The following is a 137,082-nucleotide window of genomic DNA, read 5'->3' on the forward strand; positions in this document are numbered from 1 at the left end:
TAAGCTGTAAACTGAAATAAACCCCTTTCTCCCCAAGTTGCTTTTGGTTACGGTGTTTTATCCCAGCAATAAGAACCCTAAGACAGACTGGATCTTCATAAAAAGGGGAAATGACAGTCACGCTCAAGGAGAGTGCTCTGGGAAGAGGAAGCCAGAGGACAGTCATGTTTCTATGACAAGGATGGGTAGCAGCCACAAGAGCTGGGATAGGCCAGACATACTCGCTCACAGCCTGGAAAGAACCAGCCCCACCCTATCTGGAGTTCAGGCTCCGGCCTGCCAGCTAAGAGCTCCTATTTCTGTGGTTGACGGCATGGGTCTGAGGTGCCGTGGCCCATGACCCTGGTAGATAGACATACACAGTTCCTGGTTGTTATGATCATGGTAGCTGTAACAACCACATAGGTGGTTTGGGTGGATCGGAAGGCTTCCTGAAGGAAACTGGGAGTGGGGGGAAGGGTTCTATGTAGGCCAAATGCTTTTATGAGCAGCTGTGCCCACACATTTGTGAACATAGAACACAGTCCGGGCCGCTGTAGGAGCCCCTCTCTTGGCGCTGAGAGCCTCGGTGTCAAGCATGGGTGCCTCTCTCCTGCTTACCCCTCATTGGAGCCCCTTTGCCCTTAATTGTGGGGAAACTATCTCCATCATAGCTCTAATACACCATTAAAACTGGACAATGTAAAACTGCGGTGAAACGCGCAACAGACATTCCCACTGCCACCCTTCAGGGAAAGCCATGTTGTGTGAGGCCGACATCTTTCCCAGGACCCGGCTCACCTTGCAGAACTGCAGGAGGGACACGGTTCTTCCTGCTGGCCTCTGCCTACGACAGTTCTTTCCTATGGCCTCTGCAGACGATGTTGGTGTGAAGGGAGGGGATCAGCTGTCGTCTTGGCCTACATCTCCGTGTCTCCTTTTTCTTTGACTTTGACTTCTGTGTCTCTATGCCCCTCTTCGTTTTTCTGTCTTTGTGTCTGTCTCTGTCCATTTGTGTCTCTGTCTCTGGATTCTCACCACTATCTCTGTCTGACTCTATCTCTCTATGTGCCTCTGTGTCTGTCCCTATGCTGTCTGTCTCTCTGTGCTACTCTGCCTCCATGTCTCCCCAGCTTTCTCTCTCAGTGTCTTTCTCTCTCTGTCTCTGTGCCTCCCTGTATCCCTGCCCGTCTCTTTGGTTTCTATCTCTTTCACTGTGTCCTATTTCTGTCTGTCTCTGTGTCCCTGTTTATGTCATTCCTGGAGTTTGTCTTACTCCACACCACCCTTTTCCACAGTATAGGCATGGTGAAGGGCCAAGGGTGTTCTTCGGTGTTTTTCCCCCGATAGATGAAGAAGCCCTTTCAGCCCCACCATGGTTGGAGCAGAGTCTCACTAGGCCTAACCTCAGGCTCCCAGATCCAGCTTTCTTGAGTAACCCTCATTGTGTGAGACAGCCTGACTTGTGTTGTGGGGTTCTCTGCCTGCCCTCCTTGTATGATCCTGAGCCCCAGACTGTTCTGGAATCCTAGAGTGGGCTGCAGGCTGCAAGCTTTAGGCTGTGGTCTCCCTCAACAGCTCTGGCTCCCATGGTGCCAGAGGCCTCCAGCACAGCCCTAGGGTCTCAAGACCCTTCTCCCCTGGGGCCTAGGTACAAACAGGTTTAGTCTTGCTTCTCTGTCCTCCTATGGCTACAGAGCATATGGAAGGGCCAAGGAGCTAGTCTTCTTAACTTAGGGGCTTTAAGTCCCTTGACAGTGTCAGCCAGGCCTCTGGAGTGGGAACCTACCCAGGATTGTCCTTCATCAGCCTCCTGCAAGATCCTGTTTGTGAGTCAGAGATGGACAGCCTCTTCACTAACCACACAGGGCCTTGAAGGCTTGGATTTCTGGGGTGGGGCCCACTGTAGGCTCTGCTAACTGCTCTGGCCTATCTCGGAAGCAGGGGCTGCCAGGTGGGAATCAGTTGTCCGCACACACCATAGGCTCTGCTAACTGCTCTGGCCTATCATCTCGGAAGCAGGGGCTGCCAGGGTGGGAATCAGTTGTCCGCACACACCATAGGCTCTGCTAACTGCTCTGGCCTATCATCTTGGAAGCAGGGGCTGCCAGGGTGGGAATCAGTTGTCCACTAGCTCACACGAATATCTACACGGAGCCATGGAAAAGACGAACAGTGTCACCAGGGTGACACCTGCCTGGCCCAGCACAGGATTCCATCGTTGGGCTGTCCTAGTGCCAAGTCCTCTTCTAATTGGTGGGTAAAACTGTAGGAATGGGCAGGCTGCCACAGGGCCCCTTTCAATGCCAGTGTGCGTAGTGGGAGACCGACCTTTAGGTCCAGCTGACTCTCCCTCTTGCCCTGTGAGGGAACAACTTAGACACAGATCTGGGTTTGTGGTTTTTAGGGCACAGATCATTGTCATCAGCGTAGTCCCAGCCCCTTACAGACACTTCATGGGTAACTCCCCTCCCAGGCTAACCCTAGATCAGACCAACCAACTTAACCACTCACTCATGACCTGTGGGTCCGGCTGCAAGATAAGGATGTGTGGCGGCTTAGGAGCAGGGGTTCTGGTCTGCAGTCAGCACTCATCTTGATCAGAGTCCTCTTGCCTCCCTAGGTGGGCAGGCCTGGTGATGCAGGGTCCCTGAAGGATCAGGGAAGGTTTCCTGGACAACCCTCAGGTATGGGCCTGGGGCAGACCTTGCCAGGAGAGCATAGGCTTGGGACTGGAGGCCGGTGGTGAAAAGGCTTATGGGAGGAGGAAGGTGGGCATCAGGGTGAGAGCCACTGTCTGTCCAGCCAGGCTAGGCCAGATGAAGGGCCAATTAGTGAAACAGAAGAGGGGGCATGTTTCTCCTAGAGGCTACGAGAAACTGGACAGGAGTTAGTGAGTGTGTGTATGTGTGTGTGTTGGCAGGAGGAGAGGGCTAGGGATAGATACCTGGAACCTTTGGAAGGCCCTTCTGAGTAGCACTTAGGGGGCCTGGCAGTAGGTGAGATACTGTGGGTCCAGCCTTGGTTCTCGAGGGCTTGCTGGACACTTGGAGTTTCCAGGGAATGAGGGGTCACCCCCCTCCCACCATGCAGAGAATCTAGTGGGGATGGCACCATTACATACGGCTTAATTAAAATCTGACAAATCCATAGCCAGAACCTGGAAACAACCTAAATGTCCCTTGACTGAAGAATGGATAAGGAAAATGTGGTACATTTACACAATGGAGTACTACACAGTGGGAAAAAAAATAATGACATCTTGAATTTTACAGGAAAATGGATGGGTCTAGAAAACATCATATTGAGTGAGGTAACCCAGACCCAGAAAGATAATTATCATATGTACTCACTCAGAAGTGGTTTTTAGACATAAAGCAAAAAAAAAAAAAAACAGCCTACAAATTACAATCCCAGAGAACCTAGACAACAATGAGGACCCTAAGAGAGAGACATGCATTGGATCTAATCTACTTGGGAAGTAGAAAAAGACAAGATCTTCTGAATAAATTGAGAGCGTGGGGACCTTGGGAGAGAGCTGAAGAGGGGGGAGAGGAAGAGAAGGGAGCAGAGAAAAATGTGTAGCTCAATAAAATCAATAAAAAACAAAAAACAAACCCTGACAAATCTTTTTTGTTTGTTTGTTTTTGTTTCTCAAGACAGGGTTTCTCTGTAGCTTTGGAGGCTGTACTGGAACTAGCTCTGTAGACCAGGCTGGGCCTCAAATTCACAGAGATCCACCTGCCTCTGCCTCCTGAGAGCTGAGTTTAAAGGCGTGCGCCACCACTGCCTGGCAAAATCTGACAAATCTTACAGCTAAGTAAGGCAGCTGCTCTAGCCCTGAGTACAAACATGGTTCCTCTGTGTAACTGTCCCCATTGTGGGGACACAGGATCTCCCCGCCTTCCTTGACTGTCTCAGTCCCTACGATTCTGGCACTTTCCCTTCAAGCCATGAGCTGACACTATCTGGTTCTGAGAGTTCTTTCAGGACAGAGTGACTGTGTCCCTCAGAGTTATCTCAGAAGAGAGATCCGTGTCATCAAACATGTTAACTTATTGAAGAGAATGAAGGACAACCATGGCGGGGGTGCTGGGTTCAGGGCTTAAGGAGCCCCAAAATGGATGTGAGTTTGGGGGCTCCATGGCAGGGCCACATACTCCAGACTGTCACTGTGATTTCAGGTCCTCGACTGGGGCCTGACCACGGCTGTCAGGAATCCTGCTTTCAGGTTGTGACTCTGCTCCTGTTTGGTTGTGAATGCAGTGTGCGCACACCTTGGTAGCTTGAATTAATGGTGTGGGAGCCACACAGGGTGACAAGTGGCAAGGTGTGAGTAGACAAACAGCCTGGGGAGATGGACTTAGGGCATCCATACCGAATTCCAAGCCAGATGTATGGTCTAAGAGTCTGTGGGGGGACCGTGGGAGGACTGTGGCAGCTGCAGAACTATTGTGGGGACTGTGAGACCACTGTGGGCCAATTATAAACCCCCAGCTCATGCAGCCTTTGACATGGCCCCAGCCAGAGCCCCAGAGGTAAAGTGGTCAGCTCTGCCCCCAGGGAGGATCCTGTCTATGGCCCCTGCTCTGATGTCTCAGCTCCCCCATATTTCCTGCTCCCTATACTTGGCCTCCTTCTCTTACACTGTGGTGAAAACAGCTGTGCCCCCCACCTCCCAGGGTCAGGGAGATCCCCTCCATCCTCCATTTTATTCTCACACTCCTCAGCCTGTGTGGTCACTAGATTTGCTGGCCGCCCCCTCCTGTGAATTGAGATCTGGTTCGCCTCTCATACCTTCTCCCCTTCCCCGCCCCCCAGCTCCAGGCACAGTCCTAGCAATGCAGCATGTCTAGGGTCAGGCAGATGTTAATGGTACCAGGATGTTCCCAGGCAGTCAAGCAGAGCCACCCCGTCTCCAGTCCAGGAGACAGCTGAGGATGACCCCGTGTCTGGTCCACGCCCTCTAGCCCGAGGGTGGTGCCCAGTGTCCTCCCAGGCTTTGGCTGGCATTACTGAGAGACCGTGATTACTTTCTCTCTTTCCTGGGTTCAGAAGAGGGCTAAGCTTCCCAGGAAGTACTGGGTAAGGAGCTGGAGTGGTACCCCTTTTCTCCTGGAGTTCTCTTCAAGAAGGTATAGGATTGAGGAGGCCTCACGTCTGGTTCTCGTGTCATTTCCGAGAGTGTCCATCAGTGTGGGTCTTCTACTGCCCTCTGCTATCCCCTTACCTTCCCTCTTGGCCTGAAGTGGGGTCAGGGGCTGAGCATGGCTGCAGAGTCACCTGGTCCACTCTGTTGTTCTTGTTCTGTCTGAATCCTTGGTCTGAGCCAGTCTGTCTCCACCCAATGCTGGTTCCCATGCCCCAAGGAAAGATAAACCCAAAGTTTGTTTTCTGAAGGAGGAGGGTGGCAGAAGAAGATATTCTCCTTTTCTATGAATAAGCGTGTCTTTCGCTAGTGTGCATGCCAAGGTACACGGCTCATAGGCTCTGAAACCTGGCTGGGCTGTAGCCCATGACTCAGGGTGCCCTAGGAAACTGGAACCACCCATCTCAGCCGGAAGAAATCCTAGGCTAACCCCAACAGCAGGCACACACCTTTATCATCCACAGGGTGTCTTTCAAGTACCTTCCGACCTGCTGACAACCGCCAGTGCTGGTTTGGAGGCTCGGGCTAGTCTTCCTCCAGGTACCCAAGTTAAGTTGTTCAGACCTGAACAAACCATAGACTGGTCACAAGGTTCTTCTCACATTGGATGAACTTTGCAGGGGCACAGTGCCAGTGGCTCAAGGTCATGGCTTGGTCAATGCTTACTGAGCCAGAGGAGGAATGAATAACTCAAAACTCTTCCAGCTGCACGTGGGTCCACCACAGGCCCACAGAAAGGCCCCAGGCTACTTATTCATGTGGCCTCAGGTTGAGTCCTTCTGTGGTAGAGTGGCCTGGACCAATAAGTCCCAGGGACCCTGTCTCTTCCCTCTACCCTTTCCTCCTTTTCCTCTCTCCTTCCCTCTCCTCCTGCTTCTATTAGTTCTTTACTGGTCCCTCGTTGTTAAGAGCATCTGACACAACGTCAGGCAGGGGAAAGATATTTCTGTCTGTCTCCTCACTCGATCCCTCCATTCATACCTTTGTACAGTGGACATTTTTATCCTGTGTGGACTGTGAGTAGCCAGTACCACCATAGCTCAAATCCAGCCTCAGTGTCCAGTTTGGGCACACAAGGGAGCTTTGTGGATGAATGTAGTACAGGCACACAGCCGTGTGAATGTACCCAGTGCCACAGAACTTTGCCCTTAACATGATCGCAAGGCTGTGTTTCATACTCTGCATACTTCACCATGTTACAGAGCATGATATTAGACACAAAAGGGCCTGGGAAAGCGGCGTCCCATTGAACCTAGTTCTAAGTGCACACGCCAGTGGTATAAATCCATTCACAATGTTGTGCAACTATCACCGTCATTCACTTCTAGAATTTTCCATTTTTTTAATAGTTGGAACCCTGATTTTGTCAAGTATTGATCCCCCAGCCCCCAACACCCTATTTTGTTTTCTGTTTCTGTGAATCTGACAACCATGATGAATGTCCTTTAAAGGCTGAGTAATGTCCTCCCATGGGGACGACCACACACGAGACAAGAGGATTGCTTCGCCTGTCCAGTTATCTGTCAGATACTTGGTTATCTACCTCTGGGATCTTGGATATAAAGTCGTGTGAACCTGGTTGTGCAAAAAGCTGGCTCATTGTTAGAATCAAGCATGTGTGTGTTGCCCACCAGGAAGGTAGGCTGGCCAAGGCACGATTCTCTAGATGCCTGTGTCCAAGTCATCTGGAACCAACCAAAGCTCTGGTAGAGGAACTAAGTTGTTCTGACTCCACCCATCCTAGCCCCGGTCAGAAGTACAAGGGTGCAATTGTCATTCCATGTGGCTAGTGCCCTGGCCCTCCTGGGTGGCATGCTATGTATCAGGGCCAGCGGTCACTGCTCCAAGTGTCCAGCTCACTTCTGTCTCCTTAGCAGGTATATCTTGGAAGAAGGCATAAAAGGATAGGGATATATAATTGGGCATATATAGCTGAGTATATAATTAGTTCCCCACTTCTGAGGCCAGGCTGCCGAGGCCATCAGCATCAAAGGTCATCCTGGGATGAGGCATCTCCATGGAGATAGCTAATACTCATGCCAACCTGACAGGAGACAAACCTCTGGGCTTGTCTGTGAGGGAATTTCTAGATTAGGTCAACTGAGGTGGGACAATCCACCCTGAGTGTGTGCAGCACCACTTGGTGGGCTGGGGTCCTCAGACGGATAGAGGAAAAGGTGAGCTGAGCGCCGCACCTATCTCTCTCTGCTTCCTAGCTGCAGATGCAATGTGAGCGGCAGCCTCCCATTCCCACCACTGTCTTCTCCACCACGACGGACTGGACCCTTAAATGTCAGCCTGAACGAATCTTTTCTTAGGTAGCTTTGTCAAGTATTTTGTCGGAGCAGTGGGAAAGGCAACATGTCCGGGAACCCCTGTCTGATCCTCATGGACGCTCCGTCCTTTTCCTGCCCTTTGCGCGGTGAGCATGGCGGTGAGGACCCTTGTCCAGTCCAGCCAGGCCCCATGCCACCCAGCGGTCTTCTGTCCTGCGTCCCAGCCCTTCGAATCTTGTTGCACATGCTCCATTCACACAGTGTACACCTCCTCACAGCTTGGCTACCTCTTACAGCCCCTTGTCTGGCCAGAACAGAAGTGAGGGTTCAATGGATTCTCAGCCCAGGAGCACCTCAAGCCTTCCACGTGAAGGGAGAAAGGGGTGTCTAAGGGGACAAGCCAGGGCAACGTGGAAAGATAATTGTCAAGCAGGGCCCAAGTCAAGTCAGTGAGCCGTATAATTAGCCAAGTGCCCTGAGGAGGTCAGGAAGGGAGGAGAGGAGGTGTGAGATGGGGCAGGGGCATGAGCATGACTGCGGACAGGTCCCTGAGTATAGGGGAGTCTGGGGTACCTGGTCCCCAACCCCATCCTCTCACTATAGACCTTAGAGGAGTGAACCTGCACCTCTGCTCCACGGTCCACTTCCTAAGACAAGGCCATATCCACCATGCCTTCATCAGGCAAAGACTTCTTACACTGTCTGCCCGTGCCTGCATGGTGCACCAAGGACACCAGGGTGGAGCTCAGACCAGAGGGGGTCTCATGTATCACATATCTCCCTAGAGCAGCATGGGATCCCACTCTCCATAGGCGCAGGACTATCAAGTGTGTAGGCAGGGTTCATGGCACACTTTCAGGATGTTACCCATAGAACCAGGTATAAGACAAACTATGGAGTTCCGGAGACTCCAGTACTGGTCTCGTGCCTTCCCTCCAGCAGGTGCTGAAGACGGAATATGACCTTGAACAAGGCAGTTCCCAAGGAGAGTCAGTCCTGTCCCTGGTAGCCATAGGCCTTGATCCTGGTGGAGGCTCAGGAGTGTCTGCCACACAAGGCTGTTGGTAGCCTTGGAAGCCCACCTTTACCAACTCTCTCTTTCCCTTCCCTAAGACTGGAGCCTCAAGCTCGTGACAGCTTGGGTGTGTGGGGGGCTGGGGTGACCATGGTGGTGGGGGCGGGGGTGAAGGTGGTGGTGGTGACACTCCCTGGCCCTGAGGGGACATCAGAGGCCTTTATGGTGCTACCTCAACATTGTCATTGTGTCTGGGGAAACCAAGACCTAAAGATACCTAGCAAATCCCGGCAGAGCTGGACTCATACCCACCTCCCCATTGCCCTGCTTAGAGCCGTCTGCCTGCTGTGCCTGGCCAGGGAGCAGAGACAGAGGAAAGTCTAAAAGGGGCTGTTGTTCAAGAAGACAACCAAGACACCTGGCGATTCCCTCCAGCTGATGGGTGCCCCTCGGCTCAACCACTGCCACGAGTGGTGAGCCATCCCCCAGGGCAGCTGTCCTGCATCTGCACACAGCTCCAAAATGATCCCTGCAGGTATGGGGTGTAGGGAAAAGAGGGGCTGAAATCTGAGCCCCCCCCCCCCGCCTAAGGTGGCAGAGGGGCCTGCCAGGCTCTGGCACTGGTCTTGATGGATATCTGGGAACACCACCCACCAGCTTGTCCCCTTATCTACACTTTGTGTGGCTCCTCTCGGGTGCGGTTGCATTGTGGTTGATAAGCCGCTTAGCTTGGCGTGCGCCCTTAGGCTTTATCGAGGCCAGGATGTTGTCTCAGGTGGAGTTGGGCAGGCCCAGGGGAGAGGTGTTCCCAGGCTACAGAGAGGCAGCACTGCCCAGCTCCCACCAAGAAGGGGGAGGGCTGTGGAGGCCAGGCCGGGGCCGGCTGCTCCAGGGGCCTAGGTGGATGGGAGCCAAGGCTGGCACGCTCTTACTTAGTCATCAGAGACAGCATTCCTCACCATGTGTGTGCCCCCGTGTGTGGAGCATGAAGGTTAATGAGAAGGGGAAGCAGCCTTAAGCACTGGGGTTTGTAGCTGGGCCTGGGCACCCGGGGGACCAAATGCACCCCTGTGTTACCTCTTATCAGTTCCTGAGACTGCACCCACAGGAAGGGAAACTGGCGACTATCGCTGCCTCTTTTGAAGTCAGATCTCATCCCAAGATGGGTCTGAGCATCTTACAGTGACCCACGACTAAAACCAAAATAAAGTTAGCACGAAAACTGTGTAAAATTAACACAGATGTGGGAATCTGGTGGCAAGTGGCAAGCCGGATGCTTGGCTCATGGGTGGCAGGGATGGGATGGTGAGAGACGGGCCAGATGAAGTGGGGAGCCTAGACAGGCTAGAGGGCTGGAGTATGGATGGTCCAAGAAAGGGGGTCTGGGGACACTGAGGGAGGCACAGGGTGTTCAATGGAGAGTTTGGGGAGCTGGGCCGGGTGGATGCACCTGGTGCCCTCCTCTGTCCTGCCCCAGAGCTCACTTATATCCAGCCTATGCCCAGTCAGTCTGGCTTCCCACCTGAGACCTCCTAGCATGGCCAGGTTCTGCCTCAACACATCCTGCCTGTCTCTTCTGAGTCTGTGCCAGAGATATAACCCCATCCAGTATCATGCCCCCACAAGCCAGCCCCCCACCCACTTATCTAAATGCTCTATGCCTAAGCCCCTTTCCCAAAGCCCCCATCCTCTCAGCAGGAAATGCAGCTTCTAGAGTCTGTTCCTACCCACCCTTTACTCTCAAGCTGATGAGGACCAGCAGTCTCTAGCTGGTGGGCCTGGGGCCTCAAGGGTGCCTCCCAGCCTAAGTATTGTTGCAGATCTGGGGGAAAGGCAAACAGCTCTTTGTGTGAGACCTCCTCTTCTATTCCAAGTGCTCCGGGGACAAAAGCTGGAGGCTGAGGAGCCCCACAGTCTAGACAACCTGGCCCCACCCAGCGGGCACCTGGGTGAAGCGGAGGCGGTGTGAGAAAGAGCTCGGGCGTTCCTGAGACTGCTAGGTCCCTGGTCCAAAGCGGGGAGGGCGAGATTCTAGCAGGAAGGTCGTTCTATACAGTCTGAGTCTCTCTGGACCCCAGCAACCCTGGGAACTGCCAAAAGGCCAGAGGACGGCCAGTGGAGGCCAAGCTCAGTTCTGTTGCTCCTCTTCCTGAAGTGAACCCCCCTGGGCCCTGCATGGGCATTCTGGCCAGGACAGGAGTGGCCTGGGCTCTGGGCAAGGCTCTTCTCTTCTTCCTTGCCTCGTCTCCCCTCTCTGACCCTGCCACTAACACCATGAAGTCACTGTAGGTGACCCTGATTCTGAGATCTTAGGGGGTCCCTTGAGAAAACCTCAGCCATGGTTTTCCAGCCTTAGGACTCTGCCATCGTCCCCATGACATTCTATACACACGCTTCTTTGTTTATTTAGGCTTAAGATCCCTTCCTGGGGAATAGAAAGCAACAGCAAATCAGGCCTCCTTACAATGCTCTTGGGAAGATCCCCAGCTGTCATTGGTTCTGCACTCTGCTATGGTGTGCAGAGATCCTCTCGATCCTCCATTAGCAGCGGAGATGCCCAGTGAGCCCACAGTGTACACACTGGGACTACTCCTTGGCTCTCTAAACCGCAGGCTTTTAGGACAACCAAATGGTGACTATGGAGCTGGTGATCCATAGGCCTAGGGAGAACTGCAGAGACTAGGAAGGCCATATCCATGTGGACAACACACACACACACACACAGCTGTGATGGGGCCCATTAAAAACATTCAGGAGAGAAAAACAGGTTATTAAGTAAAGTAAGGCAGTTGGAGGGCATGAAGGGCTCCCTGTGAACAGGGAGGAAGAGTGTGGAGAGATAGTGGGGGTTCCCTTCAGCGCTGAGAAGTGGCTCACAAGAGACGGACGCATCTGCCACTCATAGTCATGGATTTGGAGAGCATAGAAAAGGCCCTATGTTTAACACTGGAGAGCAGAGAGAGGAGGACAGTATCAGAGGGATCCAAACCAGTACAAGGAAGTAGATGAAGTGTGAGCTTTCTTCATTGCTGTGATAAAGTACCCGTATCTAGCAAACAACCTGAAGGAGGAAGGGCTGGTTTTGGCTCATGTTTTCAGAGGGTCCATTTGGTCTGTGGTCACTTGGACACATCACGATAGCAGAAGTGTGTAGCAGAGAAAAGTCTAGCTCTCACGGCAGACAGGAAGCGGAGAGGGAAGGTACCACTTTCAAAGGCACGTGGCAGTGACCTACTTTCACCAGCTAGGCTCCTTCTAATGCTTCCAGAACTTTCCAAGGTGAGGAGCATGTGTTCAGCACATGAGCTGGGGGAGTGGGGACATTTTGTATTCAAACTATGGCAGCTGGTTCCCCGGGAGGAATCTCTCCAGTTTCCAGGGAGAGGAGGCGAGCTCAAGCTAAATGCCTAAAATGGTAGTGCCGGCTGGACCCGCATGTTTAACATGTGAGCCTGTAGCAGGAGCAGGTGGTTTCTCTTTCAAACTGTGCTACCTCTATCCACAGTCTGCAGGCTCCTGACAGGAGAGCTCAAGGTGGAGTCAGAAGCTTGCTAGACAGAGCAGACAGGTTCAGCATGATGTTGCCAGATCTTGAGTTAGGAATCTGGGGGGGGGCACCACAGAGAGGTGCTGAGGACCAAACTCACTGACTCTTCATTCTGGCCCATTTCCTCAACTTAAAAACTTCCCTTTCATCGACTGAAGTGCAAAGCCAGTCAGGATCCTTGCTCTCATAGGGGTGAGTCCCCTGGGATTATATTTTAGTGGGGTGGTGACCTCAGCATGTGCTCTTCCATGTCCTAGCCATGGAGCCGAGAAGGTGAGCAGAGTGGAACACCACAGAAGAGAAGCAACAGGCAGGGGGATGAAATCTTGCTTTCTAGAGCTGAAGTGATGAGAAAAAAAGGGCACCCTAGAAAAAATGGAGAACTAGCCAGAAATAGCAACTCGTGTACGCATTTCCAGCGCTTGAGAAAATGAGGGATTTTCACGTGTTCAAGACCAGCCCAGCCTGGGCTACATTGTGTGACCTTGTCTACAACCTACATAACAAGTACCAGACTAGGCAGGGCTACACAGCAAGGTCTTGTCCCAATCCTCAATCCTTTATTCCCCAAATAAAAAAGAACACACACACACACACACACACACACACACACACACACACACACACAGAGAGAGAGAGAGAGAGAGAGAGAGAGAGAGAGAGAGAGAGAGAGAGAGAGAGCTGCCTTAGTCCATTCAAACAAAACCACAGAAAAAACAGTGCACAAAGGACGGTAGAGGCTGGTGGAGCTAAGGTTTCGTCTCAGCGAGGCACCATCCCTTCTTCCCTTTAGGCCAGTGAGATTTCAGTGAAGGCTGTGTGGATGCATGGATCCTCCTCCCGCCCCTACCACACATCCATTCTTCCCTCTCGGCTCACCTCACTGGTGACCAAGCCTCTATAGGGTCAATGGCGGACTTGTGAAGACTTGTAACTAGATACCTTGTCCCACCCTAGTCAGCGAGAATCAGACCCATGTGAGCAATGAGCAGAGACCACTCGGGCGCTCAGATACCTGGAGTGAGTGTGAGCCTCCTCCTGATGAATCAGTGCTACAGGAAGCCAAGCAAAAGAGTTTTAACTCTGTCTTTCCTTTCAGCTGCCACCATGCCCTCTGAACTGAGGAAGACCCAGAAACTGCAGGGTCACATGAGCCATGGTCACAGCTGCATCGGTAAACACCGCAAACAGCTAGGAGGCTGTGGGATGTGTGAGGCACGCATCACCGCAGATCAACTTCAGCAACTATCACCCAGGTTACTATGGGAAAGTTGGTATGAGACATTATCATTTAAAGTGGAACCAGAGCTTCTGCCCAATTGTCAACCGGGATAAATTGTGGACTCTGGTCAGTGAGCAGACACGGGTCAACGCTGCAAAGAACAAGACTGGGGTTTTGTTTCCACGATCAGGCTACTACAAAGTTCTGGGGAAGGGAAAACCCCCTAGGCAGCCTGTCACCGCGAAAGCCAAATTTCTCAGCAGAAGAGCTGAAGAGAAGATAAAGGGTGTTTGTTGGAGGTGCCTGTGTCCTGGTGGCTGGAAGCCACCCAAGGTAATTAACTAAATGCTAATATTTTCCAAAAAAGAGAGAGAGTTTTAAGCTCCAGAGTCTCTCAACAGAACCTGTAAAACCCAGGCTTTGATAAGAGATCAGTACAAGAACCAGGAAGCTCTCCAGCTGAAGTCAAAGGTGATCAGCAGAGGTCAATACTGAGACACCACAGTCTGATTCCTCAGCCAAGACCGTAACGCAGCCTCTGTGAAAAAGGCTTCCATGGGGGCAAGACAGAGGCAAGCTTAAAATACACACAGAGGCTCAACAAAGAACAGAGAATCCAAATAAAGATATAAAAAATACCAAGGAATAGGGCTGGAGAGATGGCTCAGAGCTTAAGAGCTCTTGCTCGTTTTTCAGAGGACCCCGGTTGGATTTCCAGCACCCACATGGTAGCTCACAACCATCTGTGACTCCAGTGCCTTCTTCTGGCACAATAATCTCCAGGCACCAGACACACAAGTGGTACATAGACATATATTCAAACAAAATACCCATACACACAAACTAAAATGCAAATGAAAAAAGAATATTAAGGAGAACCAAATGGAGATTTTCTTTTTTAGGACTGAAAACTCTGATAATGGAAAAGATAAAAAAACAAAAAACAAAAGCTCAGGGTGTGTGTGTGTGTGTGTGTGTGTGTGTGTACGTGTGTGTATGTATCTGGGTGTGAAATGTGGTTCACAGGCCCACCCATTTCAACCCTTGGTCTTTGACTGTGGGGCATTGTTTAGGGAGGTGGTGGAACCTTTAAGAGATGGGGCTTTGCTGGAAGAAGTGGATCACTGAGGGATCAACCTTGAGGGTTGTATAGTCCAGCCCTCGCTCTACATAAGTCTCTCTGATTCTGGTCCACCGGGAAGTACAACCACTGGCCATAGAGTGGCCCACCACCAAACCTTCCCCATGATGGACTGTAGCTTTGAAACAATGAGCCAACACAAGCCCTTCATCCCTTAAGTGGCTTTTTGTATTTGGTCACAACATTGAGAAATTAGCTACTATGGTGGGCTTAAGTGACAGACGGAAGGGGAAAGATCCTGGGAGAGGATGAAACACTGAACTAAGATGTGGAAGTCAACACAGACGATCCAGGCTGGAGAGGAGATGGACTACCAGAGGCTGGGAAGGCAAACACACACACAGCCTTAGCAACCCAAGGAACTGTATCAGAGAGCTCACACTGATGCCTTCCGTGGCATGTTAGTCACTCTTCACGTGACCAAATACCTAACAAAAGCAGCATAGGGAAGGGTTGGTCTGACTCACTGTTGGGGGCAACGGTCCATCAAGATTGAGAAGGCTTGAAGCAGGAGTACAGGGCAGCCAGCCAGTCACATTAGGTCCAGAGGAAGGAGAGAGAGATGAATGCTGGAACCCAGCTTCATTTTTTTTTCCTATTCAGCCCGTGAGATGGTGATTCCCATATTCAGGATGGGTATTTACATCTCAACCAACCCAATCCAGAAACCCCCTAGACATGTCAAGAGTTTGTCTCCTACATTGTATGTAGATCATGTCAGGTTGACAGTCATCTTTGGTGTTACCTGAAGGGCACATGTGTTGAAGGCTTGGTCCCCCATGTGGGTTATGGGGAGGTGGTAGAATCTTTATGGAAAGGGGTCTGGTAGAAGATCCTGGGTCACTGGGAGCATGCCTTTGAAAGGGCTGTTGAGTTACTAGCCTTTCCTTTTTCTTTCTTTTGCTTCTCATCCATGAGGCTAGGGGTTTTAGCTCGCCATACACTCGTGCTGTGATGAGTGGTCTTGTCACAGGTCCCAAGCATGAGCCCAATGGGCATGGTATAGAACCTCCAAAACTTAAGCCCCAAGCAGCAAACCAACCCTACTGTTGTCCATTATCATCCTAAGATGATGACGACCTTAGGTATTTGTATTTGGTTACAGTAACCAAAGCTGTCACAAAGCCATGGGAATCACAGAAGAAGAGGCAGAAGGTATAGCAGGAAAAAATAAAGTACCAAAAAGGGCGAAAATCTCCTGAGTAGAGTGGGAGAGATGGCTCAGCAGTTAAGAGCACTTGCTATTCTTGCAGACGACCTGAGTTGGGTTCTGCGCACCTGTAGTGAAGCTCACAGTAGCCTGTACCTTCAAATCCAGGGGCTCTGACTCCCTCTGGCCTCCACAGGTACCTGGCCACACACGCACATGCGTAGACACATAGTCACACACATAGTTAAAATAAGAATAGCTCTTAAAAAGTTAAAATCTCCCGAGTATGGGCAAGCACTTGAATGCTCAGGAAGCCAAGTGAACCTCAAGCAGGATCAATCCTAAGAGCCCACATGGAACCCTCAGTGCCAAACTTCTGAAAACCAAAGAGAGAGTCTTGATAACGGTGGGAAAGAAGCGTGTTACCTACAGGAAGCACCAACTCAATGACAGCAGGTTCCTCATCAGAAACCACAAAGTTCAAAGGTGCCGGGGCATCCTCTAAGTGTGGGAATACATGTTCCCCAGCTCAGAATGCCACGCCAGAGAGGGCACTCTGAGAAACAGAGGGGTCAGGACCGTCTTAGGAAAAGCCCATGCTCCGAGGCTGGTAGGAACAAAAGGAAAAACACAAATCTACAGTTATGGTTACAGATGCTGCCAATCCTCTCTAAACAATTGCTAGAACAATGAGACCCAAGGCCAACAAGGATGTAGCAGAGATTAATGCTATCAGCCAACAGGACCTAGCCTTCATCCGGGGGCACTCCACCCTGCGGCACACACCTTTCTCTCAAATGCACAGGGACCATGGTTGAGCAGCTGCTTCCTCCAGGCTATGTGACCATCACTGTCTGGAAGCAGAGATGTTGTGGTGACCTAGGAAGACCCTAGTCATGGCAAGGAATGAAGCAAATAACAGCCAGTAGCTTGGTTTGGGGCAATGAGGTTGTTAACGTTCTTAGGTAGAAAGAATCATGGGAGACTGGGCTTCTGTAAGGGGTTTTGCCCCAGCTGTATGTGCTCCTGAGGAGTGCTGGAGTATACAATACATGGAAGGTTAACTGGAGTATACAAGACGTGGAAGGTTGGCTGGAGGATACAGGAGGGGGAAGGTTGGCTGGAAGATACAGGAGGTGGAAGGTTGGCTGGAGTATACAAGACGTGGAAGGTTGGCTGTAATATACAATATGTGGAAGGTTGGCTGGAGTATAAAGAGGTGGAAAGTTGGTTGGGGTCAGGGCTTTATAGTGGTATAGCTGCCTGAGAGTCACCTAGGTTCCTGGCAGTAACTCCAATAAACTCACTGGTTTACTGTTGTGGTTTGAACGTAGAATGCTTCAGGCCAGCTCCTGTGTTTGAACTTGGCCACCAGCTGGTGGCGGTATTTTGGGATGCTGTGGAACATTTCAGAGGTGGATTAGGAAGTGGGTCACTGATGGTGGGCCATGAGATTGACAGCCTAGCTCTGCTTCCTGCCCCAGGCAGATGTGAGCAAGCCACCGCCACCACCTTGAGTTACTCCCGTCTCCTTGCCTTCCCTGGACTGTACTCTCTTAAACCACAAGCCAGGCGAAAGCCATTTTCCTTTAAGAGGCTTCTTGCCAGATACTCAGTAATAGATATGACAATCCTAACTCCTGGATATTCACCAAGCTGGACACGGACAGGCTCTTCTTTGGTCTGCGAGTACCTTCTTTTTCTAGGCTGAAAAATGTTTCTTTAGCTCTCCCATGCAGCAGGCACATGTCCTGGGATCACAAACAGACAAACCTGCATGTACTGAGTCCGATGACAGTAGAATTAAGTCAGAATCAGCACAGAGGAGAGCAAGAGAATCTCCCAACATTTGATAACCAGGAGCGCGTGGCTGTGTAACCCATGCCAAGAGAGGGATGCATTTGGGAAGTTCAATGGTCATTCATGGTAAACTTACACAGAGAAAATCCTCAGGGAAATAAAAAAAATCCCATCTATACAAACCCTGCCGTGGTGAAGAAGAGATGACTCAGTTGCTAAGATGCAGCCCCTGGGATGGAGGGAAGCCTGGTACGGTGAGATGTGCTTGTCATCACAGCACTGGAGAGACAAAGACAGGCAGATTCTACCTGGGGTTCACTGGCCAGCCAGCCTGATCTAGCTGACCAATGAATGACCCTGTCTCACGTAAGTGGACAACCCCCAAGGAAAAAGATTCAAGGTTATTCTCTGTCTCCACATGCACACTCTCACAACCCCCCAACTAATACATATATGCACACACATGCACAAACACACACATGTGCATACATATGAATGCACACACACACTAACCTGTTAACACTTGTTCAATGGTAAAAGGTCAAAGTTTTCTGTTTCCTCCTGGAAAGAGGCAAGGATACTTATCACCACTAGCAAAGTACAAAATTTCTGCTCTAGGTCTCAGATACTATCTGCTAAGGTTTTACCTGACAGTGGACATTCTAAAGGTTTTACCTGACAATGGAAAGGACATTAGATTAGATCTAGGAATGACAAATGGCAGTTTTGGGACTAAAGACAGCTCGAGGTCATTTGGTTCTCTACCTGCCACTCCCCATCTCTCCACCGTCACAAAGTTCTCGCCAGTCAATGAATCTCCAACTCAGAGAACTTCATAGTATCCACAGGCTCGGGGGCCTAAAGCAACACAGATACCACTACTGTCCAGGAGGTTGGGGGTCGACAGTGAGTCAGCAGGACCCCATTTCTCCCAAAGGCTCTTGGGAAAACCCTTTTCCTTCATGTTCCATCTTCCAACGCCACCTGCATTTCCTGACTGCTATCTCCAAAGCCCTTCAACTCTTCATCTATTCTCTGTGAGGTTACTGGGATCAGGAAACCCAGGACGCTCTCCCTGTCCCAAGATCCTGCACCTCTCATCAAGGGAGGGAGTGCTCACGAGTTCAGGGAGTAGACACAGGCATCCGTGGTAGTTAATACTGACTGTCAACCTGATAGGGTCTAGAATCTCCAAGTCTGCAAGGCAGTTTCTGGATTGTGATAATTTGGGTGGGAAGATTCAGCCTAAGTGTGATCAGCATCATTCCATGCACAGGGGTGGGTCCCCAACTGAATAAGAAAAAGCCAAGCTGAGTGCCAACATTCGCCTCTAATTCCTAGCTGTGGGTACAGCGTGACCACCTGATCACCAGAACTTCTCTGCTAGGACATATGAACTAAAACCCCTTCTTCCTTAAGTTGTTTTTACCAGGCCTTTGGTCACAAGAAAAGTAGCTAATATGAAAGTCCAGGGGGCATTACTGAGACTAACACAGTTGGTGAACAACACTGTACGTTCACTACATGCACATGGCTATAGACTATCAGCAGACTACAAGGAATGAGCACTCCTCAGCTGACTCTAAAACCTTAAATACCTAGGTATACAAAAGATACACAAGACGGCTACACTGAAAACTGGAGAAAGCAGAAGAAATTTAGAGACCAGTGTCAGAGGAAAACAGACGACTCGGGATTGTTGAGATGTCATTTTCCCTGCGACTGATCAGCAGCTTTCTTTCTCGACAGTGGGTTGCTCATTCTGGTCTCTATGGGTCTGTAGCTCCTAGGGCAGCCGGAGAAGTGTTGAGGGGAGAAGCTAGAGGACTCTGTTTTCAAAACCTTTACTGGTCAAGATGGAGTGGTCTTGGTATGAACACAGATGCAACGAGTAAGGAACCTGGATACACACATTTGACTCACCATTGAGCCCACTGTTGAAAAACAGCCGCATAGCGACACACTGGAAGTTGGAGTAGATCAAAAGAAACCTTGCTTCAGACTTTATATTACACAAAGCCCCCCAAAAAGTGGTTTATTGTCTTACAGGTAAAACCGGGGCAATAATATCCTAGGAGAAAACGTGAGGCTGAGTCTCCATGGCTTGAAATTGACCAAGTCTTAAGTCAAGGCTACTTGAACAGAATGCAAAATCTCTAGGTGTGAGAGTGAATTGATAAATTGGATACCACCTGAGTTAGAAATTTCATAAAAAGACAATTAAAGGATTCACAGTACATTTCCAAAGGGAATTTATATAGTACACACTTAAAGAACACCTGCAAATCTATATGGCAAAGACACACACCTCAATTTTATTTATTTATTTTTGTGTGTGTTCATGTGTGTGTATGTGTGTGTGTGCCTGTGTGTAGAGGTCAGAGGTCAATGTCAAATGTTGTCACTCGATAGTTTTCTTTCTTATTTTTTAGACAGAGTCTTTTACTGAACTTGGGTCTGCCAGTTCAGCCCGTCTGGCTGGCCAGCAGGCTTCATGGACCCTCCTATCTCCACTCCCTAGCACTGGGATTGAGACAAACACCACCATGCTTTCAAACTCAGGTCTTCATGTTTACCTGGCAGACACTTTCCTTACTGAGCTATCTTCCTAGCTGTTCATACAGTAGTTAAAAAAGGAACTCCGTCAAAGGCTTGAACGAACACACCTTAGCTAGGCTTCTAGTAGCCATAATTAAACTGGACATATCTCTGTCTTCTGAGTGCTCAGGGAATAGCTGCCACTCAAGCCACAGGGAGGCCCCGTATCTGTGTCCCTGGAGTGGGCTGGGAAGGAGACACAGCTTTCTTGAGGACCAGAGGCTCCTCCTGGCCATGCTGCTGGATGCTGGTCTAGAAGCATGTAGGTGGTCGTGGATCAGCCCTGCTGGTGGGAGTTGTCTGGACATCTGACCATGGTCTGACACTAGGGCTGAACCTTGCTATCCTTCCTGTTCTTTTCCTCCTCCCTTTCCTCTCCATAGTTTTATAATTCTGAGGGCTGTGTGGGTGCCTGTGCACTGCCCCTTGCATGGTGCCATCTCCAAGACTCCTGCTGGGCCTGCCTTTTCTATATTCTTCGTGCTTCCGGGTGAACTTGGCTACTCTTGTCCACCTCAGGATGAGTACACCAGGTCTAGTTAAACAAGGCAGGTCAGGGTTGTGCTGTGAGGGTTCTGACTGAAAGGCTGACTAGCTGACAGGTACCCACGTAGGGTGGGGGAGGGCAGAGTCCAGCACCTTTGGGCCAGTAGCACTCGGCTGGCCTGCTGGAACCCTGACCTGGCCCGGGGAGTGATTCAGAGCTGTGCACCCAAGGTACCTATGGATTGTTTACCTGTTCAGTCCTCAGAGACTAAGGTGTGGGAGTAAGCCTGTATATTTTTAGAGCTGGGTGTTAGGTTAGGACAATTCCCCTCACCCCAAAACATGAGTGTCCCTGATCTGGCTGCTCTTCTTGGAGCTAGGCTTTGAGGGTGATATCAGACCCACTGTCAGATATAAGCTGTAGATTATATATCTAGGAACATTGGCCCTACAGCAGCAGCCCCTTTGGGTGAGGACAGGTGGGGGCTCAGGCAAGCAGCCGAAACAGTCCAGTCACCTCCGTCAGGGCCAACAACGCTTGGGAGAGTGCACACACAGATCCCAAGCCAGAGAACCAACAGTTGCTGCCATGTTCCCTACTATTTAAAAAATCATCGTGAAACATACACCAGGCCAGATCTGCCTTAGTCCTTGTCCATGGTCATTTCTGTTGCTGTGACCAAACACCCTGGCCAAAAGCAGCTTAGGAGAGAAGGGGTTTAGAGCTTGGGGGAGAAAGGTTGCTTTCCACCATTGCAGAGAAGCCAGGGCAGCAGGAGTTAGTCACATCACACCCACCATCAAGGGCAAAGAGAATGAACGCACACATGCCTGCCGATCATCTGGCTTTCTCTACTCTTGCACAGTCCGGAACCCAAGCCCAGGGAATGGTGCCAGTCACTTTCAGGCTGCAGCTTCTCTCAGATGTGCTCATAGCCCAAACCGATGTAGACATTTTCTCACTGAGACTCTCTTCCCAGGTGAGGCTGACAAGTTCCGTGCCATGAGGTGTGCGTTCACAGGTGTGCAGCTGTCCCCATCATCTACTTCCAGAATATTCCATCTTCCTAGAAGGGAATTCTGTCAGCCTTAAACTCTGACTCCATTCCCTTTCCAACCCCTTGCAGAATAATTCTTCTTCTTCTTCTTCTTCTTCTTCTTCTTCTTCTTCTTCTTCTTCTTCTTCTTCTTCTTCTTCTTCTTCTTCTTCTTCTTCTTCTTCTTCTTCTTCTTCTCCTTCTTCTCCTTCTCCTTCTTCTCTTCTCCTTCCCCTTCCCCTCCCCCCTCCTCCTTCTTCCTCTGGAAATCCTCCTGCCTCTGCTACCTGAGTGCTGGAATTAAAGGTGTGAAGCACCAGGGCCCAGATTTTATCTTTTTAAGCCTGGTTTATCTCACTAAAGTTTCATTCACACACTGGAATCCCCTGCCCCCGACTTTTGAGACAGGGTATCTTACTATGTCATCCTGGCTGGCCTCAAATTTGCTATCATTTTGCCTCAGGCTCAGGGTGCTGGGATTATAGATGTGTGTTGAGTAATATTCTGGATAATGGGTACAGGATGTCTTTTGCATGTACCAGTGGATTTTGGTTCCTGTGAGTAGTGCTGCCATGAACCTGGATATGCAAGAGTCTCTTGGAGATCACTTCCATTGTTCTGGGTGTGTATCCAGAGCAGTGCTTTCCTATGAACACACTTCAGTGGATACAATTGTGTGTGTGTGTGTGTGTGTGTGTGTGTGTGTACGGGCATCTGTGTGTAGACCACAGGTTGTTTTAAGTGTCTTCAATCATTCTGAAGTTGAGTTTCTGAGTCAGGGTCTCTTACTGATTTTAGAGTCACTGATTCTATTAGGCCTGCTGGCAGGCAAGCTCCAGGGATCCTCGGGTTCCTGACTTCCCAGGGCAGGTTTCTATGTTTGCCAGGCTTCTTTTTTTTTTTTAAATGAAGGCGCAGAGGACTCAAACACCAGGCAGGTCCTCATGCTTCCCTGGTGTGTACTCTGCCGACTGTTTTCCTAGCCCCCAGATGTGATGAATTATTGAGGAAAATGTCCTCCTGACCCACTGTGTAGAATGCAACTTGAACTCATGTTCTTTTTCTGTCCAAAGAGTCAGAGCAGCTATCCATGCCCCACTAGTCTGGTTGGGGCTTAGATCTAGGGAGCCAGTAAGGGAACATTCCCTTCTCTCCCCCCGAGGCTTAGTAAGAGGTGATCCAGAGAGGGCAAGCAACCTGGCCAGGACCCTCAGGTCAGAGTGGGGGAGTAGCAGCATAGAGGGGTGTGGTCAGGGGATAGTACTAACAAAGTCCCCTTGACTGTCATAGACCCAGTGGTTCTCAGGGTTGGCCTGACTGGCTTCGTGATGGCTCCAGAGAAGGATTTGGGCCTGGTGTTTTGCCTCAGGGTCTTTTCTGTCTCACAAATTATCTTCAGGTTCACATTCTCTAGGGGCTCCATTGAAACTGCCTGGAGCCCAGGAGACAGGTAACCAGAGGCCAAAAGAGAGAGGAATGAAGGGCTGTAGGGCAAGAGAGGTTCAGCTCTCAGGGACAGTAGGAGAAAGCCCGATACGCTCTCAAACTAGACAGGCAGAAGTTGGTATGGGGAGTACCAGCCATGTGGGAGGCTGGCACTGGCCACTTTCAGCAGCCATCTATGTGGTCCTTGCTGTGGACTCTGCCAAAACACTGGTCCTTTGGCCAGTACCAGAACCAGAGGGCTTAGGACTTCCTTCAGCTGCCCGGCCAGATCTTGGGAGGAATTCTGTTTGCCTAATGATTCAGAGAAACAAACAAGCATAGGAATGCTCCGAATCAGGGCAGCCCCGCCGCAAAATCAAATTGACGCTATTCCTTTTACCTCTGATGTTGGGGTGCAGTTCCTGGCCCCCGTTCCTTCCGGGCAGGATGAAACAGCACTCCCATGGTCATTGCTTCACCACCTCTCTCCCCTTGGCCCCTCCAAATAAACCTGGAGAAATTTAAGATGCTTTTCTCCCTTATCAAGGAAGTTCCTGGCTTAGTAAAGACCCGCTGGGAAGCCTGCCCCTTCTGTCAACACCTGAGGCAGTTCCTGAAAGCGGCAGGGCTACGTAACCACTCCAGGGCTGTCCCCTTCCCCAGCTGGTGCTACTTCCTCTCTGCCCCCTCTGAACAATGGACTATCAGTCTTTTGCATAAAGCCCCGACAAAGCCCAATCAAACAGGAAGATGCACTTTCCCCCCAAATGCCAACTTTGTAATCAGAGTTGGACTTGGCGGTAGGCTCAGCCCAGCCCCAGGCTTTCAGGACACCCATGCAACACATGGTTAAGTATGGGATAGGACTGGATGAGAAGCCGTCAGGATCATAAAACCTGTGTTTTTTTATGTGCTGTGATTGTGCCTGTGTCCAGAATGACAGGCTAGGAAGTGCTGCTCTGCTCTGTGGATGAGGATGCAGGAATACTTTCTAGTCTCTTGGTTAGCCTCAAGTCTCTGGGAAATCTCCGGGGGGGGGGGGGGGGCGGGGACAGTGGTGCACTGCCACTGAGGCCTTTCCCAGAGACCAGGAGCAAGCGCAGAGGGTCCTGTGCCCACAGAGACTCTGGTATTCATGGTACAGCTGCTCTTACAGATGAGGACTCTGAGGCACGGAGAGGACGATGGGCTGGTGCAGGCCACATAACACAGGATGCCATCTTCTGTCCAGGAAGTAAACCATAAGACAAAGTGCATCCCTGGCTTCCCAGGAAGAGTCCTTAACCACTCACCCCTGGGGAGGAGTAAGAAGGTTGAGGGATCTCAGGTCTGCCCTGCAGGGCACGTGGATTCTCTGAATCAGGCTGATCTGAGGGCCCCGGGACTTTGCCTAGAAACTGGAAGGGACAAGTGTGGGCAGTGGGGAAATGTGAGCCCTGGAGCTCCAGATTCTGAGAGCTGAGGCCCTACCCGGCTCATATGGACCAGTGGCAGGCTGGGCTGAGAGTCAGGCTGTGTCAGGGCTGGGGGCGGGGCGGTAGAATGGGTCTGATTGATACCTTAATGTTAAGTGGGAGCAGGCCCAAGGCTTTGCCTTAGAAGCTTCTGGGGTAGGAAGGGGAGCGAGCTGGAATGAGCATACTGTCTCCTGGAGAACTCAAAGCATCCTCCATGGCCGGGCTAGACTTGTAGATGAGGGCTCTTTGTGTGAGGGTCAAGGAGTCTTGGCACTTCCAGCCACACCTTCAATTCACCAGGCTGTCCAAACTAGCTGCTTTTTGCCTTTCTGTCAGGCTGATCCCAAAGTGGTCCAGCTGCATGAGCCTTAATCTCCACAGAATCGCCAGGCTGATCTGCTAGGATCAAGGGATATCAGATGCTGGTTTCTTGTCCCACATTGGGGGGCAGAGGTGGGGCCAGTAGCCAGACAACAACATGACAACAATGCTCTGTCCTGTTCTGGTCCCTAACATTTCCCTAACTCCATGGTAACAGCTGGGGTGTAATCCCAGCCCTTCCTTTCTGGACTGCAATGAGCCATTCACTTATCAGCTCTTCAAGGAAGGGCTCCAGTCCAGCCCAGGCTCAGCCCTAGAACCGAGTGGCCTCAGGGGCCAGGAAAGGAAGGCTTCTGGACCACTGCCCTAGCCCCATGGCCCCTGTGCCTCTGTGTGCACAGTGTCCTTGCTGTATGTCCTTTCGACTAGTGAGGCTCCAGCGGCTGAGCACAGACCCCACCAGTGATCCATCCCACAAGTCAGGCTTGACTGGCTTCTAGGTTGAGCCATTGCTGCCATGCCTGCCCTGGATCAGAAGCAGAGCAGGCTCCATCCCAGGGTGGAAGAAGGGGCAAGAAGCCAGCCAAACTGACTGGGGTCTGAGGGGTCAGAGTGGGGCTAAAGGTGTGGGCGTGGGACAGAAGCCACTGGAGCCTACAGGGTGGATTTGTGAATTGAATCCTTGTTGTTGAGACGTTAAGCTTCAGGGAGAGTACTGGTTGTAACTGGGGTTCAGTTAGGTTGGAGTTACATGGGAACCATCAACAAACCTGGTAGTTGATGCCCAGTGGCTGAAGTACCCAGAACTGGGTACTAAAGGAAACTCAGTACCCACACGGCCATAACAGGGCTAGGCAGTCACATGGGCCTGGTCCCCAGAGCAGCCCTTCGAATCCTGTGTGCCAAGGCCTAGAGATGGTCTGTCTGGTCTGTGAGCTGGTCAAGGGATCAGCTTACTGTGGTTCAACCCAGTCTCGGACATGATGTGATACCCATCAAAATCAGGTTGATAACTCAGAGGGCCAGAGGGTCAGGACGTGATTTGGGCATGTTTCTTTGTGCTAGGGCCATAGACACTGTTCATCCGGGAGCCTCCTGCCTTGTTGCCAAGGGTGTGGGGAAGGCACAGCCATGGTTGTGCACTTACCCCAGTCTGGGACTGGTCACTGCCTGCAGCTCCTTATGGCCTCCTCATTGAAACTGGTTCCAATAACATGGCCTACCCACCCAGCCATGGCCAGCATGGCCACTTAGCCTGCCTCACAGCAAGCTACTCTTCCCCACCCTCTCCTCCAGGCTCAGTGCTCAGTGCCAAGATCAGTCCCAGCTCTGCAACAGTTGGTGGTTGGGGCAGGGTGGGGGGGTTTCATGTGTCTAAGCCCCAGCCTGCCTTGCTCATATATCCCATGACCTCCCACACCTTTCCCTGTGTGCCCACTCATTCATTCATCCTTCAACTCACTCATTCAACCATTCACTCATAGTCCATTCATGCTTCACCTGTTCATTTACGGATCTATTCATTCATTCACCCATCCTCACTCACCTATTGATTGGTTTATCCATCCATTCATTTACTCAATTGTCCATTCACTTTTGCATTCATTCACTCATTCATTCATTCATCTACTTTGCTCATTGATTAATCCACTCATTCACTCATTTATTGACTCATTCACTGACTTATTTGCTCATTGATTCACTCACTCATCCGTAATTCCTCTGAGGCTCCACACTCCTGTGATATGTGAAGTGTTCTCTCTCTCTCTCTCTCTCTCTCTCTCTCTCTCTCTCTCTCTCTCTCTCTCACACACACACACACACACACACAGCTCCTCTCCAAGGAAAGAGGGAATGACTCCCCAGAACAGCTCTGCGGTAGTCTCAAGAGGCAGCTTTTTCTCAGTCTGGAAGATGTGTCTATTGTGGTACCAGGAACTCATAGGTTAGAATGGCCTGGGTAGGTCTGTTGGGGGGGGGGGGCTGCTTGGAGAGGACTACACAGGTCAGACCTGGAGGAACCTCAGGGAAGCCAGACTCCACCTGCAGACACACCCACCTCTGACTGCTACCACTGACCAACCTAAAGTGACTGAGTGCCCACTGTTTACCTGTGTGAGGGGAATGATAGGCCTGCCCCACCCACCAACGTGAAGCCACTGGTGCTCGAGCCAGCTCTCAGACTACAAAAGGCAGCTGGTGACTTGAGTCTGTCCTCAGAGGCTACCAGTGGGGACGTTTTCCCATGCTCCACAGCATGGGTGTCGGCCAGAGGAAGCTGGTCCCATTCTGGGTCCTAGCCCTGGCCCTGACTTGCAGTCAACACACAGGTAAGATTCAAAGTGTCCAGCTTTTCCAGGCCATTTGGAGAGACATTTTCCTTCCCCCATGCCCTGGACTCAGGTGGGCAGTGGAGTTCAGAGACTTATCTGGGTCCTGGCAGCTAATTTATCTGTGTGAGGGTCCTGCCAGGCATCCCTTGCCCGCGCCCTGACAACTTCAAATGGTCTCTGACTTAAGAGGCAAGGAAGTACTTCTAAGTGCCAGGGATTGAGGTTGGCATCCAATGTGGGGGAGCAGAAGGTGTGTCTCAGAGCCCCCCAAGCTGGTCATAACAGGCTCTCAACCCTCTCGTGTGCCCTGGTTGTGACAGTTTTACCAGAGCACAACCTCTTTGGACTGTCATAAGCTCACAAGACACCATGGGCTGTATATGTTGTAGGCCCAGCAGGGTGTCCTGGGGATGTGGTTTCTCCCAGCACAGCCTCGTAACAGATGCAGGCACCAGGAAACTAGACTTTGCTCGAACCCTCTTGTGTAGGTATGGGGGTGGGCCATTCACCCGCCATCATGGTGATTCTGTGCTTCAGGCCATTGATGAGTGATAATTATGTCCTTCCTTCCATCTGCACACGGATGGCCAGCAGCCTGGGCAGTCTGAGGCTCCTGCTCTCTTCTCAGCTCAGGCCCATCTCCTCTTTGCAGGCCAGACCCATCAGGACACTCTGAAATCTGCCCAGGAACCTCACTCTGACTTCTCTCTCCTTCAAGGGCATGATGGTAAGTCCTAGCCTTTTGTCCCCACTATGCCTGCCATATCCCCTCCCAACTCTACCTTAATGTGACCTTGGGTCCCCCAGGATTTCTTGCCTTAATTAATGCCTCCTCAGCTAGCACACTGAGGAGTGAGAACTTGGAGCTGAGGTGTACCCTGTTGTACATGACTGTTAATCCAGCCCCTGGTGGCATCACAGGCATCCAGGCTCAGGCTCTGAGAGAGATGCAGAAGGTCTGTCAGACTGCCTGGGGAGGCTATGCCCTCTGCAGCACAAGGTCATTGTTCCACCTGCTTAGAGCCTACCGCCATTTCTCTTGGTTTGATTAACCTGTTTCAGTATTACATTCACCATCTGGGACATGACCTAGGAGCTGAGGGATTGGCCACACATGCCAACGCAAGGGGTCTGGTGGGGCGTTGGGGGCCAGCCAGCTCCTTGCAGTTTGCATTCCCCAAACGGGTTAAAAAGGGAGGGGGGCCTGAGAGGTTGAACTACTGACCTAGATCCAGGCATTTGTGAGAATCAGGACATAAATTCCCACGTGCAAACAGAAGTTTCTGGGCTCTGTGGCCACTATGGGCTGATGAATCCAGGGGTTCCCTAGGGGACAGTGAGAGAAGAGAATGCTATATGTAGGCATCAGGCTGGGCCCTGCCCTACCTGGTCCTCAATAGGACCCAAGCAGGACTGGAGACCTGGGAGTCTGCTTCTGCTGACCCTGGGCCCTCTCCTCTGGGCCACAGTGACCCCAAAACCTCACTCAAGGCTGTGTGTATCCCATGATTCAAGCCTCTGTCTCCACAGCTGTCCCACTCCATGGGGTGACCATCATCCCACCACTGAAGACCGTCCCTGTGGTACAAGGTGAGTGAGCCCCAAGGTCTATCTGGGAAAGTGGCTCCTCTTAGCAGGAGTACTCACCCTTAGACCTGAAGAGCTAGTTTAGAAAGGGGTCCCTGATTCCTGGCTGCCAATAAGCATGGGGAAGGTTGGGGGGCATTCAAAGTGGCCGTGAGCTGGTCCCAGGGCTTCCTACATCAGATGGGATCTTAGATCTACAGGAGGCAGCAGCCTATCCTATCCCAGTGGCATATGGAAAACAGATACCCAGTGTAGAACACAGAGGGCATAACAGGGCCCAGAACAGTGCCTCCAAAGCCTGCCATTGCTTCGGTCCACAGCTCTCAACTCAGCACATACCGGGAGGGTGTGCAGCACATGGGGCGACTTCCACTACAAGACCTTTGATGGCCAGGTCTTCCGCTTCCCTGGCCTCTGCAACTACGTCTTCTCTGCACACTGTGGGGGTGCCTATGAGGACTTCAATGTCCAGCTACGCCGTGCCCGAGAGTCTAATTCCACCACTCTGAACAGGGTCATCATGAAGCTCGACGGCCTAGTTGTTGAGCTGACCAAGAGCTCCGTATTAGTCAATAACCACCCGTGAGTCTGGGGCAGTATTGGATGGGTGATGGAGGTGCTGCGTGGTGAGGGGGTCTGTGGGAGACACTGGGGTTGTTAGTGAGACTCCACTCTCAGGAGAGATGCTGAATAGGCACTCCCCACCCCATGCTCAGGTTACTCCTTCAGGTCCTTAATAGGGGCATTCCAGGTCCCTTGTCTCTGTCACACACATGGCTGCAGGGATCTTGTCACCTGGGCTCTCTCGTCTTCTTGCCCCCCAGTACCTTATCCCTACTCTCTTCTACAGGGTCCAGCTGCCCTTCAGTCAGTCTGGGGTCCTCATTGAGCTCAGCAGCGGCTACCTGAAGGTGGTGGCCAGGCTGGGCCTGGTCTTCGTGTGGAATGATGACGACAGTCTCCTGGTGAGGATGGGGGATAGGTAGGGGTGGGCAGAGCCTTCTGGTAAAATGGGGGTGATGGGTGTAGCCTCTCAGTGAGATGAGGTGGTGGGTGAGGAGAGGGGACATAGGCCACACAGCTGATGAAGCTAGGTATCCAAACATCAACAGAGTCTCAGGGTCTTCACCCCCAGACATAGGTCCTGTGTATGTGGGATGTTTGCTTCTGAGTCATGGCTTCATTTGACTTATGGGGAGGGTCTTTTGGCTTGTGTCCCCTCTGGGAGCCCTTAACTCCTTTTTTGAGAGTCTATAGTTCACATCCTGGGTTGTCTATAGTGGGGTCAGATGTCTCCTTAATTTCAGTTGGAGTTGGACACCAAATACACCAACAAGACTTGTGGTCTCTGTGGAGACTTCAATGGCAGTCCAGAGTCCAGCGAGTTCGTCTCTCACAGTAAGTCCCCAGGCAATGCCCTAGGACCCCAGGAGGCTTAGTGTCTCTCTCTCTCTGTGTCTCTGTCTCTCTGTCTCTGTCTCTCTGTCTCTGTCTCTCTGTCTCTCTCTCTCTCTCTCTCTCACACACACACACACACACACACCCCCCTGCTGTTCACACAGGCACATATACCCACACAGGCTTCCCTCCCCACAATTACAGCTCATGCAGAAGTGCGCACACACACCTGGACACACTACACTTGTGTGCATGCACATGGGTGTATACAGGAAACAAGCTTCCTGTCAGACCACTCGTTCTTGGTATCCCTATTCTGGGGACACAAACCCTCCTTCTTTCTTCACCCTGGGAGGGTCACACTTCTTTATCTCCAACCAGTGGCATCACAAATGTGGCTGCATCAGCCAGATACTCCAACATCCCTCCTCTGTCAGTCCCCCCAAGTCCCATATGAGCTGTGGGTGACAGAGCCTGCCTATGCATATGATTGCCCGTCAGGCCAGGCTGTGTGCAAGATCAGCCAGAGTCTGAGGGCTGGTGGGATGTCAGGATCATTCTACAGTCCTCTGAGCTGCGTCACAGCCTGGCTAGGATTGATGGCTATGCATCTGTTAAGGCCTCTCTACCTTAATCCTGTTGCCCTAGGAACTCCAAGCTCTTTCTAGGCTCCTCTCATGGGTTCCAGATATCAGCATCTCAGGGAGTGAGACTGGGGAAGTTAGGCAGGGACCACAGGACCACAGGGGCATTCTCCAAGGGGGAGGGGAGCCTTGGACTTGGCTATTGGGATGATGGGCTGGGGGCCTGGGATCTGTAGAAAGATGTGCTCTGGGCTTCCTGCAGATGTTAGACTGACACCTCTTGAGTTTGGGAACCTCCAGAAGATGGATGGCCCCACAGAGCAGTGCCAGGACCCCCTCCCTGTGCCCCAGAAGAACTGCTCCACCAAATCTGTGAGCCTTGAAAGAAATGGATGGGAAGGGTGGGGAGGAGGGCTTTGGGCTCCGGGATAACCCAGGTGCTTCTGGGAAGCTTGGGGTCTGAACCCAGCATGGACCCCCCCTTGTCCAGGGCATCTGTGAAGAGATCCTGAAAAGTCAGCTGTTCTCAGACTGCTCGGCCCTAGTGGACATCAGCAGCTACCTGGAGGCTTGCAGGCAGGACCTCTGTCTCTGTGAGAGCCCCGACCTGTCCAGCTGTATCTGCCAAACTGTGGCTGAATACTCCCGGCAGTGTGCCCATGCTGGAGGAAAGCCCCAGGACTGGCGGGGTCCCAACCTCTGCTGTAAGTGCCCTCAGTCCCCTTTCCCCACCATCAGAGCATCCTCCAGCAGGGAAGTGGGACCTGGCTTGATCTGAGCTTTCTCTCTGGTCTCCCTGCAGCTCAGACATGCCCCCTCAACATGCAACACCAGGAATGTGGCTCACCCTGTGTGGACACCTGCTCCAACCCCCAGCGCTCCCAGGTCTGTGAGGACCACTGTATTGCTGGCTGCTTCTGTCCTAAGGGTAAGATGGAGTCTCTACCTCACCAGTCCAGACACAGGACCTCCAAAGCGCGTAGCTGCATGGGTGGTCATGTTGCCATTCTTCAGCCTTGGTGAAAGACCCTAAGACCCTGGTCCCAAGCGTCTCTGTGCTGCCAAGGTTTACTGAGGCTCTTAGATGACACCTATCACATGGGTTTGCTTTCTATAGGAATGGTGCTTGATGACATCAACGAGACAGGCTGTGTTCCCCTGTCCCAGTGTGCCTGCCTGTACAATGGGACATCTTATGCGCCTGGTACCAATTACTCTACTGACTGCACCAAGTGGTAGGTTTTGAGCTCCCCTTTCAAGAGCCCGCCATATGTCAGGGTTACTTCCCCAGGCTCTGTGGACTGGTTAGGTCCCAGACTGCTGTGGTAAATGCCCTCTGGGCAGAAGCCTTCAGTCTAGATGGCAAATATGTCAGGACTGCTGTTCCTGGGAGCAGTACACAGTATGTCCTTCTTGCCACCCGTAGCACATGCTCTGGAGGGCGGTGGAGCTGCCAGGAGATCCCGTGCCCTGGCACCTGCTCCGTGCTGGGAGGCTCCCACTTCTCCACATTTGATGAAAGGCAGTACACAGTGCATGGGGATTGCAGCTACGTGCTGAGCAAGGTGAGGCCTATGCTGCCCTGGATGGGGCCTTTGACTTGGGTCGGGGGGCTCCCCAGTTATCACTAGTCTAGGCCGCCCATCACTCCTGCACCAGGGAGACCTCGGGAACTTCATGGTGAAAATGAAGGAATACTTCTGCCGAGTGGCCCAGGGCTCCATGGGGTCATTCAGCTGTTGATGGAGCCTCTAGTGCTGATGACTCCTGCTCGTGGCTTTGGCCCTTCTAATCTTGTCTTCTTAAAGAGACTTATTGTTTTATTTATATACTTTCACTTCTGTCTATGCTTGCGTCTCTCTGTGTGAACATGAGCATGGTACCCATGGAGGCCGGAAGAGGCATCAGATTCCCTGGAGGTGGTTGGGAGCCACCATCTGGGTGCTGGGCACTGAACTTGGGCCCTTTGCAAGAACAGAACACACTTAATCATCTATCCACCTCTCCAGCCCCGTCTTATTTTATTTTTATATCAGTTTTATGCCAAATAAATGAAATAGAATGCCCAGTGAATTCCCAAGCCTCACCATCCCCAGCAGTCTCCCTGTACTAACATCTTGCTTTAGTGTGGTATTTGGGTTACGACTGAAAACCAATCAGCCATTACCATCCACGGCAGTGTCTGTCAGGGTCACTCATGTGCATGCCCCAGGATGTGACAAATGTGAACTGTCCTGTATCTACTACTCTAGTGCCACTCAGAAGTTCACCGTGCTGGACACCCTAGACTGCCCCTGAGCATCTCCCTCCCCACCTTGGAAACCACTGATTTTTTTTTTAAAAAAAAAAACAATCGTTTTTCTTTTAAAATACTTTTTTTTAATAATTTTATGTATGTACACAATGTATTTCAATCATCCACCTCCTCCCCCCTCCCAACTCCCCTCAGTCTGTCTCCCCCTACCCCATCTTCCTCCCAACTTCTCTTTTAGAATCCTTGTACTCAGTAGGTGCATTAAGCCCCCTGACAGGGGCTTGGGAGACTCATGGCATGGGCTCCAAGGGGCCCCTCCCTCCTGAAACCAAATGGCTGCTTCTTAGAGTCTATGACAGTGGCAGATGAGGAATTCCCGCAAGGGGAGGCAGCATGGATTGATTGCAGGAGAGGGAAGGTGAGGTGGGCCGGGGTTTGCGCAGTATGCCAGGACCTGTATCGCCCCCTGCAGCCCTGTGACAGCAATATCTTCACTGTGCTGGCTGAGCTTCGAAAGTGTGGGCTGACAGACAGCGAGACGTGTCTGAAGACTGTGACGCTGAGCCTGGGTGGGGGGCAGACGGTGAGTAACATGGCGGGAGCTGAGGGGAGCTCCGGCAGAGGCAGGTCCTGAGGCCGGGTGGGAGGGACGTGTTCACATGGGCCGTCGCCTGCATACACATTCCCATCAGAGAGTGCATGCACTATTTGTGGATCTTTCTGGGGACGACCCTCAAGTGGAACACTGCAACTGTTTGGCTCTGGTACTTTTGCGATTGTACCAGTTGGTTCCAAGAGAAGAGAACTCAAGTATCCATCCAATACAACCCCATTGAAGTTACTTTTGTACATTAATTTCTGTTTTTATATTACTTAGACTATAATTCTTTTCAAAGTTTAGAAAATCAGGGAAAGTATGGGGATAGATCTTAGGACGTAAGTTAACCACATGGGGACTACAGCTTTGTAGCCCAGAACCTCCCAGACCTAGCAAGCACACACCACAGCCTGTGTGGGCTGCCAGGGGACAGTTGGGAGACACTTCCTTGGTCCCATACTGACCCCAGTTGACTCCGGCATTGCTTCTAGGTGGTCACGGTAAAAGCCACTGGAGAGGTCTTTGTGAACCAGATTTATACCCAGCTGCCGGTGTCTACAGGTGAGGGCTGCTTATGATTCTAAATTGTGTATCTCCATCCCACGGGACACCCCCACCCTGAAACTCCTATCTTCTGCCCACAGCCAATGTTACCCTCTTCCGGCCTTCAACCTTCTTCATCATTGTCCAGACCCACGTGGGTCTGCAGCTTGAGATCCAGCTGGTGCCCCTCATGCAGGTGTTTGTGCAGCTGGCACCTGAGCTCAGGGGTCTAACCTGTGGTAAGAGGCCCTGACTCTGGACCTGAGCCCATTCCATTCTAGAGCCCACCTGGGACCTCAACCTGCTCTCCTGTTCCTAGGGCTCTGTGGGAATTTCAACAGTATCCAGGCCGACGATTTCCAGACCATCAGTGGGGTTGTGGAGGGCACAGCAGCCGCCTTCTTCAACACCTTCAAGACCCAGGCGGCTTGTCCGAACGTCAAGAATATCTTTGAGGACCCCTGCTCTCTCAGCGTGGAGAATGGTGAGCCTATGTTCTGTTGGGTGCTCAGGGTTTGGCTTACTTGCTTCCGTTTCTGATCTGGTTACTTCCCCAAGAAGCATTTTTTCAGCCAGCTCTGACCTGGCCTGGTGTCCAGTCGTCTACCCTGAGGCGGTGAGTGCGTAAACTAGTATGTAGTGTGTTGTGTTAATCACATGTTAAAGAAACCCAGAGAGGGCACCAAAACCTGTAGATGTCATCTTGAGGAGTGGAAAAGGGGAAGCTTCCTCTTGGGAAAGGTTGACTGAAAGCGACTAAATTTGAATTCTCCATTTTTCTCCTGGTGTTTTCCATCTGTCTACAGTCTGTAGTCAGAGGCCCATCTAGAGTATTTGATCTCCGTGTTGTCTCTCTGTAACAAAGGGTTTTGCCCCATATTTATTGAGCCGCATGGAAAATATGGCATGAGGAGTGAGTGAAGGATTCTTTCCCATAGAAATGTTTAGCAGAGTTTTACAAAGGAAAAACTTATTTTACTGACGCCAGCTGACCCAGGACCACACTCAAAACCACACAGACCTTATCAGTCTGGGTCTGAATGTTGCTGCCAGAATTTATGGGGGATTTTTTTTTTGCAATGTTGCTTTTGACCTGTTAGTTGCTTCCAGTAAACGATTACACTTTCATTATTCTGGGCCGGGGCATGGAGAAGTACATGCTTCAAGATTAAAACTATACATTTCACTTAGGTAGTAAAGGTAATTACAGAGGAAATCCAAGGTATGGTCAGGTCAGTGACACTGTTCTCTCAAACAGGCTGACCACACAGCAGAACAGCAACTTGAGCACCATGTCTTAAGTGATTGCAAGGCTTATTTGCTAACTCGGCTTCAGCTCCTGCCATAGCTTGGTCTTCCTGAAGGCAAGCGGTATTTTAGAAAATATATTGCTGCAGTTTATAGCATACAGCAGTACAAGTGAGACAAGTGTGGGTGCCTCAGGAAAGAGTGGTGACCAGCACCCATGCCTACCAACTGGCAGGGAGGATATGAGGATCTCCAGCACAGAGTCACAGATGGCTAGGGACCGCACCCGCTGCAGTATGCACACAGGGCATTGGACATTAGGGGCCCTGCTCCAGGGTCAAAGAAAGGACACAAGACTCTAATGTAGTTGTGATGTGACACCGTCCGGCTCCCAAGTAGGGCTGAGGGGGTGCGGGTCAGGATCAGCTGGTACTGCCCCCTTTGCCTCTGTATTTTGGTCCAGAAGTCTTGACTATTGTCCACGGTGATGGCCATTCCCATTCCTAGGAGGTGAGGGCTCTGGGGACATAGGAAAGAAGAGAAACAATGACTATAGCTTTCCAATGCCTCGTGTGTGTCGCAGTAATACCCGTGATGTCACCTGAAGTATGACTCAGCACCCATGATGTCTGTCTGCACAGAGATGCAGGATGTCACGAGATGGGGGAAGCCAGGGCTGGCATGAGTAAGTAGCTGATGGGTTCTCTTCCATCCACAGAGAAGTATGCTCAGCACTGGTGTTCTCAGCTGACTGATGCCAGCGGCCCATTTTCCAAGTGCCACACCACCGTGAACCCCAGCACCTACTACTCGGTAATGCCTGTCTTCCGCTAGCTAGGACTCCGACACCGCCTTGTGTGTCCCCTTCTGGGAGGATCAGAGGACTCTGGAGAGAGGCAATTGAGAGGCAGCAGGTGGCAGGAATATTCTCCCAGTCTGTCTCTCGGAATCCATTCCTGACATCCATGTTCCTTCACGTGTCCAATCATCATTGTTCACTGAGTTTACATCAAGCCTCCGGTCTACACTAGAAACAGGGCTAAACACGAAGCTTTTGAGAAATGCGAGTAACAGAACAGTAAGGAAGACAGAGTGTTCCAGGGCCGGACCTGGTGGGCCACAGAGATAAAGGGCCAGGCTCTTCCCAGAATCCATGTCCTAGAGAGAAGGTTGGCTACATGGGAGCTACCAACACTAAACAAACTAGAGGGGCATGGGGGATGGGCAGTGTCCCCAGGAAGGGAAGGAAGGTGGGAATATGTTGAGTTGTGTGTGTGTGTGTGGTGGGGTGTGGATCCCAGTCGGATGCCAGGCTCCTAGATGTGAAGCTGGCTCCCTGATGCTCTGATGTCCCCACCCCCAGATCTGCATGTTTGACACGTGCAACTGTGAGAAGAGTGAGGACTGCATGTGTGCCGCCCTGTCCTCCTATGTGCATGCCTGTGCCGCCAAAGGGGTGCTGCTCAGTGGCTGGAGAGACGGCGTTTGCAGTGAGTGTTCTGTGGGAAAGCCAGGCTCGCGTTCTCTACAGGACAGGGCCCCACTTATGGCCTAGCAGCTGATTGGATGTTCTAAGGGTCCTATCACTACACCGGTCTCTGAAACTTGGAGACCCAATCTATTGTGACTAAGAGCTCTAATCAGGAGCTTGTCGGGGGAGCTGGGAAGGCTCAAACTGTTAGACCCTCTGTCGTTGTTTGCTGGGCTATGTGTCCACCAGTGTCCTAAGTGTCCCCCTCCTTCTGCTCCCACACAGCAAAGCCTACAACTACCTGCCCCAAGTCGATGACCTACCAATACCACATCAGCACCTGCCAGCCCACCTGTCGAGCTCTGAATGAGGAAGATGTCACCTGCCATGTCAACTTCAGCCCTGTAGATGGTTGCGCTTGCCCTGCAGGCACCTTCTTGGATGATTCAGGCAAATGTGTGCAGGCCAGCAGCTGTCCCTGCTACCACAGGGGATCCACAGTTCCCAACGGCGAGTCTGTGCATGAGAGTGGGACCGTTTGGTAAGATCCTTAGGCCTGGCAGACTCTATTCTCAGGGGGCCCCTGGTCACCCTGCTCCCATGCACGTGTGGCCGTGCAGACAAGGAGGACGTGGCAGGGATTCCGGGGGAGTCCAGAGTGGATGATGTTCTAACAGCCCTCTCCTCGCAGCACCTGCACCCAAGGGACACTGACCTGCATCGGAGGTCCTGCCCCGACTCCAGGTGAGCATATGAGGGAGCCTGTCCACTCTGGGAGAATACATCCAAAGATGTGTCAGTGCTGATACCCTTCCCAAAGGAACAGAGCTGGGGTTAATGATCAGCTCACTGTGTCTGGTACAGTCTGTGCCTTGGGCTCAGGAGCAGGGGAGACGAGGGTATGGACACTGTGCACACATAGTCATGAAAACACTCAGTGTACTCCCAACACACACACACACACACACACACACACACACACACACACACACACACCCTAATACAGAGATGTGCACACTGCCCCCACCACAGGGCAGCCACAGGCTCAGCTGTCTGGACACAAAAGGCTGAGACATTACAGCACTGGTGTCCCTCAGAGAAAGCTTGGCAGGGCCGGATGGCATCGCCTCACTGGTCCCCTTTCTTCTCCAGTGTGTGTTGCACCCATGATCTATTCTGACTGCCGCAATGCCACGTCTGGAGACACTGGAGCTGGATGTCAGAAGAGCTGTCACACCCTGGACATGACTTGTGTAAGTGAGCTGGTTGCTCCCTAATAACCTGCTCTAGGACCTCCTGGATGACCCCCTTACTTCTTTGACCTCTCCCGCTATGGTATCTTTGGACACCTTCAAAGCGAGCTGAGGGCCTTTGGGGCAGCTGGCTAGACTGCGTTCCCAGAGCACCCCTGGATACCCTTCTGCTGAGCTTTCTGCTCCCATGACACCTGCAGTTCTGCAGGCAAAGAGGACATCTCAGCTCCAAACATCCACCCATATCCAATCCCACTCTCCCTCTCCATGTGTCCTACAGTACAGCTCTGAGTGCGTGCCTGGCTGCGTATGCCCGGACGGGTTGGTGGCAGATGGTAATGGAGGCTGTGTTGTTGCTGAAGACTGTCCTTGTGTGCACAACGAGGCCACTTATAGGCCTGGGGAGACCATCCAAGTGGGCTGCAACAACTGGTATGTGAGGGGCACAGCAGGAGGGGTGGGTATCCTGGCTGTCCTGGCACAGAGGTCCTTATTAGGAACGGACTAAGCCCCAGCATGGCCTCTGGTGGACATACACAGCACAGGCTCTCAAGGCGCCTGGGTTCTGCTTTGGTTTCCCATAAGGGGTCCCCACAGAGCCTCTGGGAAGGTTCCCATTCCCTGGGAGCGCTCAGCTGACCTCCATCTTCTATGTAGCACCTGTGAGAACAGGATGTGGCGGTGCACAGACAAGCCCTGCCTGGCCACCTGTGCTGTGTACGGGGATGGCCACTACATCACTTTCGATGGGCAACGATACAGCTTCAGTGGGAACTGCGAATACACGCTGCTGCAGGTACGCCTTACGGACCACCTCACCCGTGGCCATCCACAACCCCAGGTTCTCACCACCCTTCCCTGTCCCCTAATGGCCTTCTGTTCCTCTAGGACCACTGTGATGGGAACGGCAGCTTCCAGGATGCCTTTCGTGTTGTCACCGAGAACATCCCCTGTGGTACCACAGGAACCACCTGCTCCAAGGACATCAAGATCTTCCTGGGGGTGAGTGGGATGGAGGCAGCAGAGCACCCTGGGGCTCCACAGTGGGGGCAGAGATACACCTGAGGGGGTGTGGCCCTGGCTAGCCCCTGAGGACCCCTTGTCACACAGAACTATGAGCTGAAGCTGACCGATGGCAAGGTGGAGGTGGTCCAGAAGGGCATCGGGCAGGAGCCCCCCTACTATGTCCACCAGATGGGCATCTACCTGGTGGTGGAAACCGAAGCTGGCCTGGTGCTTCAGTGGGACAGGAAGACCAGCATCTTTCTCAGACTCAGCCCTGAGTTCAAGGTGAGGCTGAGCCAGGGAAACCCTCTCAGGGGCTGGGGCACTCATGGGGCTGGAGGCATGAACAGAAAGAGACAGAAGCACACAGAGAGATAGAGAGAGAAAGATGGAGACACAGAGAGACACACACACACGGAGATAGAGATGGACAGAAAGAGTGAGAGAGATCAAGCGACATGCACAGAGAGACAGAGAAGGGAGGCTGGGATGTGGCTCAGTGGGTAAAGTGCTTGTTGATATGCCTGATGGCTCAGGCTTGAGGTTCAGTCCCCAGAACCCACATGGTAGAAGAGCTGACTCCCACGAGCTGTCCTCTGACCTCCACAAGAGCTCTGTGGCAATGCATCCCTCACATACACACATACAATAAAATTAACATAATACATTTGGAGGGGGGGTGGATGGGAAGGACATTTAGGAGAGCAGTGAGGAGCCCTTTCTCTGTGTATCTTGCAGCTTTTGTAACATGTGACCACAAACTGGGTGGCCAGTTCTCTTTTGTATCTGGACCCTAGGAACCCAAGGGATGCCAACAGGGCTGCTGTGTCTCTGGAGGTTCAGGAGGGCCTTCCTCGCCTTTGTAGCCTCTGGGGCTCCAGGTGTCCTTGGATTGCGGCTTCATTATCCTAGTCTCTGTCTTTTGCTGCGTGGGTGACTGTGTAGCTGCCTATATTTTTCTTTTTAACAAGGACACTAGACAGGAAAGCCAGGACTCCCCCTGCCTTAGTGAGACCTCATCTCACTTGGCCACACCTTCAAAGATTCTGTTCCTAAGAAGGCTCCCTTCACAGCCCAGGGTTAGAAAGGGACACACATGGGGCCACTGTCCAGCTTGCTGCAGTGTTTTAGACTGCTGTCTCAGACAGACTCTAAGCTGAATGCCAGAGCCCCACGCTCACCCTACAAAGTGACCAAGAGCTGACACCAAGGTTAGGGTGGAGGAAAGAAGGGTGAAGCAGTCTAATAGGAATAATGGAAAGTGAGATTTCCTGGGCTGCCAAGCTGGGGGACTCACAGGCCTCCTGGGACATCATCGGCAGGGGTTGTGTCCTGGGGACAGACAAAGATGGGCACAAGCGCCACACACCACCACTAAACACCAAAGGTCTTCTAAACTCACACTTGCTGCTCTTCCTGCGCTCATCCTTCAGGAAGTTGGGTGGTAATAGAGCAGAGTGTATATCAGGCTCCAGGAAAGGGCTCTGGCCCTTTTCTCTAATCTCTGTGCTTCTATAGGGCAAGGTCTGTGGCCTGTGTGGGAATTTTGACGACAATGCCATCAACGACTTCACCACGCGCAGCCAGTCTGTGGTTGGTGACATGCTGGAGTTTGGAAACAGCTGGAAGTTCTCCCCATCCTGCCCCGATGCCCTGGTATCCAAGGACCCCTGCACTGCCAACCCTTACCGCAAGTCCTGGGCCCAGAAGCAATGCAGCATCATTAACAGCGCGACCTTCGCCACCTGCCACGCCCATGTACGGCATGGGGCTGGGTGGTCTCTGAACTTTAGGATGGAGAAACCATCAACCAAGGGTGTGTGTGTCGGAGGGGAACCCACGTGTGTACAGGAGAATGGGGCACGGTTTGGGGGGTGTTAACTCTGAACACGGACTGAGGAAGCTTGCGGCAACTCCATATCGAGCCAGTCTATGGACACCATGACGTCCTGGCTGGACATTCATGGTCATACATTTGTCACCATGAACACTGGTAGAAACTGGTCCAAATTATTAGGTCAGCATATGCACTAAGAGCTGAGGGAGACAGGAGTCTCCAGAGCCTGAAGCTTCTGTCTCTTACAGGTGGAGCCTGCCAAGTACTACGAAGCCTGTGTGAGTGACGCGTGTGCCTGCGACTCAGGGGGTGACTGCGAGTGTTTCTGCACTGCTGTGGCTGCCTATGCCCAGGCCTGCCACGAGGTGGGCGTGTGTGTGTCCTGGAGGACACCGGACATCTGCCGTGAGTGGGAATCTGTCTGCGTTGCCAAAGGGTGGAACTGGGGGTAAGGTGGGGGATGATGTCCCTTGCTTCTCCTGGCTTGGTTCTGGGCAGCACATACACACACACACACACACACACACACACACACACACACACGCACACACACACCTCCAGCATGGAACTGGAGGTGGGTGATAGATAGCCTGCCCTGCTCCCCTGCTTTGTTCTGACCAGCAAACACACACACACACACACACACACATACACACACCTCCAGCATGGAACTGGAAGTGGGTGATAGATAGCTTACCCTGCTCCCCTGGCTTGGTTCTGGCCAGCACACACACACACACACACACATGCATATATACACACACACACACACACACACAGACAGACAGACAGACAGACACATGCACGCACATGCATACCTCCAATGTGGAACTGGGGATAAAGTTGGTGATAGCCTCCTCTTCTCCCCTGGCTTGGTTCTGGCCAGCACAACACACACACACACACACACACACACACACACACACACACACACACCTCCCTCCAATGTGTGTGCATGTGTGCGTGCATCTGCTTGTGTCCTGCAATCCAAGTACACAAACACTGTAGCAGCTCCGAGGGCTGAGCGAGGATGTCCTGCTGCGAGTGCTCCGGGAGGGACTATAGTTCCAGGCAGGAGAGGCCAGCTCCGTAGGTCTGCCAGGCTGCGTGGGAGGGCCAATAGTTTCCCAAGGCTTGTGAAGCAGAATGAGGGTAAGGATCTGTGGGAGGAAGGCTGACCTCAGAGAATGTTCTACAATGGAGGCATCAGTACCTCTTCTTATGCACAGTCCATGTGAAGCCCTGAGGGACCATTGTGCCTGGGGGCAGCTGCTGGAGCTGGAGAGCCCCCTTCGGTGTTTGCCTTGCTGGCACCCCTATTAGCCGGAAAGCTTTATTTGAGCCGCCTTCTCTCAGGGTGGGGTTCAGGTTTACCCCAGGAAATCTCCCTGCTTTCCAGCGCTCTTCTGTGACTACTACAACCCAGAGGGTCAGTGTGAGTGGCACTACCAGCCGTGTGGGGCCCCCTGCATGCGCACCTGCCAGAACCCTAGTGGAGACTGCCTACAAGATCTTCGTGGCCTTGAAGGTAGGTGGAAGGCTGAACTGGGAGGGGCAGGGTCTGTTGGGTTCCTAGGATCTGGACTGGGATCTATCCTGGGATCCAAGGCCTGGGGTCTTCTGATGGGACCCTTGGTTGTGAGGAATTCTTCCTCATCCCATGAGGATCCTTTAGGGTTTCAAACTCAAACAGTAGTGTGGAGGAAGCTGGGCACTGAGGACAGACCTGGGCCCTGGTGTCAGAGGACTTGGGGGTGGGGACTGTCTAAGACACAGGTCTCTTGGTCCACAGGCTGCTACCCCAAGTGCCCACCAACAGCCCCCATCTTTGATGAGGGCACGATGCAGTGTGTATCCAACTGTACAGTCCACCCCCGCTCACGTCTACCACCCTGCCGTATCAATGGGAAGTCGTACCGAGCAGGTGCGACGGTACCTTCAGACAAGAACTGCCATTTCTGGTAAGTCCTTCAGTTAGAGTGGCCTAGAACCTGGAACGCCATAGGGAGCCCAAGCCAAACTTACAGCCTCAGCTAGAAGCACCCTCCGCCTGAGGTTGCGCTGAGGGGAAAGTGACACCACCAGCCCTGTGGGGCCCCATGCCTTCAGAGATTCAGCTAGGAGGGAGAACACTCTTGTCTTAGGATCAGCTGAGAGGACGGACATCCTGGACTTGCGGCTGAGCTGGGAGGGAGCATGACTATAGCCTAAGGCTCATGTTAAAGGGAGGACATCCTTGACCTAAAATCCAGCTGTGTGTGAAAGTGATGGTGTTCTCAGCCAAGTGTCCTCCCAGGGACGAAGGGACAATGTCTGTGGAAGTCCACCTTGTCTCCATTGGTTATGTATGGATGGGGGCGATGTTTGAGAGAGGGTGACCTTAGTGGAGCAGATCCTGAAAGGCTGAAGGTTAGGACCTGGTTGGACCGTAGCCTCCAGCTTGGGCGGTAACTGGGCTGCTTCATCACCGACACTAAGCCCCCTGAGTGCAGGCAGGTTCAGTTCCCATGCATTCAGTCCCACTTCTTTCTGCCTTTAACAGCATTTGCACAAAGAACGGTGTTAGCTGTAGTTACAATGTTTCAGGTGAGTACCTGCAGCCTTCTCTGAGCTGGAGATGGGCGGGAGGGGAGGAGAGGGGGCAGGAGAGTCATTGCCAGTGTCTTGGCACCCTAACAAGCTAAACATCTATTTCCCACAGCCTGTGTCTGTACCTACAGTGGGCAGGACTTCCATCACGGGGAAGTCATCTACAACACGACAGATGGCATGGGAGGCTGTATCTCTGCACACTGCGGGGCTAACGGCACCATCGAAAGGATTACCGACACCTGCAGCCCCACCACTCCCGTGCCCCCGACCACGTTCTCCTTCTCCACACCAGTTGGTAAGGCAGAAATGACCCGTGGCAGAAAATGCTAGGCTTCCTGGGGGTTGTCTCTCTTTCTGTTGACTGGTACTGCTTCTCTTGCTGAATGTTAGGTAGTGGCTAGCTCGTGGTCTTGGTGGCAGGCCACAAAACTCAAGGAGGGGCCCAAGAGTTGAACATCAGGAACATAGGTAGCCTGCTTTCATCCCACGGCAGGAAGGGATCAGTCTCCTTGGCCCATTCTGGTAGGCCCGGTGCCCATGGTACCACTTTCTGTAGCTACTGGACCCGATCCCAAGGGAGTGAGGGCCTTAGCTTACAGGTTCTAACCACTAGTGGTCCCAGGCCAGTAGTTTGGATGAACATGAGATTTTCCCCAGAATTTATAGCTGCCTGCTTGCCTTACACTGTGTGGATCGATAGATATCCCTCAGGTCTCACCCCCCCTCCCCGCAGCCTAGTTTTGAAGGGTATGAATGTGTAGATTCTGCTCGGGGCATGGCCAAGACAGAAGATTCTGTTTAGATGAGATTAATTTGTTTGTAGACCTAATATACTGTACTTCTGTCCACCCAGAGGTAGGTTCTGAGACAGGCTGAGGGATGTGGCTGTGGTGTTCAGTTTTCAAAGTTAGTGTAACCATGGCGATGAGACCCGAGTGAGGATGTGACCAGGGACTAGGTAGCCAGCCCCAACACCCTAATGCTGACTCCTGTTACCTTTGTCCACAGTCATGACCTCAGTGCCACCCCCCAGCACACATCCCAGCCCTACCCTGAGTGTCGTGTACACAGGGTCCCCAAGCAGGGCAGCACCAACAACCAGCAGCATGCTGTCTGTCGAGACCCCTGCCACAGCCTCCACCTTGACTGCATCTCCGACAGCCTCCACCCTAACCACGCCAGGCTGCGAGGAGGAGTGCTCCTGGTCTCCCTGGATGGATGCCAGCCGTCCTGGACGTGGCATTGACGGTGGTGACTTTGACACTCTGGAGAACCTCCGTGCCCATGGCTACCAGATCTGCCAAGTGCCCAGGGAAGTGGACTGCCGTGCTGAGGCTACCCCCGAGGTGCCGCTTCACGCCCTAGGGCAGCGTGTGGAGTGCAGTACAACGGCAGGGCTGACCTGTCACAACAAGGATCAGGTGTCGGGGCTCTGTGACAACTACCAGATCAGAATTCTGTGCTGCACCCCCATCAGCTGTCCAGCCTCTGGTGGTCCTACCCAGACGACCCATTTGATAACCTCCAGGACAACGACAATGGGGACCACAACCTCCTCAGCCCCTGTCACCTCCCCTGACCACACAGAGAGCACGGTGATGTCAGGTGCCTCTACCCATGCACCAGGTCTTTCCCCCTCTTCCTCACATCCTTCTTCATCAGCTCCAAGGCCCTCCACCCCTGGTCCAGTTAGTTCTACCACAACTAAGACAACTCTGTCCACTACTAGCCCAACGCCAGAACCAACTTCAGCCACATCATCTGTGTCCATATCAACTTCAGGGTCCACCAGGGCTTCTCTGGAGACTACCCATGAATGCAAACAGGAGCACTGCAGTTGGACTGATTGGATAGATAGCAGCTACCCTGGGCCCGGCAGAAACAGTGGAGATTTTGACAGCTTCCTAAACCTGAGAGCCAGAGGCTACAAGTTCTGTGAGAATCCGCGTAATGTTGAGTGCAGGGCTCAGTTCTTTCCCAACACACCCCTGGAGGAGCTGGGCCAGGATGTAACCTGCAACCGAGAGGAAGGCTTGATCTGTCTGAACAAGAACCAGCTGCCACCCATTTGTTATAACTACGAGATCCGGATACAGTGTTGCACAGTGGTGGACATGTGCTCCACCGCTTCGGCTGCCACTCATGCTACCCCACATGAAGTAAGCACGAAAACCAAGACCAAAGGAACCACAAGCTTGCATTCCTCCTCCACCACCGACACCAGTGCTCACACAGCAATGACACACACAAAGACCTTGGCCACAGAGAGTCCACCCATGGTCACCCAGCCAGTGACCACCCACTGCCAGCCCCAGTGCAACTGGACCAAGTGGTTTGACACTGACTTCCCAGTGCCCGGGCCACATGGAGGGGACCTGGAAACCTACAGCAACATCCTGAGGAAGGGAGAGAGCATCTGTCACCGGCCAGAGGAGATCACACAGCTGGAATGCAGGGCTGAAAATCACCCTGAGGTGCGGCTGGAGGATCTGGGTCAGGTGGTGCAGTGCGACCCCACTGTGGGCCTGGTGTGCAGGAACTGGGACCAGCAGGACATCTCCGGGATGTGCCTCAACTATGAGGTGCGAGTCCTGTGCTGCCGTGTGCCTGAAGGCTGCCCTGAGACCACACGTGCCACTCCTGCCAGCTCTCCAGGTGAGACCGTCACCAGTTCAGTGCCTGGCATCACTTCTGTTCATAGAGCAATCAGCACGTCCATGCCTCAAACCAGGACAACCATTGTGCAGACAGCCAGCACCACCTCCACACCCCAAACCAGCCCACCGTTCATAGAACAATCTAGCACCACCTCTGGGCAGACCATTTCCACCAGAGACACCAGAACCACCTCTGAGAAGACAACCAGTACCACCTCCACACCCCAAACCAGCTCACCCTTCATAGAAAAATCCAGCACCACCTCCACACCCCAAACCAGCCCACCCTTCATAGAACAATCCAGCACCACCTCCACACCCCAAACCAGCCCACCCATCATAGAACAATCCAGCACCACCTCTGGGCAGACCATTTCCACCAGAGACACCAGAACCACCTCTGTGCAGACAACCAGTACCACCTCCACAACCCAAACAAGCTCACCCTCTATAGCAACAGTGAGCTCTACCCTCAAAACTCAGACCAGTTCAACCTCTACAGAAATAACCAGTACCACCTCTGGGCAGCCAGCCAGAACCACCTCCACATCTCGAACCAGTGCAGTCTCTGGGCAAACAGTCAGTACAGTGTCCACCTGGGACACCAGCACCATCTCTGAGCAGACAGCCAGGACCACATCCACACCCCAAACCAGCCCACCCTTCATAGAAAATTCTAGCACTACCGCTGGGCAGACGGCCAGTACTATTTCTACCAGAAAGACCAAAACCGCCTCTGGGCAGACAGCCAGCACCACCTCCATACCTAAACCCAAACCAAGTTCTGAGCCTTCGGCCAGTACTACCTTCAAACCCCAAACAAGCTCAACACTTATAGGACATTCCAGAACAACCTCTGGACAGCCAGCCAGCACCATGTCCACCAAGGACACCAGCGCCACCTCAGAGCAGACAGTAAGTACCACTTCCACATCCCAAACAAGCTCACCCTCTACAGCAGCAGTGAGCTCTACCCTCAAAACTCAGACCAGTTCAACCTCTACAAAAATAACCAGTACCACCTCTGGGCAGCAAGCCAGAACCACCTCCACATCTCGAACCAGTGCAGTCTCTGGGCAAACAGTCAGTACAGTGTCCACCCGGGACACCAGCACCATCTCTGAGCAGACAGCCAGGACCACCTCCACACCCCAAACAAGCACATCCTTCATAGAAAAATCCAGCACCACCTCTGGGCAGACCATTTCCTCCAGAGACACCAGAACCACCTCTGCACAGACAGCCAGCACCACCTCCACACCCCAAACAAGCTCACCATTTGTAGAAAAATCCAGCACTACTGCTGGGCAGACGGCCAGGACTATTTTCACCAGGGACACCAGGACCACCTCTGTGCAGACAGCCAGCACCACCTCCATACCTGGATCAAGTTCAACATCTAAAGGAAAAGTCAGCACCACCACCAAACCCCAAACCAGCTCAATTTCTGAGCACACAGCCAACACCATGTCTACCAAGGGCACCAGCGCCACCTCAGAGCAGACAGCAAGTACCACCGACACACCCCAAACAAGCTTACCCTCTACAGCAGCAGTGAGCTCTACCCTCAAAACTCAGACCAGTTCAACCTTAACAGAAAATACCAGTACTACCTCTGGGCATACAGCTAGCACCGTGTCCATCAGAGACACCACAACCACCTCTGAGCACACTGCCAGCACGACATCCTTGGGAAGAACCAGCACCACCTCTGTGCTTGCCACCAGAACCACCTCAGCTCCTCTGAGCAACACAAGCCCTGGGCCTCATCCTGGAATGACTTCCTCCCCACTGACCACCCACTGCCAGCCCCAGTGCAACTGGACCAAGTGGTTTGACACTGACTTCCCAGTGCCCGGGCCACATGGAGGGGACCTGGAAACCTACAGCAACATCCTGAGGAAGGGAGAGAGCATCTGTCACCAGCCAGAGGAGATCACACAGCTGGAATGCAGGGCTGAAAATCACCCTGAGGTGCGGCTGGAGGAACTGGGTCAGGTGGTGCAGTGCGACCCCACTGTGGGCCTGGTGTGCAGGAACCGGGACCAGCGGGACATCTCCGGGATGTGCCTCAACTATGAGGTGCGAGTCCTGTGCTGCCGCGTGCCTGAAGGCTGCCCTGAGACCACACGTGCCACTCCTGCCGGCTCTCCAGGTGAGACCGTCACCAGTTCAGTGCCTGGCACCACTTCTGTTCATAGAGCAATCAGCACGTCCATGCCTCAAACCAGGACAACCATTGTGCAGACAGCCAGCACCACCTCCACACCCCAAACCAGCTCACCCTTCATAGAACAATCCAGCACCACCTCCACACCCCAAACCAGCACACCCTTCATAGAACAATCCAGCACCACCTCTGGGCAGACCATTTCCACCAGAGACACCAGAACCACCTCTGTGCAGACAACCAGTACCACCTCCACACCCCAAACCAGCTCACCCTTCATAGAAAAATCCAGCACCACCTCTGGACAGACCATTTCCACCAGAGACACCAGAACCACCTCTGTGCAGACAGCCGGCACCACCTCCATACCTAAACCCAAACCAAGTTCTGAGCCTTCGGCCAATACTACCTTCAAACCCCAAACAAGCTCAACACTTATAGGACATTCCAGAACAACCTCTGGACAGCCAGCCAGCACCATGTCCACCAAGGACACCAGCGCCACCTCAGAGCAGACAGTAAGTACCACCTCCACATCCCAAACAAGCTCACCCTCTACAGCAGCAGTGAGCTCTACCCTCAAAACTCAGACCAGTTCAACCTCTACAAAAATAACCAGTACCACCTCTGGGCAGCAAGCCAGAACCACCTCCACATCTCGAACCAGTGCAGTCTCTGGGCAAACAGTCAGTACAGTGTCCACCCAGGACACCAGCACCATCTCTGAGCAGACAGCCAGGACCACCTCCACACCCCAAACAAGCACATCCTTCATAGAAAAATCCAGCACCACCTCTGGGCAGACCATTTCCACCAGAGACACCAGAACCACCTCTGCGCAGACAGCCAGCACCACCTCTACACCCCAAACAAGCTCACCATTTGTAGAAAAATCCAGCACTACTGCTGGGCAGACGGCCAGGACTATTTTCACCAGGGACACCAGGACCACCTCTGTGCAGACAGCCAGCACCACCTCCATACCTGGATCAAGTTCAACATCTAAAGGAAAAGTCAGCACCACCACCAAACCCCAAACCAGCTCAATTTCTGAGCACACAGCCAACACCATGTCTACCAAGGGCACCAGCGCCACCTCTGAGCAGACAGTAAGTACCACCGACACACTCCAAACAAGCTCACCCTCTACAGCAGCAGTGAGCTCTACCCTCAAAACTCAGACCAGTTCAACCTCTACAGAAAATACCAGTACCACCTCTGGGCATACAGCTAGCACCGTGTCCATCAGAGACACCACAACCACCTCTGGGCAGCCAGTCAGCACCGTGTCCAACAGAGACACCACAACCACCTCTCGGCAACCAGCCAGCACCATGTCTACCAGGGACACCACAACCACTTCTGAGCATACAGCCAGCATGACATCCATGGGAAGAACCAGCACCACCTCTGTGCCTGCAACCAGAGCCACCTCAGCTCCTCTGAGCACCTCAGGCGCTGGGCCTCATCCTGGGATGACTTCCTCCCCACTGACCACCCACTGCCAGCCCCAGTGCAACTGGACCAAATGGTTTGACACTGACTTCCCGGTGCCCGGGCCACATGGAGGGGACCTGGAAACCTACAGCAACATCCTGAGGAAGGGAGAGAGCATCTGTCACCAGCCAGAGGAGATCACACAGCTGGAATGCAGGGCTAAGAATCACCCTGAGGTGCGACTGGAGGAACTGGGTCAGGTGGTGCAGTGCGACCCCACTGTGGGCCTGGTGTGCAGGAACCGGGACCAGCAGGACATCTCCGGGATGTGCCTCAACTATGAGGTGCGAGTCCTGTGCTGCCGCGTGCCTGAAGGCTGCCCTGATACCTATTGGACTCCCTCTGTGACCACACCCCTCAAGCCCTCATTTCCATTTGTGTCACCCTCATCTGTGTCCCCATTATCATCATCGAGCCCTGCAGTACATTTTACCACTCCTTGTGTGTGCAACGTGTCAGGCCAACTATATCCTATCGGTAAGTGGAGTGTCTTTATGCAGCTTCCTAAGGTACTCTGTTCCTTGATTTTCTTCCGTGAAAGTTCTTGGATTTGGCAGATCGTGCCACAATCGCCTTCAAACATTTCTTGTCTCTTCCTATTTTCATTGAGTGGAAGCCTTTAGTTTGGCAACCACTCTTTGGGGAGCAGACTTTTCTCCCAGTGCCTCCACAAACCCTTCACTTATCTTGATCTTGCAGGATCTATGATCTACAATAAGACAGATCTGGACGGGCATTGTTACTATGCCTATTGCAACCTGACCTGCCAGGTGGACAGAGGGGTTAGTAAGGACTGCCCTTCCACCATGCCGACCCCTGCAGCAGCTCTGTCCACCTCCACATCTCCCATCGTCCCTGTCACCGAGAGGGATCGGTGCAATGTGTTCCCTCCCAGAATGGTAAGTCTATCTGCTATCCTTCCTGGAGACTCAGGGCCACTGTGAAGACCTCGGTGCATTTGCAATTATACCTCAGCTTAAGTTCCCATGAAGATCAGCAACCCCCAGCTGATACAGGATGAGTTTCGGGCTGAGTCTTTTTACGGCTTTGCGTGTCTGGTTCTACCAGTGTGGTATTGATAGTTGGGTAGTTGGGTGTTGGGCCTGAAGGTTAAAACTCCCCCCAATGAGAATGAAGGTATCAGAGGTGATGGTACATCCCATGGATGTAGTGACACATAGAAAGGGGTGAACCTCAGGGGTGGGGCATTTCCACATTGTGGTCCCTTGTAGCCAGGTCCATACTTTGGCAGGGATGAGGCTAAGACAGGGGCTGGAATGGGGCTATAGAACCTTGAGGTGATTCCCTGGCCCAGGGCTCAGACCCACAGCTGGCTTTGTTTCTGCAGAAAGGGGAGAACTGGCCCATGCCTAATTGCTCCCAAGCCACCTGTGAGGGCAACAATGTCGTCTCCCTAAGTCCACGCCAGTGTCCAGAGATGAAGGCACCATCTTGTGCCAACGGCTACCCACCCCTGAAGGTGGATGACCAGGACGGTTGCTGCCAGCACTACCAGTGCCAGTGTGAGTGGGTACATGGTTCAAAAGGGGGGACGTATGACAGAGGAGGAGAGAATGAGGACTCTAGGAAAGACTTTCCATTATCGGGGATGTCGGGATGCCAAGTGGAGAGAACTGAGTCCCAGAGCCGTAGAGCCCAGTGGGAGAAGAGGAGGGTTCTCTGTGTCTCAGAATCCTAGCAGCTTATGAAGGATCGGCCAGGCAGTATCTGAAGGGACCATCCATATGTGTCACGAGGGTACAAAGGTCTCAAGAGTTCCTGATTAGGAGGCTGTGGGGGAGGGGCTGGAGCAGTTGGATGAGAGCCAGCTATAAGGCAAGCTCCCTGGCGCCCACAGGTGTTTGCAGCGGCTGGGGTGATCCCCACTACATCACATTTGATGGCACCTACTACAGTTTTCTGGATAACTGCACATACGTGTTGGTGCAGCAGATCGTGCCTGTGTTTGGACCCTTCCGTGTGCTCATCGACAACTACTTCTGTGACCTGGGTGACAGTGTTTCCTGCCCACAGTCCATCATCCTGGAGTACCACCAGGACCGTGTGGTGCTGACCCGCAGGCCAGTTGACGGGATCATGACCAACCAGGTGGGCATGCCTGTGTGTGTGGGTGTGAGTGCACATGGGTGTGTGTGTACGGGGTTGTGGCAGGCTTGGTCTGGATCGGGGATCTAAACATCCTTCTGCTGTCTGTATCCAGATCATCTTCAACAACAAGGTAGTGAGTCCAGGCTTCCAGCAGAATGGCATTGTCGTCTCCCGTGTGGGTGTTAAGATGTACGTTACCATTCAGGAGATTGGTGTCCAGGTCATGTTCTCAGGCCTCATCTTCTCTGTTGAGGTGCCCTTCAACCTGTTCGCCAACAACACAGAGGGCCAGTGTGGTAAGCTCCACTCTCGATGTTGTTTGGGTATTAGGAGCAGCCTCCCCATGGGCCTAGGGGTTTCTGGCTGTGCACACATGTGGTTCACATCTACTTGTTCCATGGTGGCTTCTCTGTACACTGGGCACAGCTCTGCTGCTCAGCTGGCTGACCCTCATCTCGCCCGCCAGGCACTTGCACCAACGACAAGAAGGACGAGTGCCGCCTGCCTGGAGGGGCAGTAACCTCTTCTTGTTCTGAGATGGCCGGCCACTGGAAGGTGCCCGACCAGCCTGCCTGCCAAGGGCCTCCTCCAACACCAGCTTCAGTGGTACCCAGTCCTTCACCAACCCCGTGTCCGTCATCACCACTCTGTCAGCTCATCCTAAGCAAGTAAGTTTTTAGAAAGTGTGATAGCCTTGCTGGCCCCATCTGCCAAAAGGTGTGGGGTCCTCAAAAGGCTCCTAAGAATAATGAGACCAGCCTTGTAGCCTTGTTCTAGGGTCTGGGCACTGTCTCTAGGGATCTTGCTGGAATGCGGTGGCCAGGTGGACTCGTCTCTGGAGTCCTGCGTCAGTTCCTCTCGTTGCTATGAGCGCAGTCACTGCCTGCACCTGGGCGGCACACAGTGTTGCAGAATAAGGGAGGCTGAGGGGAGAGAGATTTGCAGCGACCAGTGCTCTGGCTGACACCTTTCCTGGTACACACCCAGAGGCGGGATGACAGGGTCATAGGTGCGAAGTCTCTTAGAACCTCACCTCCGAGGGGGTATCACGGATGTGGAAGCCCCCACTGCGAGTGGTGACCCCGGCAGAATGGATGCACACACCGTCACGTGTGTCTTTGCCCACAGCGTCTTCCAGTCCTGCCACCCTGTCATCCCTCCCCTGCCGTTCTACGAAGGCTGCTTGTTCGACGCCTGCCACGGCGTGGACTGGGAGGTGGTGTGCTCAAGCCTGGAGCTCTACGCGACACTCTGTGCCGCCAAAGGCCAGTGCATCCCCTGGAGAAGCCACACCAACAACACCTGTCGTGAGTGTCTAGCCTGGGCCACCTTCCTGTCCTCTTTTGTGAGAACTTAGAGGCACTAGGCAGACAGCCTGGGAAAGGATGAGGACTTGGAGCCTCAAATCTAGTCTTCCCTAGAGGGAAAAGCTCCAGGCTGTGGGTTTGTTTTCAGGAAAGGGGGATTATCTGAATCGAGGTGTCTGTGGATTTAGGGCCTGGGGTGCCAGCTGTCTTGGACAAGCATACGGACCTGGGGGTGGGGTGGAGGTGGAGGGCAGGTTGTAGATAGATACTGAAGGCTTCTGAGTGGGTATCAGCACTCAGCAGCAGCTGGGGCTTGGAGGGTCCCAAAAGTGAGGCCTTGAAATGGCTTCTCAGGGGTGGCTCTCTCTCCACACAGCATTCACCTGTTCTGATAACCAAGTATACAAGCCGTGTGGCCCAACTAACCCTCACTACTGCTATAGGAACGATGACATCAGCACCAGCTTGTAAGTGTCCGCAATCTGCTCCCAGGGCTGACAACCCCTGCGTGTCTGGTTCTGGCACTTGGCTTTCCTAGGCTGGGTTCTTTCTTATTTGGGGGTGAAGGGCCTATCAATTCTGTTTCTTACAGGATCCTTCAAGAAGCTGGCTCCTTCTCAGAGGGCTGCTTCTGTCCAGATAACACAACACTTTTCAGCACTAATGATTCTGTCTGCGTGCCTTCCTGCCAATGTACGTCCCCATAGGCATGGGGGTGGGGCTTGGGGGGCAAGATGTGGCTTGACCCTAGACCCCACTATAGTACTCAGCATGGGTCCTGGTTTTGCCCCATCCCTGTGGCCACCCAGAGTGACAGGACCTCTCTCTACAGGGTGTCTGGGGCCTCATGGAGAACCTGTGGAGGTAGGTATGGATGATGGTGGTTTGCGGCAGGGGCACAGAGCCTGAGGCAGGAGGTCCTGGAAACAAGGGCAGTGCGAGCTGGGGCTTTTGCAGTGTGCCAAAGGCCAGATAAAGGCAGGGAGAGAGCTGGTGTCCGAACAGGATCTGGGAAGATCTTCTCTGGGGCTGCCCTGCCTGTGTTCTGGAGCTGCTGGGTGACCCATGAGGACTGGTCAGCCCTGTTCTTCCCCAGGCCTCCTCCTATCCTGAAGAGTTGTGTTAGGATGGAGGGGAAGGGCTGCTCACCAAACAAAGCCCTTCTTCCCCCCTCTGCTCCTGGCCTCTGTGCCTGGCCTTCAGCGTCTCAGACCTGGCGCTCCTGGAGCCCCCTCCCCGAGGCTTGCAGCACAGCCTTCTCAGCACATGTGGGGCCTGACTCTGAGGCTTGGCTGTAGCTGCCCTTGGGCTGAGTGGCTCCCTCAGAGGTCAGGTTCACGTACCATTCCTCCACAGCCGGGCCATAGCATCAGCATCGATTGCCAGGACTGTGTCTGTAAGGGGGGCACGCTGACCTGCCAAAGGAAGTCCTGTCCCCAGACCACCTGTCCAGAGCCTGGCTTTGTGCCAGTGCCCGAAGCCCTGCAGGCTGGCCAGTGTTGTTCCCAGTTCAGCTGTGGTAAGCCTTTGCTTCTGTCCCCGTACCCATAGGTAGGACAATCTCCTGAGGAGCCATAGGTGTACCAGTCAGCAGCCAGCTCTGTGTACACAGTCCCAGGAGGAAGGGAATAGAAACCTCGCTTCCCAGGGTTTACACGTTGCTTGAGTATAGGGACCCTGCTGTGTCCTGTCTGGTAACGCCCTAGCAGGTGTTCTTTAGGTGTGTGTAGTGGAGACTCCTCTGCCCCGCCTGACCAGAGCCTGTTTCTGGGGTCCTGGGGACCGTCATGACATCCTGTGGTGGGGTAGACCGTCGGAGCAGAAAAGAAGCAGGGCAAGCCCAGCCCCTGACAGCTTTCTCTACCCACAGTCTGCAACTCCAGCTACTGCCCTCCTCCTCTGAACTGCCCGGAGAATTCTAGCCTGCTGGTCGTCTACGAGGAAGGAGCTTGCTGCCCACGACAAAACTGCAGCAGTGAGTGTCCCTGACCCTTCCACCAAGCCACACCTATACCTGGAATTTCCCAGAAGGACCGGCCAGATGAAGGCGCTGATGGTGGGAGATGGGTTGTTGCTTGGGGTGGAGCCCTTGTGGGAAGGAAGCCCGAGGTGCTCCAGCATCTAACAGCAGAACTTATCGATGTAAGTAAGAGTCAGGCTGTGTCCTCGCAAGGCCCAGGCTACAGCCAGTATGTCTTTTGGACAGGTCAGAAGGGCTGTGAAGTCAACGGGACTCTATATCAGGTAGGAACCAGTGGTGCTCAGGCCTATAACCTGCAGGGACTGAGCTTCCCATTTGGGGCTCTCCACCAACCCTTTGGAGCATAGCTGGGGGTCTGAGAAGCTGAGGAGCTCTTGAGCCACTCTTGTCCCTGGCACAGAGCTCCTGCCCAGACCAATGACACAAACCTCTGTGGATGTAGTTCAGAGCAGCGCAGTTAAGGTTGGCCCCAGGATCATTGCAGCCGCCAATACCTGGTGTCTGGATACATCAGGATTTCTATCAGTTCTCTGCTCCCTGGTGTCATACGGGGGATGCCAGCACCTCGTTTCCCCCAGCTGTCCTTTCCCCACACCAATTCCCCAAGTATGTAGTATCTTGGGTCCCCTGACATAGAGACATAGTTATAAGCTCTGCCCTGTGACAGCACCTGATTTATGGTCTCTTCACGATGAGGTAAGGATCATTTCCTAGAGAATGGGTCAGCTTGGTGGGCAGCCAGAGCAACTGGCCAGTCAGTGTACAGGGCAGATCTCTTCTCAGCTTGAGCCCACTAATGCCCAGCCCTGACTCTTCCCAGCCCGGTGCTGTGATCTCCTCCAGTCTATGTGAAACATGCGTGTGTCAGGCGCCCAGCAATCCCCATTCAGATGTCTTTGTGGTCAACTGTAAGAATGAGTTCTGCAATACCCAATGTCCTAAGGTGAGCACTGGCCCCATCCCTGCTCTCATCACCGGGTGCCAATGGCCTGAACCTAGGCAGCATACTATTCTTCCTGCAGGGCTCCGAGTACCAGCCCGAGCCAGGACAGTGTTGTGGGCGGTGTGTGCCGAAGGCCTGCTCCTTTAAACACAGCAACAGCTCTGTCTCCTATTACCTTGTGAGTACCTGGGACTAAGATAGGTTACCTCAGAGAGGGGAATAGAGGACAGAAGCAACAGACCACCGGCTCTGCGAGGCTCCACACAGGCTGGGGCAAAGTCACCATGCTCTCCAAGGAACTACGCACAGTCCCAGGCCGGGGTATAGAGAGCGTGAAACAGACAGCATTTGGACCGAGCAAACAGGGTCCTGGGGGCACTGGACCCTGAGTGGCCTTAATCCTGGGGGCTCAGGGATGATGAGATAGGATCCTGGGGACTCCAGGCTGACTAGGCAGGGTCCTGGAACCTTGGGGGGCACTTGAGAAGCCATCTCTGGCGGATATAGGCCTGGTCTCTCCCTGGAAGATAGTAGGCAGTGGGGAGACAGAGGCTGGGCACTCACTATGCAGACTGGGCCTCCTTTCAGCCTGGTGAGTCCTGGCCAGAACCTGGGAACAACTGTGTGACTCATAAGTGTGAGAATTTCCAAGATACACTCACGGTCGTGACAATGAAGATGGAGTGCCCCAAGATCAACTGTCCACTGGTAAGTTTGGGGTTTTCCACTGCAGCCAAGGTGGCAGCTGACCTTGGATGAGGGGAAGCTGGTGCTGCATGGCCGTGAGGCTTATCCCCTCCAGTAGAGGGGGTTTCCGCTCTTGTTTGCATTTGGCCTCATGTCTCGTTCCTCCATTTCTGGATGCCTCATTGCTCCTGCCATTCACAATGGCCCATTGTTGGCACAGGGCCAGGCTCAGCTGAGAGAAGATGGTTGCTGCTATGACTGTCCCAACACCCAGCAGAGTAAGTGGAGGATTTGACAAGGAAGGAGTTGATCCCAGCCTGGGGCACCCAGGAAATGACTGAGCAGACACTGACCCTCTCTCTGCCTTACTTCCTGTCCTCCCAGAATGCGCGGTACACCAAAGACAGCAGATCATCCGTCAGCAAAACTGCAGCTCCGAGGGGCCAGTGAGCCTCTCCTACTGCCTGGGCAACTGCGGGGACAGCACCTCCATGTACGAACCCCAGGGAGCCTCAGGGGGCAGGTTCAGAGAAGCAATTGGTGGTGGGGTGGAGTGGGGTGGGGTGTCTGGTGCATCGAGGTCCAGAAGCAGGGCAGGGAGGGACAGAACCAGGAGAGGGAGAAAAGGGGCACTGGAGGAGACTGTTATGATAACTTGAGCATCCCAAGGTGGCGTCAGCAGGGTTTGGGCTATACTGACTACTTTTGAAGCAGGATTTCTGTTTGCTGAAATATCTCAGACCTACGAAAGCCCCAGTCCCCACAGCAATGACCTGCTGTGCATCTGGCTGCAGACATAGGACACCTGGTGGCCAAGGGCAGCTGTGGCAGAAACTTTTGCCCCTCAGGGAACTGGCAAATGAGAGTGATAGGGTTTTGAACACAGGGTGACAAAGACCTCGGGAGCTCGGCACTGTGCACGCCGTTTGCGTTGCAGAGCCTGTGGAAGGCGTACGCAGCGGCCCGCAGGGCTGGGCGCTGAGCAGATCTATTCACAGGTACTCCCTGGAGGCCAACACTGTGGAGCACAAGTGTGAGTGCTGCCAGGAGCTGCAGATCTCGCAGAGGAATGTGACTCTGCACTGTGACGACGGCTCCAGCCGCACCTTCAGCTACACCCAGGTTGAGAAGTGCGGCTGCCTGGGCCAGCGGTGCCATGCTCCAGGTGACACGAGCTACCCAGAGTCCTCAGAATCAGAGTTCAAGTCCCAGGAAAGTAAGGGACACGGTCAGCAGTAAGCACTCAGGGCCAGCAAGGAGGTGCTTGGGCTTTCCCAGAGCTGAGCGGCACTGCTGTCCCAACACACCACCCAAAGTCCTCCCGAGGCCAGAAGGACACTTGCTGCTTGTTCAAGTGGCTTGAATTCCAGACCTTCTGCCTGCCCACCACTTCCTCTTCAGGAGGGACATGGACCCCAGCTGTCCTTGGGGTGGGAGCAGTCCTATCCACCGATTAGGAGCATACGGGCACCGGGCTCCTTTGGAAAGAACTTCAGTGTCACCAAAGGGTCCCATGAAGGAGTCACTTGCATGCGGTATCACCTGCTTGGCCTCACTCTCACCTCAGCCCTGTACCTGTGCCCCCTTTCAGGAAATGGCCAATTTGTTTTATAAATACAGTCAGAGCATTTGTGAATTATCTCTGTGTGTGTATTATTTTTAAAACATGTCCATAGATATAGGACAGGCCTGGACTTCAGGGGGGTCTTATCCTTCAGGCTGTTCACTAGGGGCGTGCCAGCCTGGTGAGGGCCACTGGGGAGTTCTCGGCCTCTACTTGCTGGGAGGATATGTCCTAACGGTGACAATAGCTACACAGGGGCTAACTGGAGCCTGGATGAAGCTCAGAGTCAGAAGCATCCTGGGAGAGGACAATGAGGGAGAGAATGAATGAGTGAGTGAATGAGTGAATGAACTAGTGGCTGAGGAGATTAGTGAATGAGTGACTGATAGAATTAGTGAGTGAGGAAGTGCTTGGATGACGGAGGCAGTGGATGAGTGCACAGTGATTGAGTGGAGAGCGAAGTGACCTAGGGAGGATAAATGATTGAATACGCAAGTAAATGGATGAGCAGACTCATGAACGAGCCAATGGATAAATGAATTAACAAGTGGACTAATGTGTGGGTGGACGAAGGCATGGGTGGCCAAGTGGGTGAGTGGATGAGTGGACGAAGGCACGAGTGGCCAAGTGGGTGAACAGATGATTGGGTGAATGAGGATGTACATGAATGTAGGAATGAATGAAAGGGACCTGGTGGTGACCAGGCTGAGTCAAGCAAGTCTAGATACCCTGCTGTCCAGAGAGAGAGAGAGAGAGAGGCCTGAAGTGAGGCCTGAGTAGCCCATGGGCAGCCCAGGATCAAGCACATTCCACACTCCAGTGCTCAGGAGCTCCAGACCTCATCAAGAGCCGGCTCATGGGGAATGCAGGGCGAGCATCCCCAGAGCAGGCACTGGGGGGGGGGGTGTTATATGCCTTTTGAACCCAGACATTTGCTTGGAGACTGAGCTATCTCTTGGCAGGGCAGGAGATAAACAGACCTTGTTGGATGGCCGGAAGGATCCTGGGGCTCAGGCAAGGGTCTTTCAGACCTGCAGTCACTGGACACCTGTGGGGTGTGTTCAGACTGTCCAAATGTCTCTGGTGTGGCATGAGGGAAGAACACAGTTCCCACATCCAGGTCTTTGTCTCACCCACCAAGGCAGCATTCTGGTGGCCAGCCTAGTGTACACGGGAGTCCGGACTCCTGCATCCAAACCCAGCCTCCACGAATCCAATGCCCATTGCTTCTATTTTATGCTGCCTCAGATACAAGAACCAGGCTCAGTCAGTCTGGTCTGGGGCCCAGGTGCCTGCAACCCTTCATGGCCTGTTGGGAAACCTGCTTTGGGAGTTCAGTTGTGTTTCTCAAAGCCGCCATAAGGTGGTGCAAGCTCAGCTCTGTGCCTTTGTAGTGTTCTGGATCTGGGCTTTTGTTCTTGGGTGGACTGTTCCCTGAGAACAGCCCAAAGTAGAACTGAAGTGCTAGAGGGGACAGGCATTTCCCGGGATCTTGGGGCTCCAGGGTCTGGAGGAGAGGGTAAGGACAGCCCTTCAGTTCTTCCCAAGCATTCCCACTGGACAGGCAAGCTTTGGGTTCAGCTGGAGAACCACAGTCCTTCCATCTGTCTGCCTGCTCTGCCAGTAAGACTTGGGCTGGTCCCTAAGGCACCTTCAGGTCCTTTCTGCCTTAGTGTAGTCTTCAAGATTAGGAAATCAGGGGTCACCAGAGATACCCAATCCCTATCGGGTCCCTAGGTCACAAAGGGTTTTGGCCTAATGGCCGGTCTCACAATATTTCCTGGCATTGGGTTTCAGGCATACAAGTCCTGCCTGTGTGCTTTTAGGAGTTCCAAACTTCTAGGTGAGTCCTATAGCCTCTCTACTTGCTTGGGCTATTTACTTTCAGTGGTGTGGGCTGCCTCAAAGCCTGACTCCTATCCACGGGCAGTGCTGACACGGCCACTCCCTGGCCGAGACCCTGTGACCCTTTGCGTGAACCCTGAGGCTCACTAGCTCTGCAGGTCTGCTTGGCCGCCTGGCTCACCTCACTGACCTCTCAGTGGCTGCCAGGCTCTAATCAGTGTCATTGCCCCTGGAGAGGATCAGGTATCTAGAGAGCCGCCTCTTCCTCTCAGAGTGGGTAGTGCGGGGGTGACTAATCCCCTAGCTCTCGGAGTACCCGTAGGCCGAGGTCCTCCGTCTGCGTCACTTCTGCTTAGAACCATGGCAGGTGTGCTGGCAGGAAGCAACCAGATCGCGTGCCTCTGGGTGGGAGTGGTTTACCTTCTTTACCTGCACACCCTGCCCACCACAGCCTCAGCCAAGTTGTGCAATGCACTGTTTCTGGAAAGAGCTGAAGAGCGGGATGGGGGCCCCCACACACCTTGGTAGTCTACACCCTGACCGCAGGGGTAGCCCCTTGACCCCACACCCTGGACTTTACACGGAACAGGGCAAGAAAACATATTTGAATGAGGCCCCATAGACCTGGGCTGCCCAGCTGCTCCAGAGGCCACGAGGTCTTGAGAAGAACTAACTTTAGGAGCTTTGTAGGAGGCACAAAGTTTAGTTCTGCCCTCCATGTTTTGGGAGCTTCCAAGTTGAGAACAGGATAGACAGAGGGCAGGGTAGGCTCCTGACCCCTCATCCAATACCCCCAGCACCTTGCTTTCACCTACAGTGGGAAACCTGCTTAGTCTGAGGCCAGTTCCCTGTGACTGTCCTGGGAAGGCAGAGTGGAAAGGGAACCCCAGTCTAGCTGTCTGTGGGCAAGAGGGAGCAGCACAAAGCTGAGAGGGGATGGTGGCCCACAGAGGGTCAGAGGAGAAAGACCTCCTCAGTCCCATTGCCTAACACCAGCGGATCTGTGGTCTTCCAAAGGTTAAGATAATGAAGGGTTGGCACTTGAGGCTATGCCTATGTCCAGAAGTGGGGATACAGCACTACACTTAGGTCTGCCCCTGAGACCCCACTACTGAGTTCTGAATTTCTGGGACCTGATGGGATTGTCAGGGAGAGTATCAGCATGCAAATGTCCCCAGGACAGATCACAGCCAACATAGCCAAGTGTAAACCCATCTTCCTTCAAGGCAAGGGGTTCTGTGACCATCAGCAGGTCCCCAAGCCTGTGCCCAGCTCAGGCCCACCTGACGATATCCTTCCATGGTGTCTCAGCCCATTTCCCCATCTAAGAGTACAAAGGGTTCGGGCCTTAGAGGTCTGAGCTGGGGACACTGAGGGTGGCAGAAGTATCTAAGGGCACCTGCCAGGACAGCCTCACTGTACCCACACCCTGGCTCCGTTCTCATCCTCCCACCCAGAGAGCACCTCGGCTGTGCTGAAGAGTGGGCTAGCCCCCCAGAGACCACACCTCTGACATTTCTCAGGGAATAGGGACGCCTTACCTCACGTACTGAAACACAGTAGGGGGATGGGACAATCAGATGTTCCTGTCGCTTCTGGAATCAGATTTCTTCCTGTACCCCAGCCAGTAATACCAGGATGGGGGCAGCTCCCTCCCCACCCAGCCTTGCTCAACATGAAGCCAGGTCTGGGGTTTCCTCTGTGACTACATCGGTTTCCTACTGACCTCTGCCCAAAAACTCTCGCAGTCTGAAGCTGTGCCTGTCTTCAGCAGGCAGCTCTCGGGCCTTAATGAGCACCTCTGAGACTCCCTTTCCTGCTGTGAGCCCTGGGGGACCTGGGAAGAAGGACCCCAGTATAGAAACCATGTACTCAGAATGCACTTTAGGCCCCAAGTTCCTTTCCCTGCAAAGGCAGCCCTGGTGGGACCAGAGCCTGTGTTATCTTAGGAAGTCCCTGGCAGCTCCCTGAAACCTGGGATGTTAAACAGCTGTCCTGAGATTGCATCCACACCTCCAAAACATCTCTGCAGTGATGACTGGGCTGGTTTGCAAATTCTTCTTCACTTGTTTGCATGTGGGGATGTGTTTGGTCATACCTGCAGGTCTCAGGCTGATGTGTGGATGTGGATGCTCAGGCTCACCTGGGCAGTCTGGGCCCCGCAGGAAGGAACTCCCTCCACTCCTCAGACAGTAACACAATTTCTCCTCTTCTCAAGGAGGGACGTGGCAGTAGCTCTGAGGTGATCATCTCTGGGATTCCGCTGGCAGCCCCTCTCCAGATACAGGAGTCTGAACTGTCTGGGCAAGAGACCCTGTGGCTAAGTCATCCCTTCAGGTATCCGTTGTATCCTTTTGGCTTTCTCATGACGACACTGGTGACAGCTCAGAACACACTGGCCTCAGGCAGCTCTGACCTTGTGTCCCTGGGAGCATGAGCTCACAGGCAATGTGCTTCTTTTCCTCGCCCCTTCCCTGCTATGGGGGACATGAGAGGGCCCTGGGACAGGGAGCATCTGAACATGATAGTGGAGTTCTCTCGACCCATGTCTCTGACAAGAGACCAGTTGTGCAAGACGGCTATGCCTTCCCTTTCCCAGTGCCCAGACCTGCATGGGGTGTGTCCTTTGGTTGGGTTGGGGCTTCCATAGCTCAGTCACCACAGGGGCCCCGAGACTAGGTGGTATGAGCTTGTTGGGGAGAGGCCAGTGCAGCCTGGGTGTGGGTATACAGCTGGCTTTTGTACCAGACATCTCTCTCAGCACAGGGCCATAGCGTGAGGAGATCACTGGCCTCTCAGTAAACCTCGCGGGTAGCAAGTCAACATCGGGGTTCCTGGAGGGGAGGGAAGGGCCTGTTTGTCCACTTGGCATCTCTGTTCAGGGACAGGACATTGAGGTTCTACTCTTGTTTGCTTCCCTCAATCTGCCTAATCCTGAGCAAACCCAGTAGCGGGGGGCTGCTTCTCACTTTTTCCTCCACACCAACCCCACACATGTTGCAATCTGCCCATTGGGGTCAGAGGTGGCCTTGGCCCTGGGTAGGCATGCTGGGAATGGGAAGGGGCACTAGGCCGTAGCTAGGACGCCTGGAACACCTGCCCCATCCTTTAACTGCCTCAGACTCCAGCACCATCCACTCCTGGATGTCAGCCTGGAGACATATCCCCCTCCTTTTCTGAGACCCCACTTTCTCCCTGGCCCTGTCTACATCTCACCTGGGCATTCATGTCCAGGTGAGGTCTGAGGCTGCCCCTTTCTGTTCTTCTATCCACCTGTTCTTCAAATCACAGCCAGCACTGTACGTTCTGAGGGACTTTTTAATCCTGATGGGATTTTTGAATTTCCAGGTGTGTTGCAAAAATAGAACCAAGAGCTCCCGTGTGCTCCCTCCTTGGGTTCGCCCATGCGTGCCTTGCCGCATGCGTCACCTTTTGCTTACACACACTCTCTTTGTACATAATTGTCCTTCTTTCTAAACCACCAGAGTTTAAGACGTGTGCCCCTTCACCTTGTAGATACGGGTGTGTATTCCTGGAAACAGGACAGGGGTCACACCAGAGGAGCTCACTTGACCACAATGCCACCATTCAGACCTTCCACCGTGGCTTCATTTGTCACTGTAGCTGCTCACTCCCATATGGAGCCTCTCATCTTGTCCTCTGTACCCCACACCCCAACCTGCTCATCCATGCTAGGGCCAGGCTACCCCATTGCTGAGAGTCTTTACAAGGCTTTGAGCCATTCCCCCAGCCGCTGTGGCTGAGTTTGTAAAGGTCATTGACTCATGACTAGAGTCAGAAGTGCCTGTGCGTAGTTCCTTCGACCTGGGATCTGTCCTCAGCGCTACTCTGTTTCTTCTTTCTTTTTGTTGAAGGCCAGAGGCATCGGATTCCCCACGACTGGGGTTATAGGTGGTTGTGAGCTGCCCTACATGGGTGAAACTAAACTCAGGTCCTCGGCAGGAGCAGTACATGATCCTAACCCCCGAGCCACCTCTCCAGCTCTGCTTCTGTGTTTCTGAACCTTGATCTTTTGAGGGGTGGAGGGTTTTGCATAGGACCCCAAGATCTGGCTCTCTGTGTTAGGGGGCATGAGTTCAGCCTGATCTTCCCTCCTTCTCAAGTCCAGGGGTGCCCCCCCCACTCCATCCAGACGGTCACTGGGACATTTGGATTATGTCACTTGGCTCACGGTTTCCTCACTGAGAAGTTGCTCCCCCGGAATGTAGAAGTGTCTGGGGATATGTGGGGCCTATCAATGTCCTTTCTGGCTTTGCCTGAGTAGCACCCACCAGGATTTTCTGATCCTTCCCCTTTTCTTGTTGGCTTTCTTCTATAGGAAAGATTTTCCCTTTCATCCCGTTTATTTATTTATTTAATATTTTTAAGAGTTTCATATATATAAACAATGAAATTTAATCATATCTACTCCTGATTCTCCCCTCTAATCCCCTTACCACACCCCTCAACATGTCTTTTTTTATTTCCTGATTACCCATTAAGTCCAGTTAATGCCTGCATGGGTGTGTAGCATCCATTGGATCACGGGAAGCTAACGAGTGGCCATGCTCTCAAAGAAGAATGATTCTCCCTCCCTCAGGTGCTATAACTGTCAATAGCTCTACTTTCTGCCTCTGTGCCGGAATTTTGGCTGCCTGGATCTGGTGCAGATAACCACGGACAGCCATTGCGAGCTCACGAGTGTGGGAGCCATGCTGTGTCTAGCAGACAGCATCTCCCGGCATTCCTTCCATTCCTTTGACTCTAACATTTTGCCTTCTCCTCTTCCACAACCTTCCCTGGGCCTTAGGAGTGGGTGGTGATCTAGACGTCCTGTTTAGGGCTGAGCACTCAATCACTGGTCCTCAGAACTGTGAGTAGTGATGCGTCTCTCCCTTGACTGTTGTCTGCTACAAAATCAAAAGTGCTAGTCTGTTTTTTTTTTAAACCAAAAACAAAACAAAACAAAACAAAACAAAACAAAACAAAAGTGGTAGTCTGAATCTAAATGACCCACCCCTACAATTTCACAGGGAGTGACACTGTTAGGAGGTGTGGCCTTGTTGGAGTAGGTGTGGCCTTGTTGGAGGAAGTGTGTCACTGTAGGGGTGGGCTCTGAGGTTTCCTATGCTCGGGATGCTTCTCAGTGTCTCTGTCGATTTCCTGTTGCCTGCAAGATGTAGGACTCTCAGCTACTCCTCCAGTACCATGTCTGCCTACCATGTCTGCCGCTATGTTCCCACTACGATGACAATGGACCGAATCTCTGAAACCGTAAGCGAGCCACTCCAATTAAATATCTTCTTTATAAGGGTTGCTGTGGTCATGGTGTCTCTCCACAGCAAAATAAAAACTCTAAGACAGGCTTCTCTCTGACCAAATTTCTGAGGCGCCCATGCCTGCCAGCAGCAGAAGCTGGGTAGACACCAGAAGTTTAGGCCTTATTTATTTATTTACCCAGATTCATAATTTTTTATTTTTATAATCTTTAGAAGGAATTAGCCAGTCAACAAAAATGGCATACTGGAAAACTTTGCACTCCTTATTCCACAGAAATGCCATGGTCAGAGTAAAATCAAGACACTGCCTAAAATGACTTGGCCCGGGGCTCTGGAAAATTGTCCATTTTCCAGAAATAAAGCAAAGCATCAAGAAGACTCCATCTCTAAAACAGTGTCACAGGTCTGTACTTGTGTACTGGCAGATCAGGCACTGAGCACCAGGGTCCTGCCTCCTCCATCTCCCTACACCCAGGAAGAGCAAGCAGATGGTGGGTAAAGGGCACCGTGCGCGTGTGTTCTGACCTGCCAGCATGTACTAAGGTGACACAGTCGCTTCTGTTCTGCTTGACTTGGAACTGGGGCCGGAAGAGCAGCTTGCACCGCTTATAAATGCTTCTAGAGATCACAGACTCCTGGAGCAAGGAACACAGCTGGAAAGCCTCCTGTAAACCATCTGAGACCTGGGGGAGGGGCCGGAGGAGGTGTCCTTGAGAACCGAGAGCGTCTACAAGCATCTATGTACTAGAAAATTCACCGCTAGGGTCCATCCCACCTTGGGCTTGACTACAGTGTTGTAGGGGGTCTCAGCCTAGAACCAAGATGCAGATCTGGGAGAAGCCCCTGGAATTCAAGGAAATATCTGTCAAAACACTAGTGGAGCTCACTAACACTCCTTAAAGCCCTCCCAGCATCCCTCAACAATACCCTTGGCCCCGTATTCCAGTCCACAACCCTGACAGCTTTCCCGGAGGCCAAGTGGATCCCAGGGAGTCCATGTAAGACATCACCCATTCCCTGCTAACACAGCCCCAGACGGCACTCCTCTCTCTGGGCTCAACTCCCTGCTAACACAGCCCTAGACTGCACTCCTTCCTCTGGGCTCAATATTCTGGTCCTACAGCATCAGCAGAACACTTCTGCCTTACCTGAGGTCAAGTGAATACTAGGGACTCATGGTAAAACGCTGCCCATAAGCCAGCTAACAGCCTCCAACTGTATCCCCTCCCCTGAGCCCCATATCCCAGCCCACAACCTCAGCACAAAACTTCTACCATGCAGGAAGCCACACTACACTAGGAACCCCAGAGGCAAAGTAAACACTCAAAACGCCAAAGGTCTTGCAAGCCACAAAACTCCCCCTGGAGACACCCTACTGGACCAGAACCCCCTGGTCACTTAGGCCAGAAGACCAGAGAGAAAACAGAAACCAAGGAACAAAATGCCCAACTCAACAAAGACAAACTCAGGAACTAACACCTAGACTTACAATCATCCCCAACCCAGATGCCTAAATGCCAGTGTAAGAACACAATCAACAACAGAAGGGGCAATAGAGCACCACCAGAGCACAGCTATCCTGGGGCAGCAAGAACTGAACAACTCAACACAGTTGAAACACAAAAAAACGACCTTCCCAGGGGGATCCATAGACAAGATCTTCTGAGAAAATTGGTGGGGGGGAAGAGTACAAGGGGAGGGGGAGGGGAGAAGGAGGGAGGTGGAGAACATGAGGGAATGGGATGGTTAAGATGGGGGAAGAACAGAGAGGGAGAACAAGGAAAGAGATAGCTTGATTGAGGGAGCCATTATGGGACTAGAGAGAAACCTGGTACTAGGGAAATCCTCAGAAATTCACAAGAATGATCCCAGCTAAGACCCTAGGCAATAGTGGAGAAGGAGTCTGAACTGGCCTTCCCTTGTAAGCAGATTGATGACGACCCTAATTGTCATCATAGGGCCTTCATCCAGCGTCTGATGGAAGCAGATGCAGAGATCCACAGCTAAGCACTGTACCGAGGTTCCAGAGTCCAGTCAAAGAGAGTGAAGAGCGATAATACAAGTGAAGGGGTCACGACCATAATAAGGACATCCACTGAAACAGCTTACTTGATCACGGAAACAGTCACTGACCCTGGACTCATAGCAGTGGAACCTGCACAGGACTTAACTAGGCCACCTGAATGCGGGTGACAGTTGTGTGGCTTGGGCAGTCTGTGCAGCCACTGGCTTTTCGGATGGAGAATGGAGCCCATTCTCTTTATAAGGAGACCTTATTCAGATTATATATGGGGGGGGGCCTTGGTCCTGCCTCACAGTGAAGTGTCAGACTTAATTGACTCTAGTTGGGAAGCCTTACCCTCTCTGAGGAGTGGATGGGGGCTTGGGGTGGGGGGATTGTGGAGGAGGCAAAGTAGGAGAGGGAATGGAAACTGGGATAGGCATGTAAAATGAGAAAAGATTGGTTTTTTAAAAAAAATAAATTTAATTTAAAAAAGAAAATGAACTTAAAAGCAATTTATAAAGAGGTCCTTAAAGAGGAGATAAAAAAAATCTCTTAAAGAAATTGGGGGAAAGACAAACAAAAAAGTTGGAGACTTCAATACCCCACTCTCACCAATGGACAGGTCATCCAGACAAAAACTAAACAGGGAAATAATGGAGCTAACAGTTGTTATGACTCAAATGGACCTAGGAGATATCTACAGAACATTTCACCGAAACACAAAAAATATATATTCTTCTCAGCATCTCACACAATATTCCCCAAAACTGACCATATAGTTGGTCACAAAGCAAGTCTCAACAGATGAAAGAAAATTGAAATAACCCCTTGTTCCTTATCAGAGCACGATGGATTAAAGCTAGATTTCAACAACAGAAACAGCAGAAAGCCGACAATCTCATGAAAGCTGAGCAACTCACTACTGAATCAACAGTGGGTCAAGGAAGAAATAAAGAAATTAAATAGAATCCAATGAAAATGGATGCACAACATACCCAAACCTATGGGGCACAATGAAAGCAGTCCTAAAAGGAAAGTTCACAGCACTGGGAGAGCTTTCATAAAGAAACTCGAGAGATCTTACAGTAGGGACCTAACAGCACACCTGAAAACTCCAGACCAAAAGAAGCAGGCTTATCCAAGAGGAGTAGACGTCAGGAGATGATCAAACTGAGGGTTGAAATCAGTAAAATAGAAACAAAGAGAACAACCAAAGAGTAGATGAAAGAAAGAGTTGAGAAAATCAACAAGATAGACAAACCTTTATGTGAACTAACTAAAAGGCAAAGGGAGAATATTAAAATTAACAAAATCAGAAGTAAAGAGAGGGCTATAACAACAGACACTGAGGAAATCCAAAGAGTCATTAGGCCATATTTAATAAAACATGTATTTCACAAAATTGGACAAATCTAAAAGAAATGAAAAGTTTTCTCACTAGATACCTCTTACCAAAGTTAAAGTAAGACCAGATAAACAGCCTAATTAGACCTCGTACTGGGTGGTTTTGTGTGTCAACTTGGCACAAGCTGGAGTCATCAGAGGAAGGAGCCTCAGCTGAGGAAATGCCTCCATGAGATCCAGCTGTAAGGCATTTTCTCATTTAGAGATTAACGGGAGAGGCCCAGCCTATTGTGGGGTGGTGCCATCTCTGGGCTGCTGGTCTTGGGTTCTATAAAAAGGTAGGCTGAGCAAGCCATGGGAAGCAAACTGCTCTCCTCCATGGCCTCTGCATCAGCTCCTGGCTCAGGGATCCTGCCCTGTTTGAGTTCCTGTCTAATTTCCTTCAGTGATGAGCAGTGCTGAAGTGTAAGCCAAATAAATCCTTTCCTCCCAACCTGACTTTTGGATGGTGTTTTGTCACAGCAATAGAAACCCTAACTAAGGCAGACCTATAACCCCTAAGGAAATAGAAATGGTCATTAAAAGTCCCCACCCCAACTCAGGGCCAAATAGATGGTTTTGGTGCAGAATTCTACCAGACTTTTAAAGAAGAGATAATTCCAACACTCCTCAAATTCCACAAAATAGAAACAGAAGGACACAAATTGCCAAATTCATTTTATGAAGACACACTTACCCTTATATGCAAACCACATAAAGGCTCAACGAAGAAAGAAAATTACAGGCCAGTTTCCCTCATGAACACTGATGCAAAAATCCTCAATAAAACACTGGCAAAGCAATTTCAAGAACACATCAAAAAATCATCCACCATGATAAAGTTGGCTTCATCCAAGAGATGCAGGGATGGTTCAACATATGAAAATCTATCAATGTAATTCACCATATAAATAAACTGAAAGAAAAAAACATGTGATTATCTCATTAGATGCTGAAAAAGCATTTGACAAAATCCAACACCCCTTCATGATAAAGGTCTTGGAGAGATCAAGGATACAAGGAACATATCTAAATATAATAAATGCAGTATACAGCAAGTTGGCAGCAAACATCAAATTAAATGGAGAGAAACTCAAAGAGATTCCACTAAAATCAGGAATAAGACAAGGCTGTCCACTCTCTCCATATCTATTCAACATAGTTCTTGAAGAAATTCTGGCAAGAGCAATAAGACAACAAAAGGAGACCAAGGGGATTCAAATTGGAAAGGAAAAAGTCAACCTTTCGCTATTTGCAGATGATATATTATACATAAGTGACCCCAAAAACTCTACCAGGGAATTCCTGCAGATGATAAATACCCTCAGTAATGTGGCAGGATACAAGATCAACTTAAAAAAAAACAGTAGCCAGCCCTCCTATATACAAATGATGAAGATGCTGAGAAAGAAGTCAGAGAAATGTCACTCTTCACAATAGCCACAAATAACATAAAATATCTTGAGGTAACATTAACCAAAGAAATGAAAGACCTGTGCTTCAAGAACCTTAAGTCTTTGAAGAAAGAAACTGACAATACCAGAAAATGGAAAGATCTCCCATGCTTTTGGATAGGCAGGATCAACATAATAAAAACAGCAATCTACCAAAAGCAATCTATAGATTCAAGGCAATCCCCATCAAAATCCCAATATGATTCTTCACAGACTTTGAAAGAACAATAATCAATTTCATATGGAAAAACAAAAAAAAGATAGCCAAAACAATCCTGTACAATAAAGGAACTTCCAGAGGCAATGTCATCTCTGACATGAAACTCTATCATAGAGCTACAGTAATGAAAACAGCTTGGTATTGGCAATAAAAACAGAGAGGTTGACCAATGGAATCAAATCAAAGAACTGGATATTAGTCCACACATCTATGACACCTATTTTTTTTTACAATGAAGCTAAAACTATACAATGGAAAAAAAGGATCTTCAACAAATGGTGCTGGCATAACTGGATGTCAACCTGTAGAAGAATGAAAATAGATCCATATCTATCACCATGCACAAAACTCAAGTCAAAATGGGTTAAAGACCTCAATATAAATGTGACCACACTGAACCTGATAGAAGAGAAAGTGGAAAGTTGCCTTCAATGCTTGGGCACAGGAGACCACTTCCTAATTATAATACCAGTAGCACAGATACTGAGAGCAAAATAAATAAGTATGACCTCCAGAAGCTGGGAAGCTTCTGTAAAGCAAAGGACACAGTCAATAAGACAAAAAGGCAGCCTACTGAATGGGAAAAGATCTTCACCAATCCCACATCAGACAGAGGACTGATCTCCAAAACAAATAAAGAATTCAAGAAATTAGACATCAAAATTCCAAATAATTCAATTAAAAATGGGGCACAAAACTAAACAGAGAATTTTCTACAGAAGAATCTCAAATGACTGAAAGACTCTGAAGGAAATGTTCGATATCCTTAGCCATTCATGAAATGCAATTCAAAAATAACTCTGAGATACCATCTTACACCAGTCAGAATGGTTAAGATAAAAAATACCAATTATATCTTATGCTGGAGAGGATGCAGAGTAAGGGGAACACTCCTCCATTGTTGGTAGGAATGCACACTTGTACAACCACTCTGGAAATCAGTATGGTGGTTTCTCAGAAAATTGGGAATCAACCTACATCAGGACTCAGCAATACCAGTCTTGGGCATATACTCAAAGGATGCTCAATCATACTACAAGGACATTTGTTTAACTATGTTCATAGCAGCATTATTTGTAACAGCCAGAACCTGGAAACAACCTAGATGCCCCTCAACCGAAGAATGGATAAGGAAAATGTGGTATATTTACACACTGGAGTACTACTAGGCAGTAAAACAAAACAAAACAATGATATCTTGTAATTTGCATGCAAATGGATGGAACTAGAAAAAAACATCCTGAGTGAGGTAACCCAGACCCAGAGAGATGAACATGGTATGTACTCACTCATAAGTGAATATTAGCTGTAAAGCAAAGGATAACGAGTCTATAGACCATGACCCTAGAGAAGCTAAGTAACAAGGTGAACCCTAAGAAAAACATATATAGAGCCACCTGGAAAGGGGAAATAGATAAGATTGCCTGACAAAATTGGGAGCATGGGGGTGGGGGGAGAAGGGAGAATGGAAGGCGAAGAGGAGGGGAGAAGGCGAGGTGGGGGGAGAACTTGAGGGAATGGGATAGTCGAGATGGAGGAAAGACAGAGATGAGAGCAAGGAAAGAGATATTTTGATTGAGGGAGACATTATGGGACTAGCAAGAAACCTGACACTATAGAAATTCCGAGAAATCCACAAGGATGACCCCAGTTAAGACCCTAAGCAGTAGAGGAGAGGATACCCAAAGTGGCCTTTCCCTGTAGTCAGATTGATGTGTATCTTAAATGTCACCATAGAACCTTCGTCCTGCAACTGATGGAAACAGAGTCAGAGACCTGCAGCAGAACACTGGGCTGAGCTCCAACAGTCCAGCTGAAGAGTGGGAGGAGTGAGAACATGAGCAAAGAGATCAAGACCACAATGGGAACACCCACTGAAACAGTTTGCCTGAGCTAATGGGAGCTCACCAATTTCAGTTGGACAGGGAAGGAACCAGCATAGGACCAAACTAGACCCTCTGAATGTGGGTGACAGTTGTATGTCTGGGGAAGACTGTGGGGGCCCCTGGCAGTGGCACCAGGATTTATCTCTATGGCTTGTACTGGTTTTTTGAGAACCCATTCTCTTTGGATGGATATCTTGCTCAGCCTAGATATAGTAGGGAGGGCATTGGACCTTCCCCAAAGCAATGTGCCTTGCCCTCTCTAAGGAGTGGATGGGGGTTGGGGTGAGGAGAAAGGTGAAAGGAATGGGAGGAGGTGATGGAGTGGAAACTGGGATTGGTATGTTAAATGAAAAGCGATAATTTGTTTTCTTTTTTAAAAAAAGAAAAGAAAAAACCAAGTTACCATTTAAAAAAAAGTTCAACATCCTTAGCCATCAGAGAAATGCAAATCAAAAACTCTTGAGATTCCACCTGTCAGAATAGCTAAAATAAAAAACACAGGTGACGGCTCATGTTGACAAGGATGTGGAGCAAGGGGAACACTCCTCCATTGCCGTTGGGAGTGGAAACTTGTACAACCACTTTGGAAATCAATATGTTAGTTTCTCAGAAAATTGGGAATCGATCTACCTCAAGACCCAGCTGTACCATTCCTGGACATACACCCAAAGGATGCTCTGCCACAGTACAGGGACACTTGCATAGCTGTGTTCATAACAGTTTTATTCGTAATAGCCCAAAACTGGAAACAATAAGGATGTTTATCAACTGGAGAATGAATAAAGAAAATGTGGTACATTTACACAATGGAGAACTACTCATCTACTAAAAAACAATGACATCAGGAAAATTTCCAGCAAATGGATGGAACTAGAAGAGATCATCCTGAGCGAGGTAACTAAGACTCAGAGAGATGACCATGATATGTACTCACTTACAGGTGGATATTAGCTGTAAAGCACAGGATAACCATGCTACAAACCACAGACCCTAGAGTTTGGGTGGGGCATATGAATCTCACTGTAAAGGGGAAATAGAATAGCCATCACAGGCTGATGGGGAGAGAGGTCTCAGTGGAGGGTGGGGTGATCATGGAGACAGAAAGAATCAGGTTGGGGAAAGATGGAGGGAGAGAGTACTGGGAAAGACAGTTGGAATCCAGGACATCTTGGGGGATGAGCTAGAAACCTAGCTCAGTGGAAACTCCCAGGAATCTATGAGAGTGACCCTAGCTAAGATTCCTAGCAATGGGAGATACAGAGACTGAATTGGCCATTTCCAGTAGCCAGATAAGACTTCCAGTGGAGGAATTGGGATCCCAACACAGGCACATAAGCTCTTGCCTAAATTTGCCCTGCCTACAAGATTTGATGGGACAAAGGTGGAGCAGAAATTATGGGAGTGGTCAGCCAATGACTGGTCCAACTTGAGATCCAAGAGTCTACTCCTGCCAGTGCCTAGAGGGTCAGGACCCAAGGCTGAACAGTTCAGAGACTTAGGATAGAACTAAACATGACTGGCAGAAAAGAAAAAGGTCAATGAAATGATATCTGTTATACTCATAGATCATTGCCTAGCCCGACTGTCACCAGGGAGGCTTCAACCAGGAACTGATAGAAGAAACAGATGCAGAGACCTATAGTCAAGCATTAAACAGACCTCAGGGAATCCCGTGGAAGAGGGGAAGGAAGGATTATGGAAGCCAGTGGGACCAAGGAATTGGCTCATGGGGATTCATGGAGACTGAACCACGAAACAGAGAACTTGCATGGGACAGACCTGGGTCCTCTACACATGCGGTTGATTGGGTTGGTCTTGTGGGACTCCTGGCCGAGGGAATGGAGGCTGTCTCTGACTCTGGTGCCTGCTCTTGGAACCCTTTCCTCCTGCTGGGTTGCCTTGTCTGGCCTTAATAGGGGAGGAGGTGCCTAGTCCTGCTGCAACTTGATATCCCCCAGACGGCTGATATACACAAAAGGCCTGAACTTTTCTGAAAGGAAGGGAGAGGGAGTGGGTAGGAGGTAAAGTGGGGAGGTTGTGGGGAGGGACTGGGCAGAGAGAAGAGAGGGAGGGAGGGAGCGAGGGGAAACTGTAATCGACCTGGGAAAATTAATTAATTGATTAATTAATTTAAAAAACATCTATGAACAACTGTAACTTCCAACAATGTTAAAGAAAGAGAAGAAAAGGCACAGCAAACACTTGAAGGCAGAATTGGTTTTGTAGTCACCACATTCTTACAACATAAAATAACAAGGTTTAATGGAAATTGATTCAAGATGTGGCTTCTCCTAGGTCAAACATGCTCCAATGATGGCCTCATATCCGAGAGGATATGGGAAGTACAAATTGGATCCCATAGGTTAAGAAAAAGAGATCATGATGTTGGCAGTGGGTAGGGCTATGGGGTGGATTTGATGGAAGAGTGGGGAATAGATTGTATGTGTGTGTGAAATTCTCAAAGGGTTAACAAAAATATTACATGAGGATCATAAGGCCTATAAAGAAAGAAGGAAATTGAAAAAACACATAAGTTGACAGGAACCTTGGTTATTTTCAGATGCTGTGCTGGTAGACAAGGCTCTAGCAAAATGACCCTTCAGAAAACAGGGAGAAGTCAGGACTTTCTCAGACCAACAAACACTGAAGGATTGACTGCCACCAGACCCGCCCTGCAAGAAAAGCTACAGAGGTCCCCAGGTTGAAATAGGAGCCTTTAGACAGCAGCTCAGAGCTGGACCAAGAAATAAATATCATCTATGAAACTAAATATGTGGACAAGGACAAAAGCCGGTATTGTTATAATTTTGGGTTGTAACTCCATCACTCCATTTATGTTTTCAGCAGGCTTTAGAAGACAAAGACATAAAATAGTTATAAATCATTGAGTGCGCAAGGTTATAACGATAAAATTATAACACCAGCCACACAGGAGACAATGGGTAGAGTTTCCTGCAGTTCAAGTTAATTTGGCATTGATTTGAGATGATTACAGGAAACATACAAAAGGAGATGAGAAGGACGTCAGAGAGAGCCGCTTCAAAGTCCAACGAAACCCAAAGACTAGCAAACAGAATCAGGAGCAGAGAAGCTAGAAGACGACCAACATGGAAGAGGCGATTCCAACCTCTTTAATTTTTAAAAAGACTTAACTTTTATTCTCTCTTTCTCTCTACTTCTCACTCTCTCAGAGAGAGAGAGAGAGAGAGAGAGAGAGAGAGAGAGAGAGAGAGAGAGAGAGAGAGAGAGAGAGAGGGAGAGGGAGAGAGAATGCATGCACACACATATGCACCATACAAAGGGGCTCACAGAGGCCAGAGGAGGTATCAGAACCCCTGGAGCTGGAGTTACTCTCAGTTGCCAAGCAGTTATGTGGGTACTGGGAAAGGAACCTGGGACCTCTGCAGGGACAGCAAGTGCTCTCAACTGCTGAGCCACCTTTCCAGTCCCCAGAGAAAGAATCTTGAAAGAAGCTAGAGAGGAATGATTTATCATGTTCAAGGGATTCTCAGGAAAACCAGCAAAGGATTATCACCAAAATCCAGGGAGGCCAGAAAGATAGCCTCATTGGTAATTTTACCTTAAATGTGAATGCATTTAAACTCCAGGGATTCTCAGGAAAACCAGCAAAGGATTATCATCAGAATCCAGGAGGCCAGAAAGATATCCTCATTGGTAATTACCTTAAAAGTGAATGCATTTAAACTCCTCCTAGGCAGGCAGAGCCAGGCAGAATTGATTAAAAACTGCTGATCACAGCAGACGTGAAGGAAATCTCCAGGACCTTCATTTTAGTCCTAAAGATACAAGCATGCTGTGAGCGGTGCAATGGAAGAGACAGTTCTTACAAATCATGACCAAAGGAGGTTTGAGGGGTCACACAGCCACACAAGACAGTTTACACAAAATGTTCTCGTTTCCTTTTGGTTGCGATAAAACACTCTGGCCAAATGCAACTTGAGGAAGGAAGAGTTTACTTGGCTTAAACTTCCAGGTTACAGTCCACCATTGAGAGGAACCAGGGCAGGACCTCAAACAGCTTTCCAGGGAATGGTGAAACCACAGTGTGCTGGGCTCTCCTACATCAATCAATAATCAAGACAATCCCCAACAGACATGCCGATCACATCAATCTGATTCGGGCAATCTCTCAGTTGAGACTTCCTTCTCGGGTGACTAGGCTGTGTCAAGTTCACAACCGAAGCTAATTAGGAACAAAAGTTTATGTGAGACAAATAAAGAAATCGTGTGTTGACAAAAGCAATGACTCAGCAGAACTCAGTTGTGAACATGTATGCACCAAAGAACACGTGCAGCAAACCCGTAACATTGATGGAGAAATGGGGATGATGTCAGAAGATATCAATATCACACCTTCAAATAATAGGTTGATCAAGGACAGAGAATATCCAGAAAGACTCAAACAAGACCGTAAGCCTGGACGCAATGTGCACACACAGGATACTGCAGGCGCCACATTTTATGGCGGAACATTCTCCACAGCCTCTACTGGATATATTCGACACCTTTCTCATTGTCAGCTCAAATACCTGGCAAGACACAAGTAAGCTAAGGAAGGGTTTCTTTTAGCTGACAGTTGGAGGGTCATGGCAGCAGGAGGAGGAGAGATTGCTTAGTGGTGAAGAGCCACAGTGCTCTTGCAGAGGACCTGAGTTTGATTCCCAGCACCTACGTTGGGTGGCTCACCACTGCCCGCACCTTCAGTCTAGGGAATCTGATGCCCTCTTTTGGCCTCCACACCCACCTGCATTCATGTATACATATATGCATATATATGATTTTTAAATAACAATACAAGTAAATCTTCAAAAGAGATTGAAATCATACTAAGTATGTGTTCCAATCATAAAGGAATAAAATAACCAATAACTGAAGAAAAACCCGAATTGACAAATACGTAGAAATAAAAAATGCTTTTACAGATCTAGTAGGACATAGATCAATCACAAGGGAAACTGGACAATACTGAAAGCTAAATGAAAATAAAAGCACAACACAACACAACAACCCCAAACTCAACATTAGACAGAAGCAAGAGGAGAGAGGAGAGTCAGCAAGTCACAGCTGGTAAATGTGCTTGCCACCAAGCCTAAAAACCTCACTTCAATCCCTGGGACCCACATGGTGGAAAAGGAGAACCAGCTCCTGTAAGTCATCCTTTAAAAAGCAAAAAGGAAACAGAACATTGAGTGCTGTCGTTGGTTTTTGTTTGTTTGGGTTTTTTTTTGTTTTCTTTTGTTTTGTTTTGTTTTTTTCTCTCTGAGTGCCCACCACCCAGTTCCCACATAAATACACAGAGACTTATTCTTACTTATAAATGCCAGGCCTTAGCTTGGCTTCCTTCTAGCCAGCTTTTCTAACTTAGAGTACCCCGATTCTCTTTATCTACATTTTGCCTCTGGACTTTTCTTTATTCTACATTATCTTTCCTTCTCACTCTGTGACTAACAGTGTCACTGGCTGGTCAGCCCCAGGTGCCCTCGTTTCCTCTTATTCTTAATGCTCACTCCTTGCTATTTTTTCCCCTAGATTTCTTCTCCTATTTATTTTCTCTACCTGGCAGCCCCGCCGATCCCTCTCCTGCCTAGCTACTGGTCATTCAGCTCTTTTTTAGGCCAAACAGGTGTCTTAGGCAGGCAAAGTAACACAGTCTCACAGAGTTATACAAATGCAACAGAAAAGAACACAACACATCTTTGCATCATTAAACAAATGTTCCACAGCATAAACGAATGTAACACATCTTAAAATAATATTCCTCAACAGAGTGCCTGCACTAGAAAGAATAGTCCTACCTCAGAACCCAACCCTGGATTTTAAGGAGCCAAGGAAAGAAGAGGAAATGCAGCTGAAAACTAGCAAAGGGGAAGTGGCATTGGAAGTTAGAGCAGTGACCAACGGGGCAGAGCACAGACAATCACTGTGGAACCCTCAGGAGCAAAGCTGACTCTTCAGGAAGAACAGCAAGTCTCGGGTTAGATTAGCTACAGAGACGGGAGAGTAGACAAGCTACAAACTTAGGAAAAAGGGTTTGTTATCAACTTTACAGAGATAAAAAATGATAAAGAGAATATTCTGAACAATGTATGTGAGTTTGAGCTCGGCTTGGTCTACAAGAGCTAGTTCCAGGATAGACACCAAAGGTACACAGAGAAACCCTGTCTTGGAAAAAAAAAAGAAGACCTACAGAGACCAGAAGAGGCATTAGATCCTTTGGAATCAAAGTTACAAAGACTTGTGAGCTGTCATATGGATGCTGAGACCAGAACTCAGGTCCTCTACAAGAACACCAAGTACTCTTAAGCCCCGAGTCATCTCTCCAGTCCACTCCACTGATGAATCTTTTTTAAAAAGATTGTGTGTGTGTGTGTGTGTGTGTGTGTGTGTGTGAGAGAGAGAGAGAGAGAGAGAGAGAGAGAGAGAGAGAGAGAGATTTATGAGTGAGATGTAGTTGCGAGCTGACCTGTGTGGTTGCTGGGAACTGAACTACAGTCCTCTGCAAGAGTAGGACTCACTCTGAACTGCCGAGACCCCGAGTATCCCATTATGAATTTTGATGTAGAAAGTTTCCCCGTCATAATAACTAGCTAAGTGAATCCAGCAGGCCGTAACAACTACACAGTAGTGGCTTCACACCAGTGGACATCTGGGTGGTAATTACTGAGGTCAAATACCTGACAAGAAACCACGTAAGAAACAAAGGGTTTATTTTGGCTCATTGTTTGAAGATGCATTCCATCATGATGGGGAGGACATGAGAGCAGGCGTGTGACAAGGTTGGAAGGAGTGGGAGGGGGAGATGAGATGCTGATATTGCCGAATTAAATTGTCTACATGTATGAGATTCCCAAAGAATAACATTTAAAAGAAAAGGATTGTGCAGCATGACCAAGGGCTGCATTCATGGGATGCAAAGATGGTTGTGGATATGAGAAATCCACCAGGGAGATAAGGCACATCCACGGGATGAAGAACAGTCACTGCTGTCACCTCTACTGATACAGAAAAAAATTACAAAATTTCAAAACTACTTTATCATTTTTAACAACATTCTCAATGGAGTAGGAACTGGATGGAAAGGCTCAGACATAATAGAGATCATGTGTGAACTCCCCAGTTAACCTCATATTCAGGGCAACAAAAACCTCACCCAGCATTCACTTTTGTTTAGTGTTGTGTTTGAATTTCTTGACAGAGAAAGGTAAGAAAAAGAATTAAAAGTTACTGACTTGGAAAAGAAGAAGTGAGATTCCTCAGTGGATAGAAACATCACCACAGAGCCATTCAAGATGATAAAAGCAGAAGTTGGGTGCTATCAAAGAACAAGTAGAGAAGGAAATTGGAAAAAAAACAATTTTGAGGTTGCTTGGTGGTTAACAACACAAATTGTTCTTGCGAAGGACCCAGGTTCAATTTCCAGCACAGATGCGATGGCTCGCAATTGTCCGCAACTCCAGATCCAGGGGCTAACACACCTGATCTGGCATCCACGGCTCTGCATGCATACAAACACCCATACACATAAAAGAAACATCTTTAAAAAGTTTAATTTTTTTTATTTTCACAGCATCAATAAGAACAAAATATTTAGGGATGACTTTAATCGAGGAGGTAATACTGAGAGCACAGTGAGAGTAACTTGACACAGTGGAAACCGTTCACACTTGCAGATTTCAAGACAGTATTGACGGAATGTCGCTCAGAAGCTGCGATTCCATACCATCCCTAGCCAGGTTCCAATGCTGGGGACTGGAGAATGGCTCAAGGGTTAAAAGACTTGTTCTGCATGTGCTAGGGGCGTGTTTGAATCCCTAGTACCCACATACGCATTGGGCAGGAGTGATCTCTGGAGCAAGCTGGCCAACTAGACTACCTGTGGGGAGTTCTGGGCTCAACGAGAGACCATCGCTCGAGATATAAGCGGAGAACCATCAAGGAAGATCCTTGGCACCAACCGCTGGCCTCCACATGCACACACGTGTACCCCCGCACTTGCAAACATATATACACATACATGCACATCACACAATGGTATCTTTTTCATAAGTTGAAAAGCCACCCTAAATTCATATTGAATATCAGGAGACCCCAAGATGGTTCTATATATGTGAAAACGGTATATATATATATATTTAAAAATGAATAATATTAACAACCAAGACAGCATCTTGCCATCGTGGGGACAGACACATTGTCAAGGGCTAGAACTGAGCATTCAGAGGCAGGCTCTCATTGCCTGTTGATGGTTGATCTTTGTGCTAAGAACTCTAGGTCTTTTTGACAGATGGTGCAGGAAAAACTGGATGGATAGAAATAGACAGAAGCCAGAGAGTGAGGTTGGACCCTTACTTCTCATTAGTGGCACAATGACCTCCAAGTAGACCAAAGCATCAACATCAGAGCCAATAAGCCAATATTACAAAGTGCTTAGGAGAAAACAGAAAAACTTTTAAACCATTGAGTTTGGCAATGATTTATCCCACAGCTTTTTTGTTTTTGAGACAGGGTCTCTCTAAGTAGCCTGACTCACCTGGAACTCTATATATAGACCAGGCTGGCCTAGAACTCACAGAGATTCATTTATCCCTGCCATTTAAAAAAATGCACCACCATACCCATCTTGCACAGCATATTTATGTAAAGCAATGTTCTAAGCTTTGACTATTTTAAAATAAAGCATCGACAAACTCTAAAAACCATCAAAGATGTTCTATGTCTTGCAGTATCAAATGTTTAGCCAAGATGCAATTCTTCATGCAAAGACAAGCATACCCAGGCTGGAGGGACAGCTTAGTAGTTGGGAACACTTAACTGCTCTTCTAGAAGACCAGCGTTCATTTCCTACCACCTACACCAGAAGGCTCATAACCACCTTGTAACTTCAGCTTCAGAGAACTGGACCACTTATTTTGGTCTCTGAACACAACACACCTACACACACATATACACATGTGCACAAGCGCACACACACTCACATGCATGCATGCACACATGCATATGCATACCTACACAATTAAAATAAAATTAAATATTTGGTAAAAGCCAAAGCAATTCATCTCATTAGCATGTAAATTTGCTTTCATCTTTAATACATGATAAAATATGTTTACCCAGGAATTACTTTTAAATAAATTTCCTTATAGGTTATCATCAGTAATTATTTGATTTGTACCAATTTTATGTAGCCAATGCCACATATCACACAGGCATAAAGATTTCAGGAGCAAAGCCCAGGGAATGAAAAAAACAGAAAAGTCATATTTCATCAAAATTAATTCCTGATGCTTTTTTTCAGAAATGCTGCCTCATGTAGTCAAGCTGGCCTCAAACTCTCTATGTTTGAGGCTAGCCTTGAACTTCTGATCCTCCTGTCTCCAATTCCCAACGGCTGAGATTACAGGTGTGCACAGCCATATCTACTTCATGCGCTGTTGGGGATGGGCTCCAGGGCCTTCTGCATGCTGGGCAAGCATTCTACCAGCTGAAGCAGAGCCCCAGTGTGAAGTTGGTGGTTAAGAGCACTACCTGCTCTTGCAGAGGACCCGGGTCTTGTTCCCAGCATGCACATGGCAGCTCCCCAGTATATGCAACTCCAAATACAAGGATCTGGTGACTTTTCCAGCTTGCAAGAGTACTGCATGCTCATGATGCAGAGATATATATCCAGGCAAACTTTCATACACATAAAATAAAAATAAATCCTCCTTCGCCAAGTATGAAAAGATAAGCACAGAAGAGGAAGATGACTAATCACGTTAGATAAAGGATTAATACCTAGAATATGCAAAATATCGAGTAACAAAATCAACAACAATAGACAGTTGGGAGAAACAAAACCAGGAAGCCCAAGTTAATAATAGACAAAGGACACACACACACACATTTTCAAAGAAGGGGTATGATGGTCCAGTGAGTACATGGAAGGTTCTTACTGTCACCCACAGACGGGGAAATGTAAACGGAGTCACAGTGAGACACTACCTCACATCAACAAGGTGGCTGTTATCAGGGGGAATATTGGGGTACAGGGTTGGAAAAGTTACAGATAGGCTGGAGTCTCACACATGCCTGGTGGGAATTTAAGGTGGTACAACTGCAGACAAAAACAGTCAGTGGGGTTCTCACAGTTCAACAGAGAGACTATGCAAAATCATCCTACAGCCCAGCAACTCCCCCTTCTAGTCTTTATCCAAAGGACTAGAAAGTACTGATTTAGATACTTGGACATAAGCATCCATGGCAGTGTTGTTACTCAACAGACAAAGGCAAGAGCAGACCAAGCATGTCCCCACCACAGATGAACGGACAGGCAGGTGTGGACTAACACAATGGACTATTACTCAGCCTTAAAAAGGGAACAAATTCTAGCAATGCCACTGCATGGGCGAACTCAGAGGACATCAAACTCAGATAATTGAACCAGTCACAAGAGGACACATGCTGCACTCTCTTCTTCTGAGGCCTCCAGAGCATCAGGAGATGAAGGACGGTGTCTTAGGTTTTCTATTGCTGTGAAGAAACACCGTGGTATGGAAAATGGGGTGGCTTGCTTACAGTTTCAGAAGTTTGGCACATTATCATCGTCCTTGGGAATGTGGAGGCAGTCAGATGTGGTGTTGGGTCTGAGAGAGCTATATCTTGCAGGCAATATAGGAAGTCAACTAACACACTGGGCAGCATCCTGAGCATAGGAAACCTCAAAATCCACCCCTACAGTGTCACACTTCCTCCAACAAGGCCACACCTCCTAATTCCCTCATGAAATGATGGGTGCCAATTACATTCAAACTATCACGTTCCTGACCCCCATAAGCTTGTAACAATATCATAATGCAAGATGCATTTAGTTCAACTTTAAAAGTCCCCAGAGTCTATCACAGTTTCAATAATGCTTTAAAGTTCAAAGTTCAAAGTCTCTTCTGAGATTCATGCAATCTCTTAATTGTAATCACCTGAAAAAAATCAAAATCAAAAATGCAAATTACATACTTCCAACATATAATGGTACAGGATATATGTTTCCATTCCAAAATGTAGGACAGGGAGCATAGCGAGGAAATACTGGACCAAAGCAAGACTGAAAACCATCTGGGCAAACTCCAAATTCTGCATCTCCATGGCTGATGTCAAAATGCTCCTCAGATCTCCAGCTCTGTTCAGCTTTGTTGACTGCAACACCTTTCTTTCTCTTGGACTGGTTGAGCTCCCAGTTAGCAACTCCCCTTGACAGGTATCCCATGACTCTGGCATCTCTAACATCTTAGGTTCTCCAAGGCAATTCAGGCTTCAACTTCAAAGATTCACACAATGGCCTTTCTGTTAAGCCTCTATTCAGGGTCATCCCTGACACAGGCCTGGCCTCAATGGCTTTCTTTAGTCACAGAGGCAAATTCCAGAACCATGCAGCTGAAGCTGCCAAGTTCTGAAGCTCACTGGGGCTGGAACATGGACTCCTCGTTCAATTACAACTTCACCAACTTTTTGTCCTTCCCTGCCTAAGCTTGGCTGTTCAGTAGATCAGGCTTTCCTGAAACTCAGACATCTGCCAGCCTCTGCCTTCGTAGTGCTGGGTTTAAAAGTGTCCTCATCACACCCAGCTCTAAGCTTTTCTTTAGTTCCTTCCCACAATGTGGAAACTTAGTGGGTTCCCTGAGGTCACCGCTCCTTATATTCCAGTTCTTAATCCATTTATCTCCGTGAACAGAAACTTTACCTCCATTCCACTTCCTGATGCTCTTTTTTCCTGAAATTTTTCATTTTGTAATTTACCGTGCTCAGCTTGCCCCTTTTCATTATAAATCGTCATGAGAGTTATCACTAGTAATCACACAGCAGTGTCTATACTAGGTTATTTTATGCTTTTCTCTGCCAGTGGAATTCATCCAAAAATTTTCATTTTCGCCTCAGGCAGACTCTTCAAACAAAGGCAAAAGGCAGCCACTTTCCTCACCAAAATATCACAAGAATGGTCTCTAGGCAGCATACTGAAGTTCTTCTCCTAGGAAACCTCTTGAGTGAGCACACCACAATTTATCAATTCACACTCAACACCACAGTCTTCCATGTTCCTAATAGTATGACCCATTAAGCAGCACTTAAAGCTTTCAACTGCTTTTCTAATCCACAGTCCCAAAGTCCATATTATTCCAAACAAAAACATAGTCAGGCCTATCCCAGCAACACCCCAATCCTGCTACCAACTTCTGTCTTAGTTAGGGTTTCTATTCAGTGAAGAGGTGGTGTCTTTATAAAGAAAGCATTTTATTGGGGTGGCTCTCTTACAGAGGTTCAGCCCGTTACCATCACGACAGGGAGCACGGCAGCATGCAGGCAGTCACGTGCTGAGGCTGAGATTGCTACATCATACAAACAACAGGAAGTCAACTAACACACTTGGTGGTATCTTGAGCATAGGAAACCTCCAAGCCTGCCCCCACAGTGACACACTTCCTCCAACAAAGCCACACCTCCTAACAGTGTCACTCGCTATGAAATTATGGCAGCCAATGACATTCAGACTGCCACAGATGGGTTGTCACAGCCGGAGGAAGCGAGATGTGCTTTAGTTTGGGAAGATGGGAAGTTCTGGAGGAAGATGGTTTAGATGTCTTCACGGCACTGTAAATACACTTCATGCTCCTGGCTGTATGCTTAGGTGTGAGAAACGGGGGATTTTATGTTAGATCCATTTCACCTAACTCATATGGCATATAGTTCTACTTAAACATTCCTGTTGTTAATATCCTTAATTTCTCCAACTAGAGAAGAACCCTGAAGCCCCCCTGTTACCTGACCTGCCCATTTGTCTTGCTCCCTCACTCTGTGCGCCAGCCCTAGACACATTTTAAAGGCCCCCTACACCGGCCAGTCCCTGCTGGGGTCTTTGCCCTGCTGCTTGATCTCTGGTGTCCCCATCCTCTGGTCTCCAGGAGGCTGCCCATCACCCACCTGCCCTCCTAAAGCAGGGTGACCTTCTCTTGGCTCCTTTCTCAAACCGCCCAGCCTTGGTACAGGACTTAAAGGGACCCCATGAATCTTGTCATATCCCTGTCAGGGTCAGCACCAGCTCACAGCCAGATCATCAGTTAGAAGGGTACAGAGGGAAAGAGACCAGAAAGCAACTCTGTGAGGTCCATGGTGGAAGCCAGGGAGATCAAGGTCCTTGGAGGAGGCAGGGGGAGCCAGGCATGCTCGAGAAACCCGGATCCAGGGTTGGAAGTGCATACTGAGCCTTCCTCATGTGATGACGACTCAGAGGAGCAGGGTGCTAGAGTCAGGGTGACCTGTGTAACCTCCAGAGCTTCTCCAGTGTCACCACGCAGTGTCATGTCTGTGGTGACAGGCTAGAGTTTGGAGGCCATGAAAGCCATGTATTCTCCATCTGTTTCCTCTTGAAGACTGGTCTTGCTAGAAACCTCTGAATGTATTGGGTGCATGGGCCCAACAGTGCCCAAAACAAGAAGCACTGTTTCTAGGATGGGTCAACACAGGCTCTCTGTGGCCCTGGGGAATCTTTGTCCATAGGGACCATGTTCATCCCTGAGCTCTGTGTGACCCAGTGCAGTTCCCTTTGTCCTGGCTGGCCCTGGACTCGGAGACCAAGATGAAGGACAGGGTCCCGCCCCAGGCTCTGTGGTCAAAACCACAGAGCTGGTTCCTGGCATAGCTGAGGCACCCACACACACACACTCTGCACTCCAGGAGGCGGCTGGCCATCCGCTTGCTCCCCTCTCACCCCTGCCAAGCAGGAACAACCATATCCCTCCCATCCCTCTCCTCCCTGTCCACAGTTTCCAACTCCTTCAACTGTGAAGAGGTAAACTCGGAAGGCTGTGCAAACAGGCCGGGTGGCCACCACATCCGGGATGTCTCAACAACCACGACCCCAACAAGCTGTCACCCTCCGTCCCCAGAGATGTGCCCAGTGCCAGAACAAGGGAAGGACTTAGGTGGGAGCTGCAGCTCCCCCGGTGTGATGTGTGTATCTATTGGGCGCCTACTGTGTGCTGCTGTGGACACAAAGGCTACAGTGTTTTGTTTTCTTTTTTTCCGAGTGAGGATAGACAGGAGTTGGCAATGTCACCTGAGCCGGGGGTGGATGAGGCCCACTGGGCCCAGATCAGTGGACACAGGGTGCCAGGTCCTGGGCATGGGAGAGAAACCGGTAAGGTAGCCAGGGACACTCCAGAGATGGGAGTCTACGGGATTCTCCCTGTGAGACCAGCTCAACAGTGAATAAAGTGAAATTGAGCCCTAGCTGTTGTCCAGCCTGGGAGCAGGTAGGAAGGCCTAGAACAGGTTGCAGCAGAGGCCTAGGCAAGCCCCGACTGGCAACCACCTAGGAAGGGGACAGTCCACTCTGCAGACCATCCCTGGGTGTCCTTCGGCAGCACCATTTGGCAGTGGAAAGGGGAACTCGGCATGAAAGAGGACATTGCAGATCTGAAGGTCCTGATGCACAGCATTCAGAGCAAAGGTCCGATATGCAGTCCAGACCCAGCACCGGGTCTCTAAGCAGGAGCCATGGGCCCCACGTGCTGTACACATGCACTGGGCATTAAAGAAATTACATACAAAGATGAAAAACAGGGGCCAGCCTGGCAGCTAACCTGAGCACACCCAGGGACCTGGGGGCATCTGCCATGTCAGGAGAAAATGAGATCAGACTCGACATCATTATTGATGAAGTCCACATCGTATACTTTTATCCATGCTGATTAGGGTCAAGGACACAGCTTAGCGGCATGCACAGCCACCCACATCCACCTCTAGAACGTTCTATCTTCCCAGAAGACACCTTGTCCCCATTAAAGAGACACTCTTCAGCCTCCGGCATCCCAAATTTCTTTCTGTCTCTGCAACTTTGACAACTCTGGGGTCCTTCCAGAAGGGGAACCCTGCAGGATTCTCTCTTTACGGCCCGGAATCCTCAAGGTCCACCCAGGTTGTGGTGGGTATCAGAATGCCCCTCTTTGCTTGAGTCTGTATACGATTCCACTTCAGGGATTCGCCATTGCTTGCTCAGCCATTGTCCAAGCCATTGGGGCACCCCTGTTTTAGCAGCCGTGGATGGGGTCACTAGATGAGGGGTGACAGTATTAGTCACTGTTTTCTCTTTTTCTGGGGGTGTACCTCACGGTAGAACTGTTAGGCTATATAGCATTTCTAGTTTTCAACCTAAGCCCCACTTGGCTGCCCACTGACTGAGCGGGATTCCCACTTCACCCCATCCTCGCCAGCCCTACCTGTGTTCTGTTGCTTGATGGCAGCTGACCTCTCGGTGGTGAGACAGTTCAAGGCTTTTCCTGCGAACGATTCCCTTTCCCAACATTCCATCTCTAGGAATTTATCCTCAGAAAGATAAGTGCGGGGACAGTCAGGGAGGGACTTCCAGGATACTGAAGTCACTCGAACACCCGACACTCCCCCAGCCTGGTCCACCCCTAGGAACTTTCTCAGGCTGCTGTGATCTGGTGCGCATTGCTGGAGGCTGCACGGCTGAAAGAGAAGGGATGTAAACCCAGTCTGCGCATCTAACGGAAAAGCGGTGCTACGATATGAACATCCTGCTCTTTGCACAGCCTAGAAGTGGCATTGGTGGGTTTGTTCACGGTCAAGGAAAGGGCTCCCCCAAACCCTCAGGAAACCCAATCAACACAACTGAGAGAACTTAGCCTCTGGGACTCCCCTTCAGGGTGGGCGGTAGTGTCAGGAAAGTCCCAGTCATTCCCTCACTCCACTGTGCCCCCGAGGTTCACCAGTTCCACCAGCTGTGGCCCCAGGTAGGTCTTTTGTCAAGACCCAGGGTTAATAAGCCGCCCCTGGGAAGAGGTAGAGTTCACTAGGGGAAATCTGTGGCCTACGTTGGCCAAAATCAGTACAGGACCTCATTTTCATCACGTGCTTGAGCTCAGCAGCAGACAGGAGCCCAGAGATGCATCTTTTCTCAGAGTCGGTGAGGGGTTCCCTTCTCCCGGGACCCCGAGAAGCTACAGAGACTCTACCAGATCCATGGCCATCTGGAATGCAACCAGAATCCCAGTTTCCAGGCTGAGGGATACTCTTGAGGAGAAGGCCCACCCTCAAGCCTTGCCCATTCTTCAGGGACTCAGTGCCGATCACTTAGGGTCAGCTTCCTGAGCAAACACAAGGCAAGGCTGCCGACCTTCTAACCCTGATCCTTGTAGTGTCCAGGCTCCCACAGGAGCTGGCATAGGACTCCTGACCAAATACCAACTCCATATGCCCAGGACTTCAAATCCAGAGTAGCTAGCTCCACCCCCTGGCCAAGTGCTGGCCCTTCCCTGCCCTATCTACTCCCTCCCAATTCTCAGAAGCCGCAGGGGGTGGGGGCCCTCTGTCTGGTGGCACAAGGCTGCAAATCCTTCCTCCTGCACGGCCTCTTCCTGCCATAGCCCCTCCCCAAGAGCAAACACACGTGGCTGTGCAGGGAATAGACGGTGCCTTACCTGGCCTAGGAACTGGGCACTGGGCCAAGGTCTTCTGCTACATAAGTCCAGGCCCCCAGGGAGCAAGTGCCTTGTCTCAGTCCCTCCTGCCTGCCCTCTGCGCTGTCCCTAGGATGGGCAGCAGGAGCTGGAACTGGGCTCTGGTCTGGGCCTCTGTGGCCTTGTTCACGGTATGGCCAGCAGGTAAGGTCAAAGCCCCTTGCCCTCTAAAAACCATCTTCCCAGAGAAATGACTTCCACCTGGGGATTTTCCCTCCTGAAACGACAGGCATCTCCCACTGTCCCCGACACCGTGGTCCCAGGTCTTGTGGTTCTCTGGGCTCTGGATCCTATGTCCCACCCTCTAGCTCCGTCAGCAGCCTAAGGGCCTGGCTTTGATGGAGGTGTTTCGATGAAGTTAGGTGCTCTAAGCCTCAAGGTATGCACCCTCGTGGGTGAAAACCCCATGGCAGTCTTGGCTTTGGAGATGAAACAGGACTGAGGTCTTTCCGAGTCAGAGAGGTCTGTATCAGAATTAGAAGGGACAGAGACTCTTAGTAAGGACAGGCCCTGCTCTCCCACCAATTGCTGGGGTCACAAGTACCGAGGTGATCTTCACCAAGGCTGGGGTCTCCTTGGTGAAGTGGATTCTGCCTCCGGGTATTAGGGCTGGAGCCGGATCAGATGGATCCGATACCCAGAGCTGTGGTCTGAACCCAGAACTGAGTCAGGTAGGCTGTGTGACCCTTATCAGCAAATCTGCTTTCCCTGTTAGTTTGCTCTTGAGAAAACCGCAGTATTAGCGCTGTCGGCAGTATTGGAAAGATGGCTCCCACAGGACTCAGCTGTAAGCAAGCAGAGCTAGCCTGAACCCCCAGGTGTCATGACCTCTCCAAGCTCTGCTCTCTAGACTAGGGAAGCTCAGCTCCAGGCTTCCTGTATCTGTGAAAAGGAGACAGACAGTAAGGGAGGGTGGGGGTCCCCAAAGCCCATTCTTGGAGAGCCAGAGAGGCCATGGTTGTCTCTCGTGCTTCAAAGGCTGTCTGCTGGCTGGGAACTGCCCTCCTGGGCCTTCTCCCTCCCTCCACAATGTGGCTCTCCCTAAGCCAGGTCCTGTCTGTCAGAGTGCTGCGCCTACCTGGTGAAGTCAGCCCTCCTTCCCACTCGCTTTACTTGGGAAGGGCAACTGTAAGCCCTGGGTTGGGGGAGTGTGTTTCTGTGACAGCTGTGCCTGGGGTAAGGGCGAGAGGCTGGGCCCTCACATAAAGGGGATCTGGTGTTTGTCCGGATGGGAGGCGGTAACCCAGACCAAGATGTTATGGGGGGTGGCTGACAACTCTCTAGCTAAGTGGAGACGGGGAGATCTCAGCCTGAGGGAGACTGGCATAGAGCAGCAGTGCTTGGGGTGGGGGTGGTGTCCTCACCCGTGGGGCCCTCCAGCAGACGGCAGCGGAAAGGCTGGGCCAGGACCATTAGGAGAGGCTGTGGATCCGGGATCAGTGATGGACAGAGGGAGAGGCCATGCCCTCTGGGGAATGCAGTCAAGCGGGGCCCTTGAGGAAGGATTAATGCACAGGACAGTCCCTGCGGTTTCCAAATGCAGCTGGACACGCTGGGAAAATCAAACAGGAAGCCGCGCTGCCCATGGCACAGGAGCGAGTGGCCATCTGGGTCAAGGCCTGGGGGACATGGTCTCCTGCAAAGTGCTGGCCTTAAGGAGCCATGGGGCTTTGGAGGCTTGAGTTGTGGAGGTTGAAGCTGTCTCTTGGACCTCTAGCAGTGAGGCTGTGGAGGTGGCCTTGCCCAGAGGCAATGGACCATCCAGACTGCTGAGAGTGGACATCCTGCACCAAGAACTGCACCCTCATGCCACCTGCCCCAACCCACAGCTCCAGACTGGGGCTGCCTCTGATCATAGGTTTCTTTCTGCTGTGTCCCTCTTGGGAACTTCTGACTGTATTCTCTCTAACAAAGCCATTTTTCATCTTCCAAGGGACTCAAGTGATGGGGCTGACTGTCACCTCCCGACAGATGGTCACCGTTCCAATATTAATATGGTTTCCTAATTGACTTCTTCAAGCCACTAGGCACATCTGCCCCCACTACTGGCAAGACCAGGTGTCACTCCATAGGTGCAGGTGGCGAGGGCCACTGCAGGGGAAGGACTGATTGGGCTGGAAGGGTCAGAATTCCCGAGGACACCTGGCTCTTTGGTGATGGTTAGTGACTGAAGGCTACTACAGCTGATGGGGTTGGAATCGCCAGGCCCAAATCTGTTCAGGGTTTTAGAGATTACAGGAAGGTCTTGACCTGGGAGCAGAGCAAGTCCACAAGCCTCACACTAAGCCAGAGCAATGGCCACGGTCTGATGGCTTCTTCTTGACTTGTGTTCTCCTATCCTGCAGAGAGCCAGAGCCAGGTAGAAGAACTGAGCTCAGAACACCCCGAACTCACAGGAGATGGTCAGAAAGTGTACAGTGGTACGTGGCTCAGGCTCTGGGTTGGGGAGTCATATTCTGGTGGCAGGGGCAGCAGGGAGTGGGGTGGGGCTCAGGTGGGACAGGCAGATGGTCTCCCCACACCAGTTAACACAGTGAGACTCTTGACTAGTCCATTCTGTCTGAAGGCCGCGCTGGGCACACACAGACAGGAGCACCCAGGAGAGGAAGGGCTCCTGGGTAGACAGGAGAAGGTTTCAGGAAGAGGGTCTGGGGGATAACCATGGAGAAACTGGATGGTTACCCGTTAGTCCTAGGCTTCCTGATTCCCTTGAGGTGGGCATTGAAGAAAGTGGGTGGCCAGGGAGGAGATCCCCAGCCACAGCCCTGGTGTGACCCAGCCTTCCTACTGCAGCTCCCACATCCTCGTCCACCTGGCACGTCACCTTCATCCCGCCCATGACAGTCTTCCCGACCATGAGCCGTAAGTGGGCAGCACCTACTGCTGTCAGGCCAAGGAGAATGGGGGGGCGGGGCTTGCCAGTCTGGTTGAAGCTGACATAGGCTGAGGCCTCTGAACAGCTATGAAAAGGGTCTGGAACTTGCCCTGGGAACATCCATTGACTGAGTGTCTGGATTGTAGCAAATGAAATGGATGAGGGGTGGGTCTGGGTCATTAGGTTTTATCCAAGCAACTGAGGGGGTGGAATAGCAGAGAACTGGCCCATGAAGCTATTGGTAGTTGGGTTCTCTGCTCCAAAGATACTGCCATGGCCCCAGGAGGTTGCCCCTTAGGTAGCTGGGTATGGAGTGCTGGCTCTCAGTGGTGATTCCATCTGGTTTCCCTGTAGCCGCAAACCTGGCGCACAATGGGAGGGTGTGCAGCACATGGGGTGACTTCCACTACAAGACCTTCGATGGTGACATGTTCCACTTCCCCGGCTTCTGTAACTATGTCTTCTCTTCACACTGTGGGGCCACCTATGAGGACTTCAACATCCAACTGCGTCGTGGTCTTGAGGGCTCCAGGCCCGTGGTCACTCATGTGGTCCTCAGGGCCCAGGGGCTGGTGATTGAGCTGGCCAATGGCTCTGTCCTGGTGGACGGACAGCAGTGAGTTGGGTCTTGGGAAAAAGCATGTCCAAGCCAGGCCTTTAGACCCTGCTCTGTCCCTACTCGGTCCTCTGGGGGAGGGGTCAGGAGCAGAGCAAGTGGGGAGGACAGCCCCTGCTCATACCCCGCTGAAGGAAGACTAGAACTTTCTGCCTAGGGTGGAGCTGCCCTACAGCCGTGCAGGTCTTCTGATGGAGAAGACCAGTGGGTATGTGAAGCTCAGCATCCGGCTAGTCCTCACCTTCCTGTGGAATGAAGACAGTGCTCTGGTAAGGACACTCACCCACAGTTCCCTACGGACCCCCATAACCCTACATAAGCCTTACACAGGCCCTTACAGCCTCACATAATCCCCTCTCAGTTCCATAGATCCCGAGAATCCCCTGTCTCCCACAGTCCCCCATTCTCCCCTATAACCCCTCACAGTTACCATAGGCCCCACAAGCTCCCCATAGATTTCATAAACTCTCAGAGTCACTCCTGGCTTCCTGCACAGCCGATACAGCCTCCCCCATATCCTCACAGTTCACCTGCAGCTTCTCTAGGGACCTATGATAGGGACCCTACAGACTATCGGGGGAATATCTTCTATGGTCCCCTGGGCAAGTGGGGTGGGAAGCTATCAGGTAGGCCTTGGAGCCAAAGCAGAAGCCCTGAGGCTGGAGTTGCTCTGTCTCTCCCTCTCAGCTGGAGCTGGACTCTAAATATACTAACCAGACGTGTGGGCTGTGCGGCGACTTCAATGGGCTCCCAGGTGTCAACGAGTTCTACGCCCACAGTGAGTGTCATTGAGTCTTCAGGCTAGGTGGTCCCAAGGGACAGAGAATCAAGGAAATCCAGGCGGGACATGGGACGGGGGTGTTGCCGAGACATTGAGGAGGGAAGTGTGTGTGTGTGTGTGTGTGTGTGTGTGTGCGCGCGCGCGCATGTGTGTGTGTGATCCAGATAGAGTCCTCTGAGAGCACCTCAGGAAGTCTATCTCCTGACTGTGAGTTTTCCCTCCTGCAGACACCAGGCTGACCCCTGTACAGTTTGGAAACCTGCAGAAGCTCGATGGTCCTACTGAGCAGTGCCAGGACACCCTGCCCTCAGCGGTCAGCAATTGCACAGATAAGGTGAGCATCTTGATCAGACCACAGCTCCCAAGGCTGGGGACAGTGCGAGGCCTGTAGGGTGACCACCTTGATCAGACCGCATCTCCCGAGGCTGGGGACAGTGTGAGGCCTACATAGACTGATAGAATACCAGAGGACTTCCTGGCCAAAGGCTGAGGAACATCTTCGGCTGACAAGACAGTGAGAGCTTTCCTGCTCCTGAGCAGGCAGAGAATGGCCTCTGAGCCCTCAGAGATTGCTGCTGGGGCCTGAAGGAGGCAGGCCAAGTTGGCTTTCTCCAGTGGGACCAAATGGCTCACACTTTTGATGGAATTCACAACCCACTCACCAGGGCACATAAGTTCTCTGTGTGTAGGTGATGTGTTTGGAGGAGATGTGTACCCACCATCACACAGAGGGCCAAGGTGAACACTCAAGGAGTCCCTCCTATGAGCAGGGAGAACTCATCCTTAGGATCTGACTCCAGAAACCCTGAAACTAGTAGAATGCCTGATTCCTACCTAAACTGAGAAGTGAACGAGAATGTTGTCAAATCCCGGCCTGTCAGGGGTACTGGGGTAGTAAGCGGTTGAGTAGCAGTACCGAGTGCATGAGGGCCACTTGAGGGTTGGTGTTATCTTTATTTCCCTGTCTTCTGAGTCACAACATAGGAGTGCATTCTGCATTCTCCTGAGTGCACAAGTCACAAGTCAGCATGTCTTGGAGCCTTGAAATAGGACATGGGAGGAACAGAGAGCCCTGGGTCACTCCCTTAGAGCCAAGTAGAGCTCTATACCCAGGCACAGCACAGTATGTAGATAGCATAATGTATAAGGAAGGTGGATGGATAATGGATGGATGGATGGATGGATGGATGGATGAATAAAGTAGGTGATTGATGGATGGGTGGGTAGATGAGCGATTAATGAATGATAGACGGATGGTAGATGGATGATGGGTGGATAATGAATGGATGGATAGATGATGGATGGACAGACAGACAAATGGATGTATAGGTGGAAGGAACCTCCAGGTGAAGAAGGGGCTTCCTGTATGGCCTAGGAAGGGCAGGGTTCCTATTACAAGTGCCACAGCAATCCTGCTTGAGGGTCAGAAGATGTTTAGCCTCTCTGTACTCCCCAGGAGGACATCTGCAGCCGCATCCTGCTTGGCCCTGCCTTTGCCGAGTGCATTGCCCTGGTAGATGTCAACATGTACTTGGATGCCTGTGTCCAGGATCTGTGCCGCTGCCCCACATGCCCATGCGCCACTTTTGCTGAATATTCCCGCCAGTGTGCCCATGCAGGAGGCCATCCGCAGAACTGGAGGAGTCCTGATCTCTGCAGTGAGTATCATCACTAGAGTATAGCCCAGTCTTGAGCTTAGACCCTGGCAAGGAAGTCAAGATAAGAGAATCACTGAAGGGCCCCAGAGAGGGTGAATGTCAGGGAAAGAGGAGGTAGTGGGGAGGCTGAGGGGAAGATGCTGTACCTGAGGGTTCTGATGTTGGTCTCAGAGTGGGGACTCAGTTGTGTCCCTGAGCACAGCAACAAGATATGGCTCCAGAACCTTGGGGCAGGATCTCCTGGAGAGCAGTGGCCTCAGGTGGCCATAGGTAGAGAAGGAAGTATGAGAAGTGTTGGGTCCCTGTTCTCTACCCTGCTGCTTTACTTAGCAGATGGCGCTCTGGGACCTCAGTGGACATGGGAGCAGGGAGTGGGCATGGCTCCCACTGACTGAAGCAGTCAGGACCCACTTCTCCTAGGTCAAGAGCTATCTCTATTACAGACTGGACATGCCCCTTCAACATGGAACACCAGGAGTGCAGCTCGTCCTGTGTGGATACCTGCTCCAACCCCCAACGCTCTCAACTCTGCGAGGATCACTGCATGGATGGCTGCTTCTGTCCCCCAGGCAGGCCCTGTGCCCCTCCATGGCTACCTTTAGGATCATGGTCTCCACATCAGCTGATCCTCTCCACTCCTAATGGCAATAGGCCTGGCTAGGGGTTGCATTCCAAGGTTACAGGCAGGATGGACACTGATTATTAACAAGGACGAGATCTGATGAGCTATGCACAGAAAACAGGTGTTTTTAGTCCTTGAGGTCAGGTGGGGAAACTAAGGCCCAGAGGAGCTTATACCAAATAGTTCCGGCTGGGGCAGCATTCTAGACGAGCGGCCCTTCCCGCTGCCTAGGACTAGGATTGTCTTGGAGGCAAGCTGCCTCATGTTACCTGTACCGGGAGCATCTGTAACCACTGTCCCTTCCTCCAGGCACTGTGCTGGATGACATCAGACACTTGGGCTGCCTGCCCCTGGAGCAGTGCCATTGCACCCGTGGTGGGCACACTTATGCCCCTGGAGAGTCCTTCAACACCAGTTGCAGCTCCTGGTAAGCTTAACCACCTTTGTGGAGGTGTGCAAGGGGAGGCTTGCCTCTTACCGCTGTAAACCCTTCTGCTAATGGACTCCCCCACAGCACCTGCTCTGGGGGGTTGTGGCAGTGCCAGGACCTGCCGTGCCCCGGCACCTGCTCTGTGCAGGGTGGGTCCCACGTCTTCACCTATGACGAGAAACTCTACAATGTGCACGGAGACTGCAGCTACGTCCTGTCCAAGGTATGGCCGCCATCCTGGTCCACAGGGTCCTGTGAGGGTCCACCGCAGGGGCAAAGGTCATGGAAAACTTCTTTGAGGACTGGGAAGTCCCAGGCCCATGACAAGCTCCCTATGGTGAACCAGGGACCTGAGGATACCCCCAGAACCCCTCCAGGTCTTGAGAGGTTATGCATAAGAGAACTCCACATCCAACTCCACACCTTGGGTTTCTTGACAGAAATGTGCAGAGAGCGGCTTCACTGTGCTAGTCGATCTGCGAAAGTGTGGACTGACGGACACTGAGAACTGCCTCAAAGCGGTTACACTCAACCTCAATAGTGGGGACATGGTGAGCACTGGGACTCTGATGACCGCCACTTTATGGGCTGCAAGTGACAGATTAGGGAGTGTGGAGCATGTGGAGTAGTGACCGGCCAGAGTAAAGAGAGGTCACTACTCCCTCTCTAATTCCTCAGGTAGGAGTGGTCACCATCCCTGTGGAGAGAACCTACTGCTAGGGTGGGCCTGAGCTTCCATCCTGGCTCTGTCACTGGGTTAGGGAGGGAGATTCTGTCAGAATTCTTCCTATAAGTGGTTGTATGGGCCCTGTGGGTACTGACTGTGTGCACCACATGCGACCAGGTCATCCGGATCCAGGCCAACGGTGCTGTGTTCCTGAACTCCATCTTTACTCAGCTTCCCATGTCAGCAGGTGTGTGGCTCCCTGGGACAGCAGAGCCAAGGCTGGCACCTTCAGTGGGCAAACATATTTCAGCCCTGAGTAGAGTCTAGCTCCTGGGGAGCTCTTCGTGGCCTCAGGCAGCTCTAGTGTTTCCCCTGGGATGACGAGTTGCTACCCCTGGTTCAATGTGAATCCTACGTCAGGCAGTGCCAACCATCTCTCTCAGGGGCAGCTGGCAGCCATGTATAACCCACGCACATTTGGGAGCTTTGGGCATGGGATTTTTTTTGGTGCCCCCTCCCGTGTCAGCAGCACTGCGGTGTTTGGTGGGCCAACTCCCAGCGTGTCTAACCCTTCTCACCTTACAGCCAACGTCACCATCTTCAGTCCATCATCCTTCTTCATTGTGGTGCAGACTGGCATGGGACTGCAGCTGCAGGTGCAGCTGGTGCCCGTCATGCAGGTGTTTGTCAGGCTGGACCCCTCCTACCATGGCCAGATGTGTGGTGAGGCACCAGCGGGTTTGAAGGTGGGACCGTGGCGGGGAGACTGGTGGGGGTCAGGTCCACCCTAACTCTAGGCTGCGAAATAGGATCCCCTGTGGAAGGGGATTGGGAAGCACTGGCTCCAGAGCTCAGTGGAGACCCCTGCACCACCCAGCACACTTGACATCTGCCCAGTAACCCGTGGAGTGACCCGGGAGGACAGATCCGCTGTGCTCCCCTGATGGGGCTAGCCCTGTTAGGGGCTCATCTGTGAGCAGTTGTAGAATGAAGCACTAGGGAGGGTCTTTCTTCCCAGTCCTCCTTTGATCATGCTTAGAGGGGTGACAGCCCTGGGGAAAGTGGCCAGGTTGAACAACCTGCTGACCTCCTGACTCCGGTCACTAGGCCTGTGTGGTAACTTCAACCAGAACCAGGCTGATGACTTCACAGCCCTCAGTGGGGTAGTGGAGGGCACAGGAGCCGCCTTCTCCAACACCTGGAAGACTCAAGCCTCCTGCCCCAATTCCAAGAACACCTTTGAGGACCCCTGTTCGTACAGCGTGGAGATGGGTAAGCACCCTCTCTAGTCTTTGGCCATTCCAACAGCCCTTCCTGATCTCTGTGGCCACATCAACTCCTGGGGGAAGGGCTCAGAGAATACCCACATAGGAGGAAAGGCATGAGGCATTAGGGTTGAAGAGGAAGCAGGTGAGGGGCAGCCAACATTTCTCCCTTCCCTAGAGAACTATGCCCAGAAGTGGTGTTCCATGCTCACTGAAAGCTCAGGAGTCTTCTCGGCCTGCCATGCCACCGTCAGCCCGGTGCCCTTCTACTCGGTGAGACCATGGTCTGCTGGACCTGGGTGGGGCAGGTATAGGAGCCCTTGGAGCTGGACTCCCAGGTCCACCCACCACTACCCATGCTGGTGTTTGTCAGTTAAAGGGCTCACCAACGGAGAAGCTGAAAAAGAGGATTCTGGGAGTTCAGAAAGGTCCTTAGTGGTCCTAGTGTGTGCCCAACCTCCCTCTTGAAAGGACAGCAGGTGCTGGAACCAAGCTACCTCACGGCCTTGTCCCCCTAGGCTCCCCCTTAAAGGCTTCTTTCTATGTTGACTGCATTCAGACGTGATAGAGCACTGCAGAGCACCTTTTGGGGGACATGCTTTAAATAGCACTCCAAAGCCCTAAACTTTAGTACATCATTCCATCCCCGAGGGTACGTCTCCAGGTAACCTACTTCCATGATGCCTCACTGGACACACCCTGCTGAGCCCAACTCATACAAGCCCCCTATGTGCAGCTGGGTTAGAACAACGCCCTTGTCTTGTGGAGATTCTTCCCCAGGGCCCCTGCCTTAGGCTTCAGGCCTTCCTGAATCCAGGTCTGTTCTCCATTCTGGCTGCCATTTTACCCTGTGGCTTCTGACACTGTCCCTAACACGAATCCCAGGCCACATCTTGAAGACCCCGCTCGTCAAAGTTTCTGACGGGATGGCTCCCACTGGGAAGCCTCAGGTCCAGGCCTTGAGCAGGGTTTGATGGATACTGGTGGGAAAGTTCAATGAGCAATAAGGAACCTAGGAGACAGAGGTACCTGACTTCCTGACGTCTTATCTCCCAGAACTGCATGTTTGACACGTGCAACTGTGAAAACAGCGAGGACTGCATGTGTGCCGCCCTGTCCTCCTATGTGCATGCCTGTGCCGCCAAAGGGGTGCTGCTCAGTGGCTGGAGAGACAATGTCTGCTGTGAGTGTTCTGTGGGCCACCAAGGCTCCTTGGCACAGGTTAGGCCTCCCCACGGTAGCCATCTGGATCCTGTCACTCTGGCATAGGGGCACTTGGGACCCTGGACAGCAGTAGCTATCATCTTGTGTCCCATGTCTGCAAGAACCTTTCATCCTATGGTGTCAATGATGGTGTCACTAGTCTATGGCAGGGAAGAACAAGGGCCGTGTCAGTTCACAAAGTCATTGATCTCTCTGTACCGTTTCTTCTTCCTATAGTCAAGTACATGAACAACTGTCCCAAAACCAAGAGCTACTCCTATGCAGTGAGCACTTGCGAGCCTACCTGCCGCTCTCTGAGTGAAGCTGATGTCACCTGTGGTGTCTCCTTTGTGCCCGTGGATGGCTGCACCTGCCCTGAAGGCACCTTCCTGAATGACAAGGGTCACTGTGTGCGTGATGAGGAGTGCCCCTGCTTCTTCCATGGAACTGTGGTGGCCGCCAGAGAGTTCGTTATGGACAATGGGGTGGTGTGGTAAGAAAGATCGTCCTTACCCATCTCCTTTGCTCACAGATCTGTGTGTGTGTGTGGGGGGGGGTGGCTAGTGGTCCTTCTATACCCAGAAGTTTGTGTGGCCTTCTAGTATTAGCATAGGCTAGTGACTAAACCTTTAGTGTATGGGAACATGGGGTCCAGGGTCTTCCCAAGGACCCCTAACAGCAGGCATCCTCTTGGTGTTGGGAGGAGGCAAGGAGGCCCAGACCTTGGTGGGGTATGGAGAGTACTGGGGTAGAATGTGAGAGGTCCTGGGCCTGGAGCAGGGGTCCTACTGTCTCTTGCAGTTCATGTGAAAAGGGGAAGCTGACCTGTCTTGGAGCCCTGATGCAGAAGAACACAGGTATCATTCCACCCTGACCAGCCTGTACTTCACCATGGTTGCTGTGCCCAGATGCTCTAGGGGAAGAGGGCTTGTGGGCTCCGTGGCAGTGTGGCTGTAGGGCTCTTGAGGATGTGGGATATACCCTCTGGGGCAGATCCATACAGACTGGGTGCTTGGTACAGAGCACCCAAACTTTCTACAGTCCAAGCAGAAAGACAGGGTCAGGAGACCATAGAGACCAGGAATGTCCTGTTCCAGGCCTCTCTACATGCTTGTCCTCCCCAGAGTGCCAGGCACCTATGGTATATCTAGACTGTAACAATGCCTCAGTTGGTGACCAAGGATCTGAATGCCTCAGAAGCTGCCAAACACTGGATGTGGAATGTGTGAGTCCTCTTGGTGCAACACCAACCTTCATCCACCATTCTAAGCTACAGGAAGAGTGGGGGGGGGGGGTGGATATCACTGGAAGGCCAGTGGCTTTGGGTCTTGGCCTCCTCTTGGGCATTCAAAGGACAGGGTCTCCTTGCTTGCTGTCCTGGGCACCTGAATAGGGCTGAGGGAACAGGATGTTGTTTCAGTCCCTGACCAGACTACCTGTGTCCACAGTTCAGCACACACTGCGTCTCTGGCTGTGTGTGCCCCTCAGGGCTGGTAGCAGACGGGAATGGGGGCTGCATTGCTGAGGAGGACTGCCCCTGCATACACAATGAGGCCACCTATAGACCTGGGGAGAGCATCCGGGTAGACTGCAATAACTGGTAGGTTCTGGGTCCCTCAGAGGGTATCTGCGGTGACACTGGTCTGAGGCGGCCTTGGCATGTCAGGGGCTTCAGCATGTGTCTTGGGAGCCAAGGTACTCAGAGGACCCCATTCTGGGAAGGAAGGGCTATTTCTCTAGCGGGGGTGACTGGATTACACACCCACACAAGACCAAAGCTTGATATAGTCTGAGCTTGATTCCCCAAGTGAAGTGGCACACTGGCTCAGGACTGGGACAGCCAATCTCAGGGGACAATACCCTTGTCAGCAATGACCTCTCCTTTCACAGTACCTGCAAGAACCGCCGGTGGGAGTGCACTGACCAACCTTGTATGGGTGCATGTGTGGCCTATGGGGATGGCCATTTTGTTACCTTTGATGGTGAACGCTACATCTTTGAAGGCAGCTGCGAGTACACCTTGGCTCAGGTGTGTGGTCCCTGGCCCCTGCCAATGAGTCACCATTCTCTATCCTTCCCACCAGTTATTTTTGAGCTGTGACCAGAGCCTCGTCTTTTTCCTTCTCAGGACTACTGCAGAGGCAACACCAGTACTGATGGGACCTTTCGTATTATCACTGAGAATGTCCCTTGTGGGACCACGGGAACCACATGTTCCAAGACCATCAAGATCTTTGTGGAGGTGAGAGTATACTTAAAGCCACCGGGGACTGTGTCCTTCCTTCTGCAGTGTTACCTCTGGTTCTCCAGCCATCAGCTGGAGAACATCAAGGACAGGATAGCAAGTGACCCAAACCCAGGACTTATAATAGCAAACTACCGTCTTCCAACCTGGAGCCAGAATTAGATTAAGGTGAGCAGGTTTGTGTTCCCTGTAGATCAGGAGGTTCCAGCAGGCCTTGGTTTGGGGCATCACTCCAGGCTACCTCTGTCTACTCGTGACCCTTTTTTTTTTTTGCTTTTTCGAGACAGGGTTTCTCTGTGGCTTTGGAGCCTGTCCTGGAACTAGCTCTATAGACCAGGCTGGTCTCGAACTCACAGAGATCCACCTGCTTCTGCCTCCCAAGTGCTGGGATTAAAGGCGTGTGCCACCATCGCCCGGCCTACTCGTGACCTTCTGCTCTGTGTCTATGTCTCTGGTCATTGTTAGGACAGTTACTGGGCTTAGGGGACACCCAGGTAATTTCAGAAAACCCATCTCAAGATCCTCCAAAGGCTCTTTTTCTAGGAAAGTGTTATTTTAAAGTCTTCGGAATAATGTGTATATTTGGGAGGGATATTATACTCAGTACCCCACTTCTGGCAAAAGGAAGTCAGAATTCAAAGTAGAAAGCAGAGCGGCTGGCTTGCGGTGTGTCTTTCTGTTGCCGCAATAAAATGCCATGACCGAAAGCAAGTTGGGAAGGAAAGGGTTTATTCGCCTTACACTTCCAGATCATAGTCCGTCATTGGAGGAAGTCAGGACAAGAACTCAAGCAGGGCAGGAACCTGGAGGCAGAACCTGATACAGAGGCCATGGAGGATGCTGCTTACTGGCTTGCTTCCCCTGGCTTGCTCAGCCTGCTTTTTATAGAATCCAGGACCACCAGCCCAGGGATGGCACCATCCACCATTGACTGGGCCCTCCCTCACTGATCTCTAATTGAGGAAATGCCTTACAGCTGGGTCTCAATGAAGCATTTCCTCAGTTGGCTCTTCCCCTCTGAGGTGGGTGGGGGATGGTATAAGGCAGCGTTGCACATGTGAGCCTTTGGAGATCTGTAGGTGTGCGGCCTGAGTTTTCCTACTCCTCCAGTGAGTCTTCATCTGTTGAGGAGTCCTCCAAGGGCAGCAGGCAAGCTCCCAGTCTCCCAGTTCCCTGACACTGTTGCCTTATATTTCTCCATCTACAGAGCTACGAGCTGATTCTTCATGAGGGGAACTTCAAGGTGGTAGAGAGAGGGCCAAGTGGGGACCCTCCATACAAGATCAGATACATGGGCATTTTTCTGGTCATTGAGATCCGCAGTGGGATAGTCGTGTCCTGGGACAGGAAGACCAGTGTGTTTGTCCGACTGCAGCAGCATTACAAGGCAAGTGTGGCCACCATGCACCCTGTTTCTAGACCCAGCTAAGATAGGTCTAGGGCTGGTAGCTGACATTGAAAAGTTCTCACTACCAAGACCACACACAACACCAGGTTCCAAGAAGGAAAAGTTGAAATTGCAATGCATAGTGGGTGTACTGGAATCATGACTGACAAACCAGCCCACACAGGTCTGTGCAGACACAGAATCTTCTAAGGAGAATAAGTTCAGTTCACCCACCTGCCCCAGGACCCACTTCCCACATCCATTTGCAAGTTCACAGGGCACAATCCAGGGAAAATGGGTTCTTCCTGTGTTCTCCTCCCAAGCCAGGCTCTGTGCCAGCTCCCCTAACCTGCTCAGGATTCTTTCTGCTCGTGTGTCTGCAGGGCAGGGTCTGTGGCCTGTGTGGGAACTTTGACGACAATGCCATCAATGACTTCACCACGCGCAGCCAGTCTGTGGTGAGTGATGTTCTGGAGTTTGGAAACAGCTGGAAGTTCTCCCCATCCTGCCCAGATGCCCCAGTTCCCAAGGACCCTTGCACTGCCAACCCTTACCGCAAGTCCTGGGCCCAGAAAAAGTGCAGCATCATCAACAGCGCGACCTTCGCAGCCTGCCACTCCCAGGTAGGACCTGGCCTTGGTTCCTAGGGCTTGCAGTTGCCTGCTTCTTCTTGGGAGGAATTGAGTCTCACTGAACTGCCAGCTGGCACAGTGTGAGTGGTGGGCCCTCTGCTCCACAGAATTAGACAACTCTCCCATGCTGGGGCGGGCTAACCACATGTCCCACAGCTGCGCCAGTCTGGAATTCTGTTAAGCAATGCCAGCTGAAAGAGTCACCAGCACTATTTCCTTGGGGCATGTTCTCAGGGGTATGGAAGTTCAGGTGGGTTCCAGGTACCAGCTAACTCAAACGGATAAGAGACAGAAATCTGCTGTCTCCTAGTGATCCTCCACTGGAGTGAGGTGGCAGGGTGGTCATGGGAACAGCAATTCAGGGGACAAGTCAGCTATAGGAAGGCATGCTATAGGAAGCTATAGGATGGGGCCAGTGCACTGAGTAGAAGGACAGAAGTAGGACCGCAGTGCAAGACTCTGCAGGTATGAAGCCCGTAGACCGGGCGGCGGGACCCAAGTCAAAGGACCTAAAGAGTACTAGAGAAGGTGTAGAGGTGGGCAGATGTGTAGGCACGCAGTGTATGGGTGAGTGTGCAGGTAGATATCTGTGCAGCTGTAGGTAGGCAGGTATACAGTGATATGTAGGTGAGGAGCTGTGCAAGTGGATGGGTGCACATATGGACAGGAGGGGAAGTGCACAGGTCAATAAACAGGCAGATATGCAAGTAGTTAGGTAGGCAGGTACACATGCAGACAAATGTGAAGGTTCACAGGTAGGCAGGTACACTGGTGTACAATCAGGTACGTGCACAGGTGGGCAGGTACACAGTTTTCCAGCTGTGCAAGTACACAGATGGCCAAATAGATAGGTATACATGTGGACAGGTATGCACGTATATATTCAGGCAGGTGAACGGCTGCACACATGTATGGGCACATGAGTGGCAGGTTATGGGTATGTGGGTGTACAAGTGTGTGGGTACACAGTGAGTTGGAAAGGTGGTGTTGGACACTTCCCACTTGGGACAATCTGATAGTAGCCACAGTACCAAATCAACATTCCCATAGTGTGGGGGCTGGACTACAACTAGCTCCGTATCCTCCCCCATATTCATCTGTCCCCTGGGCAGACATCGCTGTCCTCCCTGAGTGGTACCTTGGCTCCTCCATTCCAGGTTGACTCTACCAAGTACTACGAAGCTTGTGTGCATGATGTGTGTGCCTGCGACTCAGGGGGTGACTGCGAGTGTTTCTGCACTGCTGTGGCTGCCTATGCCCAGGCCTGCCGTGATGTGGGCGTGTGCTTGTCCTGGAGAACACCAGACATCTGCCGTGAGTAGGGCACTGTCCGTGGTACTGAAGGGTGGGTCTGTGAGTGAGGTGGGCCTCTGTACTTCCCGCCTGGCTTAGATGCTGGCCACTATGATGTGTGTATGTGTGCATGTATGTATTTGTACATGTGTGCACAGATCTATATACACACGTGGTTCTTTGACACATGATACGAAGCAGCTGAGGTTGGGGGCCCCAGGATCTGAGTTAGGGAATGGACCCAAGGAGGCCATCTGCCTAGCCCAAGGCCTGTATGTCTGGGTATAGTCATGAGGTCTAGTAGACTCTGCCTTCTGTCCTCAGCTCTTTTCTGTGACTACTACAACCCTCATGGGGAGTGTGAGTGGCATTACCAGCCCTGTGGAGCCCCCTGTCTGAAGACCTGTCGAAACCCTGCTGGACGCTGCCTTGTTGACCTGCCAGGCCTGGAAGGTAAGGGCGGAATGTGCTGGTGGAGGCCTTTAGACCCATAACCCCATGCATGGTACTAGGGTAGACCCAGTGTACTAGGGGTTCTCTGCCACTGATTGGGAACTGGGCAGTTGGATACATGCCCAAGAGGACAAAAAGTCAATGCTATCCCTGCCGGCTCTAGGCTGCTACCCACAATGCTCACCCAGTCAGCCTTTCTTCAATGAGGACCAGATGAAGTGTGTGGCCCAGTGTGGATGCTATGATGATGATGGAAACTACCACGATATTGGCACACAGGTCCCTACAGCAGAGAACTGCCAGAGTTGGTGAGAGGGGGGCCAGGGAGGGAAGAGGACAGGGACCCAGAGTGTTGGGAAAGGGCAGGGGAGGGCTAAAGCATGCATCAGCTAGGGGATGCTCATGGGTCCTCAGAGCCCCTGTCTTCCCCTCAGTCTCTGCACCCCTGATGGCCTCAAGTGTGTTCACAACCTTACAGGTAAGCAAAGCCTTTGGGTTTGGGGTTGGAAGAAGGCTGAAGGCTGAGAAAGCTGAGCCAATACATCTAACCCCCAGCCTGCATATGCACCTATGAGGGCCGTACCTACCACTACGATGATGTTGTCTACAACACCACGGATGGCCTTGGTGCATGCTTAGTGGCCATCTGCAAAGACAATGGGACAATCATACGCACAACAGAAGAGTGCCCTGCAGTCTTGTCTACCACACCGTTCACATTCACCAATACTTTGGCACCCCATACCACAACAGGTGAGACCATACCAGGTTCACTGGAAGCTCCTGAACAAGAAACTATTATGTTAACCCAGAGAGAGGCTTGGCCACATTGGCACAAGGGAAGATGACAAGTGGCCAATGCAGGGAACTCCAGTTACGAAGATATCTTGGGTCCTGATCTACTGTTCAGTTGCCCAGGCTCTGCCTGATGTCCATGGTCCTCACCCCTCTATGATTTCCCAGGAAGCTTTGGCACAACTGCTGGAGCTGCCATCAGGGAAACAGAAATCCCCAGGCTCCATTTGCCCTTGGTGTAGCCCACCGTAGTTAGTGAGCTCTCTCAAGACTGTTAGCTGGGTCCTGGACCAAGCCAGCATTAGGCCTAACATATGCTAAGGTCAAGTCGTCTGTTCCCTTGCCCTGAGATGAGAGGGGCTGAGAAGGGCTTCTATCACTTTCACGCAGGCTCAGCTCCCACTGCATCCACTGTGTCCACGGTGTGTGTCCGCGAGGTCTGCCGCTGGTCCATTTGGTATGATGAAAGCCATCCAGAGCCTGGCATGACAGGTGGGGACTTTGAAACGTTTGAGAACCTGAGGCAGAAAGGGTACCAGGTGTGTCAAAGCCCTGCTGCCATTGAGTGCCGTGCTGAGAAGTTCCCCAGCATGGACTTACAGAAGCTGGGACAGAAGGTGAACTGTGACCCATCCTGGGGGCTGAAATGTCTTAACAGTGAGCAGAGTCCGCCACTCTGCTACAATTACGAGCTAAGGGTTCTGTGCTGTGATTACGTGCCCTGTAGTTCCACCCTGACCTCAGGCACAAGCACCACTCACTCCCGACCAGAGATCAGCAGAGAGTCCTCTTGGCCCACTCACAGTACTCAGAGGCCCACTCAGAGTACTCAGACAGCATCCTCAGTGTCCAGGTCCACACCTTTGTGGACCACAGAAGGGAAAGAGACATCTCTGGATACAATTCACAGCTCAAGACAAACAGTGACCTTCACCTCAAAAAGAAGGGCCACTTCACATCGTATTGGGGCCACAAACTCAGCCAGCAGCCTTGTCACATCCAGCGCAACATCAGTATTCAACTCACAGACAGGGTCCACTTCAAGAGCCAGCACGGTCACACAGATAATCAGCAGCCCTGTGACCTCAACCTCCTGCCAACCCCAATGTCAGTGGACAGGGTGGCTCGACACAGACTACCCCACATCAGATGGCGAGGGAGAAGACATTGAGACATATGAGAGAATCAGGGCCACTGGGGCAGATATCTGTGAACAGCCTCAGGGCATCCAGTGTGTGGCCCAGAACTACCCTGACATGAGTTTGGACATGTTGGGTCAGGAAGTGACGTGTGATGTCAACTTCGGTCTGGTGTGCCGCAACAGGGACCAGAAAGGTGATTTTGGGATGTGCTACAACTACATGATCCGGGTGCTGTGCTGCAGTGTGAGCCATTGCCAGGGACCGACCACCACTGCGGGCTCACCCCCCACACCACGGACTGCCACCACTGCCAGTTCCAGGTCAATCACACATACTTCCTGGCCTGTGTCCAGCATATCCACCATCACCAGCACCACAGAATCTATTTCATCCCCTGGAAAAACCACAATCCTCACCATGGCTTCTTCCACAGCCACAACCACACCCAGGGAGACTCAAACCTCATCATGGCTATCCACTGGTCTCTCCCCATCCCTTACAACTACAAGGACCACTTCCACAGGCTGTAAGTCTCAATGCACCTGGACAGATTGGCTGGACAGTGACAAACCTCAACCTGGCCAGTTTGGGGGAGATATTGAGACCTACTATCATATTAGAAACAAGACAGGTGTCCAGGTATGCAAGAAACCTGTGGACATTGAATGTGAAGCCATCCTCTTCCCCAACATGTCCTTCCAGCAGCTGGGCCAGGAGGTGGTGTGTAATGTGGACTTTGGACTCATCTGCAGGAATAGCAAGCAGGCCAACAACCAAACCTGTTTCAACTACCATATCCGTGTGCTCTGCTGTGAGGAAGACATGAGCTGTTTGAGCACAACGGGATCACTGTCCACCACCTTCAGTCCAGTGACCGAATCCCCTCATACAGCAGCACCTGGATCTCCCAGTACAGTCTCCATGTCCACAAACAAGAGGCCATCGGAGGAGCCAATGGCCTCAACTTCACTCACAACACTAAGGAGAATCTCTTTCCCTAGGACAGACAAGGTTGTCTCCATTGGCACAACTGGGACTACTGAGAGATTGTCTGTCTCTAGTTTGTCAACAAGTTCAGCCTCTCCAACTACCTTCCTCCAAACGTCAAAAGAGCAACACTCAGGTAAACCAAACACAACTTCATGGACAGCTTCCTCCAGCACTCCCAGCACTGCCAAGCTGACAACGTCCACTGGCACCTCCACAGGGTTCTCTAGAACCATAACCACACTCTGGAGCAGCTTGCCCCCTAGCACCCCAACCACACCTACCAGATCCACTGAACCCAACTCTACCTTGATGACAACAAAGAACCCTCCAACACTGATCACAAGTCACACGTCCAACAGTCACACTAGAACCCATATCACCACAGCATCCTCTCCTGAAGCAGTAAGTACAGAGGAGGTCAGAAAGTCCTCCTCGTCTACCTCTCTGACCACCCCTGGACCATCCTATTCCCCTCCTGGAAGCACCAGCATGAGCTCAGCCACGGCGGCCTCCACGAGCACAGCAATTACACATTCCAAGACTACCCCAGAGCTCACTGGAGCTCCTTCAGCCAGCACCACAGAACCACTAGGGACACTGACCACGTCCACTTCAGCAGCCAACACGGTCAGCACGCCTGTGACCTCTACCACCTGCCAACCCCAATGTCAGTGGACAGGGTGGCTCGACACAGACTACCCCACGTCTGACAGCGAGGGAGAAGACATTGAGACATATGAGAGAATCAGGGCCACTGGGGCAGATATCTGTGAACAGCCTCAGGGCATCCAGTGTGTGGCCCAGAACTACCCTGACATGAGTTTGGACATGTTGGGTCAGGAAGTGACGTGTGATGTCAACTTCGGTCTGGTGTGCCGCAACAGGGACCAGAAAGGTGATTTTGGGATGTGCTACAACTACATGATCCGGGTGCTGTGCTGCAGTGTGAGCCATTGCCAGGGACCGACCACCACTGCGGGCTCACCCCCCACACCACAAACCGCCACCACTGCTACCCAGACCCTGTCCTCCAAGCCTTATCCCAACACTAGTCCAACTCTGACCAGAACTTACTCGGCTTTCACCACGGTAGCAACAAGCTTCTCAAAAACTCCACCTGGATCTAGCTACACGGCCACTACTGTTACATCCTCTACCAGAAGCACCCCACATGTTTCAAGTGTCACGGAAAGTAGCAGCCCAGGAACGGTCTCCTCTATCCATACAACACTCACCATCATGCCTAAAACATTACAGCCATCGACACCTGCTTTGACAACAAAGCAAACTTCCTCTACTGGAATCTCGACCAGAATACCTACTGGTACAGCTGGCACTACCTTTTCAAAACTTCCACCCACAAGCCTAACTACAGTCATAGAAGAGCTGTCTACCAGTACACCAAGGATACAGACGCTACCAGAAACCATGACTACTGCCAGCACCAGCCAGAGCACAACCCACTGCCAGCCCAAGTGTACATGGACGGAATGGTTTGATGTAGACTCACCAACCTCAGGGGCAATAAGAGGAGACATAGAGACCTATGAAAACATCAGAGCTTCTGGTAAGAAGATGTGCCAGGCACCAGAAAAGATTGAGTGCCGGGCAGAGAACTATCCTGCAGTCAGCATTGATAAGGTTGGCCAAGTAGTAAGCTGCAGCCTGGAGAAAGGGTTAGTCTGCAAAAATGAGGACCAGACAGATGATTTCAAAATGTGCTTTAACTATAATATACGTGTGCTTTGCTGTGATGACTATAGCCATTGCCCTAGCACAACGGCTGTTCCACCAACATCTACCACAAACAAGCCTAAAGCAAGTAATGAGGTCCCCACCATGGCCACCAGTTCATCAACAAGACAAAGACACTCCATCAAAGCTACCACACCTTCAAAGACTTCAGACAGCCTGACGACCACTGTTATCCATACAGGATCCATACCTTCCACACACTCAGTCAGCAGCCCTGTGACCTCTACCACCTGCCAACCCCAATGTCAGTGGACAGGGTGGCTCGACACAGACTACCCCACGTCTGACAGCGAGGGAGAAGACATTGAGACATATGAGAGAATCAGGGCCACTGGGGCAGATATCTGTGAACAGCCTCAGGGCATCCAGTGTGTGGCCCAGAACTACCCTGACATGAGTTTGGACATGTTGGGTCAGGAAGTGACGTGTGATGTCAACTTCGGTCTGGTGTGCCGCAACAGGGACCAGAAAGGTGATTTTGGGATGTGCTACAACTACATGATCCGGGTGCTGTGCTGCAGTGTGAGCCATTGTCAGGGACCGACCACCACTGCGGGCTCACCCCCCACACCACAAACCGCCACCACTGCTACCCAGACCCTGTCCTCCAAGCCTTATCCCAAAACCAGTCCAGTTGAGACCTGGTCTCCTTCAGGCTCCACCAGCATCCAGGGCTCAGAGATGCCCACCTCTGGGATTCTGACTGCAAGTGTGTCATCCCCACCCAGCACTTCTCTGACAGCCACCTCAAAGACTACTCAGCATCCCAGGAGCCCAGAATCCTCTGGGACTCCTTCAGTGGTGACAACAAGGTCCACCTCTCAAGGGCACTCCCTACCTCCCAGCAGTCCCCATGCCACCAGCTCATTCTCAGCAACAACCTCAAGGACTTCCCTGGCCAGAGGGACAACCTTCTCTACCTCTCTGACCACCCCTGGACCATCCTATTCCCCTCCTGGAAGCACCAGCATGAGCTCAGCCACGGCGGCCTCCACGAGCAGAGCAATTACACATTCCAAGACTACCCCAGAGCTCACTGGAGCTCCTTCAGCCAGCACCACAGAACCACTCAAGACACCGACCACGTCCACTTCAGCAGCCAGCACGGTCACACACATGGTCAGCACGCCTGTGACCTCTACCACCTGCCAACCCCAATGTCAGTGGACAGGGTGGCTTGACACAGACTACCCCACATCAGACGGCGAGGGAGAAGACATTGAGACATATGAGAGAATCAGGGCCACTGGGGCAGATATCTGTGAACAGCCTCAGGGCATCCAGTGTGTGGCCCAGAACTACCCTGACATGAGTTTGGACATGTTGGGTCAGGAAGTGACGTGTGATGTCAACTTCGGTCTGGTGTGCCGCAACAGGGACCAGAAAAGTGATTTTGGGATGTGCTACAACTACATGATCCGGGTGCTGTGCTGCAGTGTGAGCCATTGTCAGGGACCGACCACCACTGCGGGCTCACCCCCCACACCACGGACTGCCACCACTGGAAGACTCTCTAGTACTGCCATAAACACTTCTTGGGTTTCTCCTAGTACCCTCAGCCACACTTCAGCTACTTCCACACCCACCAGTACTTCCAAAGAGAATCAGTCCTCCTCTCTGGCGAGTACTAGGACTACGGCCATCTCTACTCCACTCTCCAGTTCCACGCACTGCAAACCTCAATGTACCTGGTCAGATTGGCTGGACCATAGTTCACCCATCCCTGGGAGTTCTGGAGGGGAATTTGAGACCTATGCCAACATTAGAGCAGCTGGAATTGCTATATGTGAAAAGCCCATGGACTTAGAATGTGATGTTGTTGACCAGCCCCATGTGCCTCAGCAGGAGTCGAATCAGGTGATCAACTGCAGTGTGAACTTTGGTCTGGTGTGCAGGAACCTGGACCAGCCAGGGCCCTTTAGTGTATGCCTCAACTACCGCATCCGTGTGCTTTGCTGTGATGACTATAGTCACTGCCCTAGTACCTTTTCCAGCACCAGAACGTCAGCACTACCCTGGTCTACCCACACTCCTCTGGTCCCTTTCACAACCACAGTGGCCTCAAGCACTGAGTCCACCTTTCAGACCAAGCATCCCTTCAGCTCCCCAGTGCCAAGTACCCAAGCATCCACATGGACCACACTTACTGACTCGGGCTGTGCACCTCAATGCACATGGACAGACTGGTTTGATGCAGACTTCCCTAACCCTGGCCCCAGAGGCGGGGACTTTGAGGTCTATGCAGTGCTACGTGAGGTTGGCTTTGTGTTCTGTGAGCAGCCCAAGGACATCCAGTGCCGCTCTGAGAAGGAGCCAGACAAGCCCCTGGAATCTCTAGAGCAGGTGGTCCAGTGTGATGTGCGATTTGGGCTGATATGCAAGAATATCAACCAATCGGGGCCTTTGCAATATTGTGACAACTACCATGTGCGCCTCCTCTGCTGTGACAACACCACCCACTGTACCACCCCACCCATGGCCACCCCCTCCACTCTTCCTTCTACCTCTACCCTGTTGTCCACTCACACTTCCCCAATCTCGAACACCATGACCTCTCCCCCTGTGGCCATGAGCTCCACTGTGCCCCACTCGTCTTCCCTAGTGCCCACTCCCACCTCTCCAGTTCTGACCACAGCAACTTCACCTGGAGCCACGAGCCCTACTGCGGCCCCCTCCTCCACCACAAAGACCACCCACACCCCTGAACTTTCCCCCAGCAGTCAGGTGACCTTCAGCATGTCTGTTTCTCCCTTGGGCCTCAGTACCGTTAGGTCTACTGTCTTTTCCAGTCAATCAGTTTCCCCGTCACCCTGTTTCTGCCGGGCATTTGGACAGCTCTTCTTACCTGGTGAGTAGAAAATCCATGTTTTCCCTATCTCATGTCCCTTGTCCCCTGGGTCTGTCAGCCTTGGGAGCTATGAGCCCTTTTGCACATGTAAATTTCAGTCTATGCCCTCTCTGGACAACCTTCTCCCTTAGGCAGGCTGCCTCTATGTCTCCCCCTGATGCTACCCTGCCTCTTCAGATAGGGTGTGGCTATGTCTTTCTGTGTCTTTTTTCCCTTCCCACAGGAGATGTTATCTACAATAAGACTGATGGAGCTGGCTGCCAATTCTATGCCACCTGCAACCAAAACTGTGAGCTTGACCGCTTCCAGGGTGCCTGTCCCTCCTCTTCACCTCCAGTGCCCTCTACCCATATGCCTTTGTCTACCCTGCTTCCTGGCTGTGATAATGCCAGCCCTCCCCGGCAGGTGAGCCTCCCTTCTCCCTCCACCTCCCTCTGATGTGGTGCGGATATGGGTTCTCAGGGACAACTGCATTTGGGTTGAGTCATGGCTAATGTTCACCTAAAGCACCACCTCAACCATATAGCCTATCTCAGTGACCCAGCTTCCAGTGGCTCCTGTTGAGAGGCGCACTGGATCTGGGGTCTTGATCAGCAGAAGAAGCTGGTTGCCTTATGTGATTCATATCTGTAGGGACATGGGGGCCCAGAAAGGACAGAGCTTGGGTCTCCCCATGACCTCAAGGTGAACACCCTGCATATCTTCTGCCTCAGGTTAATGAGTCCTGGACCCTGGAGAACTGCACAGTGGCTAGGTGCCAGGGAAATAACCAAATCATCCTTGAAGAGCCAGAGCCTGTGGACAATGTCACCTGTGTCAACAAGCACTTGCCCATCAAAGTGTGGGACCAGGAGCCTTGCCACTTCCACTATGAGTGCGAATGTGAGCAGAGGGCAGGCGCGGGACAGTGCAGCAAGATGGGACAGGATTGAGGCATCTGATCTCAGTGTGTCAGTCTCAAACAGCATTGTGTGCACAGGGAGGCTGGCAACATGGATGGGGCAGAGGAAGGGGCTGTGTGACCAGGAAGGGGTAGGGAGCAAAAAGCCACAATGGGAGTTCTTTCTTGCAGTCCTGATGACAACTTCTATTACTGAGTGTTAAATGACTCAAACTCGGGACTTAGAACAGCAAACTCAGGGTCTCACAGCCCTGAGCTAGAGTCAGATCAAGACAGGCAAGGCATCTCTATAGAGAATCCTTCTTTCTTGGCTTTGCCAGTTAAGGGCTACAGAGTCCTTGGCCTGTGGCTTCATCACTCTATTCTGCCTCCACCTTCTTATGGCCTTCTGCTCCATGTCTCTCTCCTGCCATTTCTAAGTACACTATCATCAGGTTCAAGGAATACCCAGGTAATTTGGGATTATTCCATTTTAAGACCAACATCATATTCACAATTCCCAAGGTAGATATGGTTTGGGAGATAACTACTTTGTAGATGAAGCAACTGTGTTCCCCCGAAGGAACCATCCAGAGGTGGTGCTGGGTAACAGGGCTGGGAAGGGAGCCTTCAACTGTAGTCTCCCATAGGCTTCTGCAGTGGATGGGGGCAGTCACACTACCTGACATTTGATGGCACCTCCTATACTTTCCTGGACAACTGTACCTCGGTGCTCATGAGAGAGATCCACCCTCGCCATGGCAACCTGAGCATCCTTGCTCACAGCTACTACTGTGGGGCTACCACCAATGCCACCTTCTGTCCCCGTGCCCTCAGTGTGAACTACAACTCTATGGAGATTGTCCTCACCATCACCACCACTGGCAGTGGGAAGGAGGAGAGCCTGGTGAGTCTTCCGGCATGCAGAGCCCCAAGGCCACACTGCAAGCATGGGGTAACACAGGCAAAGATGAAAAGCCCTCAGGACCAAGAGTATTCTCCCCTCTGCAGATATGACCTGTAGGAGCTTTCCTAGGCAAAGAATAAATGCCTGGATCTAGATTGAGGAATCAGAATGTCCTTAGTGTTTGGCAAGTAGCATCCACTGCTGCCTAGTTGGCTCCCTAGTTACTGTTTCCCTCTGGACATCCTTAGGTCATATGGGACCAAATGTTGATAAGCTCAGGCTACACTAAGAATGATGTGACAGTGTCCTTGAGCGGCACCACCACAATGAGTGTCAACATTTCCACCATTGGCACCAGCATCACCTTTGATGGACACATCTTCCAGATATGGTTACCCTACAGATACTTCAGCAACAATACTGAGGGCCAGTGTGGTGAGTAGGCATGGCCAGGCTCATTCTGCATCCCTAAGTCGGGGGAAGGAATGAGTCTATGGAAAACAACGAGAAACTGATTGTAACCTCTACCCTATTCACCAGGTACCTGCACCAATAGCCAGACAGATGATTGCCGCCGGCCAGATGGCACCATAGCTTCCAACTGCCAGGACATGGCCAAAGACTGGCTGGTTCCCAGGAACAGCAACAACAGCTGCTTAGCTCAGCCTAGCCCTCCCCCAAGCACCACTTCCCAGCCCCCAGTATCCAGCACATCCACCTCTACCCCATGTCCCGCTGCACCCCTCTGTGAGCTGATGCTGAGCCAGTGAGTCGGCCTTTGGGGTGGTGGGCCTGGGCAGCAGTCCCCTTGGCTAACCTCCCTGCTGGGCTCTGAGCTCCCAGTCCTGACCACTCACTGTCATAGGGTCTTCGCTGAGTGCCACAGGCTCATCCCTCCAGATACCTTCTTCAGTTCCTGTGTCAATGACCACTGCAATGCCAATGTCACTGACATGCTCTGTCAAAGCCTGGAGGCCTACGCAACACTCTGCCGGGCCCGGGGTGTGTGCGTCAACTGGCGCAATGCCACTGAAGGGCTATGTGGTAAGTAGGGAGTATCCAATTTGTCAGGCCTCCAGTCTCTTTGGTTCTTCCAAACCTGTCTGATGATGCTCTCTGCACCCACAGACCTCTCCTGTCCACCCACTAAGGAATACAGGCCTTGTGGACCCCTGCATCCAGCATCCTGCAGCTCCAGGTGAGTACAATCTAAGTAATAGTATAGCAGCTGGCCTTCCATGTCTGAAGGGTCTAAGCTCCGGGACCCCCACGACTGGCTCTTGGAGGTATCACCTCATTTCTGATCCTCACTCTGCTGCTTGCCCCTCCTCACACTAGGACCCTGAGTGTTTCAACTGAGATGCAGGCAGAGGGCTGCTTCTGCCCTGAGAATCAGCTCCTCTTCAACTCCCGCATGGACATCTGTGTGCAGGAGTGTCGTAAGTGCCATTCACCTACCACGGGACAAGCCTTGTCCCACCCCTGTCCCCCATAGGGTCCTCACCTTCCAGGCCAGGCCAAGATCCCAGACATCTGCAGACCCTCTTCTGCCTGACTAGTATGTGAGAGGAGCCTAAAGCAGACGTCTAAAGGCCTTCTGTAAGCCTGCCACCATTCTGTCTAAACTCTGCTGCTTGAAGCTGGCCAGAGAAGCTGCCTTCCTTTGCCAAGTGCTAGACTCTCAACATCCAACTTCACCACCGCTTCAGGGACCTGACACCCTCAGAATTCTCTAGGGCCTTCTGCTCCACCCTGGGAGAAGACAGAGGTCTTGGCTTGGGGTACAGGTGGCCAGGACTAAGCACAATTCTCTCAGCCTATTATCCCCTTCTGCCTCACCTTAAACCCCAGCATCTCCAGTAACAGTTTTCTTGTTTTTTTCTAGCCTGCGTGGGACCAGATGGACTACCCAAGTTTGTGAGTGGTGCTGCTCCCCTGCCCCCACTTGAGCTCAAGAAGAGGAGGGAGGAAAGAGGGAGGGTGGCTGACTCCTCATAGCCCAGGAGGCTGATGTGGGGCTCCTGGGCTTCCTTCCTGCTTTCACCCTGGACAGCAGAGGGCTGACCTGCTGAGGGCAAACAAGGACTTGGAGTTGAGTTCAGGCAGAGAGGCCAGGGACTTTAGAACCTCAGAGCCTTCAGAGATCTTGACTTGGCCTGTTTCAGCCGGGAGAACACTGGATCAGCAACTGCCAGTCCTGCGTGTGCGACCCCAGCGCTGTGTCAGTACAGTGTGAGCCAGTGCAGTGTGAGAGCCAGGAGCTCCCACAGTGCACAAAAGCTGGCTTTGTGACTATGACCAGGCCCAAGGCTGACAATCCATGCTGCTCCGAGACAGTCTGTGGTGAGCACCTACTGGGACATAAGAGAAATATACTCTAGCTTAGCTGCACTGGACCAATCAGGTGGGGGATGTCTCAAGATGCTTCAGCTTTTGACCTAAAAGTACCACTGGTGACCTCTGGTCTGACCTAACAGAGCAGAGACCTGGTAAGGACCAAGGAGATGAGAGCGCGAGGGAACCTTATGAAACCAGAAAAGCCATGAAGCCTACTAGGTCCCAAAGAAAAATGACACTAGAAGCTAATATTTCCCAAAAGGGAGAAGATGGTGGGGGGGAGGGGGATGACAAAATGGGCAGCATCCTGACATGGTCATTTCTCTACAGTCTGCAATACAACCACCTGCCCCAAGAGTCTGTCCAAGTGTGAGCCAGGGCACGAGCTGATCCGCATCTACGAGGAGGGCAGCTGCTGCCCCAACTCCATCTGCAGTGAGTAGGAATGGGATGAAGCGTAGGGGAGGGTGCACTGAGACTGGCTGCAGGGGAGTTCAGGGATGGGGAGGAGACAGGGTTTCTGCCCCACTGTCCAGATGTGTAATCAACCCCCTTTCCTTTCAGGACCCATGATGTGCACACACAATAACACCCTCTATGGGGTAAGGGCTCAGCCCAGGCAGGGTGAATAGCAGGGGTAGGCCGAGGTGGGTGGGAAGCCCATGTCCCCCAGTTCCTGATCCTTGCTTTGGCATCCTTGCCATAAAAGTAGATCTGGAGAGGGGGTCTGGGCCCTTAAGACATAGGACATAAGGCCATTGCATGTGTGTGTATGTGTGCATGTGCACAAGTGTGCACATTTGTGTGCATGCAGGAGCTGTGGAACGAGGGGTTACCACATCTGCTACATCTGAGTGGTCAGCTTCTGAGTCTCCCAGCTTACTACTGTCCCCACCCACTGAATACCTGTGTTCAACTATGGGAACAATTACACTGTGGGGAAAAGAACTGGGCTCATGGGACATGTCTGGACCCAGCTGAGTTGACCTGATATGTGCTCACCCCTGCCCCCACCTTCTCTTAGAGCTGCTCTCCTCATCTGTTATAGGTTGGTGCAAACTTCCCAGGGGATGTTCCCTGCCAAACATGCACCTGCTTCTCTGTGGGCAATCAAGAACCAAAAGTAGAGTGTAGAGAGATCCTTTGTACCACCTTCTGCCCCCAGGTGAGTCTGTGGCCCAGCAGACATCTTGAGAGACTATCCATGGCAGTCCATCATTGAGAGTCCTCCAATTCACTACAGTTTCGAGGTCTTGTTTTTTTCTAAAGGGAAAAGTAGGAGGATGATGAGCACTGGAGGACAGGTCCTACAGATTGATGAGCTGACTAGAAAGAGATACAGTATGGTACCAGCAGTTCTCAACCTGTGGGTCATGACCCCATTGTGGTTGAATGACCCTTTCACAAGGGGTCACATATTAGATGTTCTGCATGTCAGATATTTACATTATAATTCACTACAGTAGCACAATTACAGTTACGAAGTAGCAACGAAATAATTGTATGGTTGGGGGCCACCATAACATGAAAAACTGTATTAAAGGGTCACAGTCTTAGGAAGGTTAAGAACCACTACAGTAGACAGAGAGGCTAAGAAGCAGGGTGAGCTAAGCTGTAAGACCTGGGAAGGGGGGTATAACATAGAACAAAGACATAATCTCTTAGGAGTTCCTGCCAAGGAGGCCCAGGACCCCTAGAGTATACTCAGAAGGGTGTCTGGGATGAATGAGAGACCTGACTACCTCTCCTGTCCCCACAGGGTTTCAAGTACACACTGGTGCCGGGGCAGTGCTGTGGGGAGTGTGTACAGGATGCCTGCTTCACACCAGAGGGCCAGACAGTGCAGGTAATTGGAGAGGGTGTAAGAGATCCTCCCCTGAGCTGGTCTCATCCACAACTGGGTTCCTGTCTGGACCTCTATTGTGTGTTTTGATTTCAGCCCCATGAAACCTGGGTGAACAGCCATGTTGACAACTGCACAGTGTACCTCTGTAAGGCTGAGAATGGAATCCATGTACTGACTCCACTCCCCATGTCCTGCCCTGATGTGTCCAACTGTAGGGTATGTACTTGGGAAGCACTGCCTTTGGGTGGTCCACCCTTGTCATGCCCCTGGAAGGTTCTGACCCAAGAAGTCTGTGTCTCCATGGCTTCTACCCCACATGCTGGCTCTGTCCCAGTCCTATTCTGCTCTGTTCTTGGCCCTGCAGGGAACCCTAAGGAAAATAGGTTGCTGTTACTCCTGTGAAAAAGAAGGTAAGTTGAAGATAACTCTCATCTAGTCCTCCAGCTCCATCCAGTTCCCACCAAAAGCAATCCAAGTTTCTCCCATGAGTGGCAGATCCCACCAAAGTCCCAGGCTGGTCACCCAGGAAAGGTGTGTCAGTCACTTCTCTCACTGCTGTGAGAGTATGACAAAATACCAGACAAAATGAGTTTAAGAAAGGCTTTCTTTGCCTCCTGTCCCACCATGGCAGGGAGACATGGCAGCAGCAGAAGCAGATGGTCATATATGTCTGCAGCCAAGAAGCAGACAGGGATAAAAGCTAGGGCTCAGCACACTTTCTCCTTTTCAGTCAGTCTGAGACCCTAGCCCACGGGAGGTCCTGCCTACATTCAGGGTGGGGCTTCCCTCAGAGGTTAGTTTAATCTAAACAAGCTCTCAGAACTTTGTCTTTTAAGTGACTCTAGATCCTGTTGAGTTGATAGTCAATATTAACCATCACAGAGGGCCAGCCTTACCAGGTCCAGGGTCTCTGAGTTAGGGTCTATGGTCTCTGCAATGGCCTGTCTTCTTTGCAGACTCAAGTACATGTCAAGTGCGTGTAAGCACAACCATCCTGCGGCATAAGGGCTGTGAAACAGAGATGGCAGTCAATGTCACCTTCTGCGAGGGTTCCTGCTCTGGAACGTCCAAGTGAGTGGGGGCCTTACCTCCCCAAGAGTGTAGCAGAATCGGGTGCTACCTTGTCACCTTGGGCCTTACAGAGACTGTCTCCTTCTTGGTGTCCAGAGGTCACACATACCTGTCTGCATAAAATAAATGGCCCACCTCCCAGTCACATCAGGGGCAAACCTTGCTTAGCTATACAGAATTGGGCTTCCGCCTTGGACTTGTGTCCAGGAATCTCAAAGTGTCTAGGGAAACAGGTAGCATTAGATCCCTCTATAGTCCCCAGATGGCCCCAGGCTGCAGTCAGCTGTGAGCAGGAGTGGCCAGGAAGGTTAAAGAATCTGTGGTTAGAGAAGGCAGGAGGAAGAGTACCAGGTTGGCTCCAGGACTTAAGGTGACTCGTCCAGAGGAAGAGTCTCAACAGGGTCAGCAGGATGGAAAGAAAGGAGAATCATGGGAGGTGATGAAAGATGAAGGTGGTTTTTTAAAAAGCCCAGGAAGAGCAAGGCTGTGTGTTCAAGAAAGTAGTCGTGGTAGATAGCCAGACAGCTTTCAAGAGCCCACAGAGGACCACAAATCACTATACTGCCAAGAGGACCATGGATGGGAAACGCTGACCTCCCATGTCCACAGGTACTCCTTGGAGGTCCAGGCCATGGAGCATCAGTGCACCTGCTGCCAGGAGAGCAAGGTCCATGACGTAGCTGTGGCCATGCAGTGTCCCAACGGTACAGTCATCCAGCACACCTATACCCACGTCGATGAGTGTAGCTGTGCCCTGGCCTGCAGTTCCCTGCCCATGGCATCCATGAACACTCCCTAAAGCCCAGAGCTGGAAGGCAATTGCATCCCCCAACCCCTCATGTCCCTTCACCTGGAGCAGAACCTGCACAACTGACAATGAAAACCTTGGGCACGCATGCTCCATGTGGCCCACAAGGACCCTCTGTGGCTCCCACTGTCTCTGTTCCACCCTCTGCCTGCCACTTGGTGAAACCAGCATGATGGAGGGTAATGGGACAATTAAGATCCACTTGAGGAGGGTGCCAGGGAAGAATTTGGCCCTTGGAGACCCTCTTGGCTGTCTTGGCTCATCCTCTGTGGTGACATATAGATGTCTTGGAGAAAAACAAAAAGCCTGTGGCTATACGACTCCCCACAGCAAGGTTGTATGCCCTTCATCACATAAAGAAGCCCTTTGCCGGTCATCTCAAGTGCACACAGGCGGATAGGACTGCCCAAGAAAGACAAGCTAACAGAGAGCTGTGTCAGGCAAGATAGCTGCCTGCTGGAGGGGCCCTGGGATCTGGGGTTGGAAAGGGGCCTGTGCTCACCCAGCCCGAAGCTGTAATAAACCCTGGTACTATGTGTCTCCTCCTGGTGTCTTTTCCTGCCCACTCTACATGGCTCCCTGCTTATGGTTTGGAGTTGCCAGAGATGAAGCTAGAGCTATCAACAGGAACATGATGGATGAGGAATAGGGAAGAGGTACTGGACACTGAGAGCAAGGCCAGCCAGGGAACCACAAATCAGTATAGCTGCCACAGAACCCAGGGGCAGCATCAGGGCAGCCTAGACAGACAGAGGGGCCTGTTGACTAAGGAGGCCATCCTAGCACCCATCAGTGTGTGGTGGCTGCAATGGACAGAAAAGAAGGGTGCTCTGCATTGCTCAGACCCCAAGGGGCTGTGGCTGCCGTGGTACTGGGACCCCAGGTCCTGTTCTGCCTCCTCAGGTGCACTATATTCAAGATACCTGTGGATTATTGGTTTACCATACAAGTGGCTATCCTTGGTGCCTTTCTTTCCCTCCCTCTGTCCAAAATAGGAAACATTCTATAAGTATGGCAGGGAGCCACAGGGGCCAGGGAAATGTGGAACTCTATGACTTGGGTTCTAGAAGTAGGCAGGAAGGAAGCATGTCAAGAGGAATCCTACATATGGAGTGAGACAGAGAATATCCTGGCTTGACTGTGCAGGAAGGATAAAAATGACCTTCAAAGGTACAGAATGTGTTCAATGGTGGGGCTGTGACCTAGGAAGATAAGAACACAGTGGCTAGCTATGGCCCCAAAAGCCTTTGGAGAAGTAAGTAGAGGGGTCCTGCTATGGGCTTGGGCTACCCTGCTCTCCAGAAGTAGATGCCAACAGACTCAGTATGGCAGAGCTCCTGTGCCTGGTGTTTGGGTCCAGGGTCTGGCTAGTGAACCTGCCTTTCACACGTACTTGCTGAAGTCTGTCAGGCAGGCAGCCCCCTGGGGAAACATGGTCCAGAGACTGACAAGGCAACAGGTGTGTTGTGGGACAGCAGAAGGCTACTGGGGCCAGCTTCTTTCTCCAAGCTCACCTTTGATCTCATGGTGTGGCTTCTAGGACAGAAAATTCCAGTCCCTGTCCTCATGAAATCACATCAAAGTGTTGTTTCTTCAACCTCAGTCATTTCAAGCATCATCACTGAAGTCAAGAGCATCACTAAACAGAGACACTCTAAAATGTGGAGGTCTTCCATGTCTGGGGAGGCTCCTGACTACGGCCATATATACAAAGTGGTCCTCTTTACCTGTCAGGAAACAGGCACAAAGAGACGAAGAGCTTTATCAGGAAGCAAGACCTGCTACAGCCAGGGTAACAACTTAAGAGTCCACTCTGAAAATACAAGGGCTGACCTGGACCCACGGAGAATCACAATGAGACACAATGAAAAAACCACAGCTCTGGGTGCACTTCAAATATATTCTAAAAGGGTTTCTGCCTCCTAGATGGGAGAGTGGACATCTCTTCTCCACAGACTGACCAAAACAAACTGCAACTAAACCACTAAACTAAGTGGACTAAGCTGAAAGCAGACATCTCTGTGAAAGAAAAAGACATTAGCAATATACCAACAATGACAGGGCAGCCCAGGGGTCCACATCAGGAGGCCCAACACCCTTCCTTGTAGGAATGTACACTTAGCTCCTAAATCACCAAGCTTCTGGGTCCCCAAGTGAGGCAGAGTTCAGTAAACAAAAAGGGATCAAGCACCAGGCACTCAGATTTGCAAGTAAGACAGGGTGATTTCAAAGAAATGATTTCAGATTATTGGGAATATAGCTGAAGTTTCCCCAAAGGAAAGAACTGAAAGGGAGCTGGAGGTGAGGTGGCACATACCTGCAATGCAGCACTCTAGAGGTTAAGGCATGAGGAGGCTAACCTGGGCTATATAGTGAGACCCCCCCCCATATAAAAAGAGAGAGAGAAAGAGAAAAGAGGCTGCCTAGAGATGAGTACTGGAATGTTCTTGCTGGGGTTATAATCACAAGGAAGGGTGCTGCTCAGCCTGGGGAAAACTGTCGCACGTAGGATAATCCTTTCTGCTTCCACATTTCCACCAAGCAACTTTAAAAAACAAACAAACAAACAAAAAACAACAAAACAATCTTTTCTCATTTTATATACCAATCCCAGTTCCCACTCCCTCCCCTCCTCTCACTTCCCCCACTTTTTCCCCACCCCATCCCCCATCCACTCCTCAGAGAGGGAAAGTCTTCCCATGGGAAGTCAACAAAGTCTAGTACATCAGTTTGAGGTTAAGACCAAGCACCCTCCCTCCAATATCTAGGCTGAGCAAAGAATCCCTTCTGATGGAGGAAGGTCATTGGTTAATTAATAAAGAAACTGCTTGGCCTCATAGGTTAGAACATAGGTGGATGGAGTAAACAGAACAGAATGCTGGGAGGAAGAGGAAGTGAGGTAAGACGCCATTTCCTCTCCTCTCTGGGGCAGACGCGATGAAGCTCCGACCCAGGATGGACAGTAGGCTAGAATCTTCCCGGTAAGCGCACCTTGGGGTGCTACACACATTATTAGAAATGGGCTAGTCCAGGTGCGAGAGTTAGCCGAGAAGAGGCTAGATATAATGGGCCAAGCAGTATTTAAATGAATACAGTTTGTGTGTTGTTATTTCAGGGCATAAGCTAGTCAGGTGGCTGGGAGCTGGTGGCAGGAACGCAGCCCGCAGCTCCTTCAACACCCTCCAAAGAGAATGGGCTCCAAAAAGCCAGTTCAAGCACTAGGCATAAATCCTGGTCCCACTGCCAGTGGTCCCACAGACTTCCCCAGCCACACAACTGTCACCCACATTCAGAGGGCCTAGTTTGGGCCTATGCAGGTTCCCCCACTGTCAGTCCAGAGTCAGTGAGCTCCCACTAGCTCAGGTCAGTTGTTTCTGTGGGTATTACCATCATGGTCTTGACCCCTTTGCTAATATTATCACTCCTCTATGACTGGACTCTGGGAGCTCAACCCAGCTCTTAGTTGTGGATCTCTGCATGTGCTTCTATCAGCTGCTGGCTGAAGGTTCTATGACGACAATTAAGGTAGTCATCAATCTGATTACAGGGGAAGGCCAGTTCCAGCACCTTTTCCAGTACTGCTTAGGGTCTTAGTTGCACTCCGCAGCTTTTAAATAGATCTTAGCTGTGCATAGATAACACAGTAGAAGTCTACAGTTCAAAAGGATGCTCATGAGTTGTTTGCAAAGTATAAATGAGGGACCAGAGAGAAGGCTCAGTAGTTAAGAGCACTTGCTATTATTCCAGAGGACCCAGGTTCAGTTCCTAGCAACTACACAGCGGTTCACAAGCATTTCTAACTTGTTCCTGTGGATCTGACACCCTCCTCTAACCTCCATGGGCATTAGGCATGCACATAGTACACAGACGTACATACACATAGGCAAAACACCCATATACATAAATAATAAGAAATTTAAAAACATAAGTGAGGAGCTGGGGCATAGCTCAACAGGTAAAGGCACTTGTTACACAGGCCTGGCTACCTAAATTCAATCCCTGGAACTTACATAAAGGTGGCAGGAGAGAACTGACTCTCAAAGTTGCCCTCTGACCTCCACATGCACATGATGGCATACACACAATGACATGCACATGACCACACTTGCATATACACTATACACAATATTAACAAAAGCAAGTTAAAACTAATTAAATGGTGGACTGGGGAGATGGCTTAGTTGGTAGAATGCTTGCCACATAAGTATGAGAATTTGAGTTGAATCCCCAGAACCCACGTAACAGCAGGATTTGGTAATGTGTGTCTTTAGTATCAGTACTTGATGTGGGATTCCTCTCTGTATGTTGTGATTACCATTAATGAATAAAGAAAACTGACATGGCCCGATAGGGTAGAACAGAGGTAGATGGGGAAAACTAAACTGAATGCTGGGAGGAAAAAGATGGAGTCAGAGAGAAGCCATGTAGCCCCTCTAGAGACAGACACCAGAACTTTACTAGGTAAGCCACTACCACGTGGCGATACACAGACTAATGGAGATGGGTTAAATTAATATGTAAGAGTTAGCCAATAAGAAGCTAGAGCTAATGGGCCAATCAGTGATTTAAATAATATAGTTTCCTTGTGATTATTTTGGGGCTGAGCAGCTGGGGAACCAACAAGCAGCCTCCAACTACAAGTACTGGCGAACTGGAGACAGGTTCCTGGGACTCACTGGCCAGTCAGTCCAGTCTACTTGATGAGGTCCAGGCCACTGAGATCCTGCCTCAAAATTCAAGGTGGGTAGCACCTGAAGGACAACACCTAGGGTTGACCACTAACCTCCACATGCATAGGTATCGGCGCACACATGCATCAAGAATGAAAAAATAGAAAGAGTCATGTTGACCTTCTGCCTGATCTTACAAGTGCTATCTCCTAAGCACCCAAAGGAGTCTTAAGGGCCTAACCTGCTAAGCAGGAGCTAATCACTCCAGGAAAGGGCACTTGGCAACTCTGCCTTGTGTACCTGGGGGACCTGCCCAAGGCCCTGCAGTGGGAACAAAGTAGATAGTAGGAGGAACACACTACTACATACTTGTGAGCTCACAAGCATGGCTGGGTAAGGCCTCCACCAGAGACAGGGAGGATGCTTGGGAAGGAGAGGGAAGTGTCTTCGCCACTGTGCTATTGCTGTGAAGAGACATCATGACCAAGGCAGCTCTTACAAAAGATCATTTAATTGGAGGCTTGCTTATAGTTTCAGAGTTGGTCCATCATCATCAAGACAGGAAGCAGACAGGCAGACTGCTATGCTGGAGCAGTAGCTGAGAGCTTTACATCCTGATCCAATGGCAGTAGGCAGAGAAGAAACCTGGGGCTTGGTACAGGCTTTTGAAACCTCAAAGCCCAGTCCCCAGAACACACTTCCTCCAACAGGACCACACCTCCTAATCATTTTCAAATGGTTTACCAACTGGGGACCAAGCATTCAAACTTACGGGCCTCTGGAAACCACTCTCAGTCAAATCACCATATAAAGCTAGGCAGGAAGGAGAAGCTTGAAGAAGGAGCCCTGAGTGGCCCTACAGGCACAAGTGAACAAGTTCAAAGGCCATGAGAAGAGCATGCCACGCACCCACAAGAGGATTGTTAGGAAGCTGGGCACTGCCTTTTTGAGACAAGCCCCTCAGTGGCCTGGATCTCACCAAGCAGAGTGAGCTGGCTGGTCAGTGAGTCCCAGGAACCTGGCTGTGTCTACCTCCCCAGTACTGATATTAACATTACACACTACCAAGTCCTGCTGTTATGTGGGTTCTGAGGATTCACCTCAAATCCCCATGCTTATGTGGTAAGCATTCTACCAACTGAGCCATCTCTCATCCCCCATTTAGTTAGTTTTATCTTTCATTTGTTAATATTGTGTCTGAGTGAATGGTGTGTATGTAAGTATGGGCACAGGCATGCTATTGTGTGCATGTGGAGGTCAGAGGACAACTCCCATCTCTCTGTCAGTCACTAAGATGAAGAGACAAGGAACTTGGGTCATGGGGGAAGTGGTATTACCTAAATAGGTGTAGGACAAATATGGGGTATAGAATGCGGTATAGCTGTCAGAGAACAGAAACATGAACCCAGCACTCCATCCCTAGCACAGGACCCTACTCTGCCTGCACTCACAGGGTGTTCCCAGAAGAGCCATCCTAGCTTTCTGCTGTGCTCTGGCATTGTGTTTATTCTTCCAACTTGCTGCCGATGTCCTGGATCCAGGGGCATCCAGCTTTCTATATCTCCACAATATCAGGTTGACTGTGCCCTGCCTCCTGGAACCTTCTTCCCAGCTCCTCCACTGTCCAGCAGAGTCTGGGTTGACACCTTGCTGAGCCTTCCCTGAACCTTAGAAGCCAGATAGGACTCTTTTTCTCTGGTATTTCAGCTATTCTGGAGCCTGAGGCACACAGTGACATGGTAGTCCTTTAGCCATCCTGTGATGCAATGTGACTTCATGCTCTCTGATGTCCCTTTGGATGTGACTACTCCTCCCCCACACCTGCCTAAGTCTTCTATGATCCTGTTGTAGTTTAAATGTGAAATATTCCCTACAGACTCAAAATGTTCTCTACAGACTTGTGTGTTCAAATACTCGATCCCCAGCTATTGGTACTGTTTGGAAGGTTGTGGAATCTTTAAGAGGTAGATTTTTCAAAGTAAGGCACTGGTTTTCCAGCCAGACCTTCTGCCTGCTTGTGACTAGATTCATGTGGTCAGCTTCCTCATGCTCACATATGCCTCCCCTCCATGATGGCCTTAAGTTACTTCTTGTCAAGTATTTGGTCACAGCAATAAGACAATTATCAATTAAGTCTTCTGCTCTCTCCTGGTGATATCATCCCACCTTGATGTGCTTGGAATGAAATCATCATTATGTCCTTTATAGAGAGACCAAAATGGTGACCACTGGTGAGGAATGGATACCACCTCTAGGTTCAGCTCATGGGTTGTGAAAATTTGTAAAGAATCAACAGAGAAGCCAGAGAGACTTTGGGATGAGGGCAGAGAGCAGGTGCAGATACTATCAACAGACGCCTGTGTTTTCATCTACCCCAAGGGTAAACATTTAGGAGAGAAGATGGGTTTAAAATTCTCCAAGACAGCAAAATGAAAGTATGATTAAGCCTAGGCAGAAAGGCAACAATGGTGCTCAGAGCATACATGAGGCTTATTAAACAGAAGACTGGCTGCAGCAGAGGAGGGCTTGCCTCCTATCATGTTGACTGCATAAATTCTAGCACAATGTTACCATGCTTTTCCTAAAGTCTAACCCTACCTACTGTGAAGTGTGTACATGAGTCCCAACAATAATAACGTAGCCAGAACGGTGAAAAGAGAAGTGATTGTAAGAAAGAAGATTAAAGTGGTCAGTGTCCTGTAGACAAAACATGGATAGGAGAAAAGATGCAGTCCCTGTATGTGCAGAGATTTAGAGGACAATAGCATGGAGGCTAAAGCAAAGGAGATTTGTAGCTAACTGGACAGTGACCAAGAAATGACATCTGGATCTAGTCTACATATTTCTCTGTTCGCTGTCATTTTTGCTGTGGGTGATGAATGGACAGACTCATGCATGCTAGACAAGCACTCTGCTGCTGAATCACACATCCTCTGAGGAACAGGCATTGGCTGAAACTGTGGAGGTCTGAATTAGGATGGCCCCCATAGGCTCATATATTTAAATGTTTGGTTTCTGGTTGTTTACAAAGGGTTTACCACTTTGTTGTAGGAGAAACTGAGGGTAGGCTTTGAGATTTCAAAAGTCCATGCCAGGCCCAGGCTCTCTTTCTCTCTGCCTCCTGCCTGCAAATCAGCTACAGCTGTCACATCAAGCCTGCTGGCTGGCTTGACTGCTACCACATCTCCACCATAATGACATGGACGACTTCTGAAACAGCTCCCAATTAAATGCTTCCTTTTATAAGCTACCTTGGTCAGTGTCTTTTCAGAGCAATAGAATAATAGTAACTCAGAAAACTCAAGACAGAGGTAAAAGAACTTAAAAACTATATATGCATTAAGAGAAAACATGGGTAAGTCTCCTTAAAACCTGAAAAAAAAAAAAGGCTCTCTTCTCAGTGTTCCTCTGAAGGGGCAGGGGGGACTTTCCCTGTCTCTTCTCTTTTCTCTCTCTGGCTCTCTCTCCCATTCTCTATTCCCTTCCTGTAGTAGCATTTCAATTGTATTTTAATAAATGAAGACTGACTGATGATCTGAGAGTAAAACAGTCCCACTGGCCAGCTTTATAGACCAGGTTATGGTAGCACACATCTTTAATCCCTGTAGTCACAAGGACACACACCTTTAATCCCAGTAGCCACCCTAGTTACCATAGAAATCAGGTGATACATGCCTTTAATCCCAGTGGTGCACAACTTTGATTCTAGCCCTAGAGACAATTATAAGATGGGAGGAGACAGCTCTCAGACAGTCTCATTCTGAGATTCTGGGAGGCAGGATCGCCATTTCAGACTGAGGTCAAGGTAAGAGCCAATGGCTGGCTGTTTTGTTTTTCGGCTCTTCAGGTTGAACCCCAATTTCTGATCCCGAGTTTTTATTAAGTGTGCATCACCTTCCAATTCCCTTTACCTCAAATAAACTCCACTCAAGATCTAAAAACAAACAAACAAAAAGAAAAAAAGAAAATGCTTTCCTAACTGTGAATAAAAATGTGGAAACAATACAGAAAAAGAAGCTGAGAATAGAGAAGAGACTCAGAGGAAAGCAACAAATGTTCCTCGAATGCACAGAACCTGCTCAGTCTTGTTCCAGGTCAGAGAAATTCAGATGACAGCCGGCCTGCTAGGGCCTACCGGGGAGTCACAGAACCTGGAGAGTCTGCACATCCCAGGTCTATCCTGGGCTTATTATTGCATCACCTAAGGATCTGTCCCTAAGATAAGCATGTCACAGCCACATTGGGGACAACAGCCAAGTTCCCAGGAAGAGACACTACAGCAGTATGGTTTGCAGCTGAAAAGAGGATGTCTGGATGGCAGCTGGGGTCTTCTGGGAACTTAAGCAAAATATGCAGAAGGGAAAGAGGCTGAATCTGTGTAGATTGCTGATACTCAGTATACACTGTATCAAGGAAGGACACTGAGATGGGTACCTATAGCAGGTAAGCCCTATGCGGGGTGGGGGTGTGTGTGACGAGAATTCAATCTCTGTGGATCCATCTTTACACTTTGACTTTGAATCAAATAGTTTATATGATCAATACTCAACAAAACCAATACCAAAGCAAAGCCAAGGAATATTTGAAAACCCCCATCAACAAATGTACCTATGTCACCAAATGCATAGCATGTAAAGTGACTTCAAATGGCTTCATGCAGTGACTGGATAGTCCCCAGTGAAGCCATGTGCCCCAAGATAGCTAACTGCAAGGCAGCCTGGTAAGGACCATGACAGAGAGCCATGTGTCCTGAGCTCCCATACTAGAAATTCACTACCTGGTCCCTGCATTTTATTTCCTTGCTCACTCCTGGGAGGAACTTCCTTAGGGGACTCAAGGGGTCCTTAAGCCAAGGACTGGCTGAAACGGGCTCTTACCATGATCTGCAAATGGACAAACTATGTCCCTGCTGACCTGGCCGAGCAGAGCCTTTCTCTGAAGTGGCAACTTGGCTAGATGGCCTCCATCACTGTCTCTCACTAACTTCTACTGGGAGAGCATCCTTAATGGCTGGGCAATAGTGGCACACACCTTTAATCCTAGCACTTGGAAAGCAAAGGCAGGTGGATCTCCATGAGTTTGTGGCCAGCACGGTCTACAAAGTGAGTTTTAAGACAGTCAGAATTGTTACGCAGAGAAACTGTCTCAAAAATCCAAAACAAAATAAAACAACAACAAAAAAGCCTCACCAGCCTAGAGAACAGGTGGTGGCACTGGAATTCTGGGAAGAACCTGGATCCCTCCCAGTCAGATGACAACAATGGTCTCAGGTGCTCCATCTTGAGATAGTCACCTGTGCTGAGTCAGGACAGGATGGAATATGAGGTGCTATTGGCATGGACACAGGTGATATCATGGTATAAAACCCACAGGTCTCCCTATGGGGTTAAATATGCCACTACTTATATTCAGGACAAGACAGTTCTAAGTGCTGGCCCAGAGTCTCAGATCAAGAGGCCAGACCTAAGAGTCTAATCTAGGACTGAGAGAAAGTAGGACAAAGTAATATGCCTCAGTGGGCCTCATTTAAGTTCCTCGGCCTGGAGGGCTGGTGGGGGTATAGCATGGTGGAAACGGGAGTTTGCTAATATAACAAATGCACTCAGCACTGACTTGGCATGCTGCTAGCTCCTAGAGCTGTGAACAGTGTCCAGTAAAGACCCCAGTACTGCTTTATGGATGGTGAGGGGAGAGACCTTTTCTCCATCAGGTCTTGGAGGATGTTTTGCTCAAGAAAGCAGTAAAGAACATGTAGATGGGCTGTCCTACGTGGGATGGTCTTTGAAGAGACATTGTAAGACTGGGTTCTTGAAACAGTAGGGACAACAGGACTCTAAGCTAGCAGAGAAATGAACAGCAAACCTCTTCCAGAGGCCCTGATAAGTTCTGGGTCCAGGGGCATCTCAGGATTGTGGTGCGCAGAATCAGTGGTGACTGGCCCTGGATCATATAATTTTCAAGAACAAGTTGACAAGGACATGTACTCAGAACCAAGCACCAACTGGACAGCAGAGATTGAGGCCAACCTCCTTAGTGGAAAGCTCTAAGTCTTATCCATTGGCAAGCGTCAGGCTAATATGGACACATATCTGAAGGAGAGGCAATACTCCCTTGAGAAACATCTTTAGAGATACCACAAGGTGTTGGGTCTCCAGCCTCCCCTCTACTGTATGCATGGGTGAGAATATGAGATCAAGTCTGTCAGGCCATTGCTAACACTGGGGTTATGTGGCATACCACTGTGCCCATGCTAGGTAGGCCTTTGTAGAATCAGGTATTAGGTCTGCTTCTGTCCACCCCATGACAGAACTCTGATCATTTTCCATGACTCTGGATGCTCAGCAGCTGGTGTGCACCCATGGCCATTTGGCCTGTTTAATAAGAACTACTACAGCTGACAGGCAAGCAGGATCCAAAACAGGTAAATCAAGTCTACATTGGGACTTAAGTTAACAAAAGCTTAAAGTCCAGAGTCAAGATGCTAGGGTCCCTATATAGACTATAACTGAGAGCCCATGGTTCAAATGTTGGAGCCTGGAGTATAAAGCTCAAAGTAGGGCCACCCCTAGGATAGAAAACTCACCTGTTTTATATACCTCATCTTTCTGATCCTACAAAGCCCAGAGGGAGCATGTGACTAAGACTGACGCTGTAGTCCTCCATCTGTAAGAAGCATGATGGTGTGGACACACACATTTGAATCATTGCAGAGCCCTGAAACGGCAATGTAAGGATCTTACCATTTCAGCAGCTGCTCTTAAAATTTAACATGCTCGCTCACACTTGGGCTAGTCATCTCTTCTGCTTTGCCTCTAGGGAATCCCATCTTTCACATTACTTTTGCCAGACATCAAATACTGTGTTAAATAAAATGTTTTGTGCTGTTCACACAAGTCCTCCCCTCCCCCGCTTCGGGCTTCTCAACAATCCTTGCATCTTGTCAGTTCTCCACCACTGTCCTTTTGACATGCTGCCTCCTTCTCTAAACCCTGAGACTCCATGAAGAGCAGGGTCTCTGCCACTAGTTTCTAATCTACTCACACAGCGCTTCCTCTCTGTGGCTCCATTTTCCAGCTCGTCATTCAGTCTTGACCAACCTATATAAGAAATTCACCCTAAGGCTTGGTTTTTAACTCTCAATATTCAACTCATTTTTTTTTTGGCATTGTTGGGTGCTTTTAGTAGTCTGTTGATTTTTGCTTGCAATGTTTTTAATCCTATTTTTAAAACCTTAAAAAAAAATCCAGCATACATACTTAGGATTTGGAAGCATTGTTGCTTCTGCTGATCCCAGCTGACAGCTTGCTTCTTAGTGCTCCTAACTTCCCACTGCACTCACATGTGGTCAGTGTTGAATGCTGGTAGGCCTGCATCAACCCCTGCTTCTCCAGAAGAAACACTTTTATTTCTATGTACCCCAGACAGATTCTGGACTAAATGACTGTAGACCACAACTTAAGACAGTAGGAAGAAGCTAAATCATGAATTCTGTTAATCATTCCTTGACTTTTTGTCCTATCAGGTTGTCTTTTCCCTAGCTTGACCTGGGGATGAGGCTCTTACTTTTCTAACATCCTAGCTTGACAACAGTCCTGTTCTTGAGCCAAGGCCCCGTCCTGGCTGCAGGACCTGTTATCAAACACCTTGCACCTGGGACTTCACACCTGTGTCCATCACACATGCCCAGCACTGTGGCTCATCTGGGGAAAAGCAGCAGAGGCCAAACCCTAATTGCCTGCTGAAATCTAATGCAATTTTCACTCTACCCTGATGAGCACTTAGGAAAGTGTCATTTGTCATAGAAAAGTTTTAAGAATAAATGTCCCTTATCAGCATCATATCCAGTCCTGACACACAACTTCTGTCAGCTGTTTGGAGCACAGAATCAAAGCCTGAAGATCACACTTTGCAGAGTACTGCTTTCAGGATTAAGTGGGAGACCCTTATTAATACAGCAGTGACACTCACCACCCAGGGTGGCCTCCCCCGTGGAGGTGCTTTCCCTATCTACTTACCTACTTCAAAGAGTGCAGGGAAGAGGTTATACCAGCTGCTGCCCCAGCACATAACCTACAGCTATAATGACCATGAAACTCCATCAGCACCTCCTTACCTAGCCCAGTGAGAAGAGGGGTAGGTAAGCTGTGTGTACCTTACTTGCCTTCAGAGATTAAAGAGAGCTTGAGAAGACTATCACACGGGTATTGATAACTATGTGGGGAGATACAATCGACTCTCTGAGAAATGGTGGGCACCAAAAATGGCCTGGAGAAGAAAGGTTAGAAGTATATTAAGTCGGGAAGTGATACTTTCACAGAAGAGCCAATAACAGCCAAAGTATTCGCTTGCTGCCACTCCCTGCAGAGCCCTGTTTCTTACTGGAAACACCCAAACTGAGCACCTGGTTCACACTGAGCCTCAGGCTTGTCTTCTCAATCACCTTCAGTGCTGCTCAGCACAACCCTGTAGTGGGTCATGAACAAGGGAGTTTACTAGTTCCCTGTACTAGTATAAAGTGATCTTTGTTTTTTTTTTCTTTTTTTTTAATTTTTCGAGACAGGGTTTCTCCGTAGCTTTTTTTGGTTCCTGTCCTGGAACTAGCTCTTCTAGACCAGGCTGGCCTCGAACTCACAGAGATCCACCTGCCTCTGCCTCCTGAGTGCTGGGATTAAAGGCATGCGCCACCACCACCCGGCTAAAGTGATCTTTGTTAAAAAACACTCAGGAACAAATATGGTAAACATTTCCTTATAGGACTTTATTTTTCTATTTTATATAGACCACTTATTAAATAAGAAGGCTGAAAAGTAAAAATATATCATATAATCAAAGAAAAATCTGGACTTGAACCCCATCCCCAAGATAACCACAGACACAGAGTTCTGAGAACCATTCCCACCAACCTCCAGACAGTGTTTCAGATGACACCAGTATCTGTAAAGAGTGACCTGGGAGGGGAAGGGCAGAACCCAGTTACACAACACTTCTCTCAACTGGGTAGGCGTCATTCACATGGTGAGATGAAAGCCAGTGGCCATGTCAGACCACAGACATGCAGCAGGTTACAACTTCAGTCAACCAGCATGTCCAGAGAAGAAAACAGCCTGGGCCATACCCAGACCCATACCCACCCTTAAGAGCTGGTTTGAGGGCAGGGGCTCCAGTGATCACCTTGTGAAACTTTGCTACCACCTTGAATATTGAAACTTGGCAAGAGCAGCAGTGTCACCCAATGAGAGCCTGGTCCCCACCCAGAAGCCTGTCTACACTGCTATGGCCTCTGCCTCGGAGCTACTCCTTCCAGCTGTAACAACTTTTTATCTCAAGAAGACTCAGGATGGGATGGAAGGCCAAGCAAGCCACGCTCTGATGTCTAGGCTCCGAGACAGGTCCTGCCAGCACTGCTTCTTCCCTTGCACTAGATGGGCTCTGTCACATGAAAGTCCAAGACAAGACAGCACAAAACCTATTAGAGTGGGGTCTCATTCAGGTTTTATAAAATGTGATCTTTCTTCAATCTATTAAAAAAATAAAATGTTCATGACAAAGGGAAGAGTCTTTGTTCAGCTCAAGCCTTAAATCTGTCTTAAAACCATCACTCTGCCCCGTCTGAGCAAACACAAGTTAGTGAATGCTGCCTCTGAGTGCACTGGGGGCTGCTCAGGGCTTGGCGGCAAATGCTGATGCTCCCCCCAGAACCTTACATGAACAAAGTAGCCCTTGCTCAGCCCATATCTCCTTAAGACAGAAGCTGATGCACATAGCCACACCTGAGACCTAGAGACAGGCGCTGAGATTCCTGCTCTGCAGAGTCTCAAGTCTGCTGGTAACACCAAGTGGACCACTTAAGGAGGTCCTGCCTGCTTGACTCATCCAGACTACAAGAGGGCATCTGTTTCTCAAGCACAAGGTCACACAACAGTCTAGAATGGAGACTTCCAGTGCCTGGCTGTGTTAAAGTGAGTGGTTCAATTTATTTAACAAACATTGGTCTTTCTTCTCCATTTTGCAGATAAAAAGAAAGGTTTAAAAACCTACAACTAAAGAAAAGTGCTTGTTACCACCATCTGGTGCTCACTATCACCACATATTGCCTTTAGGCTTACAAAAATAAATACTTATGAACAATACATTTGACAAAAAGCACCCCCATGGATGATAGAAAGTAGTATATTTTAGCTGACATTAAAACTTAATCTGTGTTTTTAGAGGGGAAAAGACCCAAACCGAAGCACTAACTTTCTTATTTTAAGTCTTTCACAAAAAGTCCCAACTACTACAAGTTACTTCATGCCCATATTGGTGGATCACATATCCAAAGGCAGGGTACAAACTCTTGGAAAAACAAGAAGCAACTGCAATGTAAGGCAAAACTGTAACACCATAAACATGATGATGCTTGCTAGCTTCTTAATGTTACCTGTACAGTGTATCGATTTTGAGAAAGTTTTCAAGGTTCTGAATCTTAGGACCAGGTGTCACCCATTCTGTCCCTAAATTGATCTATAGCCAGGTCATGGGCCCAAAGCTTTGCAACAAAATACAATACACGACGTCCACTAGACAGGTACAGGCACCTCTACCTCCATGAAGGTTTAATTGAAGCATGGGATTTCTATCACTCAAGCAGAGCTACAGTATGGGTCAACAAAGTCTGCTGCAGGTCAGTAGTGTCATGCTGCCTGAATGCCTTTTAGTAGTAAACACAGTGCCACACCTGCCCATCTCTGTCCTTCACTTGACTCTGGGCTGTATGATAAAAGCCTATCAACAAGATCAGCCCCTGGAGTAACTCCATAGTGCTGGTACTAAACAGAATGAGGTGGAAAGCAGACTCTAGCAGTGAGGGCCTAGGTGGGGCCTGTCTAGCTAAGCACCCGGTCTGGACACCTTCTATATTCAAGCTGGATTTCTGTGGCTGAAGCCTAGCCAGACAGTGACAGGTGATCTAGACAAGAGGTCAGACCTGCTAGATATGGCTGGGAAGTGTATCTCATTGGCCCAGGACTAGGTGAGGGCCCAGGTTCACATACAACACCAGAGTAAGTTCTAAAACTAACCTGCAAATAAGTGCACATGAACCTAGTGCACCATCAACAACCATCCCAGTTAGACTGATAACTTCATGACATCCATCAACTCGGAAGGATGCTGTACAAACTCTAATGTCCTGGCAGGGGGAGCTGTTTTCTTTAAGAATGCTTTCCAGAACAGGGTGAGAAAGGGAAATGCAGGTCCCCAAACAACAGGACCATTGGTCCGTGCAGTAACAGGGCCATGCCACCATCACCCAACTAGAGACAAGGAGGGAGCTGTTCCCCACCAACAATGAAGAGGACTGCCTGCCTAGAACCAAAAATCCACATGCATCCCCAAAATAGGTAGGAAGGGGCAGCACAGATGTCCAAGGAAGGGGTACGTGGATGGTCTTTCATTGGAATCTTTTGGGGATGGTGACCCTGGGGAGCCTTGGGTGGGCAAGTCCAAGGGTCAGTGGTGTGAGCCACGGGGCACAGGTGGGTCTAGGACTCTTCACCCATTTGCAGCAAGGAATTGATGGCAGCATCCTTGTTCCCTCTCTGGGCTTCAAGCACAGAGCGGATTACTTCCCTGTCCATGTTGGGAAACATGTCATGGATAGCCTTGAGGTCCTCCTCATTACAGCGGGGCTGAGGAGCCACAGCTGGTGGGGGCATGGCCACAGGAACCATACCAGGGCTGCAGACTGCAGGCATCCCTGAAAACAAAAGATGAAGTTTGGTTAAAAAGAGGGGGTCAGCCGGGTGTGGTGATGCATGTCTTTAATTGTAGCGGTTGAGAGGTAGCAGGTGAATCTCTAAGATCATGGCCAGCCTGGCCTACAGGGTACGTTCCAGAACAGCCAGGGCTAGAGAGAAACCCTGTTCTGAAAAAACCAAAAACAGTGGGGTTACAAAGCTGCAGTGCCGAAGGAAGAAACAATACATTTGACTTGCCTCAAAGGTAAAGGCTACCTTGAGTCTGACTTGGAAACAGACCCAACAAGAAGGCCTGTGGCAGATGGGCTGGGCCATCCTCCTTACCACTGAGGTCTCCTCTTCTGAT

At 50.8% G+C, this 137,082-nt stretch overlaps 3 protein-coding genes and 1 pseudogene across 3 annotated transcripts in view; 3 read left to right on the forward strand and 1 right to left on the reverse strand.

Moving 5' to 3' along the window:
• The first annotated feature begins 13,073 nt into the window (after positions 1 to 13,073).
• On the forward strand, positions 13,074 to 13,525 carry LOC142851360 (large ribosomal subunit protein uL15 pseudogene; annotated as a pseudogene).
• Positions 13,526 to 26,860: 13,335 nt separating this feature from the next.
• Muc5ac (mucin 5AC, oligomeric mucus/gel-forming) lies at positions 26,861 to 57,896 on the forward strand. The gene is made up of 49 exons (XM_075975219.1): positions 26,861 to 26,933; positions 27,589 to 27,663; positions 28,467 to 28,526; positions 28,844 to 29,105; positions 29,374 to 29,488; positions 29,831 to 29,921; positions 30,768 to 30,877; positions 30,996 to 31,209; positions 31,308 to 31,433; positions 31,623 to 31,737; positions 31,932 to 32,070; positions 33,232 to 33,342; positions 33,849 to 33,918; positions 34,002 to 34,139; positions 34,220 to 34,384; positions 35,867 to 35,961; positions 36,512 to 36,638; positions 36,905 to 37,160; positions 37,311 to 37,363; positions 37,772 to 37,872; positions 38,153 to 38,304; positions 38,530 to 38,668; positions 38,761 to 38,874; positions 38,983 to 39,162; positions 40,396 to 40,635; positions 40,963 to 41,119; positions 42,114 to 42,242; positions 42,507 to 42,675; positions 43,257 to 43,300; positions 43,416 to 43,601; positions 44,315 to 50,107; positions 50,330 to 50,529; positions 50,979 to 51,153; positions 51,489 to 51,739; positions 51,852 to 52,035; positions 52,206 to 52,407; positions 52,868 to 53,046; positions 53,423 to 53,513; positions 53,639 to 53,739; positions 53,879 to 53,910; positions 54,403 to 54,565; positions 54,917 to 55,021; positions 55,253 to 55,290; positions 55,848 to 55,970; positions 56,050 to 56,148; positions 56,559 to 56,678; positions 56,878 to 56,935; positions 57,042 to 57,150; positions 57,656 to 57,896. The coding sequence occupies exons 1-49, from the start codon at positions 26,861 to 26,863 to the stop codon at positions 57,894 to 57,896; spliced, it is 12,270 nt and encodes a 4,089-aa protein (XP_075831334.1).
• A 31,000-nt stretch (positions 57,897 to 88,896) lies between these two features.
• On the forward strand, positions 88,897 to 120,334 carry Muc5b (mucin 5B, oligomeric mucus/gel-forming). The gene is made up of 50 exons (XM_075972797.1): positions 88,897 to 88,966; positions 91,168 to 91,242; positions 91,616 to 91,684; positions 92,052 to 92,313; positions 92,471 to 92,582; positions 93,001 to 93,091; positions 93,322 to 93,428; positions 94,551 to 94,752; positions 95,196 to 95,321; positions 95,684 to 95,801; positions 95,889 to 96,027; positions 96,245 to 96,355; positions 96,649 to 96,718; positions 97,057 to 97,194; positions 97,579 to 97,743; positions 97,915 to 98,009; positions 98,793 to 98,919; positions 99,177 to 99,432; positions 99,741 to 99,796; positions 100,064 to 100,164; positions 100,388 to 100,539; positions 100,830 to 100,968; positions 101,068 to 101,181; positions 102,392 to 102,571; positions 102,955 to 103,194; positions 104,361 to 104,517; positions 104,821 to 104,949; positions 105,113 to 105,257; positions 105,384 to 105,427; positions 105,505 to 105,702; positions 106,135 to 109,698; positions 111,640 to 112,479; positions 112,703 to 112,884; positions 113,193 to 113,361; positions 114,010 to 114,266; positions 114,515 to 114,701; positions 114,807 to 115,032; positions 115,132 to 115,310; positions 115,395 to 115,464; positions 115,605 to 115,705; positions 116,152 to 116,183; positions 116,432 to 116,609; positions 116,934 to 117,038; positions 117,168 to 117,205; positions 117,652 to 117,768; positions 118,363 to 118,449; positions 118,543 to 118,665; positions 118,814 to 118,859; positions 119,406 to 119,520; positions 120,130 to 120,334. Exons 1-50 carry the CDS (start codon positions 88,897 to 88,899, stop codon positions 120,317 to 120,319), a joined length of 10,794 nt encoding a protein of 3,597 aa, XP_075828912.1. The 3' UTR covers positions 120,320 to 120,334.
• Positions 120,335 to 133,735: 13,401 nt separating this feature from the next.
• The window catches only part of Tollip (toll interacting protein), a 20,495-nt gene continuing 17,148 nt past the window's right edge, over positions 133,736 to 137,082 (reverse strand). The window contains exon 6 of the mRNA XM_075972798.1: positions 133,736 to 136,735. Within this exon, the coding sequence (XP_075828913.1) occupies positions 136,521 to 136,735 (215 nt within the window). The 3' untranslated portion in view covers positions 133,736 to 136,520. The remainder of the gene's footprint in view (positions 136,736 to 137,082) is intronic.

This window comes from Microtus pennsylvanicus, chromosome 5 (assembly GCF_037038515.1).
Source record: "Microtus pennsylvanicus isolate mMicPen1 chromosome 5, mMicPen1.hap1, whole genome shotgun sequence".
Lineage (NCBI taxonomy): Eukaryota > Metazoa > Chordata > Mammalia > Rodentia > Cricetidae > Microtus > Microtus pennsylvanicus.

What these genes read in the sequence shown, in the direction of transcription:
- Muc5ac (XM_075975219.1), top strand. Translation starts at nt 26,861, where the DNA reads ATGGGTGTCGGCCAGAGGAAGCTGGTCCCATTCTGGGTCCTAGCCCTG. An exon ending in GCCTGGGTGGGGGGCAGACG is followed by an intron (nt 33,343 to 33,848) that starts GTGAGTAACATG and finishes CATTGCTTCTAG; the next exon opens with GTGGTCACGGTAAAAGCCAC. An exon ending in ACGGGATCATGACCAACCAG is followed by an intron (nt 51,740 to 51,851) that starts GTGGGCATGCCT and finishes GTCTGTATCCAG; the next exon opens with ATCATCTTCAACAACAAGGT.
- Muc5b (XM_075972797.1), top strand. Translation starts at nt 88,897, where the DNA reads ATGGGCAGCAGGAGCTGGAACTGGGCTCTGGTCTGGGCCTCTGTGGCC. An exon ending in CCTGATGCAGAAGAACACAG is followed by an intron (nt 99,797 to 100,063) that starts GTATCATTCCAC and finishes TGTCCTCCCCAG; the next exon opens with AGTGCCAGGCACCTATGGTA. An exon ending in CACAAACAAGCCTAAAGCAA is followed by an intron (nt 109,699 to 111,639) that starts GTAATGAGGTCC and finishes CCAGAACGTCAG; the next exon opens with CACTACCCTGGTCTACCCAC.